The 144,179-nt window shown below is 36.4% G+C and overlaps 2 protein-coding genes and 1 long non-coding RNA gene across 10 annotated transcripts in view; 2 read left to right on the top strand and 1 right to left on the bottom strand.

Annotated features, from left to right (window-relative positions):
* MYT1L (myelin transcription factor 1 like) overlaps nucleotides 1-28,075 on the top strand; it is a 361,112-nt gene extending 333,037 nt beyond the window's left edge. For 5 of the 6 annotated variants that reach the window (XM_084515350.1, XM_084515351.1, XM_084515352.1 and 2 more), the window contains exons 19-23: nucleotides 797-1,018; nucleotides 19,253-19,344; nucleotides 20,196-20,305; nucleotides 24,819-24,962; nucleotides 25,280-28,075. In XM_084515350.1, coding sequence (XP_084371476.1) covers nucleotides 797-1,018; nucleotides 19,253-19,344; nucleotides 20,196-20,305; nucleotides 24,819-24,962; nucleotides 25,280-25,420 — 709 coding nt within the window. In that variant the 3' untranslated portion in view covers nucleotides 25,421-28,075. The remainder of the gene's footprint in view (nucleotides 1-796; nucleotides 1,019-19,252; nucleotides 19,345-20,195; nucleotides 20,306-24,818; nucleotides 24,963-25,279) is intronic. The other variant, XM_084515353.1, reaches the window with a different exon arrangement.
* Nucleotides 28,076-42,118: 14,043 nt separating this feature from the next.
* On the top strand, nucleotides 42,119-124,508 carry PXDN (peroxidasin). Of its 3 annotated transcripts, XM_084516016.1 has the most exons (23): nucleotides 42,119-42,422; nucleotides 66,862-66,933; nucleotides 68,059-68,130; nucleotides 75,549-75,620; nucleotides 82,117-82,188; nucleotides 82,660-82,731; nucleotides 84,007-84,176; nucleotides 85,399-85,516; nucleotides 88,540-88,709; nucleotides 89,209-89,481; nucleotides 90,824-90,940; nucleotides 92,132-92,290; nucleotides 94,741-94,853; nucleotides 95,706-95,862; nucleotides 99,047-99,155; nucleotides 99,597-99,754; nucleotides 102,405-103,908; nucleotides 104,766-104,900; nucleotides 107,670-107,878; nucleotides 116,729-116,849; nucleotides 119,413-119,545; nucleotides 120,867-120,980; nucleotides 121,579-124,508. In XM_084516016.1, exons 1-23 carry the CDS (start codon nucleotides 42,205-42,207, stop codon nucleotides 121,699-121,701), a joined length of 4,461 nt encoding a protein of 1,486 aa, XP_084372142.1. In that variant the 5' UTR covers nucleotides 42,119-42,204; the 3' UTR covers nucleotides 121,702-124,508. The 3 variants fall into 3 exon arrangements, with proteins under 3 accessions (XP_084372142.1, XP_084372143.1, XP_084372144.1); XM_084516017.1 differs by lacking the exon at nucleotides 75,549-75,620; XM_084516018.1 differs by lacking the exons at nucleotides 42,119-42,422; nucleotides 66,862-66,933; nucleotides 68,059-68,130; ... (1 more) ...; nucleotides 82,117-82,188; nucleotides 82,660-82,731 and having other exon boundaries at nucleotides 84,037-84,176; nucleotides 88,524-88,709.
* LOC311435223 lies at nucleotides 102,846-142,506 on the bottom strand. The gene is made up of 6 exons (XR_014692002.1): nucleotides 142,374-142,506; nucleotides 140,410-140,504; nucleotides 124,873-125,098; nucleotides 119,236-119,352; nucleotides 116,253-116,344; nucleotides 102,846-103,861 (listed from the first exon to the last, which is right to left on the bottom strand). It is a non-coding gene; the product is annotated as an uncharacterized lncRNA (long non-coding RNA).
* Nucleotides 142,507-144,179: the final 1,673 nt, after the last annotated feature.

Raw genomic sequence — 144,179 nt, 5'->3', positions numbered from 1 at the left:
ATTTTCTTTACTCATTTCACTTTGAAGATTCTAACTTCTTCCTTCTGACCATAGTTATTTGTTTTTTTGGAAGTATACAAGGCAAATGAATGAGGGATTCCCAAATAACAGATGAATATGGAACTGTCTTCTTTGATCTCTTTAGGCTGTAGCACATAATTTGTTATGATCTTTCCAATTCAGAGAGTGTTTAAAGGTACTCCACATTTCTGATGTAGTAGGCACTATGATTTCATACTATTTCTCATAATCTGACTCCTGATTTTTTAACCTGCCAACATCTTTTCAGTGCAGAAATGTATCGCTTTATACCTAACTCTGTTTATATCTAACATTTTCATGACTTCAGACAAGTCTTCTTGAGATTCCATACACATACTTAAAACATAACAAGAATAATACTAAGTGCTTAGAGATTATTCATGGGCAATTTCCTTACTGAGTCAAGCTCAGTAGTCACCATTTTAATTCCAGTGTGATATTTACTGTAATGAACACAGGTAATTCAAACATATATATCACTCCTTTTGTTGGTATTGCATGATATCAAAATCTGTGACCTCATCTACTGGCTAGCCTCCTTATTGTTTATCAAATAACAATTTTATTTATTTATTTATTTATTAAAGTTCTGTTTGTAATTTTACTCAGTAAAGGGTATCTTGAGCATTTTTAAGACCACAGTGCATGGCTTTTTCTTTTAATTTCATGTCGGATTTATTTTGACTTTGTTGTAGAGGCTACCAGGTATATGATGGCAAGACAATAAAGTTTATCTCATCTATCTGCTATCCAGATGTCCAGTTCCTGGTTGTGATGGTCAGGGCCATATAACTGGAAAATATGCATCACATCGCAGTGCATCAGGGTGTCCTCTAGCTGCCAAAAGGCAAAAGGATGGGTACCTAAATGGCTCACAGTTCTCCTGGAAGTCAGTGAAGACGGAAGGAATGTCATGTCCAACCCCAGGATGTGATGGCTCAGGACATGTCAGTGGTAGTTTTCTTACTCATCGTAGGTGAGTGGCTATAGCTTATATTTTTCACTTAAAGTTTATTATTTAAATTATATTTACAAGGTTTTTTCATTGTATTTCTCTATTCCTTTTAACTTTCATTATTACTTTGAAAAATAGGCTTCCTGCATATGTTTTGGGTGACTAAAAATCAAGACTTGTGATTTTTTAAATGCAAGTCTTTGCAGGTAGAGACCTGAATCTGAATCTATAATACTCAAAAGATTGTAGAGAAATAAGTGTGCATGACAATAACTGTAAATATTGCTTTATTGAGTGACTCTGGACAAGTTACTTTAGAATAGACTTTGTAACACTCATCTGAATCCACATAATTTTCAGAGATGTTGAACACACTGTTGATTCCCAAACAAGCATGGAATGAAAGAATTTTCAGGAACCGGTTCTACAAATACAATGTACTTTTCTCATTTAATAATGAAAATGTTCACTCAAAACAGTAATTAAGTACAAAAAAAAAAAAAAAAAAAAAAAAGTAAGTACAGAATAAAAGTCCAAACAATACAGCAGATTAATTAAAAATAACAGAATACAAATATTTAACAAAAGAAACACAAGCTCAAATTTTTCATAGACTTAACAAAAATAAGAGATTTCAGTGATGATATTTTTCATAGCTTTTAAGACATTTGTGGCTAGTCTATTAGGGATAAATCTTGTCCCCTTTTTAAATATTAGATCACAAATAAGCAAGGATATTTTTGGGTCTTTGTATTGGAATTGTACCATGAGCATGATTGCAATGCCAAGGTAAATCTCTTCTTTTATTCCATAGTAACTAATATAAAACTGTATTACTTCAAATATGTCAAGTCAATGTGCCTAATTTGTTACCCTTGCAAACCTCAGTTGAACTTCTGTACTTCTGTACTTTAGTTAACTAAACCAAACTGTTCTTGTTTTGTACTCAGTTCTAACTATAGAGGTGAAAATATTACTTATTACTTCACATGCCTATAATGCCTTTGATTCTTTTCCTTTACAGCTTAACTCAAAAGCCCTACCCTTAATGCAACATATCTAAACTATGTGCACGTAGTTTGTATTTTTTATGTTCAGAGCTGTTTTTCTACTTGGTATTCATATAGTACCTGCAGTGAAGGGATTTTCGTCCATGACCTGAGGCGCTTCTCAGATGGTCAAACATTAAATAGCCTGCAGCTCACACAGGTCTTAGGGAGTGACACATACAGAAGCCCTGACCATTTCTGCAGATGTACACATGTGGATTTAAATTTCTGACTTTCAGTAAAATTTCAGTTTTAATGTTCATATTTCACTTTAGCTTACTTCGTAATGATGTAACATTTATTTGGCTTACAGATATCTGTCATTAAAGTTTTGAAGTGATTTTATCTTTAATTGAAGGTACAATATAATTGTAACTATAATAATGTAGCTTTCAAGGAGTTTTTATGTAGAGAAAATTGTTTCAACAACTAATCCTAACTTCTAAAAGGAATCTACTGATACTAAATCTAACTGTTCCTTGAGAATATGGGGCAAATGGTTTCTAAAATTTTTTTAAATAGGAATGTTTTAAAGAAAAAAAAATAGATTTTTTTTTTTAAGTCAGTGGAAAAACCTAAATATGACATTTAGACATGTAGTAGCCATGTGCTTTCTCTGTTATCTTAAACAGAAACTGAGACATGTAAACATCATACCTTGTAAGACTAGGTGCTGGGCCACGCGGTCCTTTATTAGAGGAGAGCATCTGAAAATGAAAGGTTGTTTGAAAAGATACACTGAATTAGACTGATCTTACTTAACTGTCTTGACTTAACAAAGAGTCAACATTCTAAGTTGTTGTGAACAAATTATTATATTTCTTGAAGCTTCTGTAAACTAAGGCAATATTAATAACAAGTCATATTTTTAAAAGATGATTAATTCTTGTAGAATTTAAGATGTTGTTAAAAGGGCTTAGTTTATTTGCTCATACAAAGTATCATAAAAGCATAGAATATTTTGAGTTGGTAAGGACCTTTGAAGATTATCTAGTTCAAAACCCACTACCATGGACATGGCATGGACGTGGACAAACCCCTGATATTTTTCACTGATTAGGTTGCTCAAAGCCCCATCCTGACTTTCAACGTTATCAAAGATGAGGTATCCACAGCTTCTCTGGGCAATCTGTTCCAGTGTCTCACCACCTAAATGATGAAAAAAGTCCTCCTTATATACAATTAAATCTACCCTCTTTCAGTTTAAAGCCATTACCCCTTGTCCTGTCATTCAGGGCCTTTTTTTTTTTCCTTTTTTTTTTTTTTTCTAAAGCTTCCTGAAGCCTTCTCTTCTGCTGTGGGATAAACAACCCTAATTCCATCAGCCTGTCTTCACAGGAGAGGTCCTCCAGCCCTCTGATCATTTTCATGACCCTCCTCTGGACTCACTATTACAGGTCCAAGTCTTTCTTGTTCTGGGGACCCCATGGCTGGATAGCAGGTCAGAAGGGAGAATCACGTCCTTTGACCTGCTGGCCACAGTTCTTTTTTATGCAGTCCAGGATACAAATCATGCCTGGAGCTATTTTGGATGCCTTAGGATAGTTTACTTGGCAGTTGCTCAGAAAGGCAGAGATTTGTAATAGGTTCAGTTTATGTTTACTAGCATTAGAGATATGTCTGCATTGCTCTAGGGTATTTCAAATGGTATTTCACGCCTGTGTGTGCATCGATCTCTGCGTGTAAAATTGATTTTCAGACCAACCCACCTACTTTAAGCATCTACTTTTTGTGAACAAGGTGGTTTTGATCTTTTTCCAGTGAGTGTAGTCAATGAATCTTGAGAATTGTTCACTTCACCTTGTGAAGTAGACATCTTCCATTGACCAGAGCTGTACACCAAACGTCACTGAGTGCACCAACAGAGTGGGATTCCCCTACCTACAGATAGGTACTTTTTGCCTGAAGTGTTCATTGGGGCATGCAAGATGGCCCTAATGGACTGGCAAAAATGACAGAAGACCTGTGAGATAATCCTATTCTTTAGTTATGACATCTGAGAACTAAACATGCTATGCAGGATAACTGGAAAGCTGCTCAATGTGTTAAATGAATGTGCCCCAGCATTCCAGAGCTCCATGGGATGTTTCTCAATCTGAAGCTTAGTCCCACATAAGTTGCAGACTATGCATTTCCTATCTAAGGATGGAATATCCTCTATTTTTAGTGCAATCCTTTTAACAGGCTATAGTCTCATCCTCTGCAACTAACAACATTTTGCTATACAGCTGTATGTCTGTAAATCTCAAATGCTGCCTTCTAAAGAAAAACTATGTTGTGACAGTTACATACTCAGACTAAGTTTGTGATACAATCTTTTGCAGGTATGGCTGTGTTTATCATACATAGGGAGAAAGCAGAGCTATGGGCTTTAAGCAAGTTGCTAAAACCTCCAGTAAATTAGTAGTTAAGTTTTCATTTTTGCAAGTACAGCTCACTTCTCTCCTGATAGGGAGATAGTATTCCTGATAGGATTTTTTTTTTCCCAGTACAAATACTTCTCTATGAGCACAGTTCTCCAAGTAGGCGTTAGTTATATGCGATAGTGTCCTTAATGTGTTGAGATTTTATAATCCTCCACTTGTAAACAGATGTTAATGTGCTGTTGTCCAAGCAGTTATCCAAGATGTTAGTGTTGTTATCTGGAAACTGGAGCAGCAAACTAACTTGTGAAAATTTTGACAACCATTGAATCAATTAATATATGTATATATAAAGAGAGAGAAGTTTTTGAGGCAAAGATTTCTTAGAGCTGCTGTTACATCTTGTACACAAGGTGTAATTCCACTGATAACAATGGACTTGAGATGATCCACAAGACCAGGCAAATCTGTTCTCCATCTGGTATCATGTTGTCTGGAATTTAAATATATGCATACATGCTTCTGAAGAAGAAATAAGTAGTCAATGGAAAAAGTCACAAGCTTCAGTAAACTTACACTCCTACCCTATGAACAAAGGCACTAACAGAGGTTTCTGTTTATTTAATGTTTGCCATTCCTGTTCTCAGAAATTCCTATGAATAGTTTTGATTCATCAAGGAGTTTTGCATAGGAAAGAATGAGGGTTATCAGGAGGGATTTGAAGTACAGGATCTGGAGCACTGTGCTTCACAAAGGAGCCAGTGCCAGCAGCAAAGGCCGCTGTGAAATAAGGTGACCTATTAACGATATGAAAAGTAATCGAAAGGCATATAATCATGGAGTCAGTAAATAGGTAAATGAAATATATTATAATGAAATGTAACTTGCTTATTATACTGCAGCTTTCCACATTGGTTCTTGAACAGGCCTTTGCATCATCTTATTTAAGATTTTTCTGGACTGAATCATTTCTAATACTACAATTATTTGGGACATTTTCAGAGTATGTTTGGATATAGCAGTCCTGCTTCTTAGCACTGAAGGGCTTGGGTTGACTTCAGTGGAAATTACAGTCACAAATGCCTAGGACAATGTTCTTGTCCCTGTGCCTGTTTTTATTTTAATCAGTATTCACCGATTTCAAACTTGGTAATGTAGCTTTCAAATTTCCTTTACCATGGAAAACGTATTCTGGTAGAGCTACAATATATCAGCGATTGTTAATTTTTAAGTATTTTCCCCATTACAAGCTAAAGTTTATGTCAGTAATAAACAGAAATTAAAATGAGAAGGGGAATTTTTCTTTAGTGTACCTGTATCCTGACTGAGGACAGTGTGATTCCAAGATCTGTAAACAAGTTTATAGAATAGGATTTGTGTTTGACCAGCAAGAGCACACCACAAGGTTTGCAAAATGCTTAAATATGCTGGAAGGGGTTGCAGACATCATCCAGTGCCTTTTCTCTATGGAAGAAATGTAAATAGAAATTGAGATGTGGTTATGAGAAACACAGGGCTGTTTTGGGCTATTCACTTTATACACAGGAAGACCTAGTTAATTGTGACGCTGTCAGAAAGCCTGTAGGAAGATAATAGCAGTGCACTCAGTTCATTCAGCATCTTGTTTATACATCCTGAGGCGAAGGAGCACCAGGGCTTATTTCCTCTGAAAACTCTAGGTTGGTCACATCTCTGAGCAGCATAGCTGCATTGCTAAGCCTGGAAACAGGCAGGTTAGGAAAAGATGAAAACTCAAGGCAAGAATTGTCTTCAGCAGCTGCTTGCTAGAAGCAGACTGACATCTATACTCACATAGATCTGTAGAGAACTACTGAGTTCCTGAACTCCCAAAGCATCCAGGAAATGCTAAATGTCAGGAAAGAAGGATGGAACAGTAAAATTTCATATGCAGATCCTTTTTCTCATTATTTTTTTGCTAGAAACAGATATTGTCTGAAAAAAAAAAAAAAAAACTTTAACGTGACCAGTTCCTGAAGGGCAGGCTTGCAAGTGCTGCTTATGGACAAATCTAGTGCTCAGGGCTGTAATTTGAGCCTGTGTCCAAAGAACATTTTACCAACGGGCTTATCTGTGGGTGTTGTTTGCATGCAGAGTGCTGAAGGGGAAGTAGGTCGATAATCCAGACACTTCACACCTCCAGACATGTGCTAGTGGCTGCAAATTTGTTTCTAAATTGTTTAGAGCTTTCAATCTGTGTGCTGGAAGTCATATCCTCTCTTATCATCAGTGTTTTTCACCTTTGGCATTTGAAAGCAAGAAAATACTTGGCATTAGCTCAGTGAATGAAGCATTTAGAAATGAGCTATTTGATTACAAAGGGCTACAGCAGCAGACCATGAGAGAAGGCTCTGTGTGGAGCTGACTGCATGTAGAGGTGGAAAGTTGTGGTGATTTTAACCTGATGGGCAATCAAACTTTACTACAATTGCTCTCTCACTACCCCTCCTTCAAAGAAGAAAGGGGAAGAGAAGTACACTGGAGGAAAACAAAAAACAAAACAAAACAAACAAACAAACAAACAAAAGCTAATGGGTTGAGATAAGGATAATTTGGTTAAAGGAAAAAGAAAGAGGGGAAAAAGAGAATAACACGCAAAGGCCACATGGAAGCACAGAGAGAGGAAAAAAATATTCTCTGCTTCCCACCCACGAACAATGTTCAGCCACATTGGGAGGACAGATATCTTCACTACAAGAGCCCCCCTCTCCTTCCCTTTTCCCACCTTTTATTGCTGAGTGTGACACCATATGGCATAGAATATCCCTTTGGTTGCTTTAGGGCATCTGCCCTGGTGATACCCCTCCCCACTTCTTGCCCACCCCCATCGTGCTGGCTCTGGGGGGTTTGGAGGGAATACTGGTGCTGTGCCAGCACTGCTCAGCAATAGACACAACACTAATGCGATAACAGGGCTGTTCTAGCTACAAGTGCAGAGCACAGCATTGTATGGGCTGCTGCCAGGAAAGTTAACTCCATCCCAACCAGACCCAGTACAGAAGTGTGGGAGGGAAGTCACCCATGTCAAGTTGGAGACAGAGAAAAGGGGCAGTGGCAGCCTAGAAGAAAAATGCTCAGGAGGGATGTGGAAGTTGATCATTGCCCCTTGTTAAATGACTGAGCCTGAGGAGAATTCAGATTATTATGATTTTTTAATGTTTCCTATATAGGATTGCAACTTCTGTCATTTTAACAAAAACATTCCTGCAGAGCCTTGGACTTGAAATAGCCTTTGTGTTGATGCAGTATAGTATGAGGCCTGTAGATAAGACAGCAGGACTTACATTACCTTAAGTCATCTGAGATACTAAAAGCTAGTATCTCAGTTCATTTCTCCATTTCTCCTGTCAGTTCATAGTGAAATGAAAGTGCCTAGAATTTAGATGGAGGCAATCTGTTCCTGACAGGAACCAGCTCTTTGTCAGAATAGAAAGCTTATTTGAAATAAAAGCTAAAATGTAAATAATAACAATGACAATAATAATAATAATAATAAAATCTGTTGTTTGCAAATAAATGAAAAGACTTTTAGTTAAGCTCAGATGCTTAAGTTAAGCTTTTAGTTAAGCTCAGATTCTTAAGTAAAAAAAAAAAATATATATATATATATAAAGTTAGATCAGGTCATATATATATATGATACAAAGTACTGTGGACTAATCCAAATTAAAGACATCAGAAGATACACAGCTACAGTGCTGTGAGCCATAGTGCAAAAATGATGTGTTTCATTATAAAATATTGTGTGTAAAAACAACAAAGAAATAATTGTGAGTATTCTTAAAAACATAAACAAATTCTCTGAATTTCCAAAACATCACACTTATATGGAATTTGTGTCCAAAAATTATATGTATGGGGAATAAAAAGATTAAAAGTTACTTATGAAAGCTATTCATATGCTATGTTGAAGATGATGCTGAAAGCTTTCATTCATATATTTATTAAACATAAATACGGTCAGGCTACAGATATATAAGACTTTAATATGCAATTCATTCAGTTATTTGGTTGTTAATATTTCTAGCCAATCCTCTTGTCAAGTCAACTCTTGTCCTTTGTTTTATTTGTTAGTACAGTAAGTTGACAAATACACTGCCACAGTTGAGCCAACATTAATTCACTCTTGATTATTATTATTTCACTAAGTAGTTTTTTTGAATCTGTTTGTTTTTATTGTTGTTCTTTGTTTATCTGCCTGTTCACTCTCTGCCATAGGTTTATTTCGCTGCTTTCTACTTATTTATATTTTTCCCTAGAAGCACTAGGTTGCAATTCAGCAGGAGAAAGTCATACAGTGTTAAGAGCATAGAAGAATTAACCAAACTCACTGTATTTGATAGTAATTACAACAGTGACAAGTGTCATCATGGTGACATTATGGAAAGATGAGAGACATGCAAATGTGCTGACAGATTTCTAAGAAGGCAAGGAGAGAAACATGGAAATTGAGTGTAATAATATATAAACAAAGAAGAAAAATATTAAACTAAAAAGAAAAAAATACAGTCTGATCCAGATTTCCATTCATCAGGTATTAAAATCAGACTCCCAGGCTATGCCAAAATGAGCATATATACCCAGATGTGCAGTGTCTCATGTCTGTACTTTTTTATACCCAGATGTGCAGTGTTTCATGTCTGTACACCCATTCCTGTACATAAGAATTATAGTGGCTGTATATAAGCTGTCTTTTGGTGACCGTAGACTGCAATAAAGTCTACTAAATCCACTAAATGTACTAAAATGGTGCCTGAACAATGCTGGGAAGAGTGCTAATTGGCCTGAGCCTTAGACGTGGCTTGAGGCCATGTCCAGGCCCTGTCTGGTTGAGTAGACATCAGTCTTCTAATGTGTTTCTTCTGAGCACCAGCAAAACAGGTCAGTTGGTCTCACCAACTTTGTTCCTAGCAAGCACCCTTCTTCCCTGCACCCTGCTGTCCTGGACAGACCTGATGGCAGAGAAAGGCCTGGAGTGCTCTCCGTTGCCATGCACACAAAATATACCAAGTGTCTAGCACCCAAATGCTAACACTTATCTACTGAACATGTCCAGTCAGAGGCTTATAACTCTGCCAAATCCATGTACACTTTCATGAGGACAGCAGAATATATCTCTAAACTCAGAACAAGACCTCATGAAATGTCAGGTCTTACTCCAATTTATAGACAATTAGAAATATTCACTGAATTATTGTTTTTTCCCCCTCAATATGGACAAGACAGTGTATATTACCAAAACAAGGGTATACAAATATATTCTGAGAAATTGATTTTTATTTTTTTCCTATAACATTTGGGAAAAAAAAAAAAAAATGATCCTGAGGCAGACACCTAGTGTGGATGATTGCAGTCAGATCACTTAAAAATAGGCATAAGTCAGGAGTGACTAAAAGCAAAGCCTGGTCGTTGAAGGAGTTAGGCTCTTAAACTGTGGGTCATTCTGCCAGCTCTTTTCATTACAATTTAGAAGAAGGATGGAATAATATTATAATCAAATATACAGTCTATTAAACTGAAAGACTCCTAACAGAGAGCTAATTTGAAAGGACTTAAGAGGCTTATTTACCTTGGGAAAGTCAAGGAGAAAATAATATGAAATTCATGCTAGGAAAAGCAGACAGCATAATATAAACAAGAAAAATAATTTTGCTGAGCAGAGCTGACAAATGACAGCAGAGAGTAATTTGTACATGTGCTTGTAGTGGCACATCTCCTTGATTCCAGGCACTTTAGCAGAAGCTCTCAGGTTATGAGCCTGTTTGTCCTCATTACAGACATAGCCCATAAAAAAAAAAAAAAAGAAAAAAAAAAAAAAAAAAAAAAGTAGAGATCACTGTATGGATTGTATGGCTTTTTAGATTTCATGTGTGACAAATTTTCCTCTTGAAGTACTTTTTTCTCTGTTGTTTAGTGTCATGCCTAGAGAAACTGTGCTTCATTTTAAGCGTCTAAAGTTAGCAGGGCTTGTTCACTAAACAGGTTACTTGAAATTTTTGCTCACCCAAGCACATTAATCAGAGACATTTAGCTAGAGATACACCTTACCTATTTATACACAGGGAAGTCTCAGCCTATCTTTTCCTTCACAACATTATGTGCCCTGTTTGACTGACCAGTAAATTCACTGGTCTTCAAGTCATCTGTCCTGTTATGTGCAGTCATAAAACAGGAGCAAGGTTGATACATTTTCCAGTAGCCAAAGCTGGTCCCCCAGCTCCTAAGAGACTCTGCTCAATGCTGCTGTATTAAGTGCACACTCCTTTCCTGCAACTTAACAGGTGCTAGGGCCACCTGCAAATCACAGAACATGCTGCAACATTTCCTCCCTCACCTGAGAGTAATGAGGGATTTTTGACACAGCTATTACATCATTGGACAACAGACAAAAACCCTTTCCCTGTTCAGGGATGATACAGGTCAACATTCATTAGCACATGTGAGAAGCCCACACACAGAGCCTCTTTGCTGAGTAAGCAACTTCAATGAACAAAACTTGATGTAAATTTGCCTCAGGAGTAGCCATGCCCAGATGAAGGGCAAATTTGGCAGTGTTCTTAAAGTTGCAGCATTTTGAGATTCAATAACTCTTTTCTTTCCTGTTGTATATTTTTGCCCCAGGGCGATTCCTTTCAAATTAAGCCTTCTGCCATAGCCTTTTCTCTCAGCTTGGCAATGTTAACAGTTCTGCATATTTTCTATTTTGTTTTATTTATAACTTGATTTTTATTTTATCTTTTTTTTTTTTTTTTTTTTTTTTTTTGGGTGGGGGGTAGGCATAATTAAACTATAAAACTATTTTGCCTTTTAAATCTCGAATAAAAAACAAAAAATACTCTCTCAGCTTGTGGGTATCATGACCATTCACTCTATTGTTGTCCATTTGTTACTTGACCAACCTGATTTAATGCTACTTTAACCCTCCCCTCCAAGATAAGAACGCAGTTCATTATAGGAAGTCTCTCACAAACAACGATCTGGTATCATTAAAATATTGAGAAGTTTACAGTTTGTTTTTAATCATAATACCTATATTTCTTCTTTAGCCACTTGAGTTGTGTTTTGATGCTTCTAAGTTCCAGAAGATTTATTTAAACAAAATCAAATCTCATCATTCTTTAGCAGCTTCAGAAAACAGCTTGGATTAGAAGCTGCCACTTTCTACATTGCATCAGGCTTTTAGTCCTCTTAACCTGTATTTTCCTCATGACTGAAAATTTAACTGAAAGTTCTTCTACGCCAGCATTCAGGCGTGAAATGGAAACGCACCCAAAAATTCTTTAGGCAGAAACACAAACAAAACTACCTTGTTTGCAGAACCTCTCTACTGCTAACAATTCTGGACTCCTTCAGTCTGGACTTCTCAGTTCAGCAAGAAGGTGGGGATAAGTCAGTCACCCTTGAGTGTAAATAAAAATGAATATTGGGCAGGAAGGGTTCTTTTATCTCTGCTGGAGTTTTTCATAGAGAATTTCATCTTTTCAGGTGTGTAGCAGAGTTTACTCACGGGAATAAGGAAATCTCTACAGCTGATACTCCTCAATATAGAAAGAAAAATAATGAATGGCTGATGTGTTTAATATTAAACCAAGGAAAGGGCCACTTTGATCACTGAGTTTGATCACTTAACTTGAATTTCAAACATTACCAAACAGCTCAGAAGCTTAGTTTTAAGAGTAAGGTTTCATCCATTAACAAAATGAAGCAGTAGTTTTTAGTGTGATCTATATTTCCCAGCATTTCAAAAGGATTTAATGTGGGGCTTGTTTTGGATCTATCTCTAGTCAGCAGAGGTCCCATTCTCTTTCTTTAGTCTGTGGATGACGCTACTTGTCAGGTAAAATGTTTCATTTTCTTAAGATTGAAAAAACAAACAAACAAAAAACACTGTGGTAGTGAATCTATTAAGATCTTATAATGTTTATAAAGTTATCACTCAGGATGCTTTTTGCTTACTCCAGATTAAGACTCTGTTTTCTTTACTTCCTGTTTTTTATCTGTAAAATTCAGCACTTCACACACCAAATAAAAAAGTTGCCTTTTATTTGACCTATGTCTCCTTTCCCACATCCCTCCTTCCCTCTTTGGAAATGTTTTCTTCACTTGACAGGCTGAGTACAATTCCTTCAGCTTCAAGATAGACCCAGACTACATCTGCCTGCTGAGGCAAAAAAAAAAAAAAAAAAAAAAAAAAAAAAAAAAAGTTAACAGAGCACAGATGAAACCCAGATAACTAAAATCAGTCACCCAGACAATCACTCCACTTGATCAATGATCCCTCTACTCAGCTAGCCTTTCTTGTTTGTATCCCTGAATACAGTGCAATTACATTCTTGAAGCAGTTCAGCATTTTAGCTCACATTTGTTTTAAACTAGATTTGTTGGTAAACTTGTACTAAGACTGAGATATCCCTTTCAAACTTTTTTTTTTTCCTTCCAGTAATTTTCCTTTTATCTGGGGACTAATTTCACCTTATTTTCTAAATCCTGTGAATATAAGTCTAGGCATAGGTTGCAGAAATGTTACCAGATTCCTAAACAAGAAAGAAAATGAATTATTCCCATTGTGTTCAACTCTTAACAAATGTGATCACCATATATATGTATATACATATTTGTGGTGCATATATATATACTTTATCCTAATTTGTGCATATATGTCTTTCTGCATAACTTGCAGATGACTGGGTTTCACAGAATCACAGAATCATTAAAGTTGGAAAAGATCTTTCAGATCATCTGGTCCAGCCTTCACTCTACTACCAACATCACTTACTAAACCATGTCCCTAAGCACCACATCAAACCTTTCCTTGAACACCCCTAGGGATGGTGACGCCACCACTTCCCTGGGCAACACGTTACAATGCCTGACTATTCTTTCTGAGAAATAATATCTCCTAATTTTTAATCTAAACCTCCCTTGGCGTGATTTGAAGCCCTTCCCTCTAGTCCTATCACTAGTTATATGTGAGAAAAAGCCGACCCCCAACTCCCCACAATTCCCCTTCAGGTAGCTGTAGAGAGCAATAAGTTCTCCTCTGAGCCTTCTCTTCTCCAGACTAAACAAGACCAGTTCCATCAGCTGCTCCTCATAGGACTTGTGTTCCAGGCCCTTCACCAGCTTCGTAGCCCTTCTCTGGACATGCTCCAGGGCCTCGATGTCCTTCTTGTACTGAGGAGACCAAAGCTGAACACAGTACTCGAGGTGCAGCCTCACCAGAGCTGAGTACAGGGGAACGATCACCTCCCTGGTCCTTTTGGCTACAATATTCCTGATACAAGCCAGGATGCCGTTGGCCTTCTTGACCACCTGAGCACAATGCTGGCTCATGTTCAAGCAAGCATCAACCAACATCCCCAGATCCTTTTCCTCTGCACAGCTTTCCAGCCAGTCTGCCCCAAGCCTGTAGCATTGCATGGTCTTGTTGTGACCGAAGTGCAGGACCAGGCACTTAGCCATGTTGAACCTCAACCCATTGTCCTCTGCCCATTGATTCAACCTGTCCAGGTCCCTCTGCAGGCCTTTCCTACCCTCCAGCATATCAACACTTCCCCCCAATTTGGTGTCATCTGCAAACTTACTAAGGGTGCACTCAATTCCATCGTCTAAATAATCAACAAAGATATTAAAGAAGATGGGTCCCAACACCAACCCCTGGGGACAACCACTGGTGACCGGTCACCAGCTGAATTTCATTCCATTCACCACCACTCTGTGGGCCTGGCCATTCAGCCAGTTTTTAATGCAGCTAAAAGTGTACTTGTCCAAGCCATGGGCTGCCAGCTTCTCCAGGAGAATGCTTCGGGAGACCGTGTCAAAGGCTTTGTTGAAGTCTAGGTGGACTATATCAACAGAGTTTCCCTCATCCACCAGGCAGATTACCTGGTCATAGAAGGAGATGAGGTTGGTCAGGCAGGACTTGCCTTTCATGAACCCATGCTGATTGTGCCTGTTTTCACAGTATTTTATCACAGTATTTTATGAATTATTGCAGAGGTTGTCTTTCTAGGATGATATGCCAGACTGCACTTTTTATGGGGTTTGTTTGTTTGTTTTGTTTTGTTTTGTTTTTTTCTCTCAAATTAGAGATTAAACCTGACAGTAGAAATTCAGTGAGAACCAAAAGGCATGGCATCTTAAGAAGACATGGTGTTAATGACCAGCTGGCTGTTGGTGACTTGTCTCTGTGGCAGTAGCAGCTCACAGCTCCTGCTGAATCAGAAATTCAGAGGGAAGAAAGAGCTGGGTATTGGTGCTTCTCACAGCCACACCTAAAATGATGTAACTTCAAGCCCAATGGTATCCACAATCTGACAGAGAGAAATGCTGTGTCAATGTGGTGGTTTTACCCAGTACAGAGCCAGTACAGTCAGTATCTTTATACTGTATTTATTACAGACATACCCCCAGCAATGACAGTTGAAAGACTTATTATTATTATTATTATTATTATTATTACAAAAAGAAAGCTCAATTATGTTTATGTCTTCTTTTGCATGATTTCTCATGTGTATGAGAAAAATGGCAGCAGCAAGGAAGATAACTGTGATTAATTTTACAAGTTCTTTACTAGAGTAAACAAGCAGAAGACTTCCATATTTGTTTAAAAGTCAGTGTAAGTTTTATTAAAAAATAAAAATATAAACCAAACCAGGATTTCATACTAATTTCACTTGTAATAGAAAGCCTATGACACAGGCATCAACTATATAGACTTTAAACTTGATATTATCCTTATCAGAACTACTAGCTAGCATGTTTGTCTTGGTCTTTGTTTTTTGTTGTTGTTGTTGTTGTTTTGTTTTGTTTTAGATTCTTACAGCATATTTTCCTTAACTCTTTCTTGTGTATAATGCCAATTGGCAGGTAAGTCCCACACTGTCACTTGCTCACTCCTTGCCCAATGGGATGGGGAAGAGAATCAGAAAGGTAAAAGTGAGATATGGGCTGAGATAGACAACTTGATAAGTAAAGCAAAAGGTGTGTGCACAAGCAAAGCAAAATAAGGAATTCATTCAATACTTCACTTTGGCAGGCAGATGTTCAGCCCTTTCCAGTAAAGCAGGGCTCATCATGTATAGAGGTTACTTGGGAAGACAAATGCCATCACTCCCAACTTCCTCCCCTTTTTTCTTCTTTCCCCTAGTTTTATTGCTGAGCATGATGCCACACACTGTGGGACATCCCTTTGGTCAGCCTGGGCCAGCTGTCCTGTCTGTGTCCCCTCAGAGTTCCTGGTGCATTCCTGTCCTCCTTGCTGGTTGGGCAGCACAAGGAGCAGAAAAGTCCTTGGCTCTGTGTGAGCACTGCTCTGTAACAACTGAAACATGAAAGTGTTATCACCACTTTTTCATCACATATCCAAAACATGGAATCATGTGAGCTACTAGGAAAATTACTAAGAAAATTACTCTAAAACCAGTAATAAAAACAGTATACTATAAACCAGTATACTCTTGAAGTGCTGAAATGGAATTCACTTCTACTCTTTTGTACAAATAAAATCTAATGATATTTGAGACAAATAAAATCATACCTGCTCTTTTTCTGTCTCCAGAAGTAGTCTTCTGTCTTATTCTATCCCCAGTAGTCTAGTAGTCTCCTAGAAATCTGGAGTTACTCCCAGTCTCGCAGGAATCTCAGCTGAAGCTTTTTGGGTAATTTCCCACATAGTGAGGTTCAGCTTTTGTACAACAGCCTGCTTCTGGTGTAATGCTGACTTAGCCATTCTTCTCTTCTTATCTTTCCATATGTCCTGTCCTCTTTTGGTTGTTTTTCTAGGACAAGTAAGCATAGTCAAGAAGATAGAAAGGAAGTGGTAGAATGTTCTTGTAGAGCAGAAACTCCCCAGAGTCCTCAGCTACTTTTTGAATGATTTGAAGTATTTTTAGGTAACTTAACAACATAGCTGAGCAAAGAGGATGCATATAACTATCTTGTTTTATCTATTTCTGAGGAATGTAGTCAAGTGAAATATACTTTAGTATATTATTCATTGAATTCCTAAGTGCCTGGAAAGTGAACTAGTCCACTTACATTACCATATACAACTAGTGGAGGTACAGATTTGATAATAAAGACCTGCAGAGGAAGTTGATGGCATGGTCTGACTTTGGCATCTTCCCATGTGTTGAATATGGTGCCTCTGGGAGTATAGAATGTTCTCTTAAATTAAGCAAAGCTACAGGAAAAGTCAGGAGCTTCTGTTCATATATGACCTCTTCTAAAGACAATAACACAACAAACTAAAAGTACTCATAGCACTGCAATGATGCACATATTATAGCCATGTGTGTAAAGGGTAAAAAGGTCAAAGGAGGCTCTAGTCAGGTATTTGGGGACACGGTATCATGGAAAGAAAGACATTTTTGTCAAAGTCATCCTCCATCTGTGCCTATTAGATCACTAGTGAGGAAGAACGCAATCAGTTTAGCTGCAGGATACAGAAGCCTTCTCTGCATCTTCCCTAGCAGACCTTCTGCCTTTCCCCTCACTAACCCATGTCTCATCTGGCTGTACAGCGCCTCTAGGAGAAGGCAAGAAATCTATGTAAAGCAACTCTCCCTCAGTTCTTGCAGGACCCAGCTCTTTCCGTTTCAAGTTCAGGCAGAAGACACCTAGTGGCAATATGCCTGAATTGCAGCAGAGGCATATATCCTACCCTTCCAACAGATAGCTTTCCAAAGGTGACAGCACAGGCCAGAGACTGCTTATACTAGGTAGCTGGAATGTGACCGCTCTGTTTTTGAAAAGTAAGAAAGCTTTATAGTGTAAATATAAAGCGTTATGCCTGGGGCCACAGCATGAGAGCATAATCTGAGAAGCCCGGAGTATACACGCTAGTGGAGGTAGCCTTTCAGACAAGCTGGGAAGGTTAGGCAGTCCTGCAAGCTAGGTGTGTCTGACTGGACCCTGGGAATAAGATGGGATTTAAGCATGAAAGGTTGTATGTAAGCACACTGAATGTCACAGTAAATTTGTTATACTTGTGACTATACTTTTTCTTTCATTATTCCATAATTTCAGGTATGTGCAATTCAGGCATCCAGGTTTCATGTTGCTCTGCATAGAGTAGGAATACTGAATTTATGGGCTGTTTTGGGGGATAGTTTTATTTTGAGGGTTTACCTAGCTGTTAAGACCTTTAGGGAGGAAAAGGCTGAGGTTCAAAATAAGAGTAAACTAATGCAGTTGTTACAATGCCTAATGATCCTAACTCCTGAAAAAGAGTAAGGAAAAATATGAGGAAATTCATTGAATAAGATGATACAAAAAATGAAGCCAATTAAATGATGCAGAAATTTTGCATATGCTCTTATCTTTCATTCCTGTCCCTGCATCGATGATTTTTTCCCCAAATGCCTATTCCTCTCCTCCTTCCTCAAGACTCCCTTTTACACTTCAAGGGGAAATTAGTTTATCGTTATGCAGTGGGGCTGTAGCAGAGCTTGGAATAATAGTCTTGTGTGCAACCACTTAGACAACAGTAAAAAGTTACTAAGTCTTGCTATTTCTTGATAGTACCAGTGTTGTTGTATTACATATCTTTTCAGTAATGTCTCTGGATTAATAAAACAAACAAACAAACAAACAAAAAACAATTTTTTCTTCTGAGAAAACATTTAATTTTTAGACATTTTTCTGGTAAAAGTTTACTTCTTTTAGATGGTTGCACTTGATAATAGTAGCCCAGGCTTTTTAGAGAAACCTTTTCAATAATTTAACATTATACTTAAGTCAGAAGACTTTTTTTTTTTTTTTTTTTTTAGCTGGGTCTATACCTAAATAAATGTTTTTAATTTTTCTTCCTCAGAAATTTGTTCCATATTGCAGTGATATTATCAGTATGCTCTGAGATGTGTGTATCATTATTCAGTTTCAGTGGTTAAGAAATCTTGAATGTTGAAGGAATATCGACTTGTTTAGCAAGGTTCAAAAGTTTTCCATCTTGAAATAGATTGGATATGTATTTCATCTTACTTGTGATGGTGTGTTAAGGACGTGATTTTGAAAATTAGGATAGTTTGGTGTATACAATTATACATGAAATAGGAGCACTTTCTGATCATTATTTTTAATTTAACAATAAGCCCTCTAAGATCACATTTGCTATCAAACTATTTTGTACAATGTAATAAAAAACTTAATATTTTGGCAACATGGGGAATGAGCATTAACTGAGTCTACATATATAAGTGTAACAAATGTACATTATAAGAGAGATATATCCCAAAGCAAGGTTGTTTTTAGGGCAATGACTTTTCTTTGGGTTCATCAGAAAAACTAACATGCAGTTACTGTTTTTTCAAGAATCAATTTATGTAGCTCCATAGGTGATATTCACAAAGAGAAGCAAAGCTTATAAGGGTTAGTTATTTGGATGCAACCAGTAGCTCATGTCCCCTTCTGTCAGCATTCAGGTACCTGTTTCAACGCGTGAATTAAAATATGTGGAAATTCAAAGAGTGGGCATGTAAATCTGAGGGGCAGTATTTGCACAGTAACATTTCTAAAATACATCTTTTTAATAAGAGCATTGCATCTTTAGAACATAGGACATAGGATTGTTGTTCCCTATTTATACTTTTACAAGATGTATCTGACTTTTATATTAGCTGTCTATACAAAAAGAATTCGGATGGAAGAATAAAACCATGAAATCTCTACTGGTAAGTCTTTTTTTTTTTTTTTCTGACTAACACACTCTTTCAGTGCTGTGCAGTGACAATAAACTGTCTCTAATACTGATTTTATTACAGTTTTGGATTACACATTTATTTTCAATAACCTATCGAAATTAACAGGCTCTTTACTGTTCACAGTTTATCAGGATGCCCCAGAGCTACTTCGGCAATGAAGAAAGCAAAGCTGTCTGGAGAACAAATGTTAACAATAAAGCAGCGGGCCAGTAATGGTAAATTTTTAATCATCACCTTTTTAAATATTATTTCTTTGTAAGCTAAAGTTATCACTACTCTATGGGCTTTTTTCTGTTTGTGTAAATCTTTGTAGTAAAAACAGTGAATTCATTGTCAGTAGAATTAAAACTGGGCTTTATGAAGTGGAAATCTGAACCTACAGAGGAGTGGGACAGACAGGTTTGTTGCGCCTATCTAGATCTAAAACACTAAATATTTCTAAGTAAAATATATGATTGTAATTTTCCAGTTCATATCTCATTCACCAAGGTGGATAGGTGGTCGTATGTTGTTGCAGGATTCAAAAACTATTAAAATTATATTAAATTATTAAAAGCAACAGACAAATCACAATATCCTAATGCATCAACAAAATTTCACAGTGTTATGGAAAAAAAAAAATCTTCTAAATTAGTTACAAATTATTTTGAAAACATTGCCATATGAAGAGAACATGTTAAGATATTTTCTTTTCCTTCAGAAGATCTATAAATGGACATAATCTTTCAAATAAGTTAACTATGACAGTGCAGCAGAATTTGTTGCTACGGGTATCATTCTTTTAATTCAAAGTTAAAATCAGTATATAAAAAGAGAAAGGGTGTAATTGATTCTCTGGGCATTTTCATCACTCTATTTGGAAAATTATTGCAATTTTTAAAAGTAGTGGGAAAACACTGTTTTAACTTCAGAACACAAGGTTGAAGAATGTTTTATTTATATATTTGTTTTCTTTTGTACTATGACTTGAAATAAATTTAATTTCAAATATGGAAATAATTAATTTGCTGAACTACAATTTAAAGCTTAGTTATTTTAACATCCCTTTTATTCTTATATCACATAGGTATAGAAAATGATGAAGAAATTAAACAGTTAGATGAAGAAATCAAGGAACTAAATGAATCCAACTCCCAGATGGAAGCTGATATGATTAAACTCAGAACTCAGGTAACAGTTTTATGAAGCCCTAAATTCAGATGCTTTTTCAAAAAATATATATAAATAAATAAAAGAAATATGGGAAATATATGCCTCATATATGCTTCCATATGCCTCACATATTTATATGTGAGTGATTTATAAAATCGGTAAACTATCCATTATGCAATTTTCTCATCAGTTACAACTATGGGAACAAGAAAAAAAGCCTTAGCAAATTATACTGTCTAAAACAGTGGCCAGTTCAGCTTTGCATTTCCCCTTGCTAAGGCTCTATACACATTTGGGGGTTGGACCCGATGATCTCTTGAGTTCCCTTCCAACCCCTACAATTCTGTGATTCTGTGATTTCTAATAGCAGTTAAAATGTTAGGTTGGATTATGGTCATTAACATAAGTTGCAAGACAAAGGAGCCCAGATGAATAAAATGGCTTTTGTCAGGTTTGTGTTACAAATGAAATTTAGATAGTGAAGTGAATACCTGTTTCACTTCATTGTTTAGTACACTAAGTACAGCCATTTGCAGGAAAAGTGGTTTCACAGATCCAGCTTAAATCCTTTTAGGTTTCCCATAAATCTGTTAAAAAAAAAAAAAAAAAAAAAAAAAAAACCAAGGAAAAGCTAACATTAGACTATTTAAAGCCTCATTTTACTCTCATTTTTCACCAGTCCTAACACTGAATGGAAAAGGAAAAAGAAGGAAATTAATTGAATTCCTTCCCTGACATTTTCCATTGTCCAACTTAGTGTTTGGTGCTGTTATCTACGCATGATTTGAATACAGACAGTAACAGTAAGCTTTGCTACAGTTCTCACTATTTATCAGTCTTTAGTCCATGATCATAGTAATTGAATGCCCATTGATACTGATAAAAACAGAGGTGACTCTTCTATGCCAATTCTTTGTGTACTGCTTGCAGAGAAGAGTCTCACGTCCATTGTCCTCATCCTCTTGTATACTCATAAACAGGGGCAGGGTATGTCCCTTTCAGCCTATTTTTCTTTGACTTCCAAGTGTTAGCCAAATTTATATTGCACTTTATATAACACTTGACTTGTGTTTCTCACATTTTTCTGATGTGATCAAGTATAATTGTAGGGTAATGAGGACAAAATCTGCAAAACTGTAAAGCAAGAAGACTAATCAGTGGCAGAAAACAATATATATAATACTGGCAGGATTTGGTCCCAAGTTTTGAATCTGGCAGCTTGGAAGCTGCCATTTGTTTTCTTTTGCTTAATACTGTGCTTTAGGTGCTATTCAAATAGAAATTTTTAAAAACTTGAAGCAGTTTGGCTAACTTAAAATGTATTTGAAGTAAATGCTCTAGTTTCAATAACTTTCTGCATTTTTGTTTTGTGCCCCTATAAATTAAAAAAAAAATAAAATAAATAAAGCCATGAAGACACTATCACAAACATGAAATATGCATTAATTTTAATAGATTTAGCTAGTAGTTTCACATCAAGTTTTGACCTGAAATGAGTACAGAAAAAGTACTTCAGTAATCTCAAATCCAGCTTTTTCACACCTCAGACTTTGCATATTCTTAGGAAATCAGATAAGGCCCTACCTGGGAGCACTCGATAGTGTTGGAAAAACAAAACAAAACAAAAAACGCTCAACTGATGATTTTACTTGAACTTGGATCAAGTTCAGAGGATGTTTTTCACACCTTGGTGCAACAAATTAAGGAAAAGGGTAAAATGATTGGCAATGGAATAATTAAAATAAATTAAAATAATTAGAATTCTGGAAAATAGAGCTATAGGAGACCTTGAAAGGTTATTTTATCCACCTGTCTTCTTCCCTCCCTGCTCTGTAGCTCTTCCTAAGCCAGTTCTGGCAGATGCTTCTCTACCTGTTCATTACTGCCTACAATATGAGAGATTCCCCAGCCACCTTGGCCAGTCTGGTCTAATACTTAGCAGTTCTAACCCAAGTAGCTACTGATGACTATCAGAAAATCCCAGCTGATGCTGGGAAAATCCCAGCTGAGTCAAACAAAAATTCGGAGGCTTCACTTTTGAATTACTGCACTCTCCTAAGATAAGAAATTTACATTTCCAACACATAGTTATATCATAGTCATTATCAATCTATTAAGAAGATCCAAGTCAACAGTTCCCTCTTTTTTCAATAGTAAAATTATATTAAGTAAAATAAAATGTTTACTGATAAACCCTAAAAACAAACAAACAAACAAACAAAAAAACATACCGCCTGCATCTGCCTGTATTTTAATAAAACTTAACAGGTGGGAAATGCACAATGGTAAAATAGTGATAACTCTGTGAACACCAGAACTAGCAAAAGTTACATTTCATATTTATTTTCATTCCATATGATTGTAAATGCTAGTGAAAGTTTTTCCTACACCTGGGACTTCCCTTCCATATAGAATTTTTTGTATTAAATACAGTGAGAAGTCATGCTGCAGACTTTTTCTCAGTTGGGACATTTATAACACTCTCCTCTACTCAGTTTCCCTTTTGAAAAAACTTCAAAAAAAAAAAAAAAAAAAAAAAGCATTTTTAAATTAATATCTTCTAGTATTTTTATTTTTATTTTTTGTTTTATTTTTTTTTTTTTTTATTTTTTTTTTTAATTTAACATTCCAGTCTGAAAGTATGAGAGGGGTAGAAACACATACATTTGGGAGGTAAGGAGGGGAAGAAAAATCTTCAAATTATTTTCAGATAGTCATCATGTGACATGACACAACCCAGTGGGAAAAAAAAAAAAAAAAAAAAAAAATCTTTTCAGGTGCCAGTGCTCAACTATAAATTTTTATAGATTTTCTAGCTGCTTAAATTATCATGAGACAGCAGCACCATGTCATACTTAAATGGGCCTTCATTGACCTCAAGCTCTTTGTGCTGGTTTGTAATATAAAAAAGTTTTTAGGGTATATATCAGAGCACAACTGACTAACAAGCACCTATGAATGATGCTTTGTGTCTGCATACAGAATTGCTCTCTAACATGCACAAACTGAAAGCAAAACAAGAGAGGAGAATGTGTTTCCAGTTCCAACGCTGAAGAAAAGTATTTTGTCTACTATAATATGTTGTAGAAATAACTCAACATCAATTAATTATGACAGATCAAGCCCCTGCAATACTGACAGGTTGGATTAATTGCTATATATACAACTGTAGTCAAAGTCAGAGCTACTTAAAGATTATGTTGCCACATCTCTTGTCAAAGTTATGTCTATCAACCAATGACTTATATTTCCATAAGCAGAGTAAAACTCTGGATCTACAATAAAACTCGAGGCATCTAACAACCTGATTATGACAGAAATTGCCAAAATATAGTGACCCTGGTCAAGTTAATATTCACATAACCTTTTCCCCTTCTGCCTGCTACTACTGCACAAACACAAACTTTAGCTCAGTGTTTAAATTCTAATGATTCTTCCCACTGTTCACCCTCTATGCCAAAGTAGAAATGGATTAAGCTTATTTTGGGAATTTAAAACCTTGTGTTCTTTAGCATTTTTTCCACTTCTCTGGCTTCTTTTTCTGCCCTCTTGTCAATGCTTATTTTAACCTACATATACAAGCACACACTGCATAGTTTGTAATAACTGTTAACAGTTGTCATCCAGTGTGGAAAGTAAGGACAAGTCTCTAAAGAAAAACGTTAACAGGTACAAGTGAGCTCTTCATGTGCTCTTGATGGGTTGAACATAATCCAATGCTCATCTGAAATCCTTATAGCTTTCTTAGTACTATGCTCTACATGAGCTTGGTAAATTGCCTCTGCAATGCTCAAGCCCAGCCCCACACAAGACTGGAGATATTTTGTGGCTGGTCACCTTGAATACCAGCAGCACATACTCAGTTGTATTCAACTGTAAAAGTGGATGTGCTACAAAAAATCCACTCACTTCACTGTGTGCAAATTTTCTTCAGTTTTGCATGTTGTATTTATTAAAACACTTTCAGAATTTGTATATATATTGAAATATTGTGCATTGTTCAGCTTTCAAAAGCAACCCTGTGAATTTGCACAGAATCAAAATACAATTACCAAAGAGTAATTGCATTTGGGCAGCAAGGAGTGCATGTTTAACTAGCAAAACATGTGTTGCAAAAAATATATGAAATAAATGACTTCCTGCAGAATGTCCCATTGACTAGGAGCATGGTAGGCTGCTAGGAGTGGAAGTGTTAAACCACATGGAGAAATGTGTAGAGCTAAGGCCCATTGTAATGTCTTTCAATTGAAAAAAAAAAAAAAAAGCTCTAAACCAATGGAACTAAATCCAAAAATCCAAGTCCATTCATTATTGCCAATATTAAAAAGACAAGCCATTAAACAACTTACAGTTGGAACTAGAAACCTTTTACAATTATAAGAATTGTAGACTCAAGCAAGCCATTTTTAATTTGAGTGAATGATCTTACAATTTTTCTCTCCTTTCTCTGGTATATCTGTTATCACTCCCTTTGATGAGCACATGCTTAATAATGGTTTGCCTTATATTACATTGTACACAAATTTGTCCATTTTAGATTACCACAATGGAGAGCAACCTGAAGACGATAGAAGAGGAGAACAAAGTAATTGAACAGCAAAATGAGTCTCTTCTTCATGAATTGGCCAATTTAAGCCAGTCTTTAATTCATAGTCTAGCTAATATCCAGCTGCCACATATGGTAAGTGATTGAGAGCACAAGTTAAGGAATTTGGCGATCTTCAGTTCACTTCATACAATAGATGTCTTTTTTATGTTTATATCAACCAGTTGGATATTTGTGGTAACAACAGTGAAACCATAAAGATACATTTAACTGCTAACAAAGACATGGAGGGCCTGTTCCAGTGTATCCTGTAAATTTAAGTAAGAACTAAATAGGCATTTTAAATATTATAAAAAATGGTGGCAATATGCCTTGATAATATGTTATGCTTAAATGAATATATGGTTAAGAAAATAAAAGTTGTATATGAACTACTATTTAATATCTCGTAGGAACCAATCAATGAACAAAATTTTGATGCTTACGTGACCACTTTGACGGACATGTATACAAATCAAGATCGTTATCAGAGTCCAGAAAATAAAGCCCTACTGGAAAATATAAAGCAGGCTGTGAGAGGAATTCAGGTCTGAACAGCTGCTATAGTGGTGAAAGTCTTGCTTAAAAAAAAGGATGCCTCTTGTTTTTTGCTGCTGTAATTTACCAGAAAGTGTTATATATTTATTTCTGTTTGAGACAGTGTTATGCTTACAAGACTTCATAATGATTTTATGTCTTGCTTTAAAGATAGTAACTGCAGAATAGTTTTTTGAATACATTCACATTTTGTACGTTTTCATATAAGCTGACATAGTGTGATATGCCATGTAATGTTTATAGCTGCTAATGTATGCACATTTTTGGGGTATATATATTTCTGAAGAGGTAAGCTGATCAAAATAAATAGAGTGTAAATTCTTTTTAATGCTTTAGTGATTAAATGTTTTAGTATTTTGAACTGAAATGGACAAAAAAAAACAGCTTTGAATGACAATGTTGCGGTCTGCAGCCACTTTTTAAACACTATCATTTTGCCTCATGTTGGAGGATTTTATGGGATTTAAGAAATACATTTTGTGTGCATATTGTTTCATAGCAAGAATTGGTTGCAAAAATGCTTTATTTTTGAACAATGCTTGAAAATATTATGTGACTTTTGTTTTTGGAGGATGGTGTGTGGTGGGGGCAATAAAATGAGGTTTTTTGAATTCCAAGAAAATGGCATGGATTAGATGTAAGATACAAAATGGGTAATTTATTGTAAGACAACATCAAGCCATGGAAACTTGACAGAAGATTCAAAGCAGCTTAAACAGCACTTTTTAATTAACTTCTAAGCATTACATGGTATGAATATGGGAACTTCCATTATGAAAAGAACTATATCAGAGGTGGACAACGTGAAGATTTCAGCTTTTATTTTCAAATAAACTTTGGAGCCAACATTCTCTTATCTCGGCTGGACTGCTAGTGCCCCTCTGACTATCTGTTATAGCAATGTAGTTCATCTTTCAGAAATTCCGTGTTTTCAATTCAAGATGGAGGACAATATTTTAAAATTAATATTGCCTTTTCACATCTTTAATTTTGGGATAAACACAAATGATCTGCATCTATTATATTTACTGAACTGTATTCATTGCTCTCTGTAGTAGGAATGCAGTTCAGTAAAGATTTTTCCTTTTGCTTTGCCAAACATTTGATCCCATTTTTAGTATTTCAGCATTTATGTTTTGCTTTTAGTTGGAGAACAATCATTACTGCAGCATTCACATATGCTTTGTATTTGTTCTACTATTACCTATTGCAAAAATGAATGCAATCAAATTTTTAATGTAACTAAATATACTTCAGCACTTTTTTTGCTTTAAACTGGATCATTTTAAGATAAAACTTATTTGTACCTTCAAGATTTGATTGTTTTCTTCAAAATGACTGCACTATATGTATGCATAAGACCACTTTTTATTACTACATTTTTCTTTTTTAAGTAGTAAATTTGGTGATGTGTTGTGTTTTACAGATGTTGAATTTATTTAAATTTGATAGCATATCTTTTCCTTCCATGTCTTGATGTTATGCAGAAAGTACAAAAGTACTTTAAAATTTTGTTATGAAAAAGATGGGTTTTGTAAAAAATAAAATATTTTTAGCAGAACAGGACTTACAGGGTCATTGTCCCCACAATGTGCCAGTTGACTATTTGCACTTACCTTGCCCTATATATCCATACGGAGGTGTGCAATTTCTTGTGTCATTAGCCTTGTGACACTAAACCTGAACAAATTATAGTGGAAGCCATTATGGCCAATCCAGTAATATTGCTAAGGGAGACTACAGGGATCTCACAACAAATATTCTGATACAATACTCAACCTCGGTATATATATATATGTATAAATATATGTATATCCCAGCGGCACTTTATACTATTCACTGTACAAAAGCTTACAGTTTTCCACGAGGACTTTAATAACTAGCTGGGAAAAGATTATGTAATTACTTTGGGGCTCTGCAGTATCTTATCTGTACAGTGCCCTTTTTCTGTTGTGCTATTAGTTGTAGCTGCCATGCTCAGAATTGCCTTTTTGAGAGCTGAAGCAAGGTGCTTGTTGTTCACCTTCTGCCATATATATTGTACTTTTGCCCTAGCCTCCTTTTAGGGCTTTCATTGTTCATAATGGCATATGCATTTTTCCACTGCATTGTGTCTGCAGCTTCTTTGCCAATATAGTAATGCTTTCAGTAGAGTAATAGATAGTATCAGTTTTGGATTCTTATTGTTATCACCTATGTACAATGGAAAGGGATTTTAAGCACAAATCTGCTGCTCATCTAATGTTGGTACATAATATCAAATCAAAAGTTATCTGTGACTATTATATAGGGATCACAAAAGTGTCACATATTAGAATGCTGACCTTTCATATTAAATTATTGTGAGTCATCAGAGTTTATTTATTATAACTTATTGTTCATATTCATTTCTAAGTTAATTTGAGTAATCATTTATTAAGACAGAATTTTGTATAAACTATTTATTGTGCTCTCTGTGGAACTGAAGTTTGATTTATTTTTGTACTACACGGCATGGATTTGTTGACATTTTAATTTTGCTATAAATGTGTGGAATCACAAGTTGCTGTGATACTTCATTTTTAAATTGTGAACTTTGTACAAATTTTGTCATGCTGGATGTTAACACATCTTACTCTGAATAAATAAAAAAATGTGTTGCCACATTTGTAGCACAGTGGTTCTATGATCATTTTCAAAATTCCACTTTATTTAATACATGGCATCGCTAACAAAGAAATTCTAAGACCTTTTTTAACAAGGAGCCTTGGTCACTGATTTCTTGAATTCTCCAGACTGCCTCTTTGATTTATGCACTTCCTGCTCTACAGAAATGTGTAAAACCAAGGAGAAGTTTGTTCTAACATTTCAGAACTTCCTAGAAAGTAATTTAATAGTGTTTTCCTGGCCTGAGAAGTGCAACTGAAGAATTGTGTGCAGTATATTTAAAATGAAATACATTGATAATTAAGTTTCAAGACTCAAAAATAGTGAATAAGCCAATTGAAAATGAACTTCAGATGGAAAGATTTTCCATTGCTTTTCACTTGCACTAGAACGTTTAAAAACAGCCTGCAGAAGAGGCGAATGACAGCAGTCAGTTCACACTTCTGGTTGGCACTTCCTGTGACAGGAAGAGTGACCATCAGTATCTTCAGTCATGTGTAATATTAACCATGGTCTGCACCATGACATAACTGGCATTAACTAACAAATGGATTAGATTTCATTATCATGTTTAAACAATCTCATTAAAAAACATTTTCCTGTGAAACAAACAAAAGTAATTATGCAGGGGATTAGCAATTAATTGATTTATGATCTTAATTATAATTTTACCACATGCTTTGTTCATATATTGACTGTATATTATGTCTGGCATTATGCAGTGGTATCAATAATTAATTCTGTATATTATCCCTGCATGCCATTATTCTTAACTGAATTCCTTTGAGATCATGCTAAGTGACCAAGACAGGAACTGCTGTGCAAATTCTAGGCTGTCTCTGACCCTAGCAAACACTAGTCAGCTGAGGGAAGAGAGTAGATACAGAGGGTCCAGGACAATTTGCACAATAGAATGCAAAATCAAAAGGCAAGTAAAGTCATGTAAGTAAGTTAACTAAGGACATCACAAAAAGAACGAATATAATTCTGTACATGAGCTTGTGTATACACAATGCAGTGTATATCTGTATCTGTGTATGTAAGTCAACATTTTAGAAAAGTTATTCACCGTTTTTAGCACCATATATAAAAGTTTACTATTAATCATTATCTTCCAGATCTTTTCTGTTTCTTGTTAGGTTTATGGAATTATCACCAACTGCTATAGATGAAGCAATAGAAAGTTTTTCACATTAGAACTTGATTCTGCCTTCTTGCATGAGGCTTTTTTTTTCCAAGAAACAAATATTTTTGCACCACATATACCTATATATTTATAAAATGATTCCTGATTTTATCTGACTACCAGAATTATTACTGTTAATGCATGACATAATGTTCTCGCAGTAGGAAACACTTCACATGCAGTTTAGAGCTCCAGGAAAAATGGCTTAACTATGTCAGTGTTCAATCTTGGTAAACAGGCAAATCATTGTATATCAAATATAAAGATATACTTAGCTATAAATAAAAGCTTGTAATTTTGTTACCTCATTCCAATAAAATGGAATAAAATTACCACTGGGCACAGTGACCAAGTGAACAAGTACATCCAACAAAACCTAATTCATTACACCACTGGGCTAGTTCGTTATGGTGTGCACAATAGTAGCATGTTGTCTACCTTTGTAATCAACTGATCAGTGGTAGCAGAAGTAGTTAATGCCCACCCCCAGTTTCTGTTTCCTGCATGCATTAGTATTTCCTCTGAGAAATCCCTTTGCCAAAGGACATGAGCCAACTCTTCTACTCTCATAAGACTATCTGCCCATTGTTGTGATCAACAGGCCTTTCTCTGTGCTTGTGGACTTAATCCTTCCTGAATTTTCTTTGATTTAATCCTTCTTTAGCCTACTGTGCCCAGTATACCAAGCAATGCCTTCATATGTTATGCTAAATCCCTCTGTTGCTATTGCCCAGAAACCTCCCACTTGTTTTTATACCCTCAAGACTATATTTTTCTCTTTCCTGTCTGTTAATAATGGCTTTTAGACCTGTGATCAACCATTATATTCTGATCATATTTCAGAATACTGCAAGAATTTTGTATTATCCCCAAGCCTTCCAGTCTTCCCCCTTTTATTTAAAGTCATCAAGTTCTTCATGTATAATGTATCATTTTTGGTCATTCATGGATTTTAATTTTAAGATCACAAATAAGATTATTTGCCTCAATAATACCAAAACCAGAAAAAAAAAAAAAAAAAAAAAAAAAAAAAAAAAAAAAAAGCAGAAACTATATTCACAAACAACTCCAAACCCTTTCTTGTCACTCGTATATGCAGAGAAGTTTTACTTCCATCATAAATGGAGAGATGATGTGGAATGTTGCATGTGGAATCAGTTATTCATTTAACAGCTTTTTGGGAGAAAATCAAATATAAATCTAGAGCAAGAGTTTGCATTGCAGACACTTTTTTCAATGGAAGCATTGATCTCAAATGGAACATTTAACCCTGCCAACTGTAGAATTGATTTTTTTAACTGCCTCCCATGGACTGTTAGGAGCAACTTGTGGATTCCCTGGAGTTCACTGGCTGCACATTGAAAGTCATTCCTCACAAATGCTTCCAAAGATCACGGGCAGCCAAATTGTCTGTGGAAAAGATCAAAACAGAGACATCAAAAGCTGAAGAACAGGTACACAGGGTCAGTAAAATGCAAAGGAAAGGGGACAGAGTCAGACCATCAAAAATATGGGTATTCTTTTCAGCATAAAAACTGGAGAAAGGAACTCAAAAGACAGAAACATTTGCAGTTTCAAAACTATTCGGAGAAGAAAAAGCATGCAGACATATGCCCAGTACAAGTTGTTAAAAGTAATTTTGTTTTTCTGAGATTCACATACTAACACTTGCACTTATTACTTGTTTTTGCATTAAGCTTTGGGCTCTGCTCAGTCTGAAATTTTTCTTCCTTTTGCTACACAGTTTAGGCTGTCAATAAGAAAAGCTTTAATCTTAGCTTCACATGGGTCCTCTCCTTATGATCTGAAAATAGGATCTTAACACTGAAAAGTCAAACAATGCTTCGCTAAAAAGAAAATCAAACCAAAAACAACTGTTTCCCACTGTACACCAGACGTTAGGGCCACACACACTTCTACATGAGCACATCTAAGGAGCAACCAACTGTACTGTTGGGATTGCAGATTAACAGCTTCTTTCTGCAGCCCAGACACTCTGTGTGTTGCATAACCTATACTAGTGGGCACTTACAATTTTGCTAAAGCACACAATTTTCATTTGACATTTCAAGAAAGAATTAATATCTCCTTGAAGAACAGAGCCTGGGACCAGGATGATTGGGTCATGTAGCCTCACATGAGAATGTCCCTTGCTCCTGACTCCTCCAGTGATGCTTGTCTTGCTATGGCTCACCAGCTCTGGGGCTGCAGGCACTGAGTGGTCCGGGAGTGGTTGAGGGGGTAAGACCTGCAGCAGCTTCAGGGACACCAGCAGCTGTGGCAGAGGCACTGGAATGACCACAGCACTAACTGCTTCAAACTAGGCTTTAGAGAACACTTTTAGTTTAGTTCATCTCTGTGGTTACTTGTCATGAAAAAGTGTCATTGTTTTATACACAGAGACTACTTATAATTGGAACAGTACAAGCAGCTGCATTTTTTTCTCTGTTGTTTTTTTTTTTTGTGATGATCATGAGCTGGTTGTGGTCATTTTAAATAGTTTTGTTACTTGAATTAGTATAAGTAAATACATAATATTCAATAGGATCTGAGGAGTGTGCTGTTAGTAATAACAGTTTATACAGAATGAGATATTCAGTGGCATCTTAACTTACAGATTTGCTTCTATTCCATTCTTCACTGACCATAGCTTTAACAAAGAGACAACAGTAGTGCACTAGTCATTACTGGATTTATACATTAAGGAGAAGTAGCAAAATGGAGGCAGTTTTTGAGAGTTTTACACATTTAAATCTTTCTCATTCTGGACCATGTTGTCATTGCCTGAGGCATTGTTCCTAAAGAGACTTATTATTCACATGCCTGAAACTATAAATTTAATGTTTCCTTGTAACATTAACACAAAAGACTAGTGTGTGAATATGTGCACATAATCCCAAATTGTGGAGTGTGCTGCTCACAAAATCCCTAGCCATTCCCCAGAGCCCTGAGGCTCTGCCCAGCTGAATGCCCAAGACACGAGCCACATTCATATTTAAATATATAAAATCTCCACCAACAGACATGTTGAAGCCTAGGTAAAAAGTAAGAACTCTGCTCTGACTTGAGTAATATCTAACCCTTATTGTTGAAATAGGCATTTCAGCTCTTTTGACTACACATGACAGTGTACCTGTTCACCTCTCATGTCTATACACCCACATTTTTAGAGTTAATCTGTGATGAAATATACTAATACCCCACAACTCGAGCTGAGTTTCTTAAGGAAAGATGGATCAGGTATACCTCTTGGATAAGGAAAAGAACTTTATTTTTTAGCTCACGTTTCACTCACACAGGTAGGTACTTTTGGTAAAGTGCAGAAGGAAGTGTTCATAATAAAATCTAGTTTTGCAGTTCCACTCAGGCAAATGTCAACATGTCAACAGCAATAGCAGTAAATTTAACAAATTTAAGCCTGTTCAAATTGTTCTGGCAGGCATCAAATTTTCTTATTCTCACTTTCTTACTTCTATGTTACAAGAGGAGAGAGGAGAGGAGAGGAGAGGAGAGGAGAGGAGAGGAGAGGAGAGGAGAGGAGAGGAGAGGAGAGGAGAGGAGAGGAGAGGAGAGGAGAGGAGAGGAGAGGAGAGGAGAGGAGAGGAGAGGAGAGGAGAGGAGAGGAGAGGAGAGGAGAGGAGAGGAGAGGAGAGGAGAGGAGAGGAGAGGAGAGGAGAGGAGAGGAGAGGAGAGGAGAGGAGAGGAGAGGAGAGGAGAGGAGTAGTATGTACCAGGAGGCAGGTATGGAGTACATACTTTTTGGGAGAATATTTCATTCCCTGAGAAAGAAAGGAGTGTTCTTTTTAAGCAATTGTAAGAGAGTTGATGCACAACATTTAGAATGAAGAGTGAAATTGTGATATATGTATAGAAAAATGTCTGGAAACAGGTATTTCATGATCAATTGAACTGCTGAGTTTGTGTACTCATTACTATTATGACTATGCATAGTTATAATCCCTTCTGAATTACCTAGCACAGAAAAAAAAAAAATAATCTTTTTTTTCAGAGTAGGTATGTAAATAATCAAGAAGTGATATTCATGGAAAAGGTTGTATTTCTAACTGAACATGCTGATTCAAGTGCTGCTGCTAACATTGCACATGATGTGACCTTATCTATAGATAGAATCATGCAAACCATCCCATGTACATCTTGTTTACACATGATCAGAAGCTGTCTGAACAGAGGTGCTTAACACCCTGGAAAATTGTTCTTACATGCTTCAGTTTGAAAATCCTGGATAAACTGTGCAAATGTGCAAAACAAATTGCACATTGAATTCACCCACTATTTCATAAGAGATGTGATACACTTAATTAAATGTTTATTACAAACAAGTCCACAGATAAAAGATAAAATATATATGCTATGTTATTATTAATACTCTTCTAATAAATAGTCTGTTTTAAACATACCAAGTGCTCCCATACACCCCCAGTCTCACTGAAGTCAAGAGAAACAATGAATTTAATGAGCAGGACTTCAAAACATGATTGTGGCTGGCTTTGATGAAGATCTGCCTAGGCATTCTCGTCATGTTAAAGTCTCCAAAGAACAACAACAACAAAAATTAAACACAAGAAGACAGGTTTTGAAAAAAATAATTTATATATATATATATAATTTTTTTTTTTCTTACAGAGGAGGCTCAGAACACCTAGTTGAGAAATGAAAAGGATTACACAGATGTTCCCATGTGTTCCCATGTCCTTACTTCCAAGCTAAGCAATGACTCTTTGAGTCTCATTCTCCTTTCTTAGGTCCCTTAGTCCCAGGAAGCTTCTTTGCACCCTCTCTGAGACGTGGCTCTCAGCAATTTGCTATGACTCCTCTGGTTTCTCCAGCTTCCAGAAGAAGGAACAACTCCTCTGCTTCTGGGCCACTGGGTTTCACTTTCCCCACTATATATATATTAATAACAGAAATTTGTAACAATCGAGAAAAAATGAGCACTGTGACTTAAAACTAAGAAACTGAATTAGGAGTCACTTGAGCACCTTCTAATACTCTGTTTATTAAATCTAAGACCTAAAAACTCTGTGCCTGGGAGAAAAAGGGCAGGAGAAACATTAAGAAGGATGAAAAAGAAAATCTGAAATGAAGAATTAATGATTGCGTCCTTTTAATCCTGGTGCCTCTGAAAAAGTTACAAATTAAAATACTGAAAGAATGTTTTTCATGCTGATTCTATGAATGATACTGAGATTTATCTTTTATTTTAAGGTCTATTTTTTGTACTTAAATGCCAGTCTGTAGTTGGTTTGCTAATGGATTCCTGTCAAAGAACAGACGCTTTTTTTCTGTGTTTCCTTCTCCACAAAATTCTGGATTAGACTTTACCTAACTGAAATTAGGTAACTGAAGTTTCAAGTTAGATGCTAGGTATAGATACTTAACTCCCATACCCAACCTCACTTTAAAGGTATCATCACTTCCAATCTGAACTAGATGGGAATAGTTTTGCTTTCCACAGACTATGCAAAGAAAACAAACAAACAAATTAAAAAAAAAAAAAAAAAAAAAAAAAAACAACAACCAACCAACCAACAACAACAACAACAAACAGTTTAATGTCTATTTTGTGGATGAATATAGGACAAAATTATTAGTGGAGGGAAGTGGATTATTGAGAAAATAATTGCTGTCTATGTAACTGAAGAAAATTTTCCATTGTGTTGATTTGCATGCAAAAGAGACTAACATTGCTACTATTTTGCTTAGTGTTTTTTTCTCCATTTACTTCTTGAGTAGGCTGTCTGTTCTGCTTAGTCTTATCTAAACCTGGCATCTGGAATGACTGTTGTGCTCTTTGATGGGCCATTCAAGAATTCAAGGGCCAATAGGAAGATAGCCTAACTGAGTGGACCTGAAATTTAGGCACGAAACAAAAACCTCAGTTACAAGTCAAGACCCCTGATTTCACTCCTACTGTAACACAAACATGGTAATTCAGTTGGCCACCTGGAGCAAATAACACATTTTGGTTTTGTTCTCTTTTTAGCACTTATTTGTCTGTATTTCACTTTGCAGGAATGTCTCACTCTCTAAAATGACTTAATCCTAAACAGAGATCCTGTAACAAACAACAACAGAACTTCAAAGGTGACTAAAGGAGAAAGATCAAACAGGAATTAGGTAATCCAGGGAGCAATTAGACGACATCAAAACTACCCTGAGGGAGAGAGCAGGACTGAACTAGCCCACCCTAGTTGAACCATCCTGTTGACTTTGATCATCTAGAAAAACATGGATGAGTTGAGGGAGGTCTGCTGATAGCCCACATCTCAGGCAAGCTTTCTGAGCACACCCTCCTATCTCAGTGCAGTTTGGTATATAATCTGAAAGTTTAAAGAATTCTATCTTTCTGGTTTATTATATTTAACTACAAAAATCTATGTAAAACAACAACAACAACAATAAAAATCATCTGAATCTCACACTGAAATATTACAATACTTCTCATTTTCTCAGAAACTTTTCTTTAACTATTACTCTAACCAAACTGTTTTACTTTGATTAAAATCTCCAGAAGAACTGTTGCATTTCTCTGGAAGCTGAGACCATGATGACTAGAGAAGGCCATTCCTGTCTCAAATTGTGTCATATTGGTGAAGTTGCTTATGACTAACCTTGCCCCCACGTCAACAGATGAAACAAGCCCAGATTCCTCAGCATCTGCTCATAGGTCATGCACTAAAGGCCTTTGGACATCTGAGTAGTCCTCTGCTGTTTTCTCAACATCCCCCTTGATCTGGAGAGCCCAGGAAGGGATGTGTCCTTCCAGGTGCAGCCTCACATGCATCAAATGCTGTGGACCCTTACAGAGTGCTCTGACTTTCCCCACAGCAGATTTCTCTCTTTAGGGACCAACTCTGCTTCTCACAGGCTGGCCTTGCATACCAGCAGCCATATGCCCCGGAGGGGGTGTGTGCTCTGAGCTGTGACAGTCAGTAAGCATCTAAGAAATGAGCACAGTCCTGCTCCACTGTCTGTCTTCAGCGAAAGCACTGTTTTTCATTTATGTCTGTGAATCATGTGGCCCGGTGGTTCTGATTTCTGCTAAAGCCTCCAGGCACAGCTGTAGTACAAATAATAGCCTGAAATCTCTTCCAGGTAAGGTATTTCCTCAGTGTAAGCAATGGATTAAACTACTAACACCCAATTTCCCTTTATGCTGATATTAAGGAAAACTACTGTGTGGTAAACCAGGAGCTCATTGGTGTGAGTGCATTTTTCTTTGGGAAAGTTTCTTCAGGGGATTTTTCTTATTTTCCTTTAGGAAAATTCTTCCATTAATATGTTGGCTAGCTATTGAGCAAGGACCTATGGTTTCTGAAGTTTTAAGCAGCTTGCTAAAGCTATTCCTAGTATTATTTTTCATTTTTATTTAATATTATTTTTCTAGTCCATCATTTAAAAAACCAGAAGGATAGAAAGTGTGTTATCCTATTGCACTATCTACTTTTCAAACCTGACTACCTGACTCTCCAACTGATATTTTTACTCCCAGTGCATTCTCTGTGATATCAAAATAAATAAATAAATAAATAAATAAATAAATAAATAAATCTATCTAGTAGATTCATAGATTCATATTGCACAGTTATACAAAAATAAAGACGATGGGTGATGGGTGTTTCGCTAAATAGTAGATAGTGGGTTAGTGAGGTCTGTTTCCTACCATAGCTACTCCTAAAAAATGCTGTCTTTGAAAGTGAGGACACACTAAGAAAGAATGTCCAAAACCCCAAAATATCTGGCAAACATAAGTTACCACTGGTTGATTTAAGATACAATAAGAATCCTTCCTTGGGCACATATATTAGCACCGGGTAGGCTGGATGAACATACTTTGGAAGAGAACCTGTACTTTTTTTGCCAATTTATATAGAATCTGTCCAAGGAATTTCTTGTTATAAAGAAACTAACAATGTATGTTCTGATGATCTCCAAAACATGAGGCAACTACAGATGTCCTAGCACATGCCAGAGAGAACTGTACATTCTTGTTTGAACTGGGACAGAACCCTTTCTAAAATGTAATTGGGCAAGATGCAATCTTCCCTGGAGATTAACTTTATACACAGGAAATAAAAATGTTACCTTTAAAAGATATCAACATAATCGCTGTCCCAGCTGAGAGGAAGAAGGGTATGTGAATCCAGCTTCTGTGGAGGCAACATCCTCAGCCTTTGCTGGGCCAGCAGATATCATAAACTCTTGAAAGTTCATGGTTAGAGAAGTTATATTGCCTCTGACTAATCTGATATTGGAAAAGCATGCACTATTTCATAAAGTATGAATCTGTGCATAAAATAAGCTTTCCTGGATATTTGAGAAAAACTTACGAACAAGTATTCATGAATTTAAATAACTGACTTGGCTGGTACCCTGAGTTTAGCATACTTGTTCACAAGCCATCCAGCTTCACCACAACATTCACTTGCATATGTAATAGAAATAAAAAGCATGATTACATTCTTTCAAAAACCATGAGTTTTGCTTCTGTTTTTGGAAGATTAAATATCAGATGTGTTTAAGCTTCAGAGTCCTCTGCTAGCATATTATAAGAGAAACACTACACGTGTTTTTATGGTGCTTTTTTTTATCAGCTATTTTTACAGTCTGTTCTTCTTAACTGTTATAGTCACTGATGACTAAAATGAACCTAAACAATAAATGGGGTCACAATTCTGTGTCTGTCACAGTCAATGGAATGTTTCCATTGTCACATATCTGAAGACATTTCAATAAGTCTTGAATGCCTCATTTCATATCCAGAGATAGAATATTAACTGTATAAACTAAAACAAAGAGGATCTGTGCCTGTATTTCTTATATCTGAATTTTTATCAAAAACAAAGGTAAAGATATTAATTATTTGATCTTTTAAAAAGATTTTTTTTCACTACATCAGCTAAGCAAAAGCTATAAAACTAAATTACTGGTATGGAATAAAACCAGCAAGTGGCAGTATTTGACAAAGGAAGCTTAAAATGTATTCGACATAGGAAACTTAAAAAGAAATGGAGGTTTACACTGTATCTATTTGTAAGGTAAATATTTCTCCCAGCACTCAGAAAGAAAGGTCTTTCATTTCCAGCATATATATATATATATATATATATATATATATATATATACATATTTGATAGGTGAACTGCTCAACTAGAGAAATCAGAAACAGAGGTCATTTTTTTCATGGATATTTATATGTAGGGTCAACAGAAATGACCCTACACATTTTACAAATATTTTTACTATTCTATATTCTATACTTTTTTTTTTTCCCCTAATGCATTCAAATGGAAGGAAAATAAGATGTCAATAAACCAGATTTTTTAAAAATTATTTTATTTATTTATTTTTTTACTGGGAGGGAAGGGAGACTACATAGTGGTGTCTATGTTTGTACCACCAAAACCATGCAAGGATCAAAAAAAGAGATTTAAATTAATTTCACAGAAGGATAAGGTTCTCTCCAATCTTTCCATGCTACGGTTTTATGAATATGATAAACTGTCATATAGAAGAAGCCTTTGGGCCTGATTATCTTCTTGCTGAAGTCACTGAACTGTTTCTCATTGATTTCAGCTATAGTAGCCCTGAACACTTTGCGTCTCAAGATTGATTAAAACAAACTTCTTACTCTAGTTACTTTATAGCAAAACAAAACAACAACAACAACAAATAGACAAGATTACGAGGTTGTAAAAGCAAACAACATAAAAACTTAGGAAACACCAGAAATTTGTCTTCTCCCTTGTGCAACTGGTATAGTCTTCAGTTGCATAATAAAATACGTTTTTCCACAAGACTCTAATTTTTTTTATTTCAAAAAATAAATCATAATTTGGGGATGAAACATCTCATGTTAAAGAAAGTTTATGAAGAACAGTTAAGAAACTATGATAATTTCAAAAAAAAAAAATAGATTAATTGACGCATAATACTGTAGATAGCGTTATTATACAGCTTTGAATAAAATGGATTTCCTTTTTAACCCACTCTTTAAACATCTTTTTAAACTCCCCCTTTGCTACTTGAGAAAATCTCTTGAAAGCTTTTTTGGATCTTCTTACGTTTGTCCAAGATAACTTCTCAATCTACCCATATTTCTCTCTTCTTTTCCCTGCCAAGCTAGTGTTTTATAGACTGAAAACAAGATAGAGTTCTTAGCCTTGGAAAATGTAGTCTTTATGTTTGGGTCTTTCATCAGTGCACTGACAGGGAAAGAACTGACTGCTGCCTCAGCATCTCAATGAATGTCAGATTAATCTGCATTATATTTTAATTAGATGCATTAATATGCTACCCAGTGTCTAGTGCTGAGCTAATTGCATGCCACCCCATACATTACCAGATTCCACAGGGCATGAAAAAAGTCTAAAGGAAATGACTTGTGAGGAATTCATAATAGATTAGCCAAGAGCCTGGAGGTTACATGCAACATAAAGTAAATGGCAAGGATGCTATGTAACATGTTAAGGCTCAATCACCTAATTAGGAGGAAAATATCCATATCCTTTTAATCTTACACTTGGAATTGCATATGTATAACATAGGTATTTCCAATGCATAAGGCAATAGTCTAGCAAGTTCCCAAATAGTAAAAACTTTTCAGAACCATTCTGCAGAAATCATAATCAGCTTTGACTGTGTACTTTATTTTTGGACAAGAATCATCATAAAGTACCACAGCACCACAAAGTAAACCACTATCATATTTTTGTAAATGTTACAAATATTCCGATTTAGTGATATCTCTATATTATTGCGTTTAATTATTTAACCTCAGATGTTCTGCTGCATTTAGTATGGGCACTGCAGGACAACAGATTGATGACAGCCAAGATGTCCTAATGTGAGTGGCATTTCCGGCAACTGTGCCAATACTTGCATGTTGTAGGTCAAAAGTGTCTGAGCTTTTCCTGGACCAGGAAACAAATTTAATTTTCAGGTTATGCACATAGCCCAGCACTGATTACAAATGCGGAGGTAGCAATATACATAGCAGCTGCTTGCTGAGTTGACACTGAGGTGATGCACCTTTTAACCTGCTGCTTCAGTACACGCTCACAAGCCTCGCTTCTACTTCAGTATGATATCCTCCACTGTAAGACACAGCTGACATATGAGTTTCTGAGCACATCAGTGTGTTGAAATAAGAGATTAAGCCCAGCTCTGCATCAGCATTTAGAAATGTGCCTAATTCAGAAGTGTATCTGAGTGACAAGAGTCTTCTGGGAGCCTCTTCTCCGAGAAATAGTACTGCTGATTGCACACCAGTGAGCATCCCCTGTCTTCCTCCAGGCAGATCCTGCAGGTGGCCAGTTAGCTAGCCTCCTGCTCGAGGAGGGTTGAAGGCTGTTTTAAAGGGCACAGGGCTCTTTAGAATGAGAAAAAAACATCCATGCTTCCATCAGCTAACTCCTGTTTAAGAGATGGAGAGTCACATCACACTTCAGAGAAGAGAGATGTGATGTCTCAGGAAAAACTTAGTCAAATGCATTTATGCAGAAAGCAAGCTGCAGAAAATGACTTATCTCAACATATGTGGATTCTGAGACTGAGCCCATCGGTGACCTCCAGCACTTGTAGCACACTTCCAGGCTCTGATTTCTCACATGAGGTATTCTGTCGTGTGTGTGTGGGGGGGGGGGAGGGGGGTGGAAGGGGTGGGAGGGGAAGTAGATTCATTACCTGACTAACATGCTAAAATCAATTTCTCACAGTGAGATTCAGAGCAAGAAGAATCACAGCGGTGTTTTTAAATAAGAATGGCCTCTATGTGGTTTCCTGAAGAAAAAGGAGTAGAGGCAACCCTGCAGAAGTATCCTGAGTTATTTCTGGGGTGGAACTGGAGGTGCTGACACTTGTAATTCATAAAAGAATGTGTTTTTGTTACGTTCAATAGGTTAGCTGTGACCACAGTAGTTACAGAAATGACTTATCAATGTCTTCACCCAGGATAGTCAGAGTGGAGAGTGTTGGAGTCTGCTTACTTTGGAACTGACTCCACAGAAGAATGACAATGATTTTAGGGCAATGAAAGAAACTCAAAGGGAATCTAATTTTGTATTCTTCTGCAGGATTTGGTTTGAGGAAGTGTTGAGATTGTGGGAGCTGAGGATGCAAACAGTATTCCCATAAGTACAAATATGTTTTGATGGGCTTACACCTCCTGGCCAGCATACCCAAACACATCAGTGGTGTGTAATTTTGGTGAAATCCGTCAGATTTGCCCAGGCCAGCACTAAGCGCGCTAAGATGAGGCAGTCCAGGAGTTGTGTCCATGATGCCAGAGCAGGATAGCAGCTTGACTTAGTTGTGTGGAACTTGCTTCTTCCCATAAGGGTAATGTGAGGTCACTGTTATTGTCTGTGCCCCGTGGGACCGGGAGCAAAGGGGACATATGAGGCTTGGCCATGAGCAGAGTTCATGCGGGGTATCTGGGCATCACCACCGACTTTCTTTTTACTATCCTTCCCCTTGTCTTTTTTTTCCTCCTCTCTTCTCTTTCCCCTTCCCTTTCCATCTCCCCTCGTTTTCCCTTTCTTCCCCTTCCCTTTTCCTTTTTTTCCCTTCTCCTCCCTCCTCTCCCCTCCCTGGGGACAGCCCAGGCCCGGTGCACGGCTCCCGCAGCACCCATGGGTGCAGCGGCGGGGGGCTGGGGGGAACTCCCCACGGCGGAGCGGTCGCCCTGCACGGCCCAGCCCAGCCCGGCACGGCCCGGCACGGCTCAGCCCAGCCCAGCCTGTCCCGTCCCATCCCGCCGCCGGCCGGGGCGGTCCCACCGCCGTCCCCTCCTCCATCCTGCGCGGGGGGACGGGAGCGCCCCTCTGCCGCCGAGCAGAGCGGCAGCCGCGGCCGGGCGCGACGCGGACCTGCCGGAGCCCCTCTTTTCTTCCTCCTCCTCCTCCTCCTGCCCCGCAGCCGTGCAGCATGGCCCGGCGCGAAGGCCCCCCCGGGCTCTGCCTCCTGCTCCTGCTGCTGCTCCGCGGCGGGGGGCTCACCACCCCCCCGCCGGCCGCCGCGCAGCCCCCGCCGCAGCGGGGAAGTGTCTGGTGCCCCAGCCGCTGCCTCTGCTTCCGCACCACCGTGCGCTGCATGCATCTGATGCTGGAGAGCGTCCCCGCCGTGTCGCCCCAAACCACCATCCTGTGAGTAGCCGGGCGGGCAGGGAGCGGGGAGGAGGAGGAGGGAGGAGGAAGAAGGAGGAGGAGGGAATACCTGGGGTGGGAGGCACTTTGGGGGGCGGTGGAGCTTCGGCTCTTTGTCTGCGGTCGGGGGAGGGGGCTCGGCCCCGCCGCCCCCCATTCCCGGTTCCAGCCCCAGCCCCGGGGCTCCCCGCCCGGCGTTGTGCGGGTAGAGGTAGGCATCCTGGTTAGCCTGAGGGCACTGCGGGCTTCGCGGTCCCTGGAAGGAGTTTGCCGTGCCCTCAGCCCGTTCGGCTGGCAGAGGGATGGGGAGGCTGCTCGGTGCCGAGGCGTGGTGACGGTGGGTCAGCAAGCCGAGACCCCCACGGGACCCCAAGTCTTCTCGGCTTGCCGAAGATTCACTCGGTTCGAGTTCCCGCAAGAGCCTGAGGACATGCGACCTTACGGCCCGCAGTCCTATTTTTTAAAGCAGGCACGACCAGAGTGGCAGTCGAAGTGCCCCGGGCTCAACTATTTTGAGCAGCATTGTGCTGGTAATAAAACTCAGTGGATGATCAACCTCAATCACATGGATTTCACTGAAACGATTGCCTGTCCATCCATTTTTGTCCTTACAATAAACGCAAAGACCTAACTGAACACCCCATGCCGTGTTGTCTCAAGGCTTGCTGTGAAGACAAGATTTGTTCCACTGACCCGCTTCTGCGCTGCTTGGGCTCAGAAGGCTCCTGGCATCAGCCCTCTCCTTCCCCTGCACACACGCAGCCCTGGATGCTGAGCGGAGCTTGGCCCTGGGAATTTTCTTGCAGGGCCTCCTGTAATAAATTGACTTGCGACTTTGTCAGATATTTTCAAAAGGGATTCATAAAGCCTCGGTGTGTTTTAGCTTCCAAGTATTATTTAATGTGAAGACTACAGTCATTTAGCATTAACTGAGTCCCTATTTGGCAAGAAGTTCAGCCTTTTTGGCAGAATCCGATTAGTCCTGCAGTACTTGTAAACCTTTTAGGGAACAATACAGGAAGTGGGCGGTTAATGTTTCTTACATTTGAAACAAAGTACATTTACAGAGCACCTTTTGCCTTGAGATTACAGGAAACTGTGTAAAACTAGTTGTGTGAATCATTTTAAATGTAAAAAAGAAAAGAAAAAGGATATTAAAAAAAAAAAAAGAAAAAAAAAAAGCAATCATTAGAATGTGGAGTCAAATCTTAATGGCTTGATTTCATGTTAGCAGTAGAAGGGCCTGCAACAGCAAAAAGCATTAGATGAACCTAGCCAGGGTGGAGCTCCCCTTACGGTGGGTATTTATAATCTTGCAGTGACTCAGAGCAGAATGTATGAACAATGAAAGCATTATACTCGTCTAACCCCACTAATATATCAAATTGTCTAGTATCCCAAATCTGAATGATCATTCTGGCATAAAGCAACCTACAATGCAACAGAATTAATTAAAAAGAAGTTACTTTTTTTTTCCAGCTTGACAAAGAAAAATAATTCTCAAAATAGGCCTGTGGATGACCAGCGTTCTTCAAAACACAATGGTGGCCTTACTTTTCGTCTGGTTGTTGGTATTCTTTTTTGCCAGCTGACTGGGGGACACATAAATAAATTAAGGTCTTTGGTAATACAACTTTTTATAAAGACGCAATAACTCTTTCTGAATGGCAGTGAATGGGGAGGAGATAGATCAGAAGGTAATTAGGCAATACGTATCTCTGGGACAAAGAACAGTGATACAACTTATTTAATAATGAGTCGTTTGAAGATAGCATCTGTACATAAATAGCTTGCCTACTCCGTATAAAGAGCTTACCTTTAGCTATAGGATGTGCTTGAGAAAAAGTATTGCATCTGTCTGAAGTACTCATTGAATTACTCTGTAGTTTGCCAACAATTTTTACTTTACTACTCTGTAGACCTGCACTTTGTGGAGGTAGTCCATCAGCCACAGAGTACAATAATCAACAGCCTACATTCAGGAGTAGTTTCTTTTTTAAGCATGGAATCATGAAGCATTTGTTTCATTGCCAGTTTGATTGTCACAGTTTGTCTTCCATTTAGAGCTTCCATTAAGTACACTCTTTTTAGTGGTGGTGATGATAGCTAAACAATTAGAAACAATGAATTAATTTCAATTGAACAGCTTCCCCTTTAAAATATGGCCTTACAAAATCCTGCAAACTGTGTTGCTGATGGGTTAAGCCCCCTTTTACTGGCATTGGTAAATTACACATTCTTGTCTGCTTTCTTTCTTTCTTAAGACACAGGTTATTTGTGAAGTAAAAACATTACTAATTTTTTTCTTGTTTTTCTTGTAAATATGTATAAACATATTTATATTGCTTTTTGCAAGTGTTGGTTCTGAAAACTGTCCCATTTTGGAAGCAGAGTTGACTTTGGTCTATTTCACATATAATTTGTTCTATGGACTAAAACAGCATGGAGCCAGAACAACACCGCAGCCGAATGTTTTCCCCCCACATATCAAAAACATCTACTCCTAATCTCAGTCTTGCTGTTGAAAACTGCTCATAACATTACTGGTTGCTGACCTTGCCAGTGCTACTTCTGGCTGTACATTTTCTCACTCTCTCCTGCTTCCCCCACTTTCTGGCACTTCCCCTTCCCTGCTGCAGGCTGGGATCCATGGTTTAGATTTCTGCACAGTGGCTTCTGCCAGCTTCAGAAGTGCTTGTGGAGCCTTGTGCAAGCATGTGGTTCCACCCAAGTGTATATGATTGCTCTCCTGCATATACAGAGGATGTACCCCTCTTTGTAGCAGCAGGGCTGCTGTCTCTTGAGACCCACCTCCGGAGTCATTTGCAAAACCACTTCATGCCTTCAGCATTGTCTTGGAAGGTTTCTTTCATCCCTGAGTACAGAGTGCTGGTGTACTCACAGGAGTTGCTGAAACATATTTGTATTAGGCTATTTAACTGGCTGAGGAATGCAAAATTCTGGGTATGAAACTATTACTGTCCCCTGATTGTACCTTATTATTAGATATTAAATATATAAATATATTATTATTAGATATTAAATAAACATTTATTTGGAAGATATTTTAAATCCAGAAGGGATTTCTATGTTTACAGCCATTTCTAGTTCATGGTGTTTGTAATTCTGACAGGGGGCCTTTAAGTGTTGAGGCAAAAAAAAATATTTGTGCCTTGCCTCAACATGATCAAAACTCGTCAGTCTACAGGCATAGGTACACCTAGTCAGACCAATACTAAAAGTTGTCCATTGTTTTTCTTTGTAGCAAGTGGACACTCTCAGATATTTTTGCTAGTTCTATGAGCATGATTGAATTCACTGCAGTTGGGTTTCAAAGGCTGAACAAGAGAATCTCACTTGTTTTGTGACCAGGTAAAAATTGACCAAAAATATGTGTCACAAAAGCAAGTGGACTTGATCTGCATTAAGAATGGCATAGAAATTTTTAAGGAGAAAATTACATTTCAAAATAAGCCACCTGTAAGAATATTTGCTACAAGCAATTATTACTTTTGGCTTTCTTGCATGTATGTTATGAATAGCATACCTTTTCAATAAGTGAGTATAATTTTAAGTGGTCAGAGCTTAGTAGGACTTTTTAAATTGTAATCACAATTGTTCCACGTGAGTAGCTTTTGAAGGTAGTCATTGAGATGAAATTGTAGGCAACGGTGTCACTCAGTAATGCTTTTGTTTACATGATTCCAACACATTATATAAATTGGAGAGTTTTTTCCTTTTTTATTTTTATTTTTAACTTTTGGGTTGTAGTGCAAATGTCAAGGATCCATCCAAAGGGAAAGGGGAAGGTGCTAGATTTTTAAAATCAGTTCCAAGTTTCTAGACAGCAGGATAAGAAATACTTACCTTTTCTTCAGAGATCTGTGATAATTTTCATGGAATCAGATGCTGTGCACTCAGAATGCCAGTGAAAATCATTATTGGTTTTCAAGAGCATCTGTCTTAATACAATTGAAAAAAAAAAAAAAGAAAAAAAAAAGGAAAGAAAAAAAAATAATAATTACACTCCAAAGAGATGTGATTTGTGTATATGATTTACCAAAGAGGTAAGGCTAATGAAAACTTAATGACATTTTGCATTTTGAAGTTGATTTGTGATAACATCCCTCCTAAAAGAGGCATTTAAGGAAAAGAAATGGGTGATATGTATGATTTTTGTCAGTGCAGGAGCCTCTGGGCTATCATAGTGAAATGATGCATGCTATTTGCAGATCTGCCATTTGCAAACAATGTGCTAACAGTCAACAAAGCATCACGTCATTCTCATCTGAAAAATGCAGGATTGTTCCATGTAAGATCTTTGAAAGTCTTTTAGGAAACTTTTTGTAGACTAAACAATCAAGACAGCAAATAATTACACCTTGACATGGAAGGACAAAGAATTGTAGTGTCATATCTGGGCTGTGAGTAGGCTCAGTCACTTGTCTGCTGAGTATCAATTCACATATAGGAGACAGTCAAGACATGTGATGCTAGTATAAGATTTCAGTTAAAACATGAAGGTCTGTATATACTTAACATTAAAAAAAAAAAAAGATGAAAAGATGAATAGATACTGGAGGTTTACTTGAAGTGTTTCAGAAAAACTGAATGCAGACATAGATCTTGTCAGACTCTTGGCTAGGCCACAAACTGCAGTAGATGCCAACAACGATTTCCTCAAATTACACAAAGCAGGGGGAAAGTATAAGTTTATTTCAATAAAATTATCTTAGGTCTTCCTTCATAGTAATTTTATGACCAAGTGCAGAATTCAATTAAAGATTAAAACACCTACATTTATATGTCTATGCTTAGGAATTCACAGCCATCTTAGGTGTCTGAGGGTTCCCTAACTTACCCACTGCAGTTAATTGACTCTGGAGCAAGAATCAGGCCACCCCAAAGACTTGATTCATTTGCTAACTGTAAGTATCTAGGTCTATTTGAATTTGTCTAATGGAATCTTTTCTAGTTTACATCTGCTCCTCTGAAAAGAACATAGATCTCCCATTGGGCCTGTGTCACTGTGTCATACCTGTTTGTTCCCAGCAGATGTTTCAGCCTATGACATCTAGGCCAACAGCAGAAAAAACTGCTTGGGCAACTGAAGCAAGCTGCTGCTATATGGGCAATTGAATCATTTTCCAGCCTATGTTGACTGCTGACTAGTCTTCTGTTGACAATAATGGGAGTTTAAATATCTATATGTAGATATTGATGTTTATTTGTCTGAACAGAATCTTAATATATTTTCAGAATAGGATGTTTTCTTAATATTTTCCACAGAAACAGGCTACTTGCAAAAGTCAGAGGCTCAGGAATACACAATGAAGAAAGTAATTTACTTTAAAGGTAGCTAAAAAGAGAATATTTCTGCTGGCATGTCCATTAGACCCTATACTCTTTGAGTATCAACAAACCAAATTGGTGCTACAAAGGACACCAAGCCTCCCTAGAAAAACAGCCTTGGAGGATATGTAGTATGTGAATCCTGCTAAAGCCATTCTTGGCAATCTGTCTTTCCTGCTGATAGAATAAGCAGCATGAATGCCCTGCAGAGGGACCTGGACAGGTTTGATCAATGGGGAGAGGCCAATGGGATGAGGTTCAACGTGCTGGGTCCTGCAATTTGGCCACAACAACCCCATCCAGCAATATAGGCTTGGGGCAGAGTGGCTGGAAAGCTGTGCAGAGGAAAAGGATCTGGGGGTGCTGATTGGTGCTCACCTGAACATGAGCCAGCAGTGTGCCCAGGTGGTCAAGAAGGACGATGGCATCCTGGTTTGTATCAGTGTAGTCAGCGGGGCCAGGGAGGTGATTGTCCCCCTGTGCTCAGCTCTGGTGAGGCTGCACCTCCAAAACTGTGTTCAGCTTTGGGTCCCTCACTACAAGAAGTACATTGAGTTGCTTGAGAGTGTTTCCCAAGAAGAGCATGGAAGCTGGTGAAGGGACTAGAAAACAAGAGTTATGAGGAGTGACTGAAGGAATCGTGGTTGTTTATCCTGGAGGAGGCTGAGATGAGACCTTATCTACAACTACCTGAAAGGAGATTAAAGTGAAGAGGGTGTTGGTCTCTTTCCTCAGGTGATGAAGGATAGAACATGAGCAAACAGCCTCAAATTGTGCCAGGGAAGGTTGAGGTTGAACATTATTCTCCAATAATTTCTTCATGGAGAGTGTAGTTAGGTATTGGAATAGGCTGCCTAGAGAAATGAAGTTGCTATTCCTGAAGGTATTTAAAAGATGTGTGGGTGTGGCACTTAGGGATACGATGGGGCTTGGAAGGTCCTGTTGATGGTTGGACTTGATGATCTGAAGGTCTTTTCCAACCTATAGGATTCTATTATTTCTTCTGTTGGAAGAAATAATGAATGCTTAATCCCTTTCCTTTGTCTCAGTGCCAGCCTGTTTTTGAAGTACTCTTCTCACTGAAAGGTCAGTGTTACTGAGCTTTCATCTGAATTTCCCCCTTCCCACTCTACTGTATTTTGAGGTGAGAGAATTATACATTTCCACAGTATTTGCAGGACAGATCTGGTGCATGAGCTAATGGGATTTATAAAGCAGCACTCTGATGGTCTCTGTTCCATTTTCTGTTTCTTTCCTAATCATCCTCAGCATCATATTTTCTTTTCTTGAACTGTTGTTTTCATGGAATCATCAAGTGTAGCTTAAGATCTTGTCCGTGAGTAGTAATCATCAGTTCTAGGCCCACCATTTTATTTGGGAAGTTTGGAGTGTTTTCTCCATGTGCATTACTTTGTATTTACATGCATTAGGTCTACACTTTAATAGCCATTCGTGGACTGATGGCAGGTCCATCTCTTCCTAGTCAGACTTTGTCAAAATAGATGAATATGATAAGCAGCAGTTTATCATCTCATTGTTCACCCCCCTTCTACTTATGAATACATTGAACAATGCAGAACCCATCACAGATCTTTGAAATTCTTCAGGTGACCTTCTTCCCCTATGAAAATTTACCACTTACTGCCAACTTCTCTTCATATGATCATCTGGACTGTGTAGGACATTTGCTTTCTATCTGCTTCAAAAGCTTATCATTGGGAATTTGGACTATGGTCAGTCCAAGATTTTTTTATTTGTTCTACTAAAACATTTTGGAAGGCTAGAAAGGTGATTTGTATCTGTGGACCACTTACTGTTGCTGTTTAAACCCACATTTCAAAATCATGGTTTTAAGTGTTCTGTTTTCCCAGTTTTGCTGACACACAGTTTCAGTGCTTCTGCTCTTACTCAGTTTTTCCAAACAACAACAAAATTAAAAGTGATGAGTTATATTATTTTTCAACATTGCTTTGGGGAATTTACAAGCATGAGGGACACTGAAGAGAATAAGAAATTTATGAGTTGCATAGGCAAACATGGGATTACTCACTGGAAAGAGTAAGAAATGAATGCTTGGACATGACTGAAAATACTCTTTCTGTCCTAATTCCCAATGAAGACTGGTGGAAAAACAACAGGGAGGTGCCTATCCCATGCATCATCAGGAGAGGCTGTATCCAAGACACAACGAGAGGGGTGAAAGTCTCATCTAACATTCTGGTAAATACATGCCTAAGAGAAAAATATGACTAATAAGTATTCCAACCTCCTCCATTTTCTGAGCAGCTCTTACTGAGTTATCTCCCAGGTGAGGTCAGTGCTCATTAAGAGGTAAGATGGGGGTGTCATTAACAAGCAGGAAACTTAGAATAGTTCAGTTGGAAGGAACCTTCAAAGATCAGAACTCTCAAGGCTAACCAAAAGTTAAAGCATATTAATGAGAGCATTTTCCAAAAGCTACTTGAACACTGAGAGGCATGGGGCATTAACTATCTCTCTAAGAAGCCCGTTACAGTGTTTGATAACCCTCACAGTAAAACTTTTCTGAATGTCCAGTCAGGACCTCTCCTGGTGCAACTTTGTGCCATTCTCGCATGTAAGTTGGCCGTTTAGATATTAAATAAATATTACACTGTTTATGTGTGCTCATGGATTGGCTTGTAAAGAAACTAAGTTTAAATTAAAGCATTGGGAGTCTAGAAGAAATAAAGCAGAAAGTATAGCTGACAAAGAAGAGAACAGAGCTCAGGGTAAAGACAGAAGCTGTGGAAAGAAACACCATAATGTAATAAAATAAATTGTTCTTGCTATTATGAAATGAAAAAATAACAAACAACTATTCAGAAAATAACAAAATAGGAGAAATAGTGTTTGTAATGTGCACAATTGCACAATTTTATGTTTTCTGAATTACAAAATGTACTTTTACAGGAAAATTTTACTCTGTGTAATGGATATAATGAAAATGTTAAAATAATATTTTCAAGCCCCAATCTTATTTTGAACAATGGAAAAACAAACTGTAAACTTTCACTCATCTTGATTCATCTCTCAAAATGGTGTTTGTTTCAGTTACTTCTTGTTGGAATCATATTTCTGAGACTTAAAGATTATTGTAGTTTGTTTACAGTATTATTCCCCACTTTATACAGTATTTTGTGATCAAAACACTCTAGCTCTTATCTTGCAAATGTGAGCTTATGCTTAGCTTTGTATACCTGAATAATGCCTAGGCTTCTGACTCTTCCTGGGCCTGGATATTTGCTGCTTCTCTTTCTGGCAAGTCAAACTATGTGTTTATGTCCTCATAGGCTATGACTTCACCTTACAAAAAAGGTCAATTTATAAAGGTGACATTTAAAAAGTTGTATTGCACAAGCTAAGTATTTATAGTTGCTTATCTTTCTGGAGAACTTTATGTATACAAATAAGTTAATATTTTAAAAACTTGTGTGATGTACATGTTTATACATATACATGCTACACATATAGCATATATGTGTGTGTATATGCATATAGGCACAGTAAAATGGAAGCAATTGAGCCAAATTGTTGTTATTATTTGTTCCATTTTGGATTTGATGAAAACAAAACAAAAATAACTTTTCAGGCTTTATTACTGTAAAGATGGGCAGAGTTTCAAGGCAATCCACAGAGATAGTACAATGAGGGCTGGCTGAGCTGGAACAGAGTGACTCAAATATTTCCTTTTGCTTCCTTTTGCTTATCTGGCTGAGGGATTATTTATTTATTTATGTATTTTTGGCATGGAATTATAACTGTTGCTCATGTGTATCAAGTGATTTTTTTTAAAAGAAAAATTAATGTTTGATTTATTGTAAATTACAAAGATTGTCAAGCCTCTTGAGAAAGATACAAGACCACAAGATCAATGTGGGCTCTCAGCTTCCTTTCTTTTTGTTTAATGTATATTTACAGGTACGAGTCACTTGTAGCAAAGATTGGGGCATTTAAAAGTTTGTGCAGTTCCTGGCATGGCTTCTTGAACGTTGTAAAAGCTTGTAGAATGAATGCTGTAAGCTTTGGTACAGTGTTCCGTAGTGTTCTGTGTTTTGTTTTGTTGTTTTATTTTGTTTTTTCCTTTTTTTTGGTGTGATCTGTTCTTTGGACTTTTAGATCTTTTATTCTCTTTCCAATTACCACTCCCCAGATCTTTCTGAAAATTCTTGTATAAGCATTCTTTCCCCTTAAATCACCTATTACAACACTCTGCTCATTGCCTGGCTGCTCTCAAAAAGGAAAACAATATTACTTTGTACACAAGAGTAATGACTGCTTTTGGCAAGCAGGATGATGACTGCTTAGTGTCAGCATTGCATTAGCCAGACTCATGGATTCAGTAGCCTTTTAATAGCTATTTGGCTGCCAGTTTCCCATATAGGAGATAAAATATAGCATAAGTACATCTGTGCTTGCTTCAGCTTATCATAACATAAGCTTATCATAAGCATCATAGCTAGGGCAACATGAAATTCTGTGCAGGTTTTCAGACTTCTCAACATAGTTAAATTCAAAGGCTTGTAGCCTCTGTCCAAGGTCCACTGTGCTCTACAGAAGGTAAATATTTTGTCTCTTCATGATTTTGATCAGCCATTTGTATATAAAATCATACTGTTGTTGTCTGATGTTGGATTCTGTTTTATGCCTGATTCAGCAAACCTGTCATCAATATTCTGATCTTTAAAGTGTGTCTCTGAATCAAAGTCTTATAATGTTTATAAGTCTATAATGTCTTATAACGTCTTATAATGTCTTATAATGGTAAGAAAACATTTTTTCTCCATTTTTCAAAAATAGTTTTGAAAAAAGTATTTTTGAAAAAAAGACCAGAGAGCAGTGTGTGGTCTAGTGCACAGGTAACTCTAGTTAGCCTGTCAAAAAACAAACAAACAAACAAACAAACGAAAAAAAACCTTTGTCAATCTCCTTATACTGTCTGCTCAGATAATGCAAAAAGCTGGAGCAGTAGTGTGGTGGTGTGGTATGTGCATGTAAAACATATAGAGTGATTATTCACTGATGGGAGGCTGCTTATCAGAGCAAGGTGCCTTTTTAGGGGATATGTTGTCACTGTTCAGATTGGGGATAACAACTGTAATTTGAGTTCAAGAGAGAGGTTTTGGTTTGATGGCATTTTGATAAACTTTCTCTGAGAAACTTGAAAAGTAGGAGTATTTTTTCAAGACATAAGCTGAATCATAAAATTGAGGTTTTTGACTTGGGTGACATTTTCAGTCTCCATATGAGAAGACCCAGACATTTGGTTTCAAGTGCCAGAAATGGGTAGGAAGAAATGAGAAGCTGTGACAGGGTTCCAAGTGCAGCAAGAGCAGAGTGGTTATGGGAACAGGTGGTTTGCTCCAGCCAGATTCAAGTCATTAATTTACCGATTCAATTTTCTTGGTCTAGCTGAAGCTTTAGTAATTATAATAGCACCCAGGTAGGGGTAGAATTAGCTGAAGTAAATCAAGTAAAATGTTCACTTATTAGATGTCTGTGTATGGATAAAGCAAGTTTTACATGTAGATTGAAGGCATAGCTATCAGTAATGATATTCTTTATATTATCACTATAATTATATTCTATAGTGATATTATATATATATTATATATATAACTCTGCTCACCCAGAGGCCCATCCAGCATTGCTCCCTGGCTCAACTCTGCCCAGCGGCCAGTGGCAGGTCCCTTTTGGAGCTGGCTGGAGCTGGCTCTGATCTGACATGGGGCAATTTCTGGGCTCTGCTCACCAAACTCTTGCAATGTAAACCCAGTACAAATATAGTTTCCTTAAATATGAAAATATCTTATTTTTACTTACCGGCTTTTGCAGGCTGAATTTGTTTTGAAAAGGTCACAGGGATTTCTTCACAGGGATATTTCATATTTCAGGTGCCAATCTTCTGGACAGTATAAACAAACAAATGAAAAATCTTATGAAAACAAGCAGATGATTTGGATGGAACTTACTTATTTTACTTTTGAACTTGGAGATAATTGAACATGATGGTAGATGTCCATAAGTTATATTATTTTTAAGGTCTAGGACAACATGCAACAAATTTCCAATGGCATCAGGATTTGAAAAAAATTGTTGAATGCCTCCTTGTATTTAAAAAAAAATATATATATATAAAAAAATCTTGTTTCGGTTGGTGTCTCTTTGGCTTCATAAATCCGGTGTTTTTAACTGCAAATCAGCAAAACTTCAGTGGTTGGGAAATAAAATGTCCATTCAGCACAAGCTTGTCTTTAGCCCTATGTCTGGGCATGGGAAGCATCTGTCCCTCTGGAGACCAGAGCAAGCGTATGAGCAGGCAGAGCCTCAGGAGGAGAGATTTCAGCGACATTACTGCTGTAGTAGCACAGCATCTGATGTCTGAGGAAATTTTACCAGTAGAAATTTATGTGCTTAAGACGTTAAGTGCTGGTTTTGTGGCTTGGACTCTTCAGCATTTTAAATTCTACTTAAGGTGTCTAAGTGCTTTTGGAAATCCCAACCTTAAAATTGGCATCTGTATGCCTCTGGATTAGAGGATATATTTGTCCTTCTGACCAGTTTTACTGCAAAGGTACTTTAGGTCCAGGGAATTTTTTTCAGGTGAACTTGAACTTTGGCAAATAATCCTAGCAAATAAAAAATAAAAATGTTTTCATTGTTTTCTAAGCAGTATGGCAGTGTTTTTAGTCAAATGGAGTACTTGCAAATTATACACATTTTTACACATCAAAATGTGTAAAAATACCATTTTGAAAGGTAACTTTAAAGACCTATTATTCATAGCTGAGAATAATTTGTGAGTATATATTGTTACTGAAACTAAGTTTTTTTAATATTTGGCTGCAGATAGTACTCATGAACATATGTATGTATATATATTTTGAGACAGCTATTTATACTGTATATTAAAAATCATAGAATCATAGAATATCCCAAGCTGGAAGGGACCCACAAGGAACATAGAGTCCAACCCCTAAAAGAAAATTGTAAGTCTGATGTATTTAAAAAGCTTGTCTATTTAGTTTATTAACACTGGTATGTGCCTGTGTGATTTGTTTGAATTTTCTCTTTGGTGGTTTGGGAAATATCGCATCATTTTTAACTTATAAAATAGGGATTATACCTCTTTGCAGTTAAACACAAAACAAAACCAAACTGAAAAACAAAACAAAACAAAAACAAGAAAACAAGAAAAAAAAAAAAAAGAAAAAAGAAACAATACCACAGAGTCACCCTATGAGAGGTTCTTAAGTTTCTTTTGGGTGCTGGCTGCCAGCAGTAGTTGCTCATTTCTGTCCTTTGTCTTCTTAGTTGGTTTGTGGAATTAGTTGAAAAATAAACAAGGGAAAAACATATGTGGCTTCACTCTGAATCATTTCCCTTTGTGTGCTGTGATACCTGTGAACAATGGTAATAGCCCCAGTGAAGAGGTGGCCTGGAAAGGAGCAAGAGGAAAGAAACTCCATCGTCCACTGCTGCCACTGAGGGAAGCTGTTAACTGGTCCATGAGGCTGTTCTTTGTCACCAAAATAGTCCTGACCTCAGGGAAAACCTTAAAAATAAGCCAGCTTTGGAAAACAACTTGGAGAGCCATGTTCAGGCAGAGAGAGGGATGGGAATCATAAGTGGCACTGCTGAGGATTTCCTTGCTAAAGAGGTCTCATCCTGTGTTGATGAGACTCATCACTTCCTCATGCCTGCTGCCCTCACCTGGGAACAGCAAATTTATTGCTTTGGAAATGTCTACAGCTTTGACTCCTAAATTCATTTTTAATTAATACTATTCCCAGTTATTATGCTCGGTATTTTTTATGTGGATATTTGAAAACATCTGCATATTTTAAAATGCAGGTTGATGTTTAAATTAACCTTTCAGCTGTATTTCTACTATTTTCATTCTATTTTTTTCAAGAATAATCAAATGTTTTGACTTTTCCTCTTTTGTTGCATATGAACGTTGTTGAAAGCATTTTTCTTTCTGTTTGAACACCAGTAAGATTCATTGAGAGCTCAAGACTCAATGAGAGCATTGGGGCCCAAGTGATATTTATATCATCTTAGTTGGTTTGTAACTGGTAAGGAGCGATGAAAACAAGTTGAAATATGTTCAAAATGGAAACATCAGACTGAACTACAACTTTAAAATGGCATTAAACTGTGAAGGCTGCAGTAGCAGAGTGTATTCTATCAGATACCTTCACTTATATTCAGAAATTAACTTTTTTGCCTTAGGAATAACATGTAAAAACAATTTTTATCTAGCTTTCATACTTTTTTTTTCTGGTATTTTTAGGACTTTGTTAAAGTGAAGAAATAATTACAGAAATATAAAAGAAAAAAGAAGAAAAAATGTTTTTAATTAATTGTTGACTTAGTAGTGGCAATGTTAGAAGTGCAAGAAAGGGTGCATGATTTAAGACAAATGTCATCTCCTGAGAGACTATTGTAATGTAGAAAAACTAACAAAGACGTACAAGACTAGTAACACTGATTTGGAAACTTCAGACACATCTACAGTTTTCAGGAATTGAGAGGTAAAATGAGGTGTATGTTGATTCCACTACGAATTGTGGAATATGATAAAAACATATACAATGTAATATTTCTTATTAATATTTATTCTTTTGATACATTCTGTAACATGGGTTGTTTCCTGATGATTAGGAAACATGAGTGGGAAATGAGCAGTAGTGGAAAATGACAAGTGACTCTAAAATTCTTTTAAAGATTTTTTTCGTTGTTATTATTAGAATTTTGATATAGGTGTTAGAATGGACCTAGCAAGAAGAAAATCCTTTTAGATTTTCTCAGAGATTCCCATTCCTAAAACTGCTCCATTGGGTGTTTTACAGTTAAAAGTCTTTTTCCAGTGCTCTTTATAGGCAGAAAACAACTTCTCTCCTCCTCAGCGGGAGGAATGCACAGATTCCTGTGCTGAGGTTGTCTGCACTGATGAGGAATGAGGAGATAAATACTGGGAGGAGGCCTAACACAGCCTCAACACTTCTGGTTCTTGCTCAGAGTTTGCCTGGCCAGGAGCAGGAGGAGTGGGAGGCAGAACATGAAAGTTGCTAACTTATCTACTCTGGCAGCCTGTCATTAGCCTCAGGAAGCAGACAATTCAATCCCAAGAGCTGCAGCTTTCTCAGTGAGCTGACCTGCAATTTTCCATTAAGTGGAACGAAGAGCAGTCGCTTTGTCAGGTACCAGGAAGACAGGCTGCAGCCAAGTGACAGAATACCTGCATTTGTTTTTCTGATCTTAATGCTTTTCATAGGAATAGTAAAATGTCTTTTGTTTCCATAACAACAAGCATCCGGATAAATTCTAACACCTCTGAGTCTGTTTGAACACAATACGACTATCACTATGTTAGAAATTACTGGAAAGTACTTAACAGTTGGAAATATGTTCTGATAAAATCTGCCTTTTAGGGAGGGAGAGTGACGCATGGATTTATGATGAATGAAGCCTTTTGAGTTAGATTTAGATGTTAGGTTTAGTTGCAGTGATCCCTTCAGTTTTCCCCATCCTTTGGCTTGATATGGATCTTGTATTAAAAGACTTTGAATTGAAGGAGGCAAAATAGACATTCTTTAGGAAAGTCATTGGCATTGTAGATACAGAACATTATTTGCTGGTATAATGACTATAATGCAAGATCACAGGACTGCATCAGTGAAACTGCCTTCCCTGATGAAAGACAAGTGCAGAAAATGCACTGACAGGAAAAATGACACTTTGTGCTCATATTTTGCTCATCTTTGTTAGTCTTTATGAATTACTGAAAAAAATATGACGCATGAACTTCATTCCTTAACTCCTTTGGATGTACTTTAAGAAAAAATAATCAATGCTGTATTTCACTTACAGCTTTTTAATTTGAGTGAATGGAATCTGAAGATAAACCCATTCAAGCTGGAAGGAAGGTCAGATTGTCCCATTTTTAACAGTGAACAAAGTTAACTACCAGAATGACTTACTTTAGGTTCTCACTTGATTCATAGTCTTTTTGAATCACAATTTTATATTTTTCTCAAAGGCGTAGTTCAGCGCTATCAGAAACAATTGTCTTAAGACAGGAACTTCTCTACTGTTCTGGGACATGTCCTGTGTGGGAACTCAGAGGATGATAATGCTTCTTTTTGGCTTTCAGTTCTTTCCTCTGAGAATACCAGTATTTCATAGATGAAGAATTTCAACTTAAGCATCTTTGCGAGGAAGAAAAGTGCAAAAACATTATTTTGCACAATGGTAGATATCAGAACTAATGCTCATATATGATCATAACATAAAAGCACTATTTTTGTGGATTTTTCACTGTAATAACTTAGATGACTATTAACTACAAAACTATATTGCAGCACTTGTGTCAGTGATTCCTGCTATGCCATACACTTCCCTCTTTGTTGCCTTCTGTAGTGTACTGTAGAAAAGAAACTTTTTTCCTTTTTTAATTGAGAAGTACATTTGAAACAGGGTAAATATTGAGAAAGAAACTGAAAAGCTCTCTATCTAATTCTCTATTTTTTTTTCAATGTATCAATATTTCTTTGCAATACTGATTCTGCCAACCATCAGTTCATTCTTCACTTGATCCAAGACCTTATCCATCTAGTGTGTATTTTAATGCAGCATCATGCACAGATATTCTGGCCAATTTTATTGGGCATGGCATAAGCACAGGGCAAGAAAATAGCCCTTTCCTGAGGATATTTGTGTCAAAAATAATCAGCTGTGAGTCATGACTGTAGTATCAATAACCTTTTTAATTGTTTGGTTTTAGAAACAGTGACCCCTGAGAGCACTAAAATTAGATTTTGCCTTGTTATTTTTTCAGGATGCACAAACAACATTACCTCTAGCCATACCCCTAAATCTCTCACACTCTTTATGTCTCTCTCTTTTTCCTTAAATATAGCATGAGAATTAGAAACAATTACAAAATAAAACTTATACATTCAAAATACAGTGTTTCTGCAGCAGATGGATTTTGGAAAACTCTGAAAGTAGATAAGACAAAGATCACACCAAGTAAAATTTCCACATGTAATTCATGTCAGTTAAGCCTATGTGCCTAAAACTTTGAACCAGCAAATCCCACTTGAGTCTTATTAATGGTACTGCATAGCTGGTTGGAAAAATTGGCAACAAAGGCAGCAAAGGGATCTACAGACTTAGTAAGACAATACTGCATTGCGTTTCACTGAGTTCACATTTAAATGTTTTCCTTTCAACTCTAATGGCAAAATAATTGTTAGTTAAAACAAATCCTCAGCTCTTAGAGAAGGCTTGGAGATCATAAGCTTTACATTCACCAAAACTGCACCTGATATTTTTTAAGACTTATAAATTGAAAGTCCCTTTCAACAAATCTTACATATTTGACCCAATCAGGCATTATTTAAATAATAATAATATCATCCAGATTTTTAAAAAATATTTTGTAAGCATGGTTTTATTATCAAGGTGAGTACTGCCAAATCTTCTCTGTCCAATTCTACAAATTTCAACATATTTATGATCCAGCCATTCACTTTTCTTACTAGAATTATGGTATACTAAAATAAATATAAATAAATATAATTGATATAATAAATATAAATAAATAAATAATATTGACTGTAATAGATACTTACCATGCAAGAATTATGTTTTACTTTTCCATATAAAAGTTCAGTGGCTTTATCTAATGTGCTGAATGGTGATGTACAGATAATAAAATCTCCCAATGCAAATTAGAGAAAATCATGTACTATATGTAGTAATTAGACTGGGGTAGAATTCATCCAGAAAAGGGATTGCCAAGAAAAGGAGAACAATATAATTTTGTTTCTAAAAGAATCACTAAGGTCAAATCTTAAAACCAGGCAAAAAAAAAAAAAAAAGTCTTGGTTCTTCTGGTATTCTAGAAAATGGCATGTTGCTCATAGGGAGGATTAATATAAGTAGTGCTATAGCTGAAAGTGGGTTTGGGTTTTATTTTTTTAAAGTGGAGGACTTCTCTTTGTTTGTTCAACAAAGTGACACATTTTTTTACAGGGCAGTAGTTAAAGCAGCATTAAAGTGCCATTGACATCATCCAGTTACTGCTCTGACTTGATTATATAACCTCTTTTGTGCAATTTTCATGCTCTGCTCTGTTTGAATGTTTTTACTATGCTGATGGCTGTTTTTCATTTCCTGCTGGGATGACCTTGAATAAAAAAAGAATAAGAATAAAGTAGACATAAGCAATGTAGTCTTGCTGGCATTTGCAATTCTTTTGTTCTGTGTTGAGAAACATAGTAGTTTGGCATTTATGGTATAGGTTATTTCTGCTGGGTTGTAACTAATCTTCAACTATTAGAAAAAAAAAATAATGTTTCTCTTGAAACATTCTTTTGAATTTGCCACTGGTGACATGATCCCCTTATGACAATTCCTACCTTTTCAAAACATCTAAAGGGAGGTAAACAAATGATCAATGCAATAGTCACTCTTTAAATAAAATTATTAATTTAACCTATCAAACCAAATAGATATAACAATTTAATATTTATTTCATTTATTAAATTGTTTCCTCTTTCAGTAAAGGAGAAAGAAAATAACTGGTTTGCACTTTTTTTCTTGATTCAGTGTATATTATGCAGCTGATGGAATTATTATTTTTCTGTTTTGGCTTTTATTATTTTTCTGTTTTGGCTTTTATTATTGGTGCTGTTTAGCTACCCTTAACAGATGAGCAAGTGAATACATGGGCTTTCACACCTAGATCTCTTTCAGACTTTTTATATCTCTGAGTTTCAGAGAGATTATAGTAACAAGGACACCATCGTTTGAAATCATTTTGCATTATTCCTGTTGATTCTTATCAAACCAAAGCCACCACCTCCTTTTAATTTCTCAGATTTAAGTGATAAACATATTAGTATGCAGTTTACAAACCCTTTAGCTTTAAATGATTTTCACTGGAGATTTTCACTCTGGGTGGGGTTTTGGTATAGGGCTTGTACTTTTATGGTCTAAACTTTGCATTTGAGAGCTTCCAGGTTTTAAGATATTTAGGAGAGTAGGATTTTTCTAGATATTTCCATTTTGCTGCTGTGGTGATTCTGTTTCTCTTGAACTGAGGAAATATCTCATATTTCAGGAAAATATCTCAGGAAAATACCTGGCAGGGATTTGAATTTAAAAACTTTCATATCCTAAATCAATGCTAAAATACCATCTAATCTGTGAAATGATGTATGTGATGAGGTACTTACCTTCACTGCTAATGAAGATTCAAGATTTAATTTCATTTCAGTGTTTTGTTGTTGTTTTGTTTGGTTTGGTTTGGTTTCTAATGAAGATAATAGAAGTCATTAATGTGTCATCATCATGTTTCAAACAGCAGCTGTTCTTGCAGAAACCTAGTAGTTCTACGTTTGTTTGGAACTTATGTTTTTGATTGTTTGTTTGTTTCACTTAATCCAATTGCTATGCAGTGTTTCTTAAAGTAAAGTAATATTTTTTCATTTTTGGACAAGAAAAAATTATGAAAAATGCTGGTAGATTCCAAATGATTAAAGGAATCTTCTACAGGTTGGTAGTATAGGTGATGTGGAACAGCAGGTGTACCAAAAAGTATTAAAAAAGGAAGTGTCTCATGTCACAGAATTATTTGAAGCTAGTACAAGCCATGCTTGGTTAGCCACAACACTAAACAATAACAAATAAATGTATTATTCAAAAAATATCCTCTCATCTGCAGGGGAAGCAGGGCTTGTAGTGTAGGTTTACATTCATCTTTACCAAATTCAGGAGAGCTGTAAACAGATGGTGAAATTACATACCATGTCTAAAAGTTTCCACTTAAATATAGAGAAGTACTGTCAAGCACTCTGTAACAGTAGAACAAAAAGTGACCAAAGTAAACTCAGTTTTATCACTTCCATTAGTCTAATATTCTGAAGACATCATTGATTGAGAGGTATATTGGTGATTCCAGTTATTAAAATTGGAATCTATATTTATTTATGTTATGTTTTGTAAGTCTTACTGTTATATCTAGCAATGAGCCTTCAGTTTAATTTTTGCTTTGGTTTCCATCTTGCACCCTTGAAGATGCACTACCAAAGTTCTGAATGTTTTCTGTCTTTGCTGTTATGAAATATTTTATTTAATGATAATGTTCTAAGGCTTTTGTATTGAGGTTTAAGTGCAATGTAATTAATTCATAGAACACTGTATAGAAAAGTTGTGTATAACCTATAACAATGGAAAGAATGCCTGTAGTTGTGATACAAGATTTGAAATCTTTCTAATCTCACCATTTCTCTCAGATGTGAATGTGAGATGTAGAGTTCTTTGCTAATGCCCTGATGGTGGATTGCATACATACACTATGCCACAAGATATGTTTTAAAGTAAATCATCACATGATACATTGTTTATATATCCATAAGTTGGATAAAAATTGGCCAAATATGTTTGTATATATATTGAGAGAGAGATCTATGAATGAAACAATAGTTTAACAGGTTATTTTTTACTTTTCCTTTCTTATTAAAGATCTTAATATGGTTTTGCATCATGATCACTTTATTTCTGACATGAATTAAAACTGAAAAACATAAAAAGTCTTTTCCAATATACTCTGTATAAAGCTGTTAAGGGATTTTAAGGAAATCCCTTGTGGAAAGTGAAGTGCCAGGGTAGCTAGTCTGTAGGCTGAGATGAGAAGGTCATGGCAGGGGTGGAGCAGGAGGAGAAGTCCTGGTGCTCTCCTCTGCACTTAATGAGGAATTAGCCTGTTTGCCCCATTTGGGGACACGGCTTTTGTATGAGCTGCTGCTTAGTGAGTGCTTATTACCTGGCAGCAAATAGCTTACCACCAGCAACTGGAGGGGGGGGACTTGTTTTGACATTGGATATACGCAACTGGATGCCCGGGCTACCACATTTTGAGGTGTATGATGGGAGTATGTGACATGTTGACAGCCTAGCCAGTTTTATTTAGAACAGTTCTTTTTGTTGTTGTTGTTGTTTTAGTTTGAGGATAAAACAGCACCTTTAAAAGTCAAATATATACCAAAAAGAATCTGTAGTAGGATTATTGAAGTACACCAAGTCTCTTCTTTTATAAAACTAATGAAATGTAGAGCCTTAACTCTCTTCTTAGGACGTTGTTTTGCAATAATTAGAAAAGGATAAACAAAAACAGTGTAGATTTTGTGTTTAAAAAAAAATAAATAAAAAGTTATTTAAAAATAAAATTTGTTCTGAATAAAAGCACTTCTTTTGTAGGGAGGGATTCCTGTATTTCAGAGTATAATAACAAACTTTTTAAATTGGCTTTTCTTGTAAGTTGCTTGATTTTTAAGTTCAGTATATTCCAAAGCTGTATAGTTCACTGTATATTCGATTGTGTGATTTTCATGCTCCAAATAGTCATTAATGCATTTCAGTATATATTGATGTATTCTATAAAATACTTTTTATAAACTTGCAATGCATTTACATGCCTGAATGTTGTCTTGCTCATTAGAATGTGTTAACAGAGAGCTCAGTTTTCATTACTGTGTACTGCCAGGGCAAACTTAAGTTTATTGTGGAGTGCTAAGAGCTGCCATGGGAAAACTAGTTTATGTATGACAGTAGGAGCTGCATAATATTCTTTATATATTTAGAAGTTTTCATCTTGTTTAATTATATAAAAATACTGTTAAAAGTTATTTTTGATCGCTAATTTGGAAATATTATTAGTCTACTGTTGTTAAAAATAGTTTCCTTCAAATAAGGAATTTATTAGAGTTTATTTTCATCCAGACAAAACGTATCTGCAGCCCAACTCATTTGCTTACTAATACAAGCTCTTTGTCACACAAAAAAGAAAAATACTTGGTGTTAAAATTTAACATATCACAAAGAAAGTGCAAACCTGAGGCATCATTTCAGATAGTTCAGCAAATTTTGAAGTTAGATATACAGCATTCACCATTTTGTGTCATATGAAACCAACTTTTTATTTAGAGCTATTATTTCATTTTGCATTTGTTTACATGCTATACAACTAGATCTTAGAGATCTGCATTAAAACACGGGCAAAGGAAGCCTGCTAAGCAGCTGCTTGTTGCTCTCCCTTTGCTGCGTGCTGCTTGGCATCTGCAAGCTGTGGGACCCAGACTGCTTGCAGGCACTGGAGCGCGCCTCTAAGGGTGTCCAAGTGCTAAATTGTCAGTGTGCTCCCTGGCACGTTCTTGGCCCCCGCAACCTCACGCTTGCCCGATCATTTCCTGCTCGTGCTCCATGACTTAGCACGGAGCAGATGACACAGGGCCAGGAAAGTAATCCTGGGAGTTGTTGGTTTACGATGCATAGTTGACACTGTTTGTAAATGAGAGCAAAGAAATAACAATATTAGGAAAGCATTTAGGGAGGTCAGGCAGAATTGCTCTGAAGGAAGATGCTTAGGTACTGGAACAGAAGCCCAGATAATTCAATATAAGAAAGTTGCAGTAGCCTCCTTTTCCCTAAAAGTATTTCTGTGTTGTCTAGGTATGATTTAAAAGAATAAATATTTTCACTGTAAATATGTAATAAAGGCAATAACTTGAATTAGGAGGCAGGTATACTAAATTTGTTCATATCCTCTATGTACAAGAAATGAATATATAACAGTTTTAGATATTTATTCAAAAAATATTATAGTATTCTAAAATCCCATGCTGTCACCATAAGTGCATTATTTTTATTGACAGTTTCATTTATTGTTTTCCTTTCAGTAATAATTGGTAACTGATGAGGAAGGGAAAAAAAAAAAAGATAGTCAAAAACTGAGGTGGACTGCCTCAGGCTTCCACTATCCATTGCTATCTGGCAGGTAGCAGGATTTGGATGTCAGGAATGCTGAGCATACAGAAGGGATTCAGTTGGTTTGTAAAGACAAAATGAGGAAAACCCATAAAGGTGAAAGAGAAGCAAATGGACAGGGAACAAGCTTTGGGGAGTAACAGGAAAGTAGGCAACATGGTTGGGCAGAAAAAAAGGGGCAAAGAACCTCATCCTGCAGATTAACCACATGATTTCAGCAACACAAAATATACTTGTTCTGGAGATCTGTATCATAATGGTCTTGCTTAGGCTACCAAATTGTTATTCAGGTGTCTAACACAGCCTTTATTTCTGCCATCCGAGGGATCAGGTCCCTTGCTTTTTGCTCCTGTCGCCTGAAAAGCAGTTTTCAGAGCTGATCTTGAACATGACCTATGGGAGGATGATACTTCAGGCCTGAGAAACAATGCTCCTGTTTTGTGTTGTACATGCTTTTTTTTCCACTCTGGTACAGCATTGCTGGTTGAGGCTGGTTGTTGTTGTTTATGCAAGCCTTTATTGACTTGAAAATCTAGTGGCTCTCTGGTAGTTCCCTGTCTCACTGCTGTTCAGTTAATTATTTCCACTTCTCAGGGATTTATAACTTCAGGCTTGTTTCTCATCTCAAACATCCTCCAAAATATTTTTAGTCACTCCAAACTTGTCAGCATCTGTATGAACCTTACTTTTAACCTTACTTTTTCCTTCTACCATCATTGTCTTGAAATATTTAATACCTTATGTCAGACTTCTGCCTAGTCCTACTTGATACGGCTTTTCTGTTCAGTAACTAATCTTATTCTCTATCTTATTTCCTGCCAATTTTGTTTTACACTTGTTTTATAGAAATTTCCTCCAAGCCATATTTATCTGGTTTGTTTATATAAATGGCCTGTATCAAAACCCCAAACTAACGTGCATAATGTATACTCTTATTTCCTTGTTCATGGTTTATTATCCTGTTAGATATGGAAATTAAGACAGTTTGAAAAAAACAGTTCTTGAGAAATCTACAGTGGTCATGAATTTGCTTTTTTTGTTCTCTGTGTACAAGAAATAGCTCATGAAGCATAATTATAACAATTTAGAGAACAAAAAAGGGGAGTATTCTTTATATTTTTTATCTGAAGCAATTGGTAATGTTCTAAAAATAACAGTGCAATAAGCATGATGGTTGTGATCTTTCAGATTTTACATACTTCAATTTGCTTCCCTTCTGTTTGCTTGCCAGAGATGACATGGTCCTTCTTTATGCACATCCATCATCAGGTGCTAGGGAAGATGGCAGACCAGATCAGGTCCTCTTCTTTCCTTGCAGTCCCTCTCTCACTTTTGTGACCTTCCAGGAAGCCAATCCAATTTGCTAATCAGGCAGAAAATTATTTCCTGGTTTTCTTTTTCTTTTTCTTTTGCATGGGTCTGTTGATCATCAAAATGAGTTGATTGAATCTGTTTCTGAGCTCCATGTCACTGCTTTCTCTTCAGCATCTCACTTGAAAAATTGGAGTTTGCTTCTTGGAGAAACTCTCATTAAGCTATAAGCTAAATTCTCATAGCTGGAAGCTGAAGGTGTTGAAGACATATTAAAAGTTAGGAGAAAGTATAATTAAATAAGAAAACAAATTCAAGCAACTGGATTTACAGGTTTGCAGGCCAACAGAAGGCACCTATGCCTCCTTATCCAGAACAGAAGAGTAGAGTAGCTTAGAAGTCTTGAAAGCTGTTTTTTTTCTTTTTCTTTTTCTTTTTCTTTTTCTTTTTCTTTTTCTTTTTCTTTTTCTTTTTCTTTTTCTTTTTCTTTTTCTTTTTCTTTTCCTTTTCCTTTTCCTTTTCCTTTTTCTGATCTTTTTTTTTTTTTTCTTTCTAGAGTTTTACTCTGTTATTTACAAGCAGCTTTCAGAATATGAAGACAATTCCACTGAGTGAAATAAAAGCCAACATCCCATTACAAGATGCTTCATTGTGGAAGAGAATATCCTTCATGAATAGCCTAGATGCAGCCTTAAGCATTGACTGCTGAGGCTGTATTTGGTGAATCCTCTGCTAAACACTGTCAAACTAGAATTGTTTTGCTTCTGCCTTTATCCATATTTAAGGTTTATGGATGGAGACTGGTCACAGTGGTCCCCAAAGCCTTGTGCTTAGTTCAGTTTTTCTTATGAAAAAATACATCATTTTTGTTTGTTTGCTTTACTCTAAATAACATGATTTTTTTTTCTTTATTCTACAGAGATCTAAGATTTAATAGGATTAAAGAAATCCAGCCTGGAGAATTTAGACGGCTTAAAAACTTGAACACACTGTAAGTTATTTTTCAACCCTAAGGCCCTTTTCCCTTTTGATTTAATATGGTTAACTTGATACTGTGCCAAATTTACTCACATTTCACAGGTAAGTAGTCTAACAAATTTCAGCTGTAGTATTTACACAGGTGAGGGAAATAACGTTTAAGTCCAAAGTATTTGAAAGCAACACCAGGCATATGTCTGTTAAAATAAAAAAGGAAAGTATTTGCATCCTAATATTTTATTAACATTAAAACATTCTTTAATTGCAAATACAAAAAAAAAAAAAAAAAACCACCACACAACTTTACTATATCATTGTTTCTAAATTGTGATAAATATTTTAGTTGTAATATCACATATGATGTAATATGTAGTCACAACAAAGCTGTTCAAAGGTTCAGGTGTTCAAATGTGTTGCAGTTAAAAAATATTTGATAAGCTCTGTTTCTAATGTTTTGAACTTTCTTATTCTAATACCAGCCAGGATGGCAGAATTTGGAAAGTTTTATTCCTACTGAGCTTCCTTTTGAGATCTCGGTTACTGTGTATGTATGTAAAGAGAAGACCATGTTTTGTAAAAGACATTTTTTACACATCCATAACACTATATGGGCATTATAGTTTTTTTTTTTTTTACTTAGTATTTCCTTTGTATTTCCTTCAAACATCACTTTTGAAATGGCTGCAAGCATGTTTCTGATAGGTGATTGCACATTTGTGAATGCAGACAGTTGTGTTCGTGTGTGATGTGAAGACCTTAGTACATAGAAGAATAGTAAGAAATATTCAGGGAAAGTCACTTAAATGCACCTGCTAATGACAATTCTTTGATAATGTCAATTTTATCAAATTCAGCCCTCTGTGTAATTGTGGCACCAGGATTTTATTTTCCTTCATCTAAGGAATGTTATTTCAGTTTTTAGATTTTTTTTCTTTATTTTGTCTAGACTTTTCTCTTGCAAGGCAGTGACTGAGGATTTGTAAACACTTAGTAGTTTTTCTTCTAGCAGTTACTGTTAGCAAAAAAGTCTTTTGTTTTGTTATTTCTTTTATGTTTTCATGCTACATTTACACCATTACACATTTTTTCATACTGTTCTTGTATGCTAAAATATTTTTTTCTTTATTTCTTTTCATAGGCTTCTAAACAACAATCAAATTAAAAGAATACCTAGTGGGGCATTTGGAGACCTTGAAAATCTGAAATATCTGTAAGTTAAATGAATATCACTTTTTTGTATCAATACATAACTGAACTTCTTTATTGGGAAGCGTTTTAATCTGATATTGAGTTTTAATCTGATTTACTATCTAAGGTGATAAACTGCTTTGAAAATTAGTGAAATTAATTTATGGGGCAGGGACAACTGTGAACCCATTTCTGTAAGTAAGTGATTTGAAATTTTCTAGACTTCAACATCTGTTTGTATGCAGTAGATTTTGAAAGACTTACTAGTTGCTATTAACTATATGTAACTTAGAAATAAGAGAAAAGTCAAACAAAATGAAAAACTACCTATATGATTGACCACAAGGTTTATGTCTTCAGGCAACCTGTTTATTTTGAGAATAAAATATTAAATAAATAAATGATTTTAACAGACTTATCAAGTGTATTAATTATCCAGATAAGCAAAGAGCACCCCAAATTTCCTGGTCTCATTTTTATATGTGTTGTCTTGCAGTAATAAAGCTGTGTACTCTCCATAGAAATGGAGGAAAGAGGATATTGAACAGAGCATCCCTAATAAATTACTAAAGTTCATGATGATCCGTTATTTTTACAAGACACGTTTGTGTGGTGAATCTGGTGCTTTGTAAGTTGAGATACAAATTATCTAGTAGTGGAGTACTTAAAGTCTCCTAATTCAGGATGTCTAGGTTTCTTTCCATAGCCAGCAGCTATGCAGAAGTAGCTGTTCTAATTATTAGAATAATCTGTTCAAACTAGTTCATTATTTTCACATGCTTGTTTTTGCAAAGCTGTAGTAAATCTGAGATAAAACTGAACTATGCTCTCCATTCAGTTTAATAAAAGACTGAAAAGAGTTAACTATATTATAATATGCTTGATTTCATATACTTATAATACTGTGTATTAAATGATACCTACATTGCTAAGAGGAAGATTTCTTCTCTTCCTCTTCACTGTAAGATTTGAAAACAAAGTTAAATGTGGTAGTTCACTGAATTACAGTGAGCTCTTCTTTAAATCATTGCCCATTTTTAAAAAATAGACTTTAAGAGTATGTTTTTGCCTATTTTGTTGGCTGTGATATAAATGGACTGTACAGCTGTAGCATTATAAAAGTGCTGGTACTGAACAGATATCAGCACAGAAGGCTCAAATGTATGAAATGAATACAGTTTAGCTGTGAAAAGTTCAGTTGAGTAAGCACATGCTAAGTGTATTCTATGGAACAAAGGAAACAAAACAGACTTTTTCCCAATACAATCAACTGAAGTAGAAATTAGGGGGAGAGACTATATTATTTCCACAAAGTTATAATATTGTTTGGAATCTAATATTATGTAGCCAAATCATCCAGAATAATTGTGGGTTTGGGTAGCATGATCCTATGAATATTTGTATAAGAACACAACTTGTATTCTTCTATTTCATAAAATGATATTATTAGCCCATGGTGTTACATGTGTCTTTATGAGAACTGAAGTACTGGGTGGCAGATGGTTTTGAAAATTTGGGCTTCACAGGCTCTAAAAAGTCTGTCATTTCTCAATGGTTTTGATTTAGTGAAATATATTTATTAACACTTACATACATTTATATAAGTATGTATAAAATAGTTGCAAATATATACTGCTATATAAAATATGCAAGTATAAAACATAATACAGCATATATAATAAAAATTTAGTAAGCCAATCTATAAGAGACATCAGGGCCCATTCCTGTGTGTTTACTGCAGATCAGTTTTAGCTTTCAGACAAAACTTTTCCAAGGAAATCTCAAATAAGCCTCAGAATTGTCAACTGCTTTTTTGTACTATTCATTTCTAAAACTGAGCTTATAGCTTTATGAGGTGTGCCTATTTTCAGAATTATCTGTCTGAAGAAAAAATTGTAAAAGTTGGTCTTTAAATTATAAAAACAAAACTATTTACATACGATTTTGGATGCTTATTTTTTTAGGATTATTTGCTTTCTTTTTCTTGATGTACTTGAATTTTTTACAGTTATATAAACATGTTCTGAAGTTCTATAAGCCTAAGTTTTTCATGATCTTGCTGTGCTGTTTGTGGTAATAATTTGTCTGAATCCATATACACGAAGTTGGAAAGTAATATATGTCATTATCCTTGTTTTGCTATGAAACCAAGAGGTTTGTTTCTGCCTTTCTGCCATTCTTATTTCATTTACCTTAGTATTGGCAATCTGGTTCCTTAGAAAGAATGAAAAAAGCATTATTAGCTTGGACCTCATCCATAATATAGTTTTTTTCTGCACTTTAGTAATTCTGTATAATGTTTTCATTCCCCCTTCTGCAAAGGACAATGTAAACACTACTGTATAAAATAAACTTCTATAAAGTTGTATTAATATGAGCAAAACAATTGGTAATGTTTGTAATTTGTTGCTGCTACATATACAAGCATGTTGTTCCATGATGTATACGGTACACTGAATATATTTAATTGACTTCCTCTGACTTGTTCAGTTTACTGAACAACTTTATGCTTATTCAGTTAACTGAGTTAGTTATTATTGGAAGAGGAGAAAGAAAAATTACCCAGCCTTTTAACATAGCTATAGGCAGGTTTATGGAAACTGTGTAAGATCCTTCATGATCCTGAAAGTCAACAGCTTATTCTCCAAGACAGGGGACAATTGGGAATTGAAGGAATATGCTTTTGACGTATGAGATGTTAGAAGATCTGCAATCAGTAGTGGTAAGAGTGAGGTTAAGACAAAAAAAGGAAATGATTTGGGGAGGAGATATGGAAAAATGTAAAATATAGGTTAGCAATTACAAAGAACTTTTCAGGTAAAGAGAATGTATTTTACTGAGCAGTAAACTAGAAGCTAGTGTGAAGGAAGTGATAGAAATCATAGAATCATAGAATGGTTTGAGTTGGAAAGGACCTTAAAGATCACTTGGTTCCAACCCTCTGCTATGGGCATAGACACCTTGAACACTAGACCAGGCTGCTCAAAGCCCTATCCAACCTGGCCTTGAACACTTCCAGGGATGGGGCATCCACAGCTCCTCTGGGCAACCTGTTCCAGTGTCTCACCACCCTCACAGTAAAGGATTTCTTCCTAATTATCTAATCTAAAACTACCCTCTTTTAGTTTAGAACCATCACCCCTTGTCCTATCACTACAATCCCTGAAAAAGAGCCCCTCCCCAGCTTTCCTGTAGGCCTCACTTAAGTACTGGAAGGCCACTATAAGGCCTCCCCCAAGCCTTCCCTTCCCCTGAAAAACCCCAACTCCCTCAGCCCTTCTTCATAGGAGAGGTTCTCCAGCTGTCTAATCGTCTTTGTGGCCCTTCTCCAGACTCCTAATACTTCCTTGTCCTTCTTATGCTGGAGGTCCCAGAGCTGGGTGCAGGACTCCAAGAGCAGAGTGTGTGTGGGGGAATCACCTCTCTCACCCTGCTGGCCACAGTTCTTTTGATGTAGCCCAGGATACACTTGGATTTCTGGGCTGCAAGCACACGCTGCTGGCTCATGTTGAGCTTCTCATCAGTCAACATCCCCAGGTCCTTCTCATCCGGGCTGTTCTCAGTCCATTCTCAAGTTGTATTTGTGCTTGGGATTTCCCCAGTCCAGATGCAGGACCTTGCACTTGGCCTTGTTGAACCTCATGAAGTTTGCACAGGCCCACCTCTCAAGCCTGTCCAGGTCCCTCTGGATGTCATCCCTTCCCTCCAGCACGTTGACAGTTTGGTGTCATCAGTAAACTTGCTGAGGGTGCACTCAATTTCACTGTCAATGTCACTGACAAATATGTTAAACAGCATCTGTTCCAGTACTAACCCCCGAGGAACACCACTCCTCACTGATCTCCACCTGGACACTAAGCTGTTGACCACAACTCTTTGACTTGACCATCCAGCCAATTTCTTACCCACATAGTGGTCCATCTGTCAAGTCCATGTCTCTCCAATTTAGAGATAAGGATATCATGGGGGACAGTTTCAAAAATAAAAATGGAGAATAAAAACTATTTTGGCAACAATGTTGAGGCATGTTCATTTAATAAAAAATGAAAAGGTCAGAAATCAGACATGACAAAGTTGCACTATGCAAATAGTAAATGGGAGTTGAGACTGCATGGAACATATCAGTTTTGGAAATACCAAGAGGGAACATGCAGTGAGATTTGTTTTGCGTTTGGTGAATGAAGCAATAGTGCAAAATAGAAGATCCATTGTAGGATTGCCAAACTGCAGATTCGCTTACCTCACCCTTCCCAAAATCACACTACGTCACATGTGCTTCTGTGCCTTCTGCCATTTTTGCTGTCACGGTCGTGTACTTTTTCTCTTCAACACCTCCTGTTATTTGTGATCTCATTTCTCTGCATTTCATGCTGACATGACTTTTTAGATAGTCCATAAAAAATATTTTTTTCTCATAAATCTAACAGATTTAAACAAACAAACAAAAGCACTATTTTTTTTTCTAATTTTTTGATAACTGATTACCTATTTGTTTGTTCATTTCCCAAGTCTATGACCAGTAATTAGCCACTATCAGCCTTGTTTGAATTTCTGTAAAGAGCTATTTTTTTGTGAACCCTTCTGAAAATACTAGTAATTGCCAGAAAATAATTTAATATCCATATAGAAGATATTCCCTTGTCATCTTAATTCACTGTTTGTTCATCCTCTAAAGAACTCCAATGATTTAGTTGTATTAGTCAATCTTTTAGGTAAATCAAATAATAAATGACTTTGTGCCTAATATTACTTTAGATCACTTTTCTGCTAGTGTGATAAAAAAATAATAATAATACATTTTATTTTATTTTATTTTTGAATTAAAATTAGTGCAATGTTTGCAAAGTTTCCTGCTTAGACAAAGCAGCATTTTAGAAAGACAAATATTTTTTGAGTTGCATTTTGTTTTCTGCCACCTCTCTCCTCATTTCCTCATTAGGTTAGTCTATTTTTTGTCTTTCTGTTAATACTTTCAGGGAAACATATACACAACTAAATCAAAGTGTGGTTATTGTATGTCACAGGACATAGATACTTTTTTGTAGCCTTGGTGTTGCTGAGGTTTCTCTGTGGTTGGGGAACATGCTGGACTGAGGTCAGTTGACCGTCCTGAATTTGAGGGTTTTCTGATCAACATGGAAAAAAAAAGTAGTTTAAAGCTGAATCCTGAATAAAGTCCCACCACTAGGGCTTGGTAAGAGCTCCAAATGTGGACAAAAAAGTTCCCGACACTGTGGTGCTAAATGTCTGAAAAACTGCAAAGCCATTTTCTCAGTCTTTCACTAACTGCCCCTTATTCTTCACTCTGCCTTACTTGGTCTCCAGAAAAATAAATAAAAATTGCAGCAGTGATTCTAATAAAAGTTTTTTTTGTTTTGTTTTGTTTTGTTTTGTTTTGTTTTTGGGGGGGGGGAGGGATTCAGTTTCATTCTATTTCTTGAATAAAATTTGTCAAATTCAAATGCAAAATGCAAATGTCAAGATGCCTTAAGATGTCAAGGCATCTAAAATAAGTCTTGTTCCTGTTTCTGATCAGAAGTTTAGGACTCAGAGGAATAAGGAATTTCCAAACTGCTAGACAGAGTGTATTATGAACGGTAAATAGCACTTCGGCTGTTCAGTCATTGAAATTTTCTAATCGGTGAGAAGAAATTGTGTATTTAACATACTCACTGGAGAAAAAGGTAGGAATTTAATATTGAATAGACAGGAAAATTAAACAGATACAAAATCATAATGACTATGCAATATTACTGACACTCAGATGAGTTGGTAAATCTCACACTAGTCTAAACGCACATTTGAATGAAAGGTTATGAAAGATTTTTGGTTTAGTTTCTCTGCGTTTTTTTTTTTTTTTTTCCCAAATAGAAGAAAAACTAATCCCACATCCAAAATAAGCCTGATACACTTATTCTCTTTCTTTTCAAATTATTTTTTATTTTTTATAGGCATTTCAGTTGATGGTATTATTTTTTCTGGTTTAATTTGTTCTGAATTTTGGACATTTTTAAAACCTCACAATTTTTTGCTTGATAGTTATTCTGTCATTGGAGGAGCTGTACTTTTTTTGTTAAGGTGCATGTCTATGGTAATGGAGAACTCTTGAATTCTTGAGGACTATTGATTTATTATTGTGTTCAGACCTTGTCAAGTGGAAAACTTAAGACTCAAGGGAAAGACACTATATCATCCCCCAAAGTTGTCTTGAGGTACCATCAGATGCCTACAACTTTATTTCTTGTTAAGGACTATTGTAAAGTTTTGGCCTTCAAGTCGGTGTAAAAGCTGTCACCAGCTCCAGCAGGGCAAGTATTTTATCTGTTGCTTTAATCATAGAATGGCTTGAGTTGGAAGGGACCTTAAAGATCATCTAGTTCCAAAGAAGTTTTCGGTGTTTCTAGTAAGTAACCAAAAGCCAAACAATAGAAAAGCCAAACACACTACTAATAAAGCTAATAAAGCCATTTGTGGTACCAAGTCTCGTCATCCCTTTTTCATAGACATCCATGCCTGATTAACTCAATTTCAAACCATTTGTTTGAATTGTGAGGAAGTTCTTACTGAGAACCTGTTCTTAACCTAACACAAAAAGAGAGTGGCAGAAACTCCCCATGCAGAAACTGAAGTTATCAGCTAAACTGTGTGATTTTTCTCAAACATATTCGCTAAACCATCTGTCCTTAATGTTAAAAGCTTAATGAACTTCAGCACATACACTGATCCATCCAGAACCAGTGGACTTTTTCTGTGGAAAAATTATGGATATCACTTGTGAACATACTGGTACTCTGCATATGTTTATTCTGTTTATATTATCAATGGCAACCTAAAGTCCATCTTTTATAAATGATAAAACAAATATGCAATCCTGTTTTATTGATGCAATAGCAATCTTCTGAATTGTACTTTTTTCTTTTGTAATTATTCAAAAGGTGACACAGATGGAGTTATCGAAATTCTCACTGTTCTCTAAATTGAGTCAAAAGACAAATTCCATCATAACATGAATATTTGTACCAGTACTCATATGAAATGTTTTAAAGAAAACAAGAGGCCAGTGGCAACCCTGGTGTGTTTTGGAAAAGGCAGCCTGATGCAATTCTGCCCCATTAAATTTAATTTATTTTGACTTTTGGCAAGCCTACCAAGAAACTGAGGGGCAAAGAAGCAGTAAGTAATAACAGTGAGAACTGGGAAGCCAAAGACCATGTGGGTGACAGCCTACAAGGCCCCAGACTTTTGTTTTTCCTGGCAAACATTTGGGATGAATTCTCAAGGACAAAGTATTTTTATGTGTATGTGTTTAGTTTTTGTTTTGTATTTTTTTTCCTAATATGTAGTGGAAAAACTGTCTTCATGTGTCAACTTAATTCTTCTTTTCCACCTTCATGTAGCTCTTGTTTGTGTACTAATATTACTGATTGTTTCTTGTTTCAGCTATTTGTACAAGAATGAAATCCAGTCAATTGACAGGCAAGCATTTAAAGGACTTGCCTCTCTAGAACAACTGTAAGTGCCTTTTCTATTCTGTGCTGTCATCTCCATGGTTCCCCTGCAGAGGAAAAGTGCACGTTCTGATCCATACATCCTGCCTGCATGCTTTGCATGTCTGCCTTCAATGGGTTGTTAGTCAGAGAGCCCCGTAATCACCTGCATGTGGACATGTGGAAAAACAAAATTGATCTCTGTGTCAAATTCCTCATTTCTGTGTTTGTCTTTTTTTTTTTTTTTGGGGGATTTGCATTCCCTGTGTCCCTATACATTATGAAATAGCTTTGACAAAGAAAGAGCACAATTGTGGAAAATGTTGAAAACTAATGTGTATTGCTTAGAGAAAGATTTTCATTTCATTTCTGTAGGTTTTTTAACATTGCAATTCCTTTGACTACAGCAGTTACTTTGTTTTTTACTGTAACTAAAGCTGAATTGGTCTATTGAAGTTTATCTCAGTATTGTTGTATTTTATAAACAATTAGAGATTTTAAGATTAAGACCTTACTATTATTGATACATGTTAATGATTGCCATATACAGATGTTTAGAAAGTAAGAAAGTTCATTGTTTGTAATGCAGTTGTTTCAGTAATCTTTGTCTTCTAGCTTGATTAGTCTTACACTTTTTCCTCTATAATGACTGAAGATAAATCTCTGCTGAAAATGAAAATGCAGGCAGTAGCATTACAAGAACTGACTGTATTGGTTCTGTTAGGTTTAACTATGTTTTGTTTTATAAACAGAAAGCATTAGTATGCATGATGGTAATGTTTAGAAAAACAGAAGGAGACAGAAATGCATCGCTATTTCAGAATCCGACTGCCAAATAACAATTCTAAACTGACGAGTCTTGTAGCACGTGAATTTTGGGGGCTGAAAATCTCTTCTACTATGATATGTACCAGTTTCCTTCGTAGTATAAACCTCTAACAGACGTTAGTGGACATAGTGTGTAAAATAATACTTCAGATGGTGTACAAATCATGGAAGCTCATTTTAGAAGGCAGTTGATGCCTTTTGAAGGAAGAGCATCTGCACAAAACAAAAGTGATGATTATAAAACATATATAAATGTCATTTGTTCCCTTAACGCCTTTCTCTTCCTCCTGCTCTAGAAATGATTACTACAGCATATTGACAGCAACTGGTAGGGCTTAGTTGCATGCTAATAGCAATTCTTGTTTTCTGTGTAGAATTTTAAACACTGAGGTATATTTATTGAATCACTTCAATGTTACTCTACATAAAATCAAATTTTAAACAAAGTTAGAGTCTCGTAAATAGGTCCTGGCTGTACAAGATCTGCTTTATCACATTATCTTTGGAAAGATACTGTGTTCACAAGACCAAACAACACCTTCCCAATTTCTCCAGCTTCACCTTGGGACTGTGTCAGTTCTTCAGTATGACATTTCCAAGTTGCAGGCTACTGTGACCTGCACAAAAAATGTCAAAAGACATTTTGCAACCTGCATGCACTGGCTCAGCCAAACGTTCTTTTCCTTTCTTGCTCAGGTTCTCAGAGGAGAGGTTGTGGCTCCACACCTCAGGAGAACACACTTGTTTCACAGTAATTTCCTGTGCTCCAATGAAACAGAATGAAACTGACCGTTGATTTTTTTTAATTAATATAATTATACTTTTTTTTTCATTCTTCAGTAGTAATACTGGAGAGAAACTGTATGTACAGTTTGATTTAAGAGGACTGTTGCATGTATAAGGGAAGAAAAAGAAAAGCGGCCGCAAATACTGCTGCTGGCAGTATCCCACTAAACCTCCACGACAGAATTCTTTGCTGCTGATGTAGTAGAAATATCTTTTTCCTTGGAAATTTCTGCCAGGACAATAAGATCTTTGAATCAGACCTTGAAATTCACTTGTGGTAGAATAAATTTTGAGAACACTTGGCATTTTTTTGGGTGCTTGAACACACTGAGAACTTGAGCCATGCATATTTTGTTGCCTAACTCTTCAGCCATTGCAGAGTGTGGAGGGAGAAAGACATTTGTTTAAAAGTGATTACTTAGGACCAGTTTAGACCCTTCTCAACCTGCAGGATGTATGTTTGGGTCTGAAAAATATGACATAAACTTGCAGGAAATCTGTATTTTTTGGAGCAGCAGAATGAAGTCAGCCAGGGTGCCTGAAAGGAAACCAAAGCTGCCTCTCTATGCCTACATCACTAGTGCATAGACCTCTAGTCATAGACCACTGATTCCCACCTGAAACGTCACAAATACCTGCCTTGGGAGGTTATGAGTTTTTGGTATTGGATTGTAAATTTGAGCTCTAAGTTCAGTCTGTTCCCAAATGCATGTACTTGTTAGTTGGCTTTCCTGCTATACTTTCAATATCTCATTTAAGACATTTTCATGATACAACATGCTTTCTCTGCAGTCCTCAGCTAGTGGGAGTCCCAGATATTCACAGAATTATTTAAATGTTTATTCTTAGTGGAATATTAATTTCTCATTTTCTTTTAACTTTTACATTAACATACTATTTTTGTTCTTTGTAAGATGTTGCTAGAATTATGCTGCAGATTGTATTCATATATACATGTCTTTGGGGAAATTAACATATAAAATTGTTATCTTACATGCAGTGATGCAGCTTCTTCTATTTATTTTATGTATTTCCCTCAATTCAATTTTCAGTTGGTGTCAAAAGCTGCTATGATTTTTTAAAAGTTTTATATTACAACAAGTTCCTGCTTGTTGCATAAACGTGAGGTTTTATGTAGATTTAACACAGTGGAGCTTGATTAATGTCTTGATGTACTGCTAAAATGCTTATGGTAGGGAAAACGAGATAAATAAAGTAAAATAAAATAATTTGAGAGAGGGTTATGTGAAGTACAGTAACTATTATTCTACAATAAGATTAGCTGGGGTCATGCATTGTAAATGGCTGGATTCTTGCCTTATTTTGAATGTCTTTAAGTAACAGATTCAATAATCTCCTTAAGCATTCTGTTTGAGTACTTTATACCATTATTGTAATGTCTAATCTGAATCTCTGTCCTTGTGGTTTAAGCTGTTAATTCTTGTCATATGCCTGAGAGGGGCAAGAAAATCTGTTTGTTCATTCTCTTTCAAATAATCAAAATGGCAAACAAGCTGTTTATTTAGAACATAATTGATATGTTACTGATGAGTTTTAAGTACTTTCCAAAGAAGTGGCTATACTATTGGAAATGAACAGTTGGCATATATGGTAAAAGTAATCCTCTACAATAATATTATGAAGGAAGATAGGATCTGAAATTTACTCCTATGGAAGAAGAGAAATGCCACCAATATTGAATTTAAAGTACAGTTCATCCTCCAAGGTTAATGATAACAAAGAAAAAAAAAAAATCTGTGCTGTGCTTATTTGATCAAATCTTTATTTTCCTCTAGGTGTTTCTTTTTTTTTTTTTCTTTAAATATTTTCTTTCCTTCTGTTTCCTACTTGATAACAAATTCAGAATTAAAAAAAAAAAAAAAGGAAAACACAAAAATCTTTAAAAACTAGTCTTGCATGCTTTTTCTTTTAATTTGCAGTATGAAAGCATTTTAATACCAAATTCATTCCATCATACTGCTTTTTTTTCAAGTGCTTGTTACACTTTGAATATAAAAGATGTCTATAAAGACATGACAATGTGAGATTATTTCTTGAATATGATTACATTCTGGATGAATTTCCAGTCCCAAGAAATTCTTATATTAATTAAAAAATAAAATCCATTAAAAAAAAAAAAGCATTACTGTGGTTCATACAAAAAAAGAATGTAAGTAAACTAAATGATAAAATGTGAGTTAAGAGTAGATCATGCAGCCAGGAATTTTTTTTTTCTTTTTTATTGTACTTATAATGTGTGACCTATAATACAGTCTAGTTTCTGCCACTATTTTTTTGCAGTTACATTTGTTGTCTACATACTTAACACCTCATTCTGTTCATAAATAGCCTGAGACCTCAAAAAAGGCTGAGACCTTTAAAAGCTTGCAAAGCCCTGCTTAAGTAGGCATATAAGCAGTTCAGAGCATTCCCTAGCTGAGCTTCATTATTTGATTTTTGTGCTACTGCAGTCAGCATGGTTTCTGATGAGGTAAAGTTGACGGTTACAATGTGTTCCAGTGCCTTGATCACTGCAATTGTATCTGTGATGATCTGAGGGTATAAACAAGGCAAGGTTTGTAACAGAGGTATTGTTTTAATTAAACTGATTAATTTGGTTGGAAAAAATAAATGAGTTTTCATGCACAAAAGCTATCCTTTACATCTTTAATTATTGTTGACTGGAATACTGAACAGCAGTTAGGAGGTGTTGCTTTGGGTTTAATTAAATATGTGTCACTTAAACAGTCTGAGAGAGGTGCCCTCTCTTTTTCTGTCTTTGCTAATATCACTTCTGATTTGTAGACCTGGGGAAGGTACTGGGTGCTTCAGTGTGCCTGTTTTCCCCACCTTTATTAGTTAGTTCTAGTTAGAGGTATTGCTCATGCATACAAATCTTGCTTTGTTAGTGCCAAAGAAATACAAGAGATACTTGAATGATAAAAATGCAGAGACAATTAACTATGTTAAAACAGGGGGAAAAAAAAAGAAAAACAAAACAAAACAAAACACAAAAAAACAAACAAACGAACAAAAACAAACAAACAAACAAACAAAAAAAAACCACCCTGCTCTCTGTACAGGAAAAAAATGGTGCCTGGAATATTTTTTTTTTTTTTTTTTTTTTATCCAAAAGCAAAGCTGCTTTAGAAGAAGCCACAACTCCTGCTGCTGTCTAGCTGTGAGCTGCTGGTGCGGTGGAGGTGGGAGAGCAGTGCCTTGAGGCTTAGGCACCGTCCCTGTCCCATCAGCCTTTCTGCAGGACTGGAACTAGCCAGGGTCACTCTTCTCTCCACTCTTGACTTGAATGAAGTTTGCAGGAGGTCGCTGCCTTTGAGATGTCTGTCTTTTTAATTTAGATGAAGCTGGCCAGTATTTTCAAAACAGAGCTGAAGACTGGCAGGCACAGCATGATTACACATTTCTTGTTTCTTTATGCAAACAGGATCAAAATCTGTCGATGATCCGTGGCCACACGTTGCACTGGCAGTAAGCAGGCTTGACACTCCGATGTGTCTGATCACATCCGTGCCGCTTTATTGGCTTTTTTATTTTATTTTTCCTGCCATCCCCATTCACTGCTACCTGGCATCGCTCACTGGCTTGTGCTCTGGCCGTGCTGCTGGCAGGGAGCTGGGAGGCTGCCAGGCACGTGCCTGGCGTCAGCATGCCACGCGTCTTCCAGCCTGTACCGGAACGAGAGCATCCACGGCCATCTCCTCCGGGCCTTGCACTGTGCAGCCGTGCAGCTCAGGTCAGGGAGCAGAGCAGTACAAGGGAGCTCGCATGGCCGCCTTCTTCCTACTTTTTGTGCTGTGGGATTGTTTATTTATTTATTTTTCAGAAGATTGGGTGGTCTGAGGTTTTCTCTCTGTTTTGAAGTGATGGGCTTTATCATTCTTTAGCCAATGGTGATTGCTACGTATACAATCTCTCCAGATGTTCCAAGTTTGTCAGAGGTAGCAGTCAGACAGGAAACTTTTAGAGGATACATTTGGTTATAATAAGGATCCGAAGTCTATAAATCATTTTCACAATTCCATCAATTCATTTTTGTTCTCTCCTCTGCAAAGCTGTGGGGTATCTACACAGCTCAGTCCTCACAGCCAGGACTGGTATGAGCCTGCCTTTGAAGTCCTTTTTGCCATACCAGTTGTAGGTTAATAATCTGGTTGATTACCCCATTCCATTAAACTCTTTCCATGTTATCAGATTAATAGCTGTATGTATTGATTGCTGTATAATATTAAGAGCTTACATGAGCATCAACAGAGCATCAACCAGAGCACAGCTGTGGTGGTTAATTGTACACTAGTTGCTAGGAACCCTTTCTCTAGGACTGATTCAGGTTTTATGCTATGATTTATTTATTTTTTTTTTTGTCTTTTGAGCTGTTGAGAGACCTAGTAGCTTTAAATGCTTTAAATTCATAGCATTCTCACCATCTTGAAATTTTCAATGTATTCTTTATTATTGAAATTTATACATTATTCTACTGGAAACTGTAAATATCTTTAAAAAGAATATGCAACATTTCCCTATTAAAATACTATTTTCTTCATATATGCAAGGATGCATAGTCATGCATACCAGACTTTGCAAAAGAGTGCTCAAAGTAGTATATCCAAAATCTCCAAAGTAAAAGTCATCAGACAGTTTTTTTGCAAGTATATGTGCACACACACACATGATATATAGCAGTGTTTAAACTTTCTTGCTAGTGTCTTCCTGTATTTTTCATTTTCTAGTACAGAGTTCAGGTGATATCAAAAGAAGGTTAGGCCACTGCATCATGGTCATCATTTAGATGTGTAAAACATGTAAACAGTAGCAAAATGCTTTATAATATTTTGCCTTTGTTAAGGAAACTGTTTCAGCATTTTTCTTTTTATTTGACATATTTTCAGGTATCTGCACTTTAATCAAATAGAAACGTTGGAACCTGAGTCCTTTACCCATCTTCCAAAACTTGAAAGGCTGTAAGTTTGTTTACCTTGGGGTAAGATGCAGAAGAGTCACCTTGCTTCTTTGAATAAAATCAAATGTTCAAAATCAGAAAATAATGTTCTTATCATCCTGTAAATTATTTCTAGGCTAAAAATTTTATTTTAACTGTTAAGTAACTTTTTTCCAATAAAATCTTTTCAGGCTTACCTTAGCAGAATGACTTTTTTTTTTTTTTTTTTTTTTGAGTTGCTCATTTGAATGCTTTTGAACTCCATATTAGTTTTTTAGTTCTTTTATCATTCTATGGCTTCTTTTCTCCCATATGGGAGAAATATACCTTAGAAATTAGGTAAAAATTAGCAGTCAGTGAATTGCTGGAAAAGGTTTTAAAAAAAATTCTAAAATTATTTTCCATTAATTAACTTTAAGAATAATATAAATAAAATGTGTACATGTCAAAATCTGAATTATTACATGCATATTTCTTTGTTTTTTTTTGACAGATTTTTGCATAACAACAGAATAGCTCATTTGATTCCTGGAACATTTAGTCACTTAGAATCTATGAAGAGACTGTAAGTAAATTGAACTATTATCAAACTAAAGAAAGTTTGAATAATCTAATTATAGCGTATCTCATCTTGCAAAGTTTATCTTTTTTGACAAGGTTTTTTGTTATGGAAGTATTTTAAATATTAAATCATTTTTCCTAAACAGTGCTGCAGTTGTTTACTTACATAGAGTGAGACCATTGCTTCATATCCTGCCATCTCTAGTGACTAATTCCTTTTGTTTGTTTACTGTCTTCAAATTATGTGTAGACGTATGGTCTTGTTCACTATCAGAACTTTGTTATGTAGACTAAATAATATACAAAACAGCTCCTTCCTTTTTACCCTCTTGTCTATGTCTTACTAGGTTATCCTTACATGATGTATCTGATTATTTGGATATTTTCTTTTGATTGCTTTTCTAATATATTATTAAATATAATATAATCTTTATGTTTATATATTTATACAGTACAAATATATATTATATATATAATATTACATATATATTTATAAATATATTATAAATACATATATATATGTATATTATAATATATATTATATATTTATAATATAGTGAAAATATATTAGTCAATATATTAGTCAAAATAATCAAAAAGGTAACTACCCCCAAATATACACTAAAGTCACTTTGTCATGCAATTTTTATTCCAGTGTTTACATATTTAATGGTACATATATTTAATGGTACAGATTACCATACTTGTGGTTTTTTTTTTTTTTTTTTTTTTTTTTTTTTTCCTACAGGGCCTTCCACTAGAAAACACAATGTCCCACATAGTAACTAGAAAAAGTCAACAGAATTTATGGATCTTGTTATAGGCTCCTGTTGCAGGAGGTTACTAACTGAACTCAATGAGCAACTTATTAAGCTTAGCACTTAAATAAAACTGTGGGTCTTTGTCTCAGTTACATTACCAACAAAATGGAAAGTTGTAAAAAAGTCAAGTTAACTGATCCTTTTGCATGAATAAGTATTAAGCAGGAAGAAAATGGGGGGAGAATTGTATATGCTGCTTATTTTAGGAAGGTTTGTACAACATCTGAATAAGTTCAGTTTTTTTCACTGAATGTGGAGTTAGAAAAGAAGTCTTGTTCATATGCTTGCTAGGTTGAACACAGTTCTACCCGTGCAGTAAAAATTATATGCACTTTTGTAATAAAGACTGCCAGAATGCATACAAGCGAGTGACCACCAACTGCATTCAAGATTGCCTTCTGTCTGTAAATAGCCCAAGCTTGCTAATAAGATCGGTGGCCACTTCTTGTTTTATGCAGGCGTTTGGATTCAAACGCTCTTCACTGCGACTGTGAAATCCTGTGGCTAGCGGAGCTGCTGAAGACGTATGCGGAGTCAGGAAATGCCCAGGCAGCCGCTACCTGCGAGTATCCACGAAGGATCCAGGGACGATCAGTGGCCACGATAACACCAGAGGAACTTAACTGTGGTGGGTTTGCCACTTCGTGCTGACTTCTTTAATGTGTTAAACACACCCAGACTTAGAATTTGTTCTTCTGTTCTCTTTGGTAACACTGACTACTTCTGGTTAATATTGAGTATTTCCAGAACTCTCTCTGTGTTCCTTCCCGGTCTTTTGTCTTCTTCCTACAGAATTGGTCATTTTTATCCCTGAGCCTATATTTAATGAAACAAGTATAATGAAACATGTGTTTGGAGTTTGTCATTAAGAAACTAAATGTGACTATCCAGAAGAAGTTTATTTTTCCTTTTTATATTTCAGATTTGATTGTCAACTAGCGTCTTTGGTATTATGTTAAAGTTGTCGGTGTCCCATATTCACTTTTACATAAAGGAGAAGGAATGAAAACAAATATAATTGCTTCTAATTTCAGAGAATTTATTGTTAAAACTCTTGCTGACTTTGTTAGGTTAGGTCACTGGATTTCTTTTACAATCGTCTGTATTTATTGGGTTATATGCCCTATATGGGCACTGAAATCCTCTGTCACTGCAGGATTAATGGACACCCCAGGGCTCAGGCCTCAGCACCTCTCCTTTTCTGAATCCATAAAGCAGGTTTTCCACCGTGCAATGGGTGTTTGCCTCAGAAGATATAAAATAACTAATTGACCTTTTATTTATATGTTGGGTATAATTCTGATCAGGGGAATTATAATCATAAGTGTCTACAGTGTTCTTGGAAAATATAGTAAAAGGGGATTTGGTGCGAGAATAATTCACATGGCATCCTCCCAACTCTCTGCACATCTAAGCAGCCTGAATATGGAAACTGCAGGAAGCAAGCTGGACGAATTATTCTGTAGGAGGTAGGTTAGGCACTGATACTAATCTAGAGGAAGTTATTTTAAATGGCACTTGTGCTTGCTGCTTTAAAGTTTGTTCCTCATAAGCAAATTGAGCCTTTGTTCAAATAAATAAAACAGCTACTTTAGAACCTGATACAAATTTGCACAATCTATTTCCAGTCTGCTAAAAGTTCCTAGGAAACAATGGAGGTCAGAAAGGCAGCCGTCACTTTTACATGAAGAAAACTCTGTTTAATCCTGATTAAGCTTATAAATATTTTAATTTAAAACATTTGTGGAAAATATTTTTCTACAAGGTATATAGAAAAAAATATTTATTTACCATTCTTTAGTAGTGTTGAAACAAGTAAGGATTCCTTATACATTTTATTTTTGATACAGAGAGGCCAAGAATTACATCAGAGCCTCAGGATGTGGACGTTACCTCAGGGAATACAGTGTACTTCACTTGCAGAGCTGAAGGCAATCCTAAACCAGAAATTATCTGGCTTCGAAACAAGTAAGTTTAAAAGAGGAATAGAGAAACTTGATGTAAGTATGTTTGTCCGTGTGTGTGTACATTTCTGGGTGCATGGCCATATACATTACATGCTAACATATGGAATAGTAACAGCAGAAACATATTATAATAAAAAGAAGTATATGGAGTAATAATGGCCCAGATCTGTTTTATTAGTAATTCTAAACTCTTAAGAACTGATGATTTTAGAAAGTCCTAATTTATGACTACTTATATATAATACTATTGGTAAGTTTTTCAACTGTAGTTATACATACAAAGTTGCTCACAACTGTAAAACTGTAAATCACTTACATGTAAGTACCAGAGAATCCAACAAGGAGTTGTCACACATGTGGTTTGTGGGCTTAGCTGGTGTTTGCATATGCTGCCTAGGTCTGTTTATATTACATTTTGAGGCAGAGCGATAGCTGCTTTTTTAAAGGGCTCCAGCTGGAGAAGAGTTAGATTTCAGAGGCTTCCTTGAACCCCACCTCCAAAGCAGTAAACTTTCATCTGAGCTGTAGCTCATCCTACAAAAGGGGATATCAGTCCCAAGGCAGGCAAGTGCCTATGTCACAGGATTATTTGGGGTAATTCTGGTTAGAGGGAACCTCAGCAGATTTCTAGTGCAGCCTTCTGCTCAAGGCAAGGACAGCTACAAGAACACCCCAGGTTGCTCAGGGCTATATCATTTGGGTCTTAAAAACCACCAAGGCTGGAGATGGCACAAGTTCATTGGGCAACCTGCTCAAATGCTTCTCCTTGTTTAGGAGGGTAGGGTCTATAAAGGATGTGTGTCCCTTGGGAGCCAATGAGCCACCCTGGCTGCTTGAGCAAGCAGATCCCAGCTTGCTCCAGCAGAGCCACGCACATCATAGCTGAACTAGCCACACAGCAGCACATCATCTCCCCAAAACTGACCTGAATTTACAGCGGGCACATTATTTGTGAGTTTACCACCAGCTTAATCAGACTTTGGCTGAGTAATTCTCTTACACAAATGAAGAACTTGATCTGGAAAACAAATTCTTTAACGTTATATATTAATAAGGGAACCATTTTAGTTTGTTAGTTGTTGATAGAATGGAACAACATAGAGTCCTGTTTCTGTAGCTTTAGGCTGATTTCAGTAAGATCCCTGCGTGAGGCAAGGGTAGAGCATTTATGGAGTATGCAAAGAACAGAGCCTTAAACTTGGATGGTGTAATTATTTCATTAAAATTTTCTTTGGCTTATGTACTTTTTATAATAAACAAGGAAAACTTATTCGGAATACACATATGAAAGAGTTTTAAGAGGAAATTTGAGCTTGGGGTGTGGGATTATTGATTCTGGCTTGTTTCCTGGCTGCATGAATGAGAGAAAACTCTTTGCAAGGTAGTTGAATATGGCAAGATCAGTCAAAAGGCATTAACCTATTGAGCAATTGCTGAATGCTGAGTAGATCAGCAATCACACAGAATCACAGAATCATTAAGGTTGGAAAAGACCTCCAAGATCATCTGGTCCAACTATCACCCTATCACCAATAATACCCACTAAATCACATCCCTAATCACGACTTCCAACCTTTCCTTTAACACCACCAGGGACCAGAGACTCCACCACCTCCCTGGGCAACCTGTTCCAATTTCTAGCCACTCTTTCTGAGAAGAAATATCTCCTAATTTCCAACCTGAACCTCCCCTAGCACAACTGGAGGCCATTCCCTCTAGTCCTATCACTAGTTACCTGTGAGAGGAGGCCAACCCCCAGCTCCCCACAACTATTTTCAGGTAGTTGTAGAGAGCAATAAGGTCTCCCCTGAGCCTCCTCTTCCCCAGTCTAAACAAGCCCAATTCCATCAGCCACTCCTCATAGGACTTGTGTTCCAGGCCCTTCACCAGCTTCGTAGCCCTTCTCTGGACACGCTCCAGGGCCTCGATGTCCTTCTTGTACTGAGGAGCCCAAAGCTGAACACAAGTACTCAAGGTGCGGCCTCACCAGAGCTGAGTACAGGGAGATGATCACCTCCCCGGTCCTGCTGGATACACTATTCCTGATACAAGCCAGGATGCCGTTGGCCTTTTTGGCCACCTGGGCACACTGCTGGCTCATGTTCAAGCAAGCATCAACCAACACCCCCAGATCCTTTTCCTCTTCACAGCTTTCCAGCCAGTCTGCCTCAAGCCTGTAGCATTGCATGGGGTAGTTGTGTACAAATTGCAGGACCTGGCTTTTAGCCACATTGGACTTCATCCCATTGGCCTCTGCCCATCAAAAAACTTTTCCCTGACCGGGAATCGAACCCGGGCCGCGGCGGTGAGAGCGCCGAATCCTAACCACTAGACCACCAGGGAGGGATGGGGTGCATAAATAATTGCTCAACATTTTGTACACAAAGAGTGAGCTCCTCATCCCACTTCTGTGCTTTCCTCATCATGTGAGGGATGAAGTGAGAAACATTTCCTTCAATAAAATGCACTAAATATACTTACATCGTATCACAGAAATGTTGTACCCATGATATAGCACAATGAGCTAATTTTAATTTACATTTCAAGCCAAAGCAAATTACAATCATGTTCGTAAGTGCTCCTTGAAAAATCCAGAGAGACCTTGGCACCAGAAATTTAAGCAACTAACTCCTCTTCTAGTAGAATGTATTTTGAGTATTGAACTTAGTATACTTCCAGTGGAAACATTTGAAATCAATTTACTGGTTAGAACAGCTTGTATTCTTAAAAGAGAATGAGACCAGGTATTTTGTCTTTTTTTTTTCCCCATAAGCTTTTACTCATAAAAATATTTTGGCTTTTCATTTTGAAGGTGTAATACTTGCATAAGCAAAATCGATTCATTTTTTGTTTGTACTCTTCTTCTCTTTAGGAGAAAACTAAAAATTCTATTATTTTACATAACACGGTAAAGCTTACTTTTTTCCCATATATTTTGGGTAATATATTTAAGTTTTTATTATTTTACAGTTTTCTGTGCTCATGATTTAAAGGTTTAACTCCAGCAGATTCTTTTCTTCACAGTAATGAGCTCAGTATGAAAGAAGATTCCCGTCTAAACTTGCTAGATGATGGCACCTTAATGATTCAGAATACTCAAGAAACAGACCAGGGCATTTACCAGTGCATGGCAAAAAATGTGGCTGGAGAAGTGAAAACTCAGGAAGTTACTCTTAGATACTTTGGATCACCAGGTAAAAAAAAAAACAAAGTCTGGATTTTGCATTTCTAAAGAGAATTGTTTTCTTAATAAGATTGCTAAAAATAAGATGTATTGCTTCTTGTATCTTCTTGACATTGACAAATTTTGTTTGTATACTCACCACCAGGCGAACTTAAAATGTCATTTAAATGTATACATGCCGTTGGGAAAAAATACTTAGTAATTTCTTTCTTTTTGAGCACCCCATAGCACCTTTTAGCCAGATTGTTTTCTGGGTCTCAGTGTCTACGTCTCTAAACATCAGTAAATGAGGATATGATTAATAATTGTTTTAAAGGGGGGGCGGGGGTAAGGAAAAAAGATTAGGATTAAAGCAAGCAGAGTTTGCACCAAGATTAGAGGTACATTGGAACAGAGCTATTATTAAAATAGAAAACCAAAACAACTTGGTTCCCCAAACTATTGCAATATTCAGCCAAATTAGTACTCTCAGCTAAAAGTCATATTTAGGCATTGTTATTTTCTCACAGCCAGGCCAAGTTTTGTGATTCACCCACAAAATACAGAGGTATTAGTTGGAGAGAGTGTTACCTTGGAGTGCAGTGCAACTGGGCACCCTCAGCCACGAATTACATGGACCAAAGGTGACAGAACCCCTTTACCAAGTGACCCTCGCATCACGATAACTCCATCAGGAGGACTTTACATACAAAATGTGAAGCAGGAGGACAGCGGAGAGTATACCTGTTTTGCAACTAACAGCATAGATAATATCCATGCAACTGCATACATCATAGTCCAAGGTGAGTATTACTTGCAGTGACATGCTGTAAAACATATTATGAAGAGTATATTACTTCAAGTATTAATTTTTTTTTTTTGGAATTGCCATAGCCAAACTAAAACCGTAAGGATTTTTTCTTTTAATTACACTATATAACCATAGTAATGTTGCTGTATATTTCACCCAGAGTAAGACAATATTCTGAAAGTTAAATTCCATTGATTATTTACTGAAGTTAACATTTGTGTTTTGAAATGCTTATAGTTTTGTTTGCTGGTATGAATAAAACATGCAATGTTTTAATTTTTTTGCCAGTTTGCTGGTATGAATAAAACATGCAATCTCCAGTTTGTGTACTTTTTTTCTGTAACAAGTAGCAGTCCTAGAGTTTAGGATTTATACCAGGAGTACTAGACTGGAGTTTCGAGTATAGATCCATGGTACCTTTCCCTTGTAGATAGCCAGGTGAATGTGGGCACATTTTCTGAGTTTCATGGAAACAGTCACTCTACCAGCTGAGGCGTTTCTGCGAAGTGAAAGTCAGAGAATTCCTAATGAATTGTGACCACAATAACTTTGGTATTGCATGTCAGTAGTAAGAATATAAGGTGTTTTAAGGACAAAGTATCAAAAAACCTTCTATGCATATATGTGGAGAATATTTCTTTTGCAAACATTTTAGTGCTGGAACTTTTATTTGCAAAACGTTTTGAGCAATTTAAATTAATTTCTGTTTTAAGACATTAAGATCTCTGACAAACAGTTCAGGTTGCAAATGCTTTGTAAATTAGTTCAGTTTTTAAAGCTACACAAAATAACTTGTCCATGTGTTTTGTTCATTTATCATTCACCAGTGGATTATTGTGTTTTGAGAGCTGAACAAATTCCTTCTCACACTGATAATGTCATGATGCAGAAATTGTCCTGCACTCCACTTACTGTTTTCCTTCTGAATAAAGACAAACAAAACAGCTAAGGAGGATTTTGACTATGTTACATTTTCTTCATAATTTAGCTGAGGAATTTTTGAAAGATAGAAAAAGAAGAAAGTATTTTTAATCTAGGGAACACTCCATGTTACAGTCTTTAAGTCTTACTGTGTATCTTATACAGCAATAGATACCAGAGACCTTCACTGACACCAGGGCACAATGTGATTGATGGGGATGTTCCTATTGCATAAGGGATTACCCTAAATCTCAGCTCTACATTAAATAGAATGTAAAAACACCAGCATCCCATTTCCCACCAATATGAGCTTTTCACATAATGCAGGAAATTGTATGCAATTTCATACAGTCATATATTTTTCAGTTTTTTTTTTTTTTTTTTTTTTTACCAGTTTATTTTCTCTTCTGTAGCTCTACCTCAGTTTACTGTCACTCCTCAAGACAAAACAGTGATTGAGGGACAAACTGTTGACTTCCCTTGTGAAGCACAAGGCTATCCCCAGCCCGTTATTGCCTGGACAAAAGGAGGTAAATTTGTTCTGGACGTACTTTTAATCTGCTAGAATAGATTTTGTAATGACACTTGAATTGAAAGGAAATTCATGTATTTGTTCAGACACTTCAGTCCTGAAGGAAATGGGGTTCATCTTTTTCTGCTTTAGCTAGAAAAGGCAAAATATCCAGCAGAAGCTAGTTGTCCAAGTGTTCTTCAGTATTGAGTAAAAAGGAGTCTCTAAAATGTATGTCTCCATCACAATTTCCTGCTAATAAAGGTTTAAGAAATGCAAGCCAAATCACATGTGGCAATATTTATTACTGACAATTTACTACTGAAATCGAGGTGACCATCACTGATGAGATCTAAAATAAGTCTGGATGTGCCCTCTTCAGAAACCAGAACAGTCCATCCTGGCATCAGTACAAATTCTGTGTACTGTGTTTCTGTCACTTAACGGGGATTGACAGGAACACTGGGATTCACTCTGCTGACTGCTGTATCAGGTTGGGGTTGTAAAGGCATTGAGCCCAATGCAGTGGGAAGAAATACTCCAGTGGATGTTGTATGTAAGTAGGTATGCCAGTTGAGTCAAGTGAAGCAGCTCTAGAAGGAAAAGCATCTCCTAAGGAATTCTAAATTATGGTACATAAAGCAGATTTTTAACAAACTCTTGATCATTTTAATGCTGATAATGTCCCTGTTTCTCCCTCTGCCAAGGTTGCTCCAATCAAATGAAATGTCCAGAAAGGAAGAACAGGGTACAGACACTGTTGTGCCTTTCATTTCATTTGTATTGTATTGTATTATATTCCATTTTTTCAGAGCTGTATGTATTTTTCTATTGGTTGTCTAGGTGGTCTAGGCAGATGAATTGTGAGTGTCTTTCATACTTAACAATAATATGAAATTAACAGTAATACCTGTTGCCATTCTTCTGGTGCCTTCTTGTTAAGATGCTTTGTCGTGCTCCTTAAATGGAAATACGTCTCTCTGCCACAAATGGAGAAGGGGAAGAGATCAGGATTATGACTGTGTGCATACATATATTTGTGTGTTCGTATTCTGTGAATTCAAGGTTTCACCAGTTCTGTCTTTTTAAGAAACTTTTGTTTCCAATGTTTTATCAAATTTGAATACTTCCAGATTTCCCTTTTTCTGAAACAAAGAGACTTTGTTCTGTACTGCTGTAAAAAACAAAATGCTATTGCTCTGTGTTTCAGGAGGCCAGTTGTCTGTTGACAGAAGACATTTAGTTCTATCTTCTGGTACCCTAAGGATTTCCAGGGTAGCCCTGCATGACCAGGGACAGTATGAATGCCAAGCTGTCAACATTATTGGATCTCAAAGGATTGTTGTATACCTGACTGTGCAGCCTAGAGGTATGTTCTCCATATTTGATTTATTCTTCTCTTTTTCTAAAATGTAAGAATCAGAATTAATCATTTTTGATGGCATAGTATGGCATGTATGTGAATGTGAAGTAGGTTAAATTTATCTTAGTTTAGAAGTAAAAAAGCTTTTGAAGCAGAGCTTAAATAAACCCAGTGCTTGGGTTTTTCTTTAGAACTTTTACTGAATATTACAGTAATTCTAGGTTGCTGGATTTGCACTATAAGGTGTCTTATTAGCTCTTATAAATTGAGCATGTGGGTCAGTGTGCCCAGACAGACTTAGTTCGAAGTCATCTGGAGAATACATAGCCTTGTAATTAAGCTTGGCCTTTTTTGATAAGAGCTTGTTAAAACATGACTATTATCTTTTGTTATTTAGAAAACTTGTTGTTCAGGGTGTTGCACATATTTCACATTTCTGATCATTATTTCTAAGCATATCTTTTTTTTTTTAAAAAAAAAGTTTGTGGGTATTTTTTAATAAATAACGTATGGATACTTATTAGGATTTGAACAGAGTATCATTTCTTTAGAACAAACTGTATTCTGTGAAACAGGTTCATCTGATCTACTTTTGTTTTTAAAGAATGGAGATTTGCTTTGTGGATGACTGTATTCCTGTGCTTGTGAAAGTATTTTTTCTTGTGAAAATGTTGTCTTTTTTCTGTGTGCATGTTAGACTAACTTCTTATAAGACTCTATGCTGCTAACTAAATAGTGTTATTAACATAATGTTTTAATGTCCAGAAACAAAACGGTTCATTTTACAACACCAGAATGACTTTCACAATGAAGTGCCATTGCTTATACCTAAAATAAGCTAACACAGAAAAAAACCCCTACAATTTCCTTTTTTTTCTTCAAGTAAATTCTAAGTAAGCTACTTCCATAATTAGAATCATATTAATATTTATAATTTAGTTAAGTACTTTGGTGTTAAATTACATTGAAGGAGATTAAACAGTTAATTAAAAGACTTTCTTGGTAATGACCATATCTAAAACAGTTTTTCAGTAAAAGAGTATTGTAGTTTTCCTAAACTAAGACATCTGTCCAAAAAAAAAAAAAAAACCATTGATTTTTCTTAGTTAAAAATAATAACGGGAGATTGATTTGTCAAAGTACAGATTTTGTTCACCTACATAAAATTGCTGGCTAAAATTCAACAAAACAAAACTATTTTAAAAAGTTTTATGGGTTTCCAGGGTTTCCAGTTGTGTTAAACTTCACTGAACTTAAGTTTAATAAAATTAATTTTGTGCAACTCAGATTGCAAAATCCAGTCATCAAAAGATAGTAGATACAAGATTGAAGGCTACATATATGTTCCTGAAATTGGAGCTCTCCATACATTCATTGCAATGATATTTTTAATTGTGCAACAAGAGAAAACGTTTTCCTTTGGGCTTATAACAAAGGGACTTTTCATCTCAGGAATGTCTAGTCAGTGCTCACTGTGGCTAAATCTGTATTAATGAATACAGATTAAAGGTTCAAGACTGTTTGTCCTCAACAAGACATACCGCACATCCTCCTAGACACTTACATCCCAGTGCAGACAATTTATTTGAAATTGTCTCCACTCCTTAATAACCATGCTTCGTTTGCAAGAGACCGTACAAACAATTTAACACCAAGGCCAGATTTGTTTGGTAGCAGGCTGTGTGGCCAAATGCTTCTTGGTAGAACCATAGACCCATTCCTCCTCCCTGCAAAGTGCTGATATGTTCCAGTAGAAATACAGTTGTAAGCATCTTCATAATCTTGTACATGCTTCTCATGAAATTCATCTGAGTGCTGGATCTACATCCATCTGGATTTGAAGGAAATTAGGATTAAAAATGCATTAATTTTCTTCACCATGGAATCAGGTTGTTGTGCACCCTCTGCCCTTAAAATCAAAGGTCAGTTGATGTTTAAGGCCCAGGGCTCATTGGTTTCAGATGCACAGCAGTTTTGTGAAGGTTTAACACCCCAGCAGATCAAGTTGGGGCTCTTAGAGTTGAGTGAGTTCTGGAAAGTTTTGCTTTTAATCATCTGAGAAATCTCTGTTGTTGCTATTTAAAACTTGAAAGTTTAAAATTATGGCAGAAGCTGATGGGGAATTTCCTATTATTCTGGTGATTTTGTTCAAAGTTACCTATTTACAGATTTTTTTTCAGAGCTATTAGCTTACAGAACGTAGTGTTTTTGGCAACTACTAGCCTGTTTTGTTACAAGTTAAGAGCACTTAAAAATCAGCCTGAAGCAGATACTAAAAATAAGCAACATTGTCTTTAAGGTATTGTTATAATCAGGTAAAACTTGCAAGCAGAATAGGATTATAAATGAAGAAATGTTGGATAACTGAAAGAAATAAACAATGATGACCTCTTTTTAGATCATCTTTTGTAGAAGTTGTATTTCATACCTTATCAATGTGTCATTTGTTTTTTTAGTGACTCCTGTATTTGCCAGTGTTCCCAGTGACATGACGGTAGAAGTTGGCACAAATGTGCAGATCCCATGCAGTGCTCAAGGAGAGCCAGAGCCAGTAATTACATGGAATAAGGTAATAGATATTTCTTTGGTTGTTTCATAAAGGCGGTGGCCTCTCCATCTCTTCATAACTAACTGCTTAAGGTGCAAATTAACACAATGATCACTTTGATTCTGAAAACATTACCTTCAGTCTGATCAGCAAATCAGCTGTAATACAGAGTATGTATATAGATACCAAACCTGAATTTTAGATGTGTGTGTGTGTGTGTGTATACACAGACATATATATGGTTACGCAAATTTTTGGAAACATTATACAGACCAGAATCAGTAATATAGATATTAATAGTCCTATATATTTCAGTGACAGCTCTTGGTTTGACTTCCGTCAGTGCAACAATTGTTAAATTAAACATTTATAAAGGTAGAATTACTGGTGTATTAAAGGGTTTCTAATATTAATCTTCAGTCTTCTTGATTATCTTCAATTAGTGATCATTAAAATAAATGTACCTTAATGTATCTTAAATGCACAGTATATGAAGAATTGACATGCGTTCTGGAGATCTTTAAAAAGATTGACAAATTTTGAGTAAGATAATGTGTACATATTCTCAAGAGGTGCTATCTTATTTTGGGGGCTTATGTTCTATGTGGTGAAGGCCTAAAACTATTAAAAATACTTTCATTTATAATAATGAGTGCTTTTAAAAGTAAACTATTACACTGTATGATTTAGATCTACATGCAAGTCCTCCTGTCACACATGACAACCATGTGTTGAATTTTATATAAATTTATATACTTCACTATTGTTTTTTGTTTACTAACTCACTCTTAGAGGAAAAAGAGAACAGAAATTCAGGTTTGGAAACTAGGATTGGATATATCAGAATGAAAAAAACACTGTTCTTTACTGCAGGATGGAGTACAGGTAACTGAGAGTGGAAAATTTCACGTTAGTCCAGAGGGATTTCTTACTATTCGTGATGTTGGAACTGCTGATGAAGGTCGATATGAATGTGTTGCCCGGAATACCATAGGATACTCCTCTGTTAGCATGGTGCTTAGTGTTAACGGTAAGGTATATGAATCAGTTGGAAGTATGAACTAGATTACTTTTAGAATTTGGCTTATTTGTAAGATGCAAAAAGTTCATCAAATGCTAAATTCTTTCTTTTATCCATTTTTTTTTAACCTTTCCCTTAAACCTCCCTTATTTATTTATTTATTTATTTATTTATTTATTTATTTTTAATTCAGGCAATTATCCACACAGATGTGAGTAAGATTGGAATATGACAGCCAAAATGTCTCTAGGACTTAAGCTTCAAAACAAACAATGTTTTGGGCTCCTGTTAGTCATGCTATTTTCCTCCTGATTTTTATTTTGGACCAGTTCAAATTTTCTTGTTGAATACACAGTCTAATTTTAGGGATAACTTGACTGAAACTCCAATGACATCTTTCAAAGGACTTTTACAGCTATTGGTTAAAAACTGGGCTGCAACCACTATGACAGAGTTCAGGAAAGTTGTAATACTCTTAAGAATTTAAAGGAGAAAATAGAGAGGAAAAAAACTACAACAACAAAAACAGAAAATATGAATTTATAATAATTATTTGAAAGTAATAATGATGAATAATAAATATCAACTATTATACGTAATTGTTTGTAATAAAGCAGTCAAAAAAACTAAGGAAACAGCTTTGTTACATAGACTGATCCCAGTGTTTTCCTGACTCATCATACAAACAGATTTTCCAGTCTTATTTTGATTGAAAATCTTAAGGAAATCATGTGATTTTTTTTTTCTTTCAGTAGAAACTGAAATAACATGATATTTCTGTATCATTGAAAATGACTATTGAGCATGATTTCTTTAACATATTGGATATTGTTTCCCAGTGTTATGTCTAATGTTCTGTATTTTGCTTACTATATTAATGAATAAATATCAGTGATTTTTTTAAATGTACTGATTATCATGAGATATCAATCACCTGGTATCTTGAGTTCTGAGAGAAAAATTGCAGGGCTGGGAATCATTCACTGATGAGTTTTCATCTCCATTTATAGTGTGCGAATGTATGAATGTAGTAAAGTCCATAAAATTTCAGTTCATCTTTGCCATTCTGGAGATGCAAAGAAAGAAAAGGATGGGTAGTTTGATTCATCTGCAATCAATCTGTAACTGTAAATGATGTTTCTTCTAAAAATTAGTGGGATATCAGATACTGCTTCTCTGGTTTTGCCATTAAAAATGAAGCTGTCAGAGAATCAAGGAGACAAATGGGCAGATTATCAGTACTGGGTACTTGCTATCTGGATCGTATTAATAATGATGTAGCCAGGAGCATGTAAAAACTTGCATATCAATATTTCTTTTATAAAAAGTTATTGTTTTATAGATATTTCTAATACATAGGTATATTTTCTTACCATTGAGATGGAAAAAATCAAATGCATATAAGCTGCAGGGCAGTTTTTGCTGGCTACATTTAATTACGTTTTAAATATGTTTTTCTTTTGTCATTTTCTTCTGACCTTATCTGCTGATGTTTTGTAAAAGCCTCTAGGTTAAGTTTAGGACAGGGTGTGTGTAGATTATGTTTTTGTTGCTTAAAAACTGTTAGTTTGCTTTTAACAGACAAAGTGCCATTTTTCTTTTCCCCTGAAAAAAAAGCAAGGCCTGAAAGGCTTGCATGTAACTTTAACTTTTAATATTTCTTAGTCTAAAAACTGAGCTACTGGCAGCAAATAGTTCATACAAAAATAAGGGTTTGTATAGTTAACATCTGACCAAGGTTTCTGATTCAGCCCGCATGCACCATTAATTAGAAAGATAACCCTGTGGGAGACGTATCTAAGGTGAACGCTGAGATTACACATAGTGTAAGCAGCCACAGGGAAGGTAAACAGCCACTGGATTTTTATATGTATAATGTTGAAATGCTAAAAAGGTTCGTGGCATGCAAGCACTCTCTGAAACAATTCAAACAAAGGTAGCAAAGCTGTAAATATTTCTTAAAATAGGTGGTTTATCTCATTACGTGTCTATGTGGCTGTTATGCAAATGAAGCTCTCAAGCAAGAAGGGCAGTTGGTAATTAGCATGGATCGAGGATTATTGCCATTAGGTCAGACCATTTTGGATGCTGAGAGTGTATTCTCAACAGCCTAAGGCAGCTGGCCTCAGAGCAGAGCAAGGGGCACCAAATCCACCTATACAGTGCCAGCGACCGTTTTATTTGATTTTTTTTTTTTTTTTTTATAGGTGGCAGAGTTGGATTGCCCAGATCTAGTCTCTGAAACTTATATAGATATAACCTAAGCTGCCAGTAATGAAGGATTAATGAAATCTTGCCTAGAAAAGAGAGAGAAAAGAAAAAAAAAAAAAAAAAAAAAAGGTCATGAAAAGCTTGTAAACAACAATTTTTTTGTCAGCTGATTTTGTACATCTGCTGATTTTATTTCAGTGTATTTGCTTTGGATGTTTTCCCTACTTTACCCTTCTTCCTGTGTGGGTTTTCCAATCTAAACACACTCTGGAAATTGTTAGCTGTTGCCCCTGGATCTGGTAGTTCTTAGGTTAGGCTGAATGGAAGGTTATTAGTCTTAGATACGCTATACAAACATCCAGCTGCAATAGAGCAGCACATAAAAAAGCAGATGAATAGGCCCATGCTTCAACGTTCCTGTACTATGAGTAGAAGAGCTGTAAATAGAATCATAGAAGCATGTGATTTTTAATGTAGTGTTATAACATTAGATAATTTTTAAATGGAAAACAAAGTAGTGATCAAAATGAAATTTTTATGTGTTGCTTATCAGAGTAAAATCATGACAGGAGCAGTGGTAATTATTGTAGCTGTTTGGGAACATATGCACATCTGTATTCCCCCTTCCCTCCCTTTTTTTTTTCCAATTTAATTTTCAGTGTTTTATATGTTTTCATGAAATCTCTTCCATTTTTTGTGATTTATATATTCTAAAAGGAAAAAATAAGTCTATATAAGTATATAAGTATTATAAGTATTTTATACTATATTATTACTATTACTATATTACTATTATATCGATATAAGTATTTTCCTCTCATAAGACATTCATTTTAACCCCTTAAATTCTTGCATTAATGCTTTAAGAACAGAAGTTTATTTTACACACCTGAAATGATATCGTGTCTACACCCTGTCTTATAGAAGTATCTTTTTGTGTGTGGTCATTTTTGCAATAACACCTTAATTCCTCTTCCTGTAGTCCCTAATGTCAGCCGAAATGGAGATCCTTTTGTACAAACATCAATTGTGGAAGCAATTGCAACTGTTGACAGAGCTATAAATTCAACACGTACACACCTGTTTGACAGGTATCCCCTTCTTTTTTAACTGAGAAGTCAAAATTAATATATATAGTAGGAATAATGAAACATTTAGTAAGCAAGAAGCCATTTTATTATTGAAATGACAATGTTAACACATCTGGTTAGTTCTGGGAATAGTAGTCATTTAGCATGGAAAGATCCCTATTACTTAAACACTAAGTTGCTGAGAACAAATTTTTTATCTGTTGAGATCTCTATTCACCGAAGTAGTTTTTCTGGGGAAACAGTGTGTTATAAAAGTCTAGTAAATGTTTACTTCCATATTCTTTTATTAAACATATATGTTTGTTTTTGTTTGCCTTCCATTTTGAGATGAGTGACCAAGGTATGTTCTAATCATGTTGAACTTTTATAGTATGCAGTGTTATGTTGCAACTCCTGTGTGCACTTACTGTTTGTTTGTTTGTTTTCCAAATTATCTATTAGTCGTCCTCGTTCTCCAAATGATTTGCTCGCCTTATTTCGATACCCAAGGGATCCATACACGGTTGAGCAAGCAAGAGCTGGGGAAATATTTGAAAGGACATTACAGCTTATTCAAGATCATGTACAGGATGGTCTAATGGTTGACCTGAATGGAACAAGTCAGTATTCTTTCCTTATTTTTCAGTGATGAAGTTTCTTAAGTCATCTTCAAAAGAGATTTTTCAGAATCTGGGTCCCAATTGCAGAACCCTTACGTTGAAATCAGTGGAGTATGATTTCACAAAACAAGGAGAAATATGTTTATGTTATTCAGTCTTTGTTTTGCACACTGCTACATTATGGTCAAGCTTGATTTGATTGAGCTCTCCTAGTAGAGTGCTTCTACTTTTCATCACATTGACATATTAGGGAAAAAGTCGTGTTCAGATTCTTCTTCTGATCATATTTGGTATAATGGATTTGTCTAATGTATCCTGTGTGTTAATTCATTAGGATCATTATTTCATTGCAAACCTCTGTTATGTATTAAGAATCAGTACTTGCTATTTCTTTAAGTAAAAATTTGGTATCATCTTGCAGAAAAAAAAAAAAAATAATAATGATACAATGAGAAGGATTTATGTTATTTATGAAACAGTGCTTCCACAATTGCCTCAGTAGTATTCAAAGAATTATTTGCTACTCATTCTTTAAGTACTGTATCAAATTAAGCTAATTGTTTGCTTTAACTCTGATCTCATGTATTGAAAACCACATTTCTTTTGCTGCTTTTTTAAAAACAGTGCAAGAATGCAGTATTTAGTATTTCTACCTTTTAGGTATTGAACTCCCAAGTACAAATTCATGAAGTCCAGATGGAGCATATACAACTAGCATGTGTGTGTAGATATGTGTGAGGAAATGCTTGAAACGTAGGACTGAAGTATTTGGAAATAATGATGGAGTTTTAGGAGAGCTTTTGAGACTTGAAACATAGCCAAAAGCGACACTGAAAATCTAGAGGAAATATTTTTTCTTATTATATTTCTTTTGATGTTTATAATTGAGTATTTATTGTAACTTCCGAAAATGTTAACTCTGACTGACCCTGAACTAGTCAAGTATTTATAAGACCAAAGACTGCAGGCTTTGTGGAGTACTGTAACAGTTGATAGTAAAAGAAGCTTGTTACTCATTATTAGAGCTGAGTAAATAATTTGTGATAAAGTTAACCACAAAAACTTATACTAAATTCTTTAAAGGTTTGTGTTTTATAAGAGCACACAATTTAATTTGCCTATCTGATTAGGTGGGTGTGCAAACATATCAAATATAATACTGACACAGTGCATTGTAACAGTAAGGATATCTAAAATCTGATAGCTTGACTGCTTTTCACTAGTATTTGTAATAGAGGAAATCAATCACCTACGGCTTACATCACCTTAAAAATTATCATTAAAGCATGCAAATACAAAGTAATGAACACAAAATCATGCAACTTTCTGGGAATTCTGCAAACTGCAAATTCTGTTCACAACCAAAACTTACTTCTCAGCCCTACAAAATCTATAGAATCTGGCTTTTAGAGAAACTTGAATAATAAAATAAATCTGTTTTCATTTAAACAGCCTAATATTCAGATTTTGGTATTCATATTTGTCCTTACTTGGTTTTATTTCAAAATGCAGGGCCCAATGAAATGTGTTATTTAGCACGTTTGCATTGGGAATAGTTGAGAAATTCGACAATTTCCTATTCAGAGACTTTTATGAAAAATCTTGGACTATTGCAAGGAAAGACGATGGAGCCAAATTCTCCTCCACAGTGCCAGACAATATAACAAGGGAAATGGCCACAAATTGCTGCTTGGGAGGTTCAGCTTGGATGGTAGGAAACGCTTTCTCACCAGGAGGCCAATGCAGAACTGGAGCTACTTATACAGAAAGGCTGAGTAGTCTCAGTCTTTGGAGGTTTTCAAGACCGCTAGACAAGGTACAGCTGAGCTGGCCTGATGCTAGAGACAGCCTTGTTTCAAGCAGGAGCCGTTGAATCTAACCTATAGATGAGATGTCACCTCCCACTTGAATTTGAACTTGAAGCAATATATATGTCATAGTCCCAAAGGTGAATAGTATGGATCCCAGAGGAAATCTGTGTCAAGTGTTACGCAAACAATAATTTTCTTTACAGTGGACTGCTCTGAATAACGTGAGTGCAGATTACTCCATATCATTTGTCTAAGAGACCACTCCTCTGTTTATCTAAGTTGGTCATAATTTTTTATGTGTTTTTTTGTTCTTTTTTTTTTTTTAATTTCTTGCAATTCTTCAACTTTATTTTTATTGTGATAAATCAAAACAAAATAGCAATATGCTCACTGAATTAGCAAGTCTCAAAAGAGAGTCTTGATATCTGTATAAGTGTTGCTGAGTTTTCAGAATGTTTTTATTGACATGGAGAAATTTTTCCATTCTTTACAATATGAGGCTGTTATTTCTGAAAACATCCCTACTTTCTTAGGTGGCCAAATAAGAAATGAGTTCTTTTTGTGAATATTTTATAACAGTTCTGCTTGAATTGTCATTTTACAAAATCACCTTTTGACCTAATATTAGTCATTGCTCAAATGACCTAATGCTCTAATATATGTATGTGATTATTCTTTTTTTTTCCTTTTTTTTTTTTTTTTTTTTTTTCTGAACAGTAAGGGTATTAATCATGTTGACAATACAGTATTATAAAATAACTTTCCAAAGAAACACATGATCTTTGGCGACTATGAGTCTATGAATCTTTGATTTTCTTTCTTTTTTCTTCTGGTTTCAGGTTACCACTATAATGACCTTGTATCCCCACAGTACTTGAATTTGATAGCTAATCTCTCAGGCTGTACAGCCCACCGACGAGTGAACAATTGCTCAGATATGTGCTTTCACCAGAAGTACAGGACACACGATGGAACATGCAACAACCTGCAGCATCCTATGTGGGGCGCTTCTCTGACAGCCTTTGAACGTCTGTTAAAATCAGTCTATGAAAATGGATTTAATTTGCCTCGGGGAATCGAACCCAGGAGGCTCTCTAATGGATATGCACTCCCAATGCCTCGATTGGTTTCAACTACTCTGATTGGAACTGAAACTGTAACTCCTGATGACCAGTACACTCACATGCTCATGCAGTGGGGTCAGTTTCTTGATCATGACCTTGACCTCACCGTTGCTGCCCTAAGTGAGGCCAGGTTTTCAGATGGTCAGCATTGCAGTTCAGTTTGCACAAATGATCCTCCATGCTTTTCGATCATGATTCCACCAAATGATCCCAGAGTTAGAAATGGTGCACGCTGCATGTTTTTTGTACGCTCCAGTCCAGTTTGTGGAAGTGGCATGACATCTCTCTTGATGAATTCTGTGTACCCACGAGAACAGATCAACCAGCTGACTTCATATATTGATGCATCCAATGTGTATGGCAGTTCAGACCATGAAGCACTAGAAATCAGAGACTTGGCAAGTCAAAGGGGTCTTCTGAGACAGGGCATCGTACAAAGATCTGGCAAACCCCTTCTTCCATTTGCTACTGGCCCACCAACAGAATGTATGAGGGATGAAAATGAGAGCCCAATTCCCTGCTTCTTAGCTGGTGATCAGCGTTCTAATGAACAGCTGGGTCTTACCAGTATCCACACCTTGTGGTTTAGAGAACACAACAGAATTGCCACAGAGCTACTGAAACTCAATCCACACTGGGATGGTGACACAATATATCATGAAACACGCAAAATTGTTGGTGCAGAAATGCAACACATAACATTTAGCCACTGGCTACCTAAGATCTTTGGAGAGGTAGGCATGAAGATGCTTGGCGAATATAAAGGTTATGATCCCAGTGTTAATTCTGGCATAACTAATGAGTTTGCAACTGCCGCTTTTAGGTTTGGTCACACACTCATTAATCCTTTTCTGTATCGACTGGATGAAAATTTTGAACCTATTCCACAAGGCCATCTACCTCTTCATAAGGCATTCTTCTCTCCATTTCGGATTGTAAATGAAGGAGGCATTGATCCACTTCTAAGGGGATTGTTTGGTGTTGCTGGTAAGATGCGTGTCCCATCACAATTACTCAATACAGAGTTAACAGAAAGACTCTTCTCCATGGCACGTACTGTGGCTTTAGATCTGGCAGCTATGAATATTCAGAGAGGCAGAGATCATGGAATTCCTCCCTACCATGATTTTAGAGTTTACTGTAATCTTTCTTCAGCTCAGACTTTTGAAGATCTGAAAAATGAAATTAAGAATCCTGAAATCAGGGAGAAACTTAGCAGGTGAGCCTGAGGTGAAGAAAAATAATCCATTATCTAAGTGTGCATGTGAAATTAGTAGCTAAATGTCTTATCTGGAAGAAAATATTTGTTAAGAAAGTGGTAAAGAGATTTTTTTAAAGAAACTTCTGACCATATCAGGAAACAGATGTGGAAAATTCCCACATGCATTTAATTACTCCACTTCTAGAGCCCAGTGAACAATATGAAGTTGCATGCATTCATGAAAGTATTGATTTGAAACAACTTTTTATAACTGCTGCTAAATATGAATGTTATTTTAAGGTAAGGTCATATTTAATGCCAATCTCATGCAAAGATTTACATGCTCTGTTTCATCCATTCCATACTAAACAAGAACTAAACTAAGACAGGAATATCAATCACTGTATTTTCACTGTATTTTCATGTGTACATCCTTCACCACAAGTAATCTGGTCTTCTTTAGAAGGATCAAAGTCTGAAACTAAGCCTTCAGCTACCTTCCATCTCTTGCTTATCTACACAAAATAAAAGAGAATAAGTCTTTGGTAGCATAAAAGGAAAAGTGTTCAGAGGGGCAGGAAAGAGAAGCTATTGAAAAGGGAAGTTATTAGGAATCAAAAGAAATCTACTGCGAGAAATGGAAATTGTGGAGTAGACATACAGTCCCCCATGCTACTGCTCATGTACATGCAATGTACATTGCTGGATTTCAGTACACCAGAACATAGGTTCTTCACAAAAAATGTAGCACTACCACTGTCATTTTTTATTGTGTGTTATTCATATATTTTCCCCTTAGTTTTCTTACTTACTGTTGTTTTGTTTTTGTAAATGAATAATATTTGGTACTAAATCTTCATGTTATTCTTTTTTAGGCTGTATGGTTCCCCACTGAACATAGACCTATTTCCTGCTTTAATGGTAGAAGACTTAGTTCCAGGGAGCCGACTGGGGCCGACTTTGATGTGTCTGTTAAGCACCCAGTTCAGGCGTATTCGGGATGGAGACAGGTAAATTGAAATACCATGGAAACCAAAAGTAATTTTAAATAGAGGACGCTTAACAGTAGTTGAATGTCTTGTTTCAAGATCAAACCACATTTCTTATTTTCGTTGGAAAGGTGAAGAAATGAGGTTTAAAACTTTGTTACAAGCTGTGATTAATTCATTTTTTAAATCTATTACTTTTTATGATGAATGTATCCAAGCTCCAAAAAACACCACAGCCAACATATGCTGATCAAGCATGGTTCTGTAAGCTAGAAGTTCATTCATGATTTTCCTGTTACTAGTTATTCAAGTCACTTAAGTTTCTGCAAAGTGGGTGTTACTTGTCTTTTATTAGTGTTTAATTATTTTATTTGCAGAGAAATTGGGATAGTTGAGACCCCTTGGTCACCTCCGCTGCTAAGCCTAGGTTAAAAAAGTACTTTTCTGTGTATATGACCACACCATATATTTCAGTAGAAGCAGAAGCAGTATGTGCACTTAAAGTGCATTAAAAGCAGGTTGTCCCGAAATACACAATTGAATAATTGTTCTTTGCTCTTTTGTTCTTAAATTACTTTACATGCAAATTATGAACAATTTCTCATTGTGAGTTTCTACAGTACCAGGAATTAAAAATAAATAAATAAATAAATAAATAAATAAATAAATAAATAATCATTGCTTTTGTTACCGCAGCCAAACTCCTCTGGGTAAATTCAACATACACATGTGGAATTTGAAAGTCATTTTCCTCATTTTGACATCATTTGTGACCTACAATCCTGTTTTTTACATGGCATGATGGTTGAAAGACTTGTACTGATTAGTTCTGTCCTAGTTGAAAAAGAAATAGAGGATGAATTAGGAAATTAGATGTGATTTACTTTATCTAATATTATTTGCTTTACATTAGTTATATAATTACTACTTAAGGTAGTATAAAGGCTTTTTTTATTTCTGTAGTCAATACCAAAAGTCTTTTTGTATGCTTTTTTTTTTTTTTTTTTTTTTTTTTTTTTTTTTGTAAAAACAACTTTCTTACATAAAATCTGTTTTAACGTTAAACTGTAAAACATAAAAATCTCATGCCTGGAGGCAGAAAGAGTAAAAGTAGATATACATGTATTATGTATTCCAGATTGCTGGTGACAAGTACCTATTTGTGTCACAACAGGATAATAATACTGCTTTTTTGTGTCTGTGTGCACTTTTCCAGAAAAAGATTTCTCTCCCCCTCCCTGAAACAATATTTAGTAACTATAGGAAAACATTTAATATTTAGGAAATGGGATTCTGCTGTCCAAAGAATACAAATATTTTGAAGCAACCTGCCAGCAAATAGTAAAATATTATTAGACATAGTGAAAGCAACTCTCACTGTGAAAAACCCTCACAATGGGCAGAGGATCAAAGCTGTCAGCACCACGCAAAACAAATGTGCCTGTGCAGGGAAAAGGAGTAATGTTTGAAGTGAGCCTAATTTGATGTCAAGATGGAGATTCCTTAATCTGTTTTTCTGATTCTGGTGCTTGGAATTACATTGGCTACTATCCAACACCTTATGAAAATGATACAATAAATTTCTGTAGTAAATTTAACAATCTCAGTTATCTTAATCTTAAAATATGTGTAGATTAGCCATTATCTTCTCAGCAATTCTCTCTCTATATAATATATTATGTAATATACTATATATAATAATATATTGTTACATTATATTATTATATTATATTATTATATTATATTATATTATAATACTAATCTATCTATCTATCTATATATGTATGTATGTATATTTTTTTTACCTATAGGAAAGCTGTCTGGGAAAAAAATCTATGGTAATCTAAAACTACCCTAAAAGAACCTTGAACCTGGTAGTCTAGATGACATCTAAATCTATGCATTTTAGATGTCTGAAGGTATCCAAGACATTAAAATGGAGCAAGAAAATATGTCAAAGATTTTGTTGACAAAATTGGTCCCTTTCAGAGTTTCAACCCAAAACAAAGTGGGGCTGAAGTGACACCAAATGCTTACCTTTAGGTATCTGGATCATACCCTCAGATACATTCCACTATGTGCCCATTATGGCCAAAGAACCAAGGAGCATAGGCTCAGGCTAATGCAAACCCAAAGAGTTATATATGGCATCGCCTTAAATGTTGTGTGTGTTTCTGGGCTCCAAAATATAAGAAAGATGTTAAGATACTTGAAAGCATCCAGATTAGGTCAACAAAGCTGGTAATAGGGCTGGAAGGCATGTCCTGTGAGGAGAGGCTGAGGACCCTGGGGTTGTCCAGTCTGGAGAAGAGGAGGCTGAGAGGCGGCATCAGTGATCTTTGCAGCTCCCTGAGGAGGGGACGCATAGAGGTGCTGGTCTCTGCTCCCTGGTCACCGATGACAGGACATGAGGGAACGGCACAGAGCTGTGCCAGGAGAGGGTTAGACTGGGCATTAGGAAAAATCTCCATACACTGAGAGTGGTCAAACACTGGAAAAGGCTTCCTAGAGAGGTGACTGATGCCTCAGGCCTGTCAGTGTTCAAGAGGCATTTGGACAATGCCCTCATTAATATACTTTACCTTTTGGTTAGTCCTGAAGAAGTCAGACAGTGGACTAGATGATATTTGAAGGTCCCTTCCAACTGAACTATTCTATTCTAATGTAAAGATATCTGGTAACTGAACCTATAGAATAATTAATTTAATTCTGAATACAGTATTGCAAAATCTGTGCATGTTTTGTATTTTTTTTTTCACTAGAAAACCTGTCTTTTCTGTGAGATTACAGGTTATGGTATGAGAACCCGGGTGTGTTCACGCCTGCTCAACTCACTCAGATCAAGCAGACATCTCTTGCCAGAGTTTTGTGTGACAATGGTGACAACATAACCCGGGTACAACATGATGTCTTTAAGGTGGCTGAATTCCCGCATGGATATAGTAGCTGTGAAGATATTCCTAAACTGGATCTCAGGATGTGGCAAGATTGTTGTGAAGGTCAGTACACAGGTGGATTTTAGTGTATTAATGTATGCTTTGTTTGGTGTTGGTTCGTTTTATTTTAAGAAGATATTTGATTCATATTCACTTTTTGTTAAGATATATTGCATGGTTACAAACTCAGATTTGGAGCACATTGCTATTTAACTTCCTAAGAGAAAAAAGAAAAAGAGTGGGGAAGATTCTTTTTTACTGAAGTGTCCTCTTTAAGGAGTTGTCTATTCATCTGACATTCTACCAATGGATGGATTCTCTCTTGCTACTGATCAGCTTTCATGCTGAACAATCTCTTTGAGATCACCTTTTTATCTCTTGTAACTGCAAAGCTTTAAAGGAAATAAGTGTAATAATGTTCCTTCCTTGTTAATAATGAAATAAGATAAAAAACGTGACACCCATCTACAAGGGCTGGAGGGCAGACCTGGGGAACTATAGGCCTGACAGTTTGACCTCAGTGCCAGGGAAGCTCATGGAGCAGATCCTCCTGAGAGTCATCACGCAGCACTTGCAGGGCAAGCAGGCGATCAGGCCCAGTCAGCATGGGTTTATGAAAGGCAGGTCCTGCTTGACGAACCTGATCTCCTTCTATGACAAAGTGACGCGCTTGGTGGATGAGGGAAAGGCTGTGGATGTGGTCTACCTTGACTTCAGCAAGGCTTTTGACACCGTCTCCCACAGCATTCTCCTCAAGAAACTGGCTGCTCTTGGCTTGGACTGGCATACACTTCATTGGGTTAGAAACTGGCTGGATTGCTGGGCCCAAAGAGTCGTGGTGAATGGAGTCAAGTCCAGTTGGAGGCCAGTCGCTAGTGGCGTTCCCCAGGGCTTGGTGCTGGGGCTGGTCCTCTTTAATATCTTCATCAGTGATCTGGATGAGGGCATTGAGTGCACCCTCAGTAAGTTTGCAGATGGCATCAAGCTAGGTGCGTGTGTCGATCTGCTTGAGGGTAGGAAGGCTCTGCAGGAGGATCTGGATAGGCTGCACCGATGGGCTGAGGTCAACTGCATGAAGTTCAACAAGGCCAAGTGCCTGGTCCTGCACCTGGGGCGCAATAACCGCAAGCAGAGCTACAGGCTGGGAGAGGGGTGGTTGGAAAGCTGCCTGGCAGAGAAGGACCTGGGAGTATTGGTGGATAGTTGGCTGAATATGAGCCAGCAGTATGCTCAGGTGGCCAAGAAGGCCAACAGCATCCTGGCTTGTATAAGAAGCAGTGTGGCCAGCAGGTCTAGGGAAGTGATAGAGTGATAGTCCCCCTATATTCGGCTCTGGTGAGGGGGAATGGGCTAAAGTTGCACCAGGTTTAGGTTGGATATTAGGAAGAACTTCTTTACTGAGAGGGTTGTGATGCATTGGAATGGGGTGCCCAGGGAAGTGGTGGGGTCACCACCCCTGGAGGTCTTTAAGAGACATTTAGATGTTGAACTTAGTGATATGTTTTAGTGGAGGACTTGTTAGTGTTAGGTCAGAGGTTGAACTCGATGATCTTGAGGTCTCTTCCAACCTAGACAATTCTGTGATTCTGTGAAAACAGCTAAACAGCTACCACCAGCCTTGTGTAATGAGTGATCATTCATATATTAAACTGCACACGGTAAACATAGATTTGAGCAGTGTATGTTGTAGATAACTGCTTTCCTGTCTTCCTCTTTTTGTGGACAAACATTCCTATTCATTTTCATCTCCTTCAGCTGTTAGGACAGTGGGAAAACTTTTTCTTCAGCAATAGGTGGAGTTTTCCCCAGAAACAGAGTTTACTTAGCACTGTTGTCATGTAGCAAAAGAAATCGAGAATCCCATGATGCTTGGTAGCCAAAATATTGGCCTCTAACCCATGTTGCATACAGATTTTCAGAATGACCTCTGTTTAAGCATCAGCACATCAGATGTTACTGCATCTTTCACACAGTTAGAAGATCCCTTCCCAAGAGTATCTTCTGCATCATACAGATTTACGGAATGATTTGCAGTAGCATCAACAACAACATTCTTCAGAGGACGATGACATCTCTCTGTTGAGCTCTCCTTGACAGTATTATCTTCTCATGATGAAACTTGATTGTTATCTTCATGGCTGAAAAAGTAGATTCACGAATTCATAGAATAGAATTATTTAGGTTGGAAAAGACACTTAAGATCATTGAGTCCAACCATCAACCTAACAATACCAAGTTCACTGCTAAACCACATCTCTAAATGCATCTTTTAACAACATCTTTTAAGTACCTCCAGAGGTAGCAACTCCACTTCACTGGACAGCCTGTTCTGATACCTAACCACCCTTTACAAGAATAAATTCTTCCTCGTATCCAATCTAAACTTCCCCTGGTACAACTTGAGGCTGTTTTCCTCATATCATTTCTCACCTGAGAAAAGAGACTGACAACTTTGCCACTTCTAACTCTTTTCAAGTAGCTGTAGAGAGCTATGAGGTCTCCACACAAGATCCTTTCTTCTGGAATAAACTAAGTTCCCTGAGCCCAGTTCCCCGATCTGCTCCTCATGTCCTGTTTTCTAGTCCCTTTACCAGCTTCATTGCTCTTCTGTGAATGCATTCCAGCAACTCAGTGTCTTTCTTGCAGTGAATGAACCAAAACTGAACACAGTACTCAATGTGCGGTATCACCAGTGCATGTAGAAGGGTACAGTCACATCTCTAGTCCTTCTGACCACACTATTTCTGATGCCATTGGCCTTCTTGATCCCCTGGGCACACTGCTGGCTCATGTTCAGCTGGTTGTTGACCAGCACTCCCAGGTCCTTTTCTGTCAGGCAGTATTCCAGCTGCCACACTTCCCCAAGCCTATACCACTGCATGGGATTTGTGTAACACCTGTCAGGAAGTTTTCTGTGGAACTCTGCTCATCTAGAAATTACCATCAAACAAATTACTAACTGTAAAAAAATAAATAAATAATTTTACAAAGGATAATGGTATTATCTGTTCATGATTATTAGTATCTTAAAATTTACTGAGTAAAAACCTCACTTTCAATACAAGTAGTATGTGGAAACACTGATGAGAGGTACCTGGATCTGAGATATTCTGATCTGAGATATTCATCTTTTCTTCTGCTGATTGTTTTGGATTTACTGCTGCTGAATAAGCTAGTAAAATTCAGTGAAAAGATGTGTATGGATGAAGAACCAGTGGACTGTACTTCTGAGAAAGCAGTCACACTCACAGCAGTCACACAGTCACACAGTAGTGTATGTTTAATTCCTTTGGGGGAAAAAAGAAAAAAAAAAAAAAAAAAAAAAGTAAGTATCCTGAGGAACAGAGAGTCTTTTAGTGATGTATCTCAGAATTCAAGAATTTTACAGTTTAACTGTAAAATGTAAACTGATGGAGGATGTCCCTTCAACCTAGTACAGACACAGTTACTAATGAAGAATTGTTCTATTATGTCTTTACCATGACAACAATCTTGTGTCATTAAAAGTGTAAAACAAATGAACCAGCAAAAAGATTTAATGTTGCAGTTTGGCTTTTAAACTGATGATTTTCCAGTACTGTTTCTTTGATTTTATTACTATTGTTTGTTTATTTAGATGAAAAAAATTAAACCATATTCATTTTCCATATTTAAAATACTACTTATTTTATAATTAAAATTCTTCTAGAGTGTACTGAGTTAAATATATCATTGCACTTTATGTATGTTTAATAAGTGACCCATATGTTCAGCTGTGTTAGTTTGGTTAAAAAACATCTGTTTTTGTTATCCTTCCTGTTTTGTTAATGTCAAAATACTTTTCCACATGAAGAATAGAACTTCTTAGTTACAAAAAGCTACATCTTAGATTTCTTGAGTAAAGCCAGTGTTTGTTTCTTATAAAGCAGAACATTATTCCTTTTTATAATAACAATACCAGATTACCTTTACATTTCAGTTAACAAATCATACAACAGAATTGCTAGTTTATGGTGTGGAAAAAAAACCACATGAATTCCACTGAAGTACACAAGACTTTCTTCTGGTTTCCTTCACTTTCTATCTTTCTTTATGTTGTTGGAAAATATTGTTGGAGACAGAAGTTACTGAAGAATTATTGCAGCTCTTTGTTTCAGCAAAGAGCATCCAAACTTCAGATTTTCCAAAGAAGCACTTTTAGTGCTTTATTTCAGGCTTAGTGTAAAAAGGACTTTTTAAAAAGTACTCAGTATAGTTTCTGTGATTACTGTTACTGACTTTTTATTTCCACTTTTTTTATCTCTTCCCTCAAAGATGAGCATATTATTCTGAACATGACAAATGTTTCTGAGATGACTTACATGAAAAAAAAAAGAAGAACGGAGATTATGTGCAAACAGAGTGGCTCAAATGGAAACATGGTTTTACTCAAAATATGTAAAGTGGAAATGTTGTCCATTGTGAGTCTTTAAAAGTTTTGCACAATTTGTATAAATCATAATGAAAAATATCTTTAATCTTTCTTTCTTTTTTTTTTTTTTTAATGTCAAATAATAACCCAGTAGGAAGTGATTCAGTCAAGGCACAATTTACCCCCCTAAGTATAAACTGGTTTAGGAAGACAATTTTCCTTAGCAGTTTGTCAGTTAGCAACCAACATATCTTCTGAATCAGATAATGATCTTTTTGGATTAATTCTGGAAGACACTGTTATAAAAATTAGGATTAAACATATTTAAATCCCACCGGTTAAGACACATACTTCCTCTGAGACCATTTATATATGGTCTTCCAGTGGGATAGACCTAAATTTATGGATTCTTGCATTTTAAAACCAGACAATGAATTATGTCATAGTTTATGTTTGCATTGACCACATTCATCTCTTTAATTTAAGCATGTCTTTCAGGAAGGCATCAACTATTTGTTTTAACTATTGTGCTTTATTCCAAGCTACAGCTTGTCTGACTTTTACTTCTAATATTATATCTTATTACGTTCTTCTTATTATGCCCTTTTGTCTTCAATGAAAATACCAACTAACACTGGGCTAGGCACTAAATGTTGTGGAAGACTTTACAAATTTTGAAATGTTAACAGCAGTCTCAAGGTGAGAATGCAAGTTCTTTTGTAACATTGAAAATTGTTTACCAAGAGATCTTCAAAATATCAAAATACAATTCATGCCTGGCCATGTTTTCTTTTCACAGAGATCTTGAGGTTTGCTTTTGTCATATCTTATTTATATGTGTCTTCTATGGTTAAATGTATCTTCTTACATTTAAATGTACATTTAAAGACAGTGTCTATTAGCCTCAGAAAACTTCTAAGTATATCAGACTACTAAAATGAAGTTCCGTGGTCTGAGATTTAAAGACCTTTTAAGACCATTTAAAAACCTTATTTTTTCTTTGAACAGAATTTTGTTTATTATAGTCCATCATATCTGCATGATAACACATTTTATTAAGAGAATCAATGTATATATTTTTTTAATATTTCATCCAATCAAGAAAATTATTTTTTCTACCTATGGTGAGTAGCATACAGTTCTACAATTCTGTCCTCTGACAGTACTGCATCTTTGCTAGCAGGATTCTCATGCCAGTAGTTCCTGTAGCTAGTGAAAAGCAAGGGGAAGCAGTAGGCTGACATTTATTCCATTTAAACACTCCAGAACCCCAGAGGTAAGACCCCAGTCTCTTGAAGTCAACTGCAGGCAGTATAGAAAGAGGTGTTTCTACAGGACAATTCAGGCTGCAATCTCCTTTTTACTTTGCCTTTTTTTTACTCTGCCCATTGACTGTAAAAGAAGCATTTGTAGGAAAGCATCTTAATGTAGGTGTCTCAGTGATTTGTAACAAAACAAGGCAGTCTGAGTCTCTTTATTTGTGAACTGTTACTATCTTTCTCAGACACTTATACCATCACAGTCTTATGTACAGATCAGTTATTGGCAAATTTCTTGCTTTGCAAATTTCTATTTAGCCCATGTATTATCTGTCTGTCTGAATCCACCTTTTCTGATTGTTCTTTGTAGTCCAAAGATATGTGGTTTTAATCTGCATAACTTTCTAAAACTATTTTTTTTTAATTTTTCTTCTGAGAAGATTATATTTGCCTTTTTTTTTTTTTTCCTTATTTCAATAACCTAAGGTTCTCCTTTATTTTCCTGTTCATTTTTTGTACAGAAAATGAATTGGTCTGCTTATAGCTAATTTGGGCAAATTTTAGGTAGACTGAAAAAAAAAAAAAAAAAAAAAGCAGAACTTAAGCAGAACTTTAGGCTGATTTTTAGGCTGATTTTTCTAATTTGCCAGTACTGATAAGATGTTCATATACATATATAATACATATATATACACACACATATATATATACACACATATATATAATACATATATATACATACATATATATATATGTGTGTATATATATATATATATATATATATATATATATACACACACACATAAACTTCTTGTTTAAGGCTTTCTGAAAGCTAAAGCATTTTGTCCTGCACCTCTTAGCAATAACAATTTTCTCCTTTATTCCTCTGAAATGGAAACCAAGAACTAGAGTTGTTCATTTGGCAACTTGACACTTTTAAGTCCTTAAAAACTACAGAAATGTCAGGTCTGGGTACTTGAAGTTGCCCCTGAACATATGTTTCTCATATTTATCAGTGTAAGGCGCTAAATCCTTCCCAGGATTTTGGTGCTTTGATTGTAAACACCAGTTTAGGATGAGAAATAAAGAATAGGCCATTGTGCTTTTGTACCAAAGAAAAATCTAGAGAAGACCTTAGCAACTATTAAAGAAAGGTGATTTTTTTTTTTTTTTTTTTCAGAAATGACTTCCAAAAGAAGCTAAAATTTCTATGGCATTCAGGAAAATTTTAAGCAACAGATTGCTTTAAGAAAAAAATTCTTCTGACCAAAACTAGTTCTTTTTCCAGTGACCCTTCAAAGTGACCCTTTTCTCATCACACTAAATATAGAAGTATCTAGGGGTAATCAAAAATGTCTTCATGGCAAGTATCTTACAGACACAGCAGTCTGTTCCCATCTGAAAGAGCTTAGTTTCTGAGTGAGCAGCAAGACGTTTGTGTGAGAAGCAGCAGAACACACAAGAAGAATGAACAATATGTTGGCAGCCAATATCATGTAGTTCTTTAGTCCTGCATTTATTATAGGAGGAAGGGAATAAATTTAATCAAGGAGGGAACATGCTGAAAGGAAGGAAAAGAGAAGGAGAACTGATAAACTGGATAAACTGTTCAAGAATGATTTGCAGGTACTGCTTTCAAATTGAAAATTAATCAGGGCTTTTTTTTCCCCCCGTCTTCATTAATATCAAACCATGAACAAACTTTTTTAAAGTAACAGAGAGATTATGTCTTATTTAAATATAAGTCAAAAACAATAAAAATAATCTAAGATACATATTTTCATATAAGCACAGAGCAACCAATATATTACCAGTGATAGGACCTGCAGGAAAGGTGTTAAGCTGAGGCAGAGGAAGTTTAGGCTGGACATCAGGAAGAGGTTCTTCACCGAGAGGGTGGTCGCACACTGAAACAGGCTCCCCAGGGACGTAGTCACTGCACCAAGCCTGTCTGAATTTAAGAAGCGATTGGACTGTGCACTTAGTCACATGGTCTAACTTTTGGGTACACCTGTGTGGTGCCAGGAGTTGGACTTGATGATCCTTGTGGGTCCCTTCCAACTAGGGATATTCTATGATTTCTTTAATTTACATGGAACAAGAATTTTACATTTGTTTTTCACATTGCTCAGTTCAACAGTGTTTTGAGACTCTTTCTTGACTTGAAACTTGTGCAATGATTTGTGTTAATACTTTAAGTATTTGGTATAGGTACTGCTAAATTCGAAAAGAGTATTTGCTAAGATGTTACTGCCTTTTTGAACCAAACTTGTTCTGCTGCATGTTAAGAGAAACATCAAAGAAAATATCTTCTTCCCCTATTCAGTTGCTTTCATTGCTCATTCTGCTAATACCAGGCTTAACTGGGATAATACATCCATGGGATCCTGTTATTCAGCTTTCCATTTTGTTTTGTTAGCATACTCTTTGGTTCTAATAGTTGAATGTGCTGTTGGTTTGTGAAACATCCTGGCCTGCGATGACTTTTTGTTTTTAAAGCTTCTGCAAACAGAAATAAGAAAACTTCTATTTTCTTATTCTCTCCTCTCCAAAGTGCTGTTCCATTTATTTATTTATTTATTTATTTTTAAATGGGACTCCTTTCAAATACTCACTGTTTTTGGAAGGCTAAATAATAACTGGAAAGACATACTTCATCCTGTGAAGTCATCCTCTTTGGATCTTAGGAGAAAATTTCTGTTATAATTGTCCTCAGGCTTGAGACTTCTACTCTACTGAATAAAGTGTTTTAGTTCTTAGTGACTGGTGATACCTTCAAATCTCTTACCTTTGTACATAGGGCTGGTCAACCAATAAAGAATGCAGATGTTCTTCAGGATTTAATTAAATATTCTCTTTCAAATGCCAAATATAACAAACCTGGAATAGATGAGAAAGCAACAGGCTGTTTTTTCTATTATTGTTTTCCTCCATATGTAACTATCTCATTCCAAAAGAAGAAAATAGTTAAAAGCCAAAAGAGTGGAAATTTTGGATATGAAAAGGACAGTTAAAGTAGTAGTGATACATTTGTGGAAAAAAAAAAAAATCTTTATTCCTTTGTTTCATAGCAAAAAAAGCTGGTCTGTGAATAATAAAATTTTCTACTTCCAGCTGACTTAAGTATTGCATTCCTCAGAGATATTCAGTTGCCTTCAAGCTGATTCCATAGGGATATGCCTTTGCCAATTCAGAAGATACTGTGAAAATATATTAACTGATGATAGTATGGTTTGTAATGTTTAATTTCTTGCTTAATTTCAGACTGTAGAACTAGAGGACAGTTTAATGCATTTTCATATCACTTTCGGGGAAGACGTTCTCTTGACTACAGCTTTCAAGAGGACAAGCCCTTGAAGAAAATGAAAATTTCCAAAACAGTAAGGTGAGAGGGTTTTTGCTTTGTTTTGTTTTTAAAGTAAGAGAAAGCATTTGTTTTCAAAATGGAATGAAACTGATGTATTTCTTTATAAGTGCATACCGCTTTTTTTTCCAGTCTCTGCTTTCTTCAGTTTATCATTGATGTATTTCATTCTGACACTTATGCATGCATAGCCACTACAAGCTCAAAATTGTTTAAGTCTCTTTGTGTGTGACACAGTGTAGTACTTCTTCCTGTGCTGTACAGGAAAAAAAGCTAGTATTAAGTGTAATTTGAGGGATTTGGAATTCCACAGCCCTGCTGTGCCTGTAGCAACCAGACTGTATTGTTTCCTTTTCTGCTCAGAGCTGCCAGGTCCTCCTACAGTAAGAGGAAACCAAGTGTAGATAAAACGAACATAAACATTTATTATAGAGATTAATAGAATTAATAGAGATTGCTTCTAGTACCTCAAAGAAGCAGTGGAGGGCAGGGGTGCTGCAGAGAGACAATGCTGTTTATAACTCTATGGTCCTCAAAATTCAAGCAAGGTCCTCAAAATTCAATCCTCAAGCAAGGAAGTAAACCACAATGTCACAAATAATCTACATAGTGTCCCTACAGTTTCCAAGGAACCAAAACTTATCTTTGATTTAGTGTGATGAAATGAGTCCTGCTTGGACACTTTATAAAGAAAATAAATGGAGATCCTTCACTCTCTTATTTAACCGAACATTCTTCATTGTTTCCATATATATGTGTTCTTTTAGCAAATAAAATTATCTGCTTGACTGAGAAGAACATTGGTTCATATTCAGCCAGAGTCTACCCACTCAAGGCAAGGAAAGTATCTGGATAGATATTTAGAAAGTTATGTTTATTTCAGCAGTTTCAAATATTCAATTGAATGTACTGAAGATACACCAGCATTATAGTTCAATTAATTGGTAGGAAGTTGTTCTGAAGAAACAGAGCCCTTAGATGTTAAGAGTAAAAGGTTTCTAATCTTAAACAAGAAAAGGCAGTAGCTAAGTCTAAGCTTACTTAGAGACAATAGAAGAAGAAAAGAAAGACTCATTGGAAGGAACCCTTGAATGAGGATGTTTCATGTGGTTATGCAAGTGAACAGTTAGAAGCCATTGAATTTACAAATTAATGTAATTCATTTTTTTAAAAAATTAGTCCCATAATTATATAAAGCTGCAGAAGGGTTAAATTGCATAAAAACGTAAGCAAGAAAATATAAACATATAAACATGTATCTGAGAAACAGTTCGTTTTTGTTAACACACTGTTAACTTTTTCAGAAATGAAGTTCATAGATCTACAACAGTCAAAGTGTTAATTAGGACTACAAAATTGTAAAGTTACAATACTTTATTTAAAGCATAAAAAAAGCTAGAGCAACAACATTCTTTTAACATTCTTGTCAATTCTTATGTATTTAAATTACATTTCTGGTGAGATCTTTTTTTCTTTTTTTCCTCCTCATTTTCAGTAACATAAGCAGGTGGGGAAGATTAAACATTTAGTTACAAAATAGCAGCTGGTTTACTTGAACTTTGGCATGTTATGTTGTTTTGAGTTCTTTTTCTTTAATTTAGATGAAAAAGTATGGGAAACTAAGTAGCTTGAACACCTGCCAATAAGTGCAGTTTTAATTTATACAGGAAGATAAATCATGAGTCCTAATATAGAAAAGAGTACTTTGCCTGTTCATTCTTTGGGTATCCCTTAGCTCTGGGGAAGACATGCTAACAGAATAGGAATGCTTGTATGGATTCAGAGATCTTAATGTGTAATTAGTGTTTTCCTGGTTTTGAATACATTAGTTTTTTTAAATCTTGCCAAATAATGTATTATATATTATAGACGGTTCCTTTCATAACTGTATACATTTTTCCCATCAACAGAGAGAATCAAGTAACACAAGTTAGTGTTGTATGACGCTTATCAGGAAAATGCTAGAAGTGCTATAGTCAGAATACTCTAGACTTTGTCTATGATAAACAGCATTCATTTCAAATGTTAATCACGTTGGACACAGGAACGTGTCTATATCTAAAAGCGCTTTTTCCCACCTGTTTATGAAAACCAACTTATTTTTAAAGACATTTCTTTAAATACATTGTTTGCTAATGAGTAAATAGGAAAAAAAACTATGAATCTTAATGTGAAAGGTGAATTTCATGTTTTGAAGTAACACTTTTTAAAGCTCTTTCAGTTTAGTCTGCTTTTCTATTTAAGGCTCAAGAGATTCTAAGGCTCTTTTCCCAATGATTTAAGGTGATGCTCTACAGTGTCACAAATGACAACTTAGTGTTTCCCCATGCATTGTGTACATACATTATTCTTCTCAGCAGAAGAAATTCATTGTCACTAGTGACATCAACAGTAATTCATAACTCACCTGACCTGAGGCTGTCATCAGCACTGGTGGGTCTGGTGTACTGTTGTGGCTCACTGGTGTTCAGTGTGGCCAACTGCCTACACTTGTTGGTTCCTCTTTACATTTGTGCTAAGTGTTCTAAAATATCAAGACAGAGAAATGAGCTAGGTGAATTGACATGGCATCAATTTCTTGCAGTTCTATGAAACAGAGTAAATATTTTCGTAATGCCACCTCAGCATCTGATGAAAATGCAAACATGCCCATAGTGAATGACTTCAAAGAATTTGTTTTGGAAATGCAAAAAACTATTTCAAGCCTCAGAAACCAGGTAAGGTGCTATACAGAATAGTTTCTAACTCTAGATTTAATTTACAATGTTCTCCTAACATCACTTGTCTTATGTTTTTAATATTTAGACATCCACTGCAGCCAAAAACCACCACATAGTATCTCAAACAAAACACAACACAGAACATGGTGTGTGATTATTCTTTATTTCTATATTCTTCTGAAATCATATTAAAATATTATTTGATCTATTCTATAGATCTTTTTGACTTTTGAACCTGAAGCTCTCTGTAAACATTGAATTCTAAACATGAGATTAATCTTGCCCTAAAAATTTGTGTGTAGTTGAAAAAAAATCTCTTTTTTAAATCTGAAATGCAATGCATAGTGCATAGAATCAGTGCTCTAAGTCTATACTCTAAATTTAAGTCTATGCTCAGGGAATAGAATCTAAGTAAAACTATGATTAAAATGTGGAGTCCATAAGAAATCATATGCCAGATTGCCATAGTTAAAATCTAGATCACTTACTTTTACGATGCAGCATAGCTTCCTTATTCAGAATAACTCAGACATAATGACTCAATATCAAAATAATATAAGAACTTGGTTTCAAAAATGGATACTGTATAGGACAGATAAATCCAAAATAGGCCAAAGATTTTGCCTAGAAAAGTAAGCTCTAGCTTTTCAATGTAATTTATAAATATACATCGTGTATTTATTTACATAGCAGATTGCTTCCATCTTTGATGGCATTATTTAATCTTTGTTACACTCATCATCAATGAGTGCTCTGACAGTGGAAATGCTTTGGTAGGCCAAGTTAAGTCTTATTACATTTCATTCTGTTTTTCTGTCTTTTTTGGATGTCAAAAGGACAAGGGATTTTTAAAGATGGTTCCTTTACTGTTCTCAAATGGCACACAACCTAACTAACAATTAGCTATACTAATCATATAACCCCTATTTTTCATCATTAAGAAAAAAAAATACAGTCAAAGATCCAAGATAACTTTTTAAATTAAGGTTATGGGGGTTTTTAGCTCCTTCTCATTCAGACTTTTTGGAAAGTTTATATTTGCCTTAGTATATATATACGTCAGATGTAGTTTGCATGTCTTTGTATGTTCAAGATGTATATTCCAATGGTAGGAAAGATGTATCCTTTGTTAGGTTTCCTTTGAAAGTCTGTTTACATATTCATTACACATTTCCAGGTTTTTAGCATTATGCAAACTAGATAGTCAGAAGAAAAACCCAGACAAGTATTTATCATACATGGCATAGCATAAGAGAGAAGACAGAATACCTTGCACAAATAAAAACTTTGCTTTTACTCATTTTTTTAATACTTACAGATAAAAAAACTTGAATCACGCCTCAGTAAAACTGATTGCACTGATGAAAAGGGTAAATCATATTCCAGCAATGAAACCTGGAAAAGGGACCCTTGTACTGTGTGTGAATGCAAAGTAAGTATGTACTTCAGTTATTTGGTGCAAAAAGAGATTCTGTTCTCATATCCCTGCCCATTACAATGTTTTTAAATCCACCTCTTGTTTACATTTATTATATTTCCATTTATTAAATATTAAATATTTTAATATTTATTATATTTCCATTTTTATGGATGGTACTGGCAAAATTAGCTACAAAATTAATTGCACTTCTTGAAAAAGTCTATTAAAATCCTTGAAAAACAATAAAAGCATATCTAGCTTATTGCTAAATTTTCATTTTCTTTTATTATGTTAGCATTTTAAAAAATGTAGTCAAAGAAATATGGGGGCACTTGGCATCCCAGTTTCATGCCTGAATGTTAAATAAGATGACATACTGTTCAGGTATAATGTAGAAGGTACTATAAGGCATAATAAGAAGGTATAATACAAAAAGCCTTCTCAATATTAATTGATACTGAAGTAAACTATATGAAGTTTTTTTTTAATAACCAAGATCTTAGAGGGGATGAATGAAAACACATGCTTCAATAATGGGAAAAAAGATACTTCTTGATTGGAAAATGTAGCTAAGTATGGTCTGGTTTCATTCCTTGTTTTCCCAACACAGGTTGGTCAGATTACCTGTTTTGTGGAGTCGTGCCCGCCAGCTGACTGTGAAGCTCCTGTGAAGATTAAAGGAGCTTGTTGTCCAGTCTGCTTAAAAGAAAATATTAATAAAAAGAAGCCATAAGTCTTCTTTTTTTTTAGATTTTAGGGTGCATACTCTTTGTATCAATGCCTGCTGATGGCAAAAACTACAGGCTTAAAACAGCAAGAAATCAAGATTACAACATTCTAATGGTGCTGTAACAGTATAACATAATGTATCATTGTATTTTCTGCCCATGAAGGTAATCACAATGCAAAAATTAATGAAAGGGAAACTAGCAAACAGGTCAAAGTTAATTGTGTGTTAAGCTTCTCAGGTTAGACAAACTAAAAACTGGTGCTACTTTAAGAGAACACTGTCAGGTAGTTTTAGGTATCCAAAATGACTGGGCTTCAGACTTAGGCTAAAATGAACACTTTTCCCCCATCTATGATTAGTAATGTTGAAAGTTCCATTTTCAGTTCCAGTCTGACTTGAAATTTAGCTCTTTATTATTACTTAGTAAATGATGGGAAAGCAAAAGGTCACTCACTGTACCCAAACCAATGCAATAGAGGACCAGTTTCTGCAAACCACATATGCATGGAAATGCTGTTGAATCACACTATCATTTCTACGTATGGACCATCAAGAAAATAAAGAAAAACAGAGTGCACCTTTCAACATTCTCTTGTTCACTGAGCAAAATTATTCAATATTTTCGAACTAGAAAGGCTGGAATTACTAGGGGAACATGAGTAAATGTAATTGGAAGATAGAAAAAGCAATTGAATGTATATTACAGGTATAATTGACAGTGTTCCTCATTTTAGGAAAACACACATGGCAGAGTAGCATTTGATCTTAACATGAACATAATCTTTATGTCAAAACATATGTAATTGCTTGGCAACTTATTTTTGTTTCATCTATTTTAAATCATTGTAACATGACCATCCAGTCCCGTTTCTAAGCATGCTTCTCTTAATCTCAGATCAGCTCACATATTTGTATGGCCCTGTTTTGAGAATGTGAAACCACGTCACATGCCATTTTATATACAAAAATACCTACTGACTTTCTGTGCATATTGTCAATAGACATATGTTCCTGATTATATTGTGGCACTGTTTGTTGAAAAAAAAAAAAAAAAAAAAAGAATCTAAATCAAGCATCATGATTAATTGTGGATTGACTACTTTTTCTGACAAGGTATTTGATTTTTATTTTTTTGTTCAATTTCATCTAATGCATATATATTTTTACCTCATATTTTTATCATTCATGTTAAAAATGGTCTGCCAATGGACTTTAGTTCCCATTTAATAAATGTTTAACATAATAGAGTATATGTCTACACTAGCATTTCAAAGTTGTATACTTTTTAGAATACAAACTGCATATTTTTGACCAGGACTTATATATTATATTCAGTGAAGGACAACTATCATACCTCATTTTACAGTTTTTTGTTTGTTTGTTTGTTTTTTGTTTATTCAGAAATTATTCTCTCCCTAATTACTTAATATTTTAGAATTTATGGCTCTGTCCTTAATTCCCAAGTTAGGACTAACATGAACCAAGCTCTTCAGGTTTTCACTGACTTCTGAATTTTTTGTTCAAACCGAGGGAGCAGAGATCTGGAATCAAAGAACTCTGCACAAAATTTAACATTCTCATCTTAAACATTTCAGATTATGCAAACAAACTGAATACTTAATTATTGCATGGTAAGTCAAATACCTGTCTAATAACTAACCTAGCACAACTAAATAAGTTCTGGTATTATATTTTGGCACATAATTTCTCTGATTACTAACATTAATAATTTCAAATTTGATAATCAGATACCATGCCACACATTCAAACTCCGGTGTATCTTTAAAGCTTGCTAAAGAAAATCATTTCATACTATAGTAAGAACAATATGTACATGTGAGTGGTGTGTTAAAGATGTGTGGTAGAAGGTACACATAGAACTGCAATTTATATTTTTTAGAATATTTTAATTGATTTTATATACAATGTTTTGACTTATGTAATTTTCTATTTTAATACTTTCAGAAATTGTGTGTGGCGAGCATGTTTGAGTATCATATCTAGAGGCTGTCATTCCTGTATTTCTTTGATACTCTGGTATTTTGTTGACTTTTACTGAGAGTCCAAACCACATGTCTCGTCCTGTAAGTCCAACTCAGATGGAACTCCCATTGACCTATAGCAGGAATTCCTCAAAGAGGAAGGATTGCGGAGCTGAACCAAATATAATTTAACTGTCTAAATAGATACATAAATCAGTAATACATCCAGCTGGTTACTACTTACATTCTTTTATTCCAATTTTATATTAAATAAACTTTCTCAAAATTTCCACGTATTGAAGAAAATAGTTTCCATTTATACATTATAAAATAGTAACATATATCCGATTGTTCATTTTCTTCAGCCTCCAGAATAAAGAGGGAGGCTTTCTTCAATGTTCACTGTTTATTCATATGGTATATAAAATGGGCTTAGGAGTCTGGATATGCTTAAATAAGTGTAATTTTGAGTTATTTTCCTCTGTCCATCTGATTATAAACCATTCAGGAAAAACACGTCTTTATGCAGTTTAAAGTGTAATCAGTCATGGATTGTGCTTGTTTTATTGTCATGTCTGCAGAATCAGCATTAATTTTAACATTTCTGAAACAGTGGCCAATGGCTAGATGACCATTTTCTCAGTATCCACTGTGAGAATATTGCTGTAATATGTTGCAAAATTTACATATTTATTTTCTTTTTTTAATGTTACCTAAAGCAAAGTCTTTGTTGTTTTTATTTTAATCAGTAAATTTACCAAAGAACTGTTTGCACTGTATAATGAATGCTTTTCAGTTAAAATAAAATGGGCCACATTTCCAAGTAAACATGATTTCTTCTTGATAGATATATTGTTTAGATTAATTGCTGAAGATTCCAGTATGAAGATTTTATTCAAAGAACTATAGCACTTCTCTTATGCAGGATAGTTACGACTCCATTTCCAAGAAAAAAAGAATGAGCTAATGAATTATGTAGATAGATTCTTTATGACACATAAATCATCTATTCACTGTTCTCTCCTAGGTGATAGGAAAAAATACATGTAGGGTCACAAAAGAATATTTAAATGTACTCTTATCTCTAAGTATAAGTTTATTTGAAAATGTTCTTAGTGTTGGACATTTTTCCCCCAAAAATTGGCCAACAGGTGAAGTATCTCTTGATGGAAATTATGTAATACTTGCATACAGCCTGGTCTTGTGCAGTTTCTTCACTTTCCTTGGCTCTTCAGATAGATCCAGTCCTGAATTGCCTTGCCATGCACTTGATTACACATTTGTTCTTTATCGACATCATTCCACAAGTTCAGGAATCCAGGTTCATGGAATACCTTGTCTGTAGTTGACTACTTCTAGACTTCTGAGACTAGACAATGCATGAAGAAGTCCCACCTTGTATCTGCTCCATTCTGTGCCTTTGAAACAAAGCAACTGTCAACTTCCTGGTGGTAATCCAAGGAAAGCAATGACAGAGCAAGATTAGGATGCTGAGAGGGTAAAGACAGTCATGAAACACATGTGCATGGTGCAGCCCTGAAATTAGTCTCCTGTACAATAGATTATTTTTTTTTAGTCATTAGAATTAAACTCTTGATCTGCTACTGATATATTTTGAGAAAGATTCAGAGACTTGAAATACTATGAGTAAATTCACTTTATTCCTTTAGGTTGAATTCAAGTAAGAATCATTTGGTTGCAATATGATTAAAGTTTTCATTACAGGGAATGACCTCCCATACTCAGTAACTTTGTTTTGTAAAATAATATTCTGCTGCCATAGTGCAAGTTGTTACATGATTTAAAATCTTTTTCCTTGTGTTTTCTTGGAGCCAAGTCCAGTTGGAGGCCAGTCACTAGTGGCGTCCCCCAGGGCTCGGTGCTGGGGCCGGTCCTCTTTAATATCTTCATCGATGATCTGGATGAGGGCATTGAGTGCACCCTCAGTAAGTTCGCAGATGACACCAAGTTAGGTGCGTGTGTCGATCTGCTTGAGGGTAGGAAAGCTCTGCAGGAGGATCTGGATAGGCTGCACCGATGGGCTGAGGTCAACTGCATGAAGTTTAACAAGGCCAAGTGCCGGGTCCTGCACCTGGGGCGCAATAACCCCAAGCAGAGCTACAGACTGGGAGAGGAATGGTTGGAAAGCTGCCAGGCAGAGAAGGACCTGGGAGTGATGGTTGATAGTCGGCTGAATATGAGCCAGCAGTGTGCTCAGGTGGCCAAGAAGGCCAACGGCATCCTGGCTTGTATTAGGAACAGCGTGACCAGCAGGGCTAGGGAGGTGATCGTCCCCCTGTACTCAGCTCTGGTGAGGCCGCACCTCGAGTACTGTGTTCAGTTTTGGGCCCCTCGCTACAAGAAGGACATCGAGGTGCTTGAGCGGGTGCAGAGAAGGGCGACGAAGCTGGTGAGGGGCCTGGAGAACAAGTCCTACGAGGAGCGGCTGAGGGAGCTGGGCTTGTTCAGCCTGGAGAAGAGGAGGCTCAGGGGTGACCTTATCGCTCTTTTTAGGTACCTCAAGGGAGGCTGTAGCGAGGTGGGGGTTGGCCTGTTCTCCCACGTGCCTGGTGACAGGACGAGGGGGAATGGGTTTAAGTTGAGCCAGGGGAGTTTTAGGTTAGATGTTAGGAAGAACTTCTTCACTGAAAGGGTTGTGAGGCACTGGAACAGGCTGCCCAGGGAAGTGGTGGAGTCACCATCCCTGGAAGTCTTCAAAAGACGTTTAGATGTAGAGCTTAGGGATATGGTTTAGTGGAGGGCTGTTAGCGTTAGGTTGGAGGTTGGACTCGATGACCTTGAGGTCTCTTCCAACCTAGGAAATTCTTTCTGATCCCCCTGTAGCATTTGCCAAATCAGTAATCTTCACAGTGAGAGTTTTAGACATTCTGGGGCTGTTCCTTGGCTTTGTGTTGGAAATTAAAATGAAGTATCAAAAGCTGGTATATTTGAGTAGTTCTATCAAAACTTACACATTATTGTATTGTACTTTTCTGGAAATACATTAAGCATTGTGCATATACAGTATAGTACGATTAGAAAATTACCATCAGGAAGAAAGACTACTGCTTTCTTATGGTCTCTCTCATCTACAATGTGGGGTTTAGCTTAGTATATTTCTGAATTCACTACACTGATTTTTATTATGTACAAGAAAAATAAGACCTGGTATGTGACAAAAGCTTGTTAGATGGAATACGTGAACAACATATATGACCATACACACATATCTCTAACACTGAAAGATTGTGAGTTTCTGTTAGGTTCCCGGTGGAAAGCAACAGTGTTATACATAATAAAACTAATGAGAAACAGTAAACTAGTAAACATGTTACTAGATTTTAGATTACTAGATGTTAATATTGCTGTAATCAGCTTTGCATTATGATGTACCTAAAGAGGAGATTGTGCTGAGTCATGAAAAGAATCATAGAATCATAGAATATCCTGAGTTGGAAGGGACCAACAAGGATCATCAAGTCCAACTCCTGGCACCGCACAAGTCTAAACCCAAAAGTTTAGACCATGTGCACAGTCCAATCACTTCTTAAATTCAGACAGGCTTGGTGCAGTGACTGCTTCACTGGGGAGCTTGTTCCAGTGTGCAACCACCCTCTCAGTGAAGAACCCCTTCCTGATGTCAAGCCTAAACTTCGCCTGCCTCAGCTTAACACCATTCCCACAGATCCTATCACTGGTATTTACAGAGAATTGGTCACCTTCCACAAGGCACGAGGAAGTTGTAGACTGTGATGAAGTCCCTCCTCAGCCTCCTCTTCTCCAGGATGAACAGGCCCAGTGACCTCAGCCGCTCCTCATATGTCAGCATTGTTGTCTGCTAATACCATATTTTAAAGCAGACAACCTAGCAATATTAAGCTTTTATTTTACAACTATCCTGGATGCCTAGTTTCATGCTATGGTTGCTTTTCTTTCCTTTCTTCACTCTTAGCCTGCTGTGACATAGCAAGGAAACCTCTCCATCTCCAACGTAGTTTTCCTTCTGTTTTCTGCCCAACATATTTGCTATCCACCCTCAGTGTTATGAATGGTCCTTTCAAGCTGATTTAGCATTCCAGCCCCATAACAGACAGAGCTGAGTACAGATCAGATATAAGTTACAAGAGAATCTGAACAGTTGTGCTTAGCAGAAAAACTATGAATTGAATATATCTGTTTACACTCAGAGATGGAACAGAACAGAAACTCCTGTGATAAAGGAATAAACCTAATTGTTGCATTCAGTAAAGATTTGTATCTGTTTGAAGCATCCCTCAGTAATACAACTTTACAATCCCACACGTCACATGCTTTAAAAATGTTGCTGTGTTGCCAAAACAAATCACATTACCTACTAATATCTTTATGACATGTTGTCTGTTGTTAACCTGGCTCACAGCCAGTCCTAGGATAAGCCCAGTAAGCACTTCTTGTCTCTTTTTATAGAGATTAGCATGAAAAAAAAGTACCCTGAGGGGGGGATAAGAATAAAAAATCAGAAGTAGTCCCAAGAAAGGAAAAGGAACTATTGCTTTGTTCTAGTGGGGAGAAAAATAAATAAATCAGCTAGTACTCTTAATTTTTTTCAGGCAGAATCTGACAGTTCATATAGGAACATATTACATATGTCATAGTAGCATTTATGCTATATTGCAATATAGCATCCCCAAGCAATGGGAATCTCCCACCACAAAGCATTGCTTCTTTTTCATTGAAAATCACCATTTCTTTTTTCTACCCCATACTTTTACAACTGAGGGACTTAAAGAAGAACTCAAGACAACAAGGCCAAAAAGTTTATTTTGGCAAATCACCAGCCCAGCCCCTCAGAATGGCAGGTCTTAGCTGGTGAATGAAGACAGGCCTGAATGGATTGCTCTGGAGAAGGATTCAGAGCCAGCTAGTCAGACAAAGGGGTACAGTGGGGTTCCTGTACTTTTCCTGTACTTGCACACTAGATTCATGGTTGATTATGAATTTCCATGATTTGGATTTCAAAGTTCCCAGGAACTCTTGAAAAAAGATACTGAGCAGAGGGCTTGCTCTTTCCTAAATCACTTTTACTGTGGAAAGCAATCATCTTGCTACAAATGGGAGGCAAATGTGACAGCTTTCATAATATGGAGAACAATTCCAGTTACTTTTTAGTAAGCCTTTTTTTTAGTTGTAGTTTTTATTTTATTTTACTGTATATTTTTTTTTCATTATGCTTTATAGGAAGGGCCTTCTTGTATGCAGTGAAACAGATTGGAGACATTGTAGGAATGGAATAAATGTTTTCTTTCAGCTGACCTGGCTCAACATGGTTGAATATAGCGTTACTTGTTGCCAGGCTATTCTCTTCTAGTGAGGGTATTTAAAGATTGCCATGGGATTATTTGGATTTTCTTTTATATCAACAATCAATTCAAGCAATAACAAACAATAGCTGCCTTGATGTCAGACCACGACAGATTGTTTCTGGTGCAGGCAAATGCTGATGTGGATTTTAAAACTGTTGTCTTATGTTCCTTTCTTTTTTTTCTCTGCGGTGGAATGCTATTATTACCACAAATCTTACCTCTCAAGCAGCAATATTTTCCATTTGAACTTTAGATGTACTCAGAAAACATGTTGCCTGACTTGTTTAAGATCAAGGACTTTGCACATTGGGAATGATAAAAAGGGGCATAACTCCTCTATTGCTTTAGATTAGTAGACTCTTAAAACCAGGGGAAGTCAGTCTAGTCTTGCCTAGCATCTGCACAGCACATTAAATTGAATTCATGCAGTGTTTCTCACATTAAAACAATATCCTGTGTTTCAACAGAATCTTAAAAAGACATGCAGTCTTGATTGAAAATTTTGAAATGTTACTTCTGCATCATCATAATATATATTTAAATAGGGGGTTACCTACTCTCAAAAAGAACATTCAAGAGTGTCTCTGTATGGGTATTTGGCTGCTGAGCTGCTCATCCTGACACCTTTGTTTCACTTTTATATGCAAAGTAGATTGTGCTCCTCCTCCTCCTCTTATTTTTTTTTTTCCATTACAAGGTTTTATGCATACACGCTTGTAGTTTAAGATGAATCTGACTCACTAAATCATACCAAGAATTCAGATTCAGCCAGATTCTAAAACTGCTTTTAGCTCTTTTATAGCTCCCAGTTTTGAAAGTAGAATTCACATTCTTTATTCCCCCATGCATGGTTTTGCATTTAACTATGTTATACTGATTGAATGAGTTCTGGCTATAAAACAATCTGGATCTGTCTATAATTACTTTAATTTTCATTAAAATTGTTTACTTATGGGTTAAGATTGTTTAATAAAATCTAAAAGTAATAAATCTAAATAAAAGTAATCTAAAAGTAATAACTCTAATAAAACTAAAGTAATTCTGATGCTGCTACAGGTTTATCCCTCTCTTACATTCCTTGCACCAAAATCAGCTAACAGTGACTGATCACACTTGAGAGACCAAGAAAGTAAAGGAGTAAAGAGAGATCCTGCTTCCTTTCTATAGTGAGAAATTGTTCACAAAGGAAAAAATGCTGATGACAGCCACCCTTGTTTTTCCCCATCTGCTGCTGTTTACTTCATTCATAATACATTACTGAAAAGTATGATAGCTTAGAGAGAGGGGCTTTGATAGAAATGTCAGGATTCAAGCTGCAGTAACATACAGTGGAGTTTTTGTGTTCCTAGTGATACTCTTGTCTCTCCTTTCCCTTTCAGGCCACAAGCTTGTCTGTATTACTGCCTATGGTTCTGTCTTTAATTTAAATTAAATGTAAGTAAGAATAGCCCTTATGAAAGAGCAGAAAAATATGGTTGGGGAAAATGTTTATATTACAAGTTTAAAGAGTTTGGGCTACATTAAGCTATAGCTGCGGTCAGGAATTTTGCATATTTTAGTATTGGATTTGTACCACTGGAAAATAATGCCTTGTTGGCCTACTGAACAGCCATGGTTCGCAGATGTGAGAGCTTCCCAGTGCCAGTGAGCTTCACCACAGCTTTGGAAATTTCAGACACAGATGAAGACCTGAGTTCATTCAGGCCTTGGTCTTGGTTTCTCCACTGAGACTAGCACTGCGGGTAAGTACCTGCAGTGGTAAGTACCTGCTGGGCTATGTGACAATTACTTGTTTAAAAGGGAGTAGAAAGGAGTAACTCTGTTCTGTGCAGAATTACTGATAATGTTTTTGCTTCTACATTAGAAAACTGCACACTGCCTTATCCATATTCTAGAAGCACTGACAGGCGCCATCAGTAAATGATGACTCTGGCCACCTTAAAACCCCAAATATGTTTTATATAGAATATTAGAGTATATGTTCACAGAAAAGTTGCTTGTATTTTCTTTTTTTTTTAATTACTGCTTTGAATGGCCAAGGTTGTCTTAAAATAGAAAAAGAAAATGCAAACAGCACAACAATCACACCTAGCTTATAAAACAAACATTAAAATGTAGACTGCTAATTACTGGATTATAAACTAACATGTTAATCCCGGACTTCATAGAAGATAATACAGTTCCACATTCCCTGATACTTACAAAGCGAACAAGATAGTAATACTAAATCTGGTTTGACGAAATCTGATGGCAATAACTGGGCCAGCTCATTTCAGCTGTATTAAAATCATATACTTTAATTTTCCTCTGAAATTACAGAAAAAAATAATAATCAATAAAGTATGACCTTGTAGAAGTGCTATAGAAATTACTTCCTTAAATGGACCATTACTTTTCAAGTTTGCCTGCCCTATCTTCATCTAGTCAGTTGACTTCTTGTCCTTCTGAAAACCCACGACAATTTGTTAACAAGAGATAAAAGATGGGGCTTGAGTTTTGTCTGTAATAAGCAAATGTGGTCCTTCCCACACTATGTGCCTGGGATGGACCCTGGTTGGGCCAGGATTTCACCCCAGATATTCTAAGAATATTCCTGTGGTTCTGGATTTTGTGTCTTACGAGGGATTAAGAATTTGGTGTCTAGGATACAAGAGATCAGTTTCAATAATGCCAGTCTACTAGAAGTCAGTGTGACAGTGCTGAACATTAAAATTGTATTCCTAAAAAAATCCTATTTGTAACATCCCAGACCTGACACTTACCTGTTAATGCACAACAGAATTGAACACACAAAAATGTTAACAATTGCAGTTCCTGAAAACAGAAGTAGCCCAAGCAACATTTATATCTAATTTCCTTACAAATCTTTCACACAAATCTTACATTAGTATATGCATATATACTATAATGATAGCATGTGACTACAGTTTAAGGGCAAGATTCCACTAAAGCTATGTCTTCTATTGGAGACCATCAGGTTTGTCATTTTAGAATAAAAATCTTGGCAACATTATCCTAGAAAATATTTTTACATTTTTCCTAGGTCATCTCTGTTATACAGGGACCATCCCTGTGAGTACCTAGATAAAAGTAAAATTGAAATCCATGTTAATTTACAGGATTTTGGCCAGATTTCAGGAAATCGTTTGCTCTTTAGAGATTACCCTTAATCCTCCCAGAACAGATACCAAATTATCCCAGGCAGCTTGCCAAACTGTCAAGATGACGGCTGCTATCTCAGATCTCAGTTAGCACATTTCAGTCTTCAGTGAAGATTCCCAAAGTTGTTACATCAGTCTTGGCAATGCACCCCAAGGAAGCATGCACAGGATCATTACTTACATTAATACAGTTTTCTCTCAGGCCCTGAACAAAAATTCTGGCAATCAGGCAGAAAAAACATACTTCCCTTTTGTCTTGTAAACTTGAGAGTCAATTAGTTAAAACATCTCTATGGAATAGATGAATTTCCAGCTGTAAGCAGGAAGGCAACTTCCACTGAATATAATACTCTTTTATTATATATATATATATATATATATATATATATATATTCATTTTATTTATGAAACATTTCATATAATTATATTTGAGATAGTTTTTTTGTGACTGTAGTCACTACATATAAGTACGTACTTCACAGATGCATATGATATTTCTTAGGCCCATCCAATAACACCTGTAGTCCACATACCTCTCTCTTATATGACATTAGTGACCCTGTGCCTAAACAATGATCTAGTCTGAAGTATTCTGTAAAGGGACTGGATCTGTGAAAGAAACATTTCTGGTACCATAGGGACTGATTTCATGGGGAAGGTCAAATGAGCTTTTGCCAAACAACCATCAGGAAGGGACCAAAAAATTCACAATTATTTTGAAGGACATATTTAGAAAAAAAGCATATGGAAGGAAAGGACTAAGAAAATTTTAAGAGAATGCAGTTTTGAAGAAAAAATGTTACTGAACATTGAGTAATTCTCTAAAATTCCTCAAACTGGAATAATCACTGAAGTAAGCTCAAGAGTTTCATCTGTTTAATTCTTGGTAAAATTTTCACAAAATATTAAGTACAGAGTGCAAAAAGATAGTAAACTGCATAATATAATCTTTATTATCAAGAATTGTAGCATATCTAAACACATCATATCTACTTTTCATTTTTATGCTGATTTCATTAATATCTAGAAAATTCCATTCTATGTGAAAGGAATACCATTGTGTAAACAGTATCTACAGTATTTTATTTTATTTTATTTTATTTTATTTTATTTTATTTTATTTTATTTTATTTTATTTTATTTTATTTTATTTATTTTATTTTATTTTAATTTTATTTTATTTTATTGTCACTGTGTTACTCGTATTTTTGTCATTGTATACTCGTTTGCTAACAATATTAATATTATCCTGATCAGGAGTCTAGCTCTCAGTATCTGATACATGTATTTAGTACTTTACATATTGATTCTGATTTTAGTTGACTATTTAGTAATTGGATTTTTTCTCTTCTATTAACATTCTGTTCCCCTGACCTGAAGGAGGCATGGATCTGTGTACTGACCGAGTGGTGTAAAAAAGCTATTTTGGAGTACTCTACATTCTGTATAGAATATCCTCTACTTTATATGTTTATGTAAATGATGTAACTAGTATCAAATTTATTTTGAAGTAAATGTCAGAGGTAGCGTTAATTGTTCAAACTAGAATAAGAAAGAGAGAAATTGGTTTTCAGCTATTCCAGTGAAGATGTAAGTTAGCTCAAGAAGTTAAATGGAATTTAGAGGAGGAGTTTTTGCAGTTAAAAACATCAAAAAGGATTGTATTTTCAATGGCAAAGTTAAAAGGATTTGTCTGCAACATGCTTGTAAAGATTGTTTATCTAAAGTACTCTAAAGAAACCATCTGGACTGATGGATGGTTAGGGAGGATGCACGGCTAACAGAGCTGCTGGCCCTCCTGTCTCCAGCAATGCTGGATTCTACGTTGACCCTTTGTGTCATCTTGATCTTAAAAAGTATTCTGGAGCAAGCCACAGAGGGGAAAGCATCTCTTAACCATTGTCTGGCTAAATCTTGAACACTTAATTGAAGGAGGGGTGGCCTTGAAGACAAGAAACAGGATGGTTTTATTCTTGGATTAGCTTTTGGCATGCTTGGGGAAATCATTTGATCTCTCAACATTTAAGCCTCTCATCTATGAAAAAAAAAAACAAACAAAGGTACAATAATGCAGGCCTGAAGTCTTTTAAATCTACTGAAGCTGGTCTTTTTTGACCAAATGTGGTCTTTTTTGTCTCAGAGAAAACCTACTGTTATTCCTTCTTCCTGTGTTATTTCCCATTCCTCTTTACTTTTCATTTTTACTGTCACTGCCTTTGTTTTGAATAGGAATTTGTTTGACCAAGTGAAGACAACACTTACATGAAACTGAAACCAGAAGGGGAAGTTGAGTTCTAGATGGCCTGTTAGAAGTTTTCCATGTCTGAGAGTGGCTGATAATGCCATTGCAGTGCCTGCACATTCCCATCAGCTGCTCTGATGGGGACATTAAAGGTTACAAGTGACATTCTCTGTCCTTTCTTCATTCCTTTCAAATACACAGAATTAGGTATGTGGAGAATTAACAACAGTGAGGCCATATATAATTATGCATGTCTCACTCCTGTCAGAGAGACTATACACATTAACATTGTTTTTACTGTGATATGAAAATTAACAACACATAGAAATTTAACAATGACATTATTTTTGGCATCTCATGAATTTACTGCTAACTAGGGATAAAGCATTACCCTCTTGTTCTTTTAGAATTCACGTCAGAATTAGATTTTGATTACAAATATCATGATTCTGGTAGCTCCATCCCACAGATGGGGCTTTCTATTGGTCTTTCTATTAACACCACAGATAGTCTTTACAGGACCCTATGCTCGTAGTCCAAGAAACAAGACTCTACATTGCAGGAGACCAGGTTAAGATGGGTTTGTTTTGTTTTGTTTTTCTTTAGATTAAATTTGTTTTAAAACACATAACTAATAGTATACAAAAGTCTTGGAGTGACATTCTAGTCTTGCTCGGTGGACATTTTAAATTTAAGTGCCCTGTGGTGAACTAAGCATGCTATTATTATAAAGGCATGTATGAAGTACAAATAGTCCAACTTTTAAATCATTTTGAATTATTACTGTTTTTCCTAATGGCTGAAATACATATCAAGTAACTGCATTTCCACAGTTCATATTTCCATGTTAAAGCATATCTTTTTATAAGTAATTCTTAAATGAAAATCTGTATTTTTGTGTCCAAATTTGCATTAGCTGTGGAGTAGTCCCCATTGGTCTTGATATAGTGCAGAATCAGCTGCACTTTATTGTTGCAATTATCATTGTAGACCTCTGTTGGGCTCTCTCCACAAGGTCCATGTCTATCTTTTGCTGGGGAGTCCAGAACGGGACACAAAACCCCAGTGTAGACTCACCAATGCTTAGTAGAGTGGAAGGATCACCTCCGTCAATCTTATCGCAGTACTTTGCCTAATACAGCCACAAATACTGTTAGCCTTCATAGCTGCAAAGGCACACTGCTTACTCATGCTCAACTTGGTGTCCACTAGGACCCCAGTGGCCTGGAAATCTGTTTTCCATCTGGGTGGTCCCCAGCATGTCCTGGTACCTGGAGTTGTTCCTCCTCAGGTTCAGGACTTTGTATTTCTTCTTCTTGAACTTCATGAGGTTCCTCACAGACCATTTCTCCATTTCTCCAGCCTGTTAGGGTCCCTCTGGATGGCAGCACAGTCCTCTGACATGTCAGCCACTCCTCACAGTTTTGTGTCATTTGCAAGCTCACTGAAGGTGCACTCTGCCCCATCATCCACATCATGATGTTAAACAGGATTCACGCATGGTCCAGCATTTATGCCCAATTTGATTAGTCGTAGTGCACTGTGATTTCTTGGCTGTGGTATATAAGTGGTCCGAACTGCAATTGTGAAGGTTCTGGGAATCTACAGAAGTTGGCACACCAGCTGGTCAATTATTTGAAAATATTCAAAATAAGACTCTTAAAATTGAATAACTCCCTTAAAAATATATTTATCTTTTAAGTATAAAATTTTTGCAAATAATAATAATAATCTGAAATGTAAGTGTTGGATATTAAGTTTAATATAATGTGTTAGGAGAATTAAGAAACTGAAAATGGAATGTTTAGACAAAAATAAAAGCTGAACAGTTAGCAACCTACACTAACCTAAAGGGACACCCTTAAGATAAGGTTATTTACTAAATATCACCCCTATCTGGACTTTATATTCCATTTACAATGGAGTCCAAAGGACCAATCCTCGTTCCAAGGGCCAGCAGTGGACATATGTTTTAGCCAGTCTTTAAAACAATCGCTTCTGTGAATTCACATTTTCCTTCATATATAACTGAGAAAAGACATGCTACTGTTAATTTTCAGTTACATGCTAACACTTAATTTAAAACTCTGCTGAGACCTTATTTTTTTCAGTGCTTTTACAGTAATTTGATGACTTGTAAAGTGACAGAGGAGTGCTTGAGAGGCTGAGAACTAGTTGTTGTCTAATGTTAAATGCCCATGGAATGAACACAGAGAAAATTCACAGCAAAATCCTGTAATGTCTTTAGAACAACTTTATACGAAGGCTCGGCTGTTCTTACAACTGATCGTAAGCCAGGGCAGTTGTGCTGCCATGCAGCTGACTCCAAGGGATTGGAATGATGAAGCTTTGTATGACAGTAAATAAAACAATGTCTGTCTCCATGCCTGCAAACTTTAGTGCTTTCTTAGAAAGATCACAGAATCACAGAATTTCTAGGTTGGAAGAGACCTCAAGATCATTGAGTCCAACCTCTGACCTAACACTAACAAGTCCTCTACTAAACCATATCACTAAGCTCTACATCTAAACATCTTTTCAAGATCTCCATGGATGGTGACTCCACCACTTCCCTGGGCACCCCATTCCAATGCATCACAACCCTCTCAGTAAAGAAGTTCTTCCTAACATCCAACCTAAAACACCCCTGGCACAACTTTAGCCCATTCCCCCTCATCCTGTCACTAGGCACGTGGGAGAACAGACCAACCCCCACCTCGCTACAGCCTCCTTTAAGGTACTTATAAGGAGCAATAAGGTCACCCCTGAGCCTCCTTTTCTCCAGGCTGAACAAACCCAGCTCCCTCAGCTGCTCCTCTTAGGACTTGTTCTCCAGACCCCTCGCCAGCTTCATCGCCCTTCTCTGGACTCTTTTGAGCACCTCCATGTCCTTCTTGTAGCGAGTGGCCCAAAACTGAACACAGTACTCGAGGTGCGGCCTCACCAGAGCCAAGTACAGGGGGACTATCACTCTATCACTTCCCTAGACCTGCTGGCCACACTGCTTCTTATACAAGCCAGGATGCTGTTGGCCTTCTTGGCCACCTGAGCATACTGCTGGCTCATATTCAGCCAACTATCCACCAATACTCCCAGGTCCTTCTCTGCCAGGCAGCTTTCCAACCACCCCTCTCCCAGCCTGTAGCTCTGCTTGCGGTTATTGCGCCCCAGGTGCAGGACCCGGCACTTGGCCTTGTTGAACTTCATACAGTTGACCTCAGCCCATTGGTCCAGCCTATCCAGATTCTCCTGCAGAGCCTTCCTACTCTCGAGCAGATCGACACATGCACCTAACTTGGTGTCATCTGCAAACTTACTGAGGGTGCACTCAATGCCCTCATCCAGATCATTGATGAAGATATTAAAGAGGACTGGCCCCAGCACCGAGCCCTGGGGAATGCCACTAGTGACCAGCCTCCAACTGGATTTGACTCCACTCACCACGACTCTTTGGGCCCGGCTATCCAGCCAGTTTCTAACCCAACGAAGCGTACGCCAGTCCAAGCCAAGAGCAGCCAGTTTCTTGAGGAGAATGCTGTGGGAAACGGTGTCAAAAGCCTTGCTGAAGTCAAGGTAGACCACATCCACAGCCTTTCCCTCATCCACCAAGCGCGTCACTTTGTCATAGAAGGAGATCAGGTTCGTCAAGCAGGACCTGCCTTTCATAAACCCATGCTGACTGGGCCTGATCGCCTGCTTGCCCTGCAAGTGCTGCGTGATGACTCTCAGGAGGATCTGCTCCATGAGCTTCCCTGGCACTGAGGTCAAACTGACAGGCCTGTAGTTTCCCGGGTCTGCCCTCCGGCCCTTCTTGTAGATGGGCGTCACGTTTGCTAGCCACCAGTCAACTGGGACTTCCCCTGATAGCCAGGACTGCTGATAAATGATGGTAAGCGGCTTGGCCAGCTCCTCTGCCAGTTCTCTCAGTACCCTCGGGTGGATCCCATCCAGCCCCATTGACTTGCACACATCCTAGTGCCGTAGCAGGTCGCCAAACATTTCCTCGCGGATAGTGAGGGTCACATTCTGCACATTTCTTGCACAGATCTTGCACATTTTCAGCTCATGACAACTATCACTTTCTAAAACGTTAGCACAATCAAGCCAATTGGTTTTAAAGGGTAGCTGTTTTTAGATATCTACAGACTTTGACGAACCAGTGGACTAGGCAGTCCCTGGAATAACTGGCAATTACCTGAGCTGCTTGAACACTGCAGTTCTATGTAGTGTTTGGCTAAGTATCCCTACTTGTATGTAGTCCATAAAATGGAGGGGGGATCTATTCATATCACTCTGTTAAAGAAAAATATAAAAGGAAAATTCAACATATTCCAGTGAATACATAAAGTATAATAAATGTTCTCAGATAACCTAGCTCCTACCATATTAGTCCATTTTCTCCAGAACTGTTTATTAATTGCTAAAGATTGACAGGTGCTTGAGATACAGACTGTCAAAATTCAAGGCAATTTTTTTTTCTAACAGCTGCAAATCCTGCAGGTTCCTGTGCTCTGCTGGCACTTCTCTGATCTGATGCCTTTTCTAGTGCATGGCCACCTTGGCTGCCTTTTTTTGTTGTTGTTCTTTTCTTTTTTGCTTTATTTTATTTTATTTATTTATTTATTTATTTTCCCTCCTTGCATCCTTAACCTCTCATCTTAATCCTTCTACTCCCATCAACTTTTTATCTTTTTACCCAAGTCTGCTCGCATCACTCCCACTTTGGCTCCAAGTTGGGCTTAGCTGGAAGAATCAAGCATGTCAACAAGCCCCAGCAGAGCAATTTTGAGACTAACATAAGCAGACATTTCCTGTAAACCTGATACCTGGATTATTTCCATGTTACAGGGATGACAAATGGCTCACTAAATAATAGTCTTCATAAATACATTATCATTTCAATGAAATGTTTCATAGCATTTCTGAAAAGGCAATAAGAAGTGAACCGTAGTGCAATTCTCTGCTGAGCTACACAGCGAGACCTATTCTAGGTTCATGTAAGATGCTGAAAAACAAACAGGGACATGATATCATCACCAGATGTTGGATATATAACTTGATATATTTCTCGTGGTTAGAGGGCTGAAGAGCTGATCGAACCATTATTCCTCTTTGTGTAAGAGCAGCAATACATCTGTTAGAAATTGCACTAGGACTTTTGGGATTTTCAAATGCAGCAACGCAGTTTTGCAGATGTTGCTAATTTTACACTGCTAGATAGTGAAGATTTAGATTTTGAGGGTGGGTGCGGGGAAGGGAATGTATTCCATATTTTACTTTCTTAGGATTATAACTTTCTATCTTATTTTGGAGAGGGTAGGCTTGAAAGCAAAGCCTTTTATTCAGTTTTATTTTTTTAAGAAGTAGCAGCTACTTCTCTTACTATTACTTTACATGACACTTGTCACATAAATGTAAATGTCACAATATTTCAAACATGAGATGAACTGACTGTGGTAAAGAGTTGATCTTGTGCAATGGCAGCACACAAGAACAATGCACAAATTTTATTAGTCATGTATAAAAATTTGTTACAAAAGAGTGTTTTAATCATTTTCTTTTGGTTTCTAATATGGAGATGTAAAAGAAGACTTCAGTTAAACTGTATTTTCTTGACAATAGCTTTAGATTATTTTCTTTGAAATTTCAGTGCAGGATATAGGACTAAAACATTGTTCTTTGGAAATCTCTGTGTATATGTCTTGGAGCTGAGCTGCAGTATGTAAAGGAATAGTGTGATTCAGGACTGTGAAGCCTGCAAGCATGCACATCTGGTCAGAAATCTGTCCCTTTTGGAACACTGTCTACCTACTAATATATCAATTTTTAGGCCAGCAGTTTAGGATGTTTGATGAGGCAACTGGTTTTTACATTTACTGATGAAATGTGCGTATCTTGGACAAAATCTCTTGTCTTTGACCAATGTTTTTTTTCTGTGCGTGCTACTCCTCCCTATTCCCAGCAGTAGTTAAGAAACACCTTACCTCATTTACCTAACAGCGATGACATTTCAGGTCAGCTTGTAAAATAAATTCAGGCAATACATTTATAATCTTAATGTGGGAAAGGTCTGGTCAGCCTGTGAAAAAAAAAAAAAAAAAAAAAAAAAAGATTCTGTTTGACCACGTGAGAAACCCTGAAGTTACCTAGATGAAAGTATTTGTGTTTGTAATTTTCAGCAACAGAAGAGAAGGCAAAGAGAAGTCAAACAGTTCCTCTCACTTGATTGTTAATCAGATATTCTGGGGATGCAATGCAGTAACTTGGCTGTTCATATCTTGTCAACGCAAAAGGAAAAAGTAGGGTAGCCAGCAGGTTCTTTCCTTTCCCTATGCCATAGACTAGGATAGTTTGCTTGAATGAAAGAAAATATTATAGCTGTGCAAGTCCAGCCTCAATCCGCTGGGGTAGTGTGCATGGGATATTTTGTGACTGAAAGTCCTTTTCTTTAATCATGATTTACTCAAAGACAGAGGAATAAGAGGAGAGAGACAAAGAAATAAGACATGTATTTGATATGTGCTATAGCAGGGGCAGAACAGAGGAGCATCAAAAGAGTGCTTTAAAGGCTTGAACTAAATATCCACTTTCTGTAGCTTGGCCTGTAACAACTCATGGCCTCTGCACATAGGAAGGCTCAGTGTGCACAGTCACTGTGAAATAACAGCTACAGTTGAGAATCTCCATCTTGAGCCAACTTTGGCATTTCTTCATTTGGAGACCACCACTGACCCTTTGAGGCCATGTAATTCCATCTGAGCAGAGCAGCAAGTCAAGCTGTGAACCATCTGCAGTTCCAGTGCTCCCTGTCTGAAGCTCTGCTCCAACTACAACCTTGCCATCAGTAGGTGAAGTTCACTCAGTCTGCTCACGGGCTCAGGGGTTCTGGACATCTGTTTCGTTTTTCAGCCTAAAGGAGTCAGATGCCTGTCTTTCAAATGAGGGAATGGGGAACACAAACTATTTGGCCACATTTAATTGTATTGAAGGGAAGCAAAGGGGGACTTCAGCAAATTATACAGCTAGTTCTGTTTGTGTATGTGAAATAGTTTGCCTGTTAATTTCAAGGAGATCTGCAACAAGCCGAACATCCCACTAACTGAATCAAATCCCATTCTCTGGGCTGCCATTTCAGCTTGGCCAGTTTTTACATAGATCTTTTGCTCTCAACCTCAGGTGTATACTTCAAGTGTATCTTTTCCCCAGTAAAAGAATTTAAGAACTTAAAACAGTCTCCTGAATTTCTTCTAACTCCTGCTAAAGCTGTCTAGTTTACACTGTACACAAGGTTTTGCACACAAGGTTTTGCTCTCTTCAGTTTCTCTATTGCAGCATAAGACTGAAAAATACATTCACGAATCCTTAATATCCCCTCAAACAGGACACCAGGCAAGCTACTGTGTGTTAATTTTAAGCCTTGCTAGTCTCTTGACATTTTGATTTCCTTGAGAGAAACCAGCAATTATATGTTTAGCCATTTGTTTTGCAATTGAAAAAAAAATCAGAAATATTTTCTGTCTTATTAACCAGACCAGTTTGTGGACACCAGGGAGTCTTTAAAAAACAGCTTTTCTCCATATTTTACTTTCTTCCAGGTGGCTGAGGAAAATAATGCATCTGTTCCAAATCTCAGTAGACCTACATATTACAGACGTCACCGGAGCCTTAAAACAAACACGTTGTATAAAGCTGGAAATGTTTCAAGAGTTCCCACAATTATGAATTCATCTGATATTCACTTGAGAAACATAACAGCTTGGAACAAATTATCTTTTCTAAACTAGCTAGCTGTAGCTACATTTTCCTCTCTGTGTGTATGTGTGTAAAGAGATAGGAAGGCAACAGGGCAGACAGATAGGTTGAACAGTGTCCTGTCCTGAGCCAAGAAGGGACAGAGGTGGTTTCTGGCAGCTGCAGTTCTATGATTGCGAATGAGGTAATGACTTACCAGTCCCAGCTTTTACTCTTCTCTGGTGGTTTGAGTTTTAGTACCCATTGATTAAACTTGTCAGCAAAAGATACATGAGGAGAGAGTAAGTTCTTAACAACTCAAAGCAGATCCCTTCTGCCAGAATTAACTCCCTTGCTTACTTTATTGAAGCTATTTATACATTATTTCATCGGGAAAATCCCCCTTGTGACACACTTCAGACTTTCAAGGAGGTCCTGGGAAATCGTGATCTCATGGTGGATATTTTAACTGTTTTCTGCTTGCCAACATCACTCAGGTTTCCTTTGACAGGGAATTTTATAAAAGTTTTTAATTGTTTAAACAACAACAACAACAAAAGTTCTCCTTAGAGATACTACGCTGTTTAATTATGGTAGTATCAATTTTTTATGTTACTTTTAAAAATTTGTTTACCCTTAAAATGGCAATGTTCAGACATTTTTGTCTCTTCTGAAGTGTCTATACTTTTGCCTTTTAATTGAGCCATAATACTGTAAAATAATTGTATCAAATAAATAGGTTGTATTCATTTAGTATTTAAAGTCTCTCCTCCTGTCAAAGTTACCACAAATTTACCAGAACAATACTGTTGGTTACAGTGTAATTTAAAAAAAAATGTTTTTAAGAAATCTGAATAATACCTTTCTGAACATGAGGAAAATTTTCTACAAGGTATAGGACCTGAGAGAAATGACAAGATGCATGAGAAAACAGGGAGAAGAAATAAAGAGAAATAGAAATTTTACTGAATAGTAGGGCTTAAGCTGTTGATACAGCCAAGGCATTTTTATGACTTCTTTTTAAAGGTGACTGTCTAAATTATTTTAGATCCCATAGCTTGAACTGATGCCAGCCTGTCTCTATTTAGACTGTTTCTAGATTTTAACTTATGTCTGTTTCCAATTTCTTTTTTTTATTGTAACCTCTTTTCAGTCTTTCTGTATTTCTTTTCCTTTATTTATATTCTTCATTAGTTCCCCTCCTATTTTTGGGCAGGAAGTGTGTGGCAGGGGAAAGCAATGATCTTCAGTCTACCTTTGGACAATTTTCTTAAGGCTCTCCCTCAGCACACGAAGGAGTGAAAAACAGCCCTTCCCTTAGATAACTAAATTGGGTGCACGGTACAAAATATTATATATATTTGCAGTCCTCATATAATTTAATAGTGAGTTTGTTTATTCCAGAGATCTTACTCTTTCTCTTCTTTTGTTATACTCTCCCAGTTGCTGGAACTGTCTGGAGAAAGAGTACAACTCTGTGAGCCCAGGACTATTTTACTGTTTAATTAATTATGTGTTCATTTGAGTATAATGGCACCATTCATTCCCTTATGAGCCTGCAAATCCAGGGACTTGTACTGATTTTATAAGGTATACTGACAAACCTCATGTCATTTAGGATGCAACCCACCAAGAGTAGCAAGAGGAGGGTTTTGATAAAAGGAAAAGGAGAAGAAGAGGTAAAAAAAAGTGCATACATCCTTGCTTCGATTTGTCAAAAATGGATCTTCTAATCACCTTCTTCCCGATGCTGCTAACAGTGTTCTTTCATGGCCATGACCTTTCTGAGACTTGTGTCTTCCTTTCTGAGAGAGAAGGGGTGTTGACAAGAACATAAATACAGCAAAATTAAGCACAGCATGCAAACAAGAAGTAAGCAGTAGGCTGTCAAGAATTAAGAGATGACCTGACAAGAATCTCATGAAGTTCAGCAAAGAGGAGTGCAAGGTTCTGTAACTGGGGGAAAACAAAACAAAACAAAACAAACAAACAAACAAACAAACAAACAAACAAAACAAAAAAA

The sequence above is a fragment of the Aythya ferina genome (assembly GCF_964211825.1).
Source record: "Aythya ferina genome assembly, chromosome: 3".
NCBI classification, from domain to species: Eukaryota; Metazoa; Chordata; class Aves; order Anseriformes; family Anatidae; genus Aythya; species Aythya ferina.
Note: the sequence above shows the minus strand (reverse complement) of the source record. Positions and strands in the feature narration are given on the sequence as shown.

Excerpts from the sequence above, each read along its gene's own strand:
- PXDN (XM_084516016.1), top strand. The coding sequence starts at position 42,205 with ATGGCCCGGCGCGAAGGCCCCCCCGGGCTCTGCCTCCTGCTCCTGCTG. Across the intron at positions 104,901-107,669 it reads CGTATTCGGGATGGAGACAG|GTTATGGTATGAGAACCCGG; the intron begins GTAAATTGAAAT and ends GTGAGATTACAG. Across the intron at positions 116,850-119,412 it reads AAAATTTCCAAAACAGTAAG|TTCTATGAAACAGAGTAAAT; the intron begins GTGAGAGGGTTT and ends AATTTCTTGCAG.